The sequence below is a fragment of the Mobula birostris genome, chromosome 11, assembly GCF_030028105.1.
Source record: "Mobula birostris isolate sMobBir1 chromosome 11, sMobBir1.hap1, whole genome shotgun sequence".
Lineage (NCBI taxonomy): Eukaryota > Metazoa > Chordata > Chondrichthyes > Myliobatiformes > Myliobatidae > Mobula > Mobula birostris.
The window spans coordinates 35,899,945-36,044,123 of record NC_092380.1 but is presented as its reverse complement, the minus strand read 5'-3'; the positions used below and the strand labels follow the sequence as shown (position 1 = coordinate 36,044,123).

The window sequence follows — 144,179 nt, the reverse complement described above, 5'->3', positions numbered from 1 at the left end:
AATGATAATACATACATATACACAGAAATAGGGTAATAGGAATCAACCAAGCTCTATCGCAGTCTCGGGGTTAAATGATCAGTCTTAAGTGAAGCAGAGTTCAGTTCAGTTTAGTGCAGTTCAGAGTAATTGCTGTTGCTGTACCGTTGGGGGGGAGAGAGAGAGAGAGAGTGAGAGATGCAGTTGGTTTCGGGCAAACCTTCTGATGTCTTCTGATCCCGCCGTGGTCACTGACTGTGCCCTCTCCGTTCCGGATACGATCATTCTTCCGTGGTGAACCCGGCACCCAGGCAAGGGGGGACACGCACCCCAGATTCCCACCGATTGTACCGTTTCACCCTGTGAGCCTCTGACCAATTCCCATGAACCAGACCTCCAAACTCTCACCAACTTGCGGGGACACACTGCTCTTTCCAGGGTCTTGTGGCATGTCGTGCCTTAGCAAACCTGCTCTTTTTATCCCCCTGCAGGGGTATCACCTGTCCCTCAAATTTCAAACAGTTCAGGTTCAAAGCAAGTGGTCTGTCAATATCTGAATTGTGTTTCTTTCTCGTTAATATCTCTCTTCTCTCTTATTAGCATTTTGAATGTTTCTCCATTGTCTTCCATTATCTTCCTCATTAGCATCATCCATCCAGTAGCTCTGCTTGGCGTCACACATGACAACAGCGACACACTAATGCTGGAGGAACTCAGCCAGTCAGGCAGCATCAATGGAGGGAAAAGGACAGAGAATGTCGAGGTTATTGTCATAGATTTGCATAAGTGCAATGGGACATTTGCTTACAACAACATGTCAGGCACAGTTAATGCTTTTTCATAGCATATATAATCAGGATTCACAAGTAAAACAAATGAATCATAAATTTTATGTGATTTTTGCAGAAAGGAACACTGGCTGGCTGCTTCTAGCACATCCCTAGGTGTATGGTTGTTAACACAAATGACACCTTTCCATAAGACCATAAGATATAGGAGCAGAATTCAGCCTTTTGTCCCGTCAAGCCTGCTCCTCCATTTCATCATGGCTGATTTATTATCCCTCTCAACGCCATTCCTCTGCCTTCTTTGCATAACCTTTGATGCCCTCACTAATCAAGAACCGATCAACCTCTGCTTTAAATCTACCCACTGACCTGGCCCTCATAGCCATGAATTCCACAGATCCACAGCTCTCTGGCTGAAGAAATTCCTCCTCACTTATCTTCTAAAGGAGCGTCCTTGTATTATGAAGCCGTGCCTTTGTTGTCGCTTCTCCCAGTATAGAAAACATGCTCTCCAGTTCCCTGTATGGGAAGCATTTCCATGTATTCTTTGATGTACGTTGATAAACAAATGTGAATCTGAATCTGAAACATGAAATCTAAAACAAAAGAAATATCTGCTTCAGTGCAAAGTGATCGAAGTGTGCTAAGTTGTGGTGATTTTAGTTTTGGAAGTTGGTTCAAGAAACGAGTGTCAAAGGGAAGAAGCTGAAAGGTGAAATATTTCTTCACTCTGAGGTTGGGGTGAATGTGGATCGTGCTGCCTGTGGAGATAGTGGGTACAGGTTCTGTTGTAACAGTTCAGAGACGTTTGGATAGGTATAACGATGGAAAGGGTTCAGAGGGATATGATCAGGGTGCAGGTGGATGGGACTAGGCAAAAGATGGGAATAGTATGGAATAGATGGGCCGTACGGCCTGTTTCTGTGCGGCAATGCTCTATGGCTCTATGCTGATGTGTCTGAAATGGAGAGATTTTCTCCCCTGTATCCTTTGCTTCACCCAGTAATTGGAGGGTTAAAGGAATTCCCGATCTGTGCTTTTTGTTTTTCAAACTGGGAGCGGGGGAGGAAGTGGGGAGGGGTTAATGCTGGAAGCAGCAGATGGGCTCTGTGAGGGAGAAGGGAAATGTACGTCAGAGGAACACAGAGGCTCGACAGGAATAACACTGAAAGCAAAGCAGCACCTGATCCCAGCGAATAACAGGAACAGTCAGCCAATAGCCATATAGGTTTGCTGGTACTTATAAGGGAAAAGGAACAGTCCTTGAATGGTAACACTGCTGGTGGAGTCTAGTCAGCCCATTATGCTGTATTAGCTCTTTGAAAGAGCTCTCCAGTTAGTCCTTCATCTGGGCATATTCCTTCTGAATTATTTACCCACTTTACAGAATCTCCCCACCTCAGCAGTACCTACATGATGTACTGCCTCAAGAAGGCAACATCCTCTCACCGCTACCATCAGGCAGGAGGTAAAGAAGTCTGAAGTCCCAAACCACCAGGTTCAACAGCTACAGTTCTTCACTTCAACCATTCAGTTCTTGAACCAACTGGCACAACCCTCATCACTACCTCAGCATTGCAATGCTTTGACCTCTTTAACAGATTTTGATTTTGTTCTCTTTTAATTGTGTTCTTTCTTTTAAAATTGTGGATAACATTTGCCTAAATTATTTTTTCTTGAGGAAAACGTATTTTAACTTATTTAGGACGCAGAGGAGATTTACAAGGATGTTGCCTGGATTGGGGAACATGCCTTATGAGAATGGGTTGAGTGAACTCGGTCTTTTCTCCTTGAAGCAACAGAGGATGAGAGGTGACCTGATAAAGGTGTATAAGATGATGAGAGGCATTGATCGTGTGGATAGTCAGAGGCTTTTTCCCAGGGCTGAAATGGCTGGAACAAAAGGGCACAGTTTTAAGAATCTTGGATGTAGGTACAGAGGAGACGTCAGGGTACGTTTTTTTTCGCAGAGTGTGATGGAGGCGGACACGATAGGGTCTTTTAAGAGACTCCTGGATAGGTACATGGAGCTTGGAAAAATAGAGGGCTATAGGTAAACCTAGGTAGTTTCTATAGTAAGGACATGTTTGGCACATCATTGTGGGCCAAATGGCCTGTATTGTGCTGTAGGTTTTATATGTTTCATATATATGTTTATGTTTATCCTTATTTTTGCTTCTTCTTTCTGGGACAAGTTTATTTTTCATTTTGCCTGTGCATATATGTACTTGTGCACTTGACAATAAACTAGGTCGGCACGGTACCACGGCAATTAGTGTAACACTACTTCAGAGCCAGCAACCAGTTTCAGCTTCCGCCCCTGTCTGTAAGGTGCCTATACACCCTTCCCATGACCTGATGGATTTCCTCCAGGTTCTCCACATTCCAAAGACTCGCAGGATCATTGTAATAGAGTGGCATGGGCTCTCTGGGCCAGAAAGACCTGTTACCATTCAGTACTTCTGCCCTTGTGTCTTTGAGCTGAAAATCCTACAAAAGGTAGTGGATTTGGTCCAGTACGTTACAGTAAATTCCTCCCAACCGGTGAGCATATATACATGAAATGCTGTCGCAGAAAAGCAGCATCCGTCATCAAAGATGCTACCATGCTCTTTTCTCACTGCTGCCATCAGGAAGAAGGTGGAACAGCCTCAGGAGTTGCACCACCAGATTCATGAACATCAACCATCAGGCTCTTGAACAAAAGGGAATCACTGCCGTTATCTATTGAGATGTTCCCACAACCAATGATCTCACGTTAAGGTTTCTTTATCTTGTTATTTCATCGTCTGGTTATTTTTTGCTACTTATTTATATTTGATCCTGTTATATTTATCACTGATCCTGTTATAGTTATTATTCTATAGATACATCATGCTGAGTATGCCTGCAGGAAAAATAATCTCAGGGTTTAAGTAGTGGCACATACGTACTCTGATATTAAGTTTTACATTGACTTTGACTTAGAAATAAAAAATAAATAAGTAGCCTTGGCTTCTGATTTTGCCTGTAAGCAGAGCAGCACAATTTGTGACAGCTCATTCAATACCGTGGATTCAGGAGGAACATTGAACTGTGCAGTTTATGATCTGATCTGCTAGTGATATCACTGGACAACAAAGATCTGGCTTCCTGAATATTTTTGGGTGTATCTTATGGATTTTGGGCTGCTGATCATGAAAATTACCTTGACAGATCCCTAATACACACCATTTTTTGAAATCACCTATATCTGTTATTTTAATTCATGATTCAACTCAGAATAACCAAGATTAAGGAAGGCATTTTTGTTGGTCCACAAATCAAACAGGTCATCAATGACAGGCAATTTGAAGAACTTCTAGCGAGACCAGAAAAAACCGTATGGAAGGCATTCAAGGATGTTGTTGAAAATTTTCTTGGCAACTACAGAGCACTAAACTACATGCATCTGGTTGACAACATGCTTCAAGCATACAAAACCATGAAGGGTAACATGTCACTAAAGATTCATTTTTTGCATTCCCATTTAGACGTCTTCCCTGCAAATCTTGGTGCTGTCGGTAACGAGCCTGGTGAAAGGTTTCACCAGGACATTGTGGTCATGGAGAAACGGTATCAGAGTGAATGGAATCCATCAATGCTGGCTGATTACTAGTCGACACTTAAGGAGGAAGCCTCAGACACTGAGTACAAATGAAAATCATCAACAAAATATTTTTAGCTTAGTTGAACTATTGCGAAGTGTCATCACTGTTATGCAATTAAACACATTAAATTCAATAAAAGCTAATTTCTTATTTCTCCAAGTTCCTATGTGATACAAATAGTCTGAAATTATATTTGGTTTCAGCTTCAAGTGGTCTATCATAAACATAAACAATTTCCGAGGAAGCAACACTTTCAAAAAAATTGTTGTCCACTGTATTTAGACAATGTATTGCACAGTAATGATGGGATGCAGAACCTAGACTCATTGTATTCGACTGCAGACTGCTGCAACATTCATGGATTCAGGGACTGCATTTTCTTTTGATATCTTATATGAGCTATATGTGCTTTGTGCTGTGTGTGACTGTTGAGGCTCTTTTACACCTTGGTCCTGGAGTAATGCTGGTTTGTCTAGCTATATCTATGAGTATTCTCGTATGGGTGAATGGTAACTAAACTTGAACTAGAACTAGAAAGAGAACCTCACCACACAGAACTCTTCTCATTTCTACCATCAAAGTTACAGGAGCTTTAAAAATGAATTGGTTATTGTAATTAGGATTTAATGGAGGTTGCTGGGCGCCATTGCTTCAAGGGTCAGTAAGGTCTAATCCATGCCGTATTTCTGAATAAATCACACTCAGTGTTTTAGAAACAGCGTCTTCCCCTCCACCATTAGACTTCTGATCAGACCATGAACTCATGAACTTTTGATCTGTATATACAGTACTATGCAAAAATCTTAGACACATATATATATAGCTAGAATGCCTAAACATCTTTGCACTACACTGTAGCAATTTTATATATTGTAATGTACTGCTGCCACAAAAGCAAATCAGATTTCATGACATATGTGAGTGATGATATGGGCTGTGAGTGGGAAGGAGGCAAGGAGAACAAAATCCTGTTTGGGAAAAGGGAAAGGGAGAGGGGATGGAGCAGAAGCACCACAGAGACATTCTGTAATGATCAATAAACCAATTGTTTGGAATCAAGTGACCTTGCCTGGTGTCTGAGGGCTGGGTGTGTCTGTACCCACACCACTGTCCTGCCCTGGCACTCCTCCCTGCCACTTGTTCCACACCCCTCCCATGGTGCTCCACCCTCACTATTTCCAACATCCCACTAGATTTACAGACTCACTCTCTGCTCCATGTTGACCAACACAGTTCTGTGCACCTGAGCTATGTGTGCGTGTGTGTGTGTCAGTAATAGTAAACCGATTCTGATTCTAAACGAAGTCCATGCCAGTCCCTCATAAGACAATCACATCAGTTCCAGACCCTTGTTCTTTCCCCACAAGCCCACAGTTTATCCTCTCCCCAGCTCCCACCTGAATGCATGATAGGTTCTGCCTCCATCATCCTAAAGGACAGCTAAGGCTCAGGTCACCAGCAGTCAGCATGGAGACAGCCTATCATATCCATTCTACCGACCAAGCACCTGTCTGTACTGATCCACGTTTGTGTAACATACATTTTACCTCACTTCTATCTTCTCGAGGGAGTGAAGGAAGGTGAGAGATGACTTGCTAGAGGTGTACAAGATGATAAAAGGCATAGAGCAAATGGAATGACAAAAAAAGCTAATCTCTTGAATCTCTTAATGTAGAGAGGAAATGGTACTTTTAATTCCAGAGGAAATGATACTTTTAATTCCAGAGGAAATGGCATTTTTAATTCCAGAGGAAATGGTATTTTTAATTCCAGAGGGGTTGGAGCTTAGGAGTAGGGAGGTTTTGTTCTTGTTGAGGTGAGACCATGCTTGGAAAACTGGGCACAGTTTTGACCTAACAGCAATATTATAAGGGATCTCTGGTACTATTGGAGGCAAACCAACGGATTTTCACCAGGCAAATTTTTGGGATGAGAATATTGTACTGAGAAGATGAACAGTTTGTGTGTTTATTCCTTGGAGTCTAGAAGAATGAGGGCTGACCGTATTCAATGTGAGATCCTAAGAGGTCTCGACAGGCTGACGATACAAGGTTTTCAGTGGAGAGAGACACAGTCTTGTGTGTTTCCTCCAGTTTCCTCCCACGTCCCGAAGAGTTAGGATTCCAAAAGGTTAGGATTAGTAAATTGTGAGCTTGCTATGGTGGCACTGGAAGCATGACAACACTTGTGTGCTGCCCCAGCACAATCCTCACTGATATGCAAGATGGCGCCAGTAAACCATGGTGAAGTTCTGCAGGCTATGTATATTGCTTCTAAATGTACATCATTTGAATTATTCTTTCTGCAGTGAGCAGCATGTAATTTCCCTTTAAGCAGTGTACTTTTAAATCGACTTAATGCTCTACAGATTTCATGATCCTGTGAAGCACTCGGCAGGTTTAACTCCCAAGCATGCAGATACAGCACCATAGTTCATCACCTTGGCCAGACCGAGGCGGCGGGGGGGTGTTCTCCAAGTCAGGCTGAAACGCAGAGGGATGAAGCCCCCTCTTCCCAGCATTTTGTTAGCAATGTGCAATTGCTGCAGAAGGAAATGTAGGACCCGAGGGTAAGATTGTTAAGATTGTTGTGTTCTAACTTTAACCGAGACATGGCTTACTCCCAGTATGCCAGACACAAAGGCTTCTCGATTCAGAGGATGGACCAAACTGCTTATTCAGAAAAGTCAAAAAGCTTCAAGGTAAACTCTCTGTGGTGCTCCGATGTGGCGATTTTGTCGAACTCGTGTTCCCATGACCTTGAACATCTAACGATTAAACACCGTCCATTCTATTTGCCTACAGAGTTCACATCTGTGATCCTGACCGCAGTTTACATACCACCAGCGGCCGACTGTAATCAGCCTGAAGAGCAAGGCTCCAGAGATTAGAACAATGACGAGGTGGTTGCATGAAGCAGAGGAGAAGTTACGGGACTGCTTTGAGCCAGTGGTCTGCGGTGTGTTCAAGGACCCATTTGTGAATCTGAATGAATGTACCATGGTTGTCATAGACTGAATAAAAACAGTTGTAGATGAATGTGTCCCCACAAAACCACCCAGCGTTCCCCTACCAGAAGCCCTGGATGAACAATGAGATCCGCAATCTGTTGAGATCAGGGGCATTCAAGTTTGGTGACCAAGAAAGTTACAAGGATTAGACCATAAGACATAAGAGCAGAATTAGGTCATTCGGCCTATTGAGTCTGCCCCACCACTCAAGCATGGCTGATTCTTTATTCCTTCCTCAGCCCCACTCCCCATAACCTTGTCTAATCAAGAAGCTATCAAGCTCTGTCTCAGGTACACTCAAAGTCCTAAATTCCACAGCTGCCTGTGGTAATAAATTCCACAATTCACCATCCTCTGGCTAAAGAAATTTCTCTGCATCTCTGTTTTAAATAGATGCCGCACTATCCTGAGGCTGTGCCTTCTTGTCTGAGATTCTCCCACCATGGGAAATCCTTTCCACATCTATTCTTTCCAGGCCTTTCAACATTCTAAAGGTTTCAATGAGTTCCCCCCAAATCCTTCAAAATTCCAGCGAGTACAGACCCAGAGCTATCAAACAGTCCTCATATGATAACCCTTTCATTCCCGAAATCATTCTTGTGAACCTCCTCTGAATCTTCTCCAATGCCCGCACATTTTATCTTAGATGAGGAGACCAAAACTGTTCACAATACTCAAGGTGAGACTTCACCAGTGCCTTATAAAATCTCAGCATCACATCCCTGCTCTTGTATTCTAAACCTCTTGAAATTAATGCTAACATTGCATTTGCCTTCCTCACCACTGACTCTTCCTGCAAGTTAACCTTCAGGGTGTTCTGCTCAATGACTCCCAAATCCCTTTGCATTTCAGATTTTTGGAATTTTCCCCATTTAGAAAATAGTCCACACAATTATGTCTACTGCCAAAGTGCATGACTGTGCATTGTCCAAAATTGTATTTCATGGGTCTCGGCCCGAAAGATCAACTGTACCTGTTCCTAGGGATGCTGCCTGGCCTGCTGTATTCACCAGCAACTTTCATGTGTGTTGCTTGAAATTCCAGCATCTGCAGGTTTCCTCATGTCTGTATTTCATTTGCCGCTTTCTTGCCCATTCTCCTAATCTGTCTAAGTCCTTCTGCATTCCTGCCTGTTTCCTCAACACCACCTGCCCCTCCACCAATCTTCAAATCCTTTGCAAACTTGGCAACAAAGCCATTTATTCCATCATCTAAATCATTGATACACAGCATAAAAAGAAGTGGTCCCAACACTGACCCCTGCGGAACACCACTAGCCACTGGCAGCCAACCAGAAAAGGATCCTTTTATTCCCACTCCTACCAATCAGCCAATGCTCTAACTATGTCAGTAACTTTCCTGTAATGCCATGTGCTCTTAACTAGGTAAGCAGCCTCATGTGTGGCACCTTATCAAAGGCCTTCTGAAAGTTCAAATGTACAACATCTACTGCATCCCTTTTATCTATCCTACATGTAATCCCCTGAAAGAATTTCAACAGGTTCAGCAGGCAAGATTTTCCCTTAAGGAAACATAGAAACATAGAAAACCTGCAGCACAATACAGGCCTATCGGCCCACAAAGCTGTCCTTACCTTAGAAATTATCTAGGGTTACCCCTAGCCCTCCATTTTTCTAAGCTCTATGTACCTATCCAAGAGTCTCTTAAAAGACCCTGTTGTATCCACCTCCACCACTGTTGCCGGCAGCCCATTCCACACACTCACCACTCTCTGCGTGAAAACTTACCCCTGATATCTCCTCTGTACCTACTTCCAAGCACCCTAAAACTGTGTCCTCTTGTGCTAGCAATTTCAGCCCTGGGAAAGAGCCTCTGACTATCTACATGACCGATGCCTCTCTTCATCTTATACACCTCTATCAGGTCACCTCTCATCCTCCGTCACTGAGACCTTTCACCCTTGGCTTTGGCAGTCTGAGGTACCCATCTGCTTCAAGCAGACTTCAATTACACTGGTGCCTCAGAAGAACATGGCGGCCTGCTTCAGTGACTGTCGCGCAGTTGCAGTCACATCCATGGTGATTAAATGTTCTGAGAGGTTGGTGATGAAACATATCAACCCCTGCCTGAGAAATATCTTGGATCAACTCCAATTTGCCTACCGGAGCAACAGGTTCACAGCAGATGCCATCTCACTGGCTTTTCACTCAACCTTGAAACATCTGGACAGCAAAGATTCCTATATCAGGATGGTGTTTATCAACTATATCTTTGCTTTCAATACCATCATCCCATCAGAACTAATCAATAAACTTCAAGACCTTGCCTCAATACCTCCTTGTATCTCCCTGGATCCTCGATTTCCTCACTTCAGACTCCAGTCAGTTTGGATAGGCGACAACATCTTCTCTACAACCTCCATCAGCACAGGTGCACCACAAGGTTGTGTGCTTACCCCAGCTTTACTTGCATTACACTTATGACTGTGTTGCAAAGCACAGCTCTAATACCATTTTCAAGTTTGCTGACTGTTGTAGGCCGAATTAAAGGTGGTGATAAATCAGCATATAGGAGAAAGATTGAAAATCTGGCTGCGTGGTGCCTCAACAACAACCTGTTATTCAATGTCAGCAAGACCAAGGAGCTGATTATTGACTTCAGGAGGTTCATCAGCCAGTCCACATGACAGGATCAGAGATGGAGTGGGTCAGCAACTTTAAATTCTTAGGTGTTATCATTTCAGAGAACCTGACCTGGGCGCTACACTTAAGTGCAAGTACAAAGAAAGCACGACACTTCCTTAGGAGTCTGTGAATATTCAACATGACATCTAAAACTTTGACAAACTTCTATAGCTATATTGTTTGGCTGCATCACAGTTTGGTATGGAAACACCAATACACTTGAACAGAAAATCCTACAAAATGTGGATATAGCTCAGTTCTTCATGGGTGAAGCCCTCCCCACCATTGAGCACATCTACACGAAACATTGTCATAGGAAAGCAACATCCATCATCAGGGACCCCCACCACCCAGGACATGCTCTCTTCACACTGCTGCCATCAGGAAGCGGGTACAGGAGCATTAGGTCTCACGCCACCCGGTTCAGGAACAGTTATTATCCCTCAGCTATCAGGCTCTTTGAACCAAAGGGGATAACGTCACTTGACCTCACTTGCCCCATTATTGAAATGTCCCCGCAACATATGGATTCTCTTTCAAGGACTCTTCATCTCATGCTCTTGATATTTATTGCTTATTTATTTATTATTCTTATTTATTTCTTTTTGTATTTGCACAGTTTGTTGTCTTTTGCACGCTGGTTGAATGCCCAAGTTGGTGCATTCTTTCATTGATTCTATTATAGTCATTATTCAATTATGGATTTATTGAGAACGCCCAGAAGAAAATTTACCTCAAAGTTGTATATGGTGATACATATCTGATAATAAATTTACTTTGAACCTTGAACTTCCAGCTTTTGAACTTGATGCAAACGATGTATTTCACTGTATTCTTGATGCACGTATTTACAAATAAACCTAATCTTTAGCTACAAGTTAAAGGGCCGGTCGTGAGGCCATTCCTTCTCTCAGAGGGCAGTGAATCTCAGGGATTCTCTGCCCTCAAGGTTGGTGCAGCCCAGGTTGATAAAATACTCAAGATGGAGGTAGATATATACTTGATACCTTCAGGAATTGAGGGTTGCAGGGAATGGGCACAGAAGAGGAGGTGAGCCCAGCACAGGTTAATCAAGGTCATAAACACAAGAGATCCTACGGATGCTGGAAATCTAGTGCAACACACACAAAATGCCAGAGGGTGTCAGCAGATCAGGCAGCATCTATGGAGGGGAATGAACAGTTAATGTTTTGGATTAAGATCATATTGTATGGGAAGGGAAGATTTAGATTCTGGTAGCCTGTTCCCTCTCCCATGTTCTCATATTCTTGTGTCCTTGTACTTCCTGCATTTTCTGCAAGGTCATGACCAGGAATGTTGTCCCTTCTCCTCCACAGATGCTACTTAACCTGCTGAGGTTCCCCAGCAGCTTCTTTGTGGCTAAACATTCCACACCCCGCACCCCCCCCCCCCCGGCTCAATACAGTTTTACCAATCTCTACCAGGGCATCTCCAAAGTAACGGTGAGGGCTGGGGTTCTCTGCCCTTGCTGGTCATCAACCCTCCTCTTAAAGGACTGAAATTTTGGTAAGAACTTACTTTCGTGAAATCTTGATGCCTCCACAGTCCACAGTGCTGGTAGCTGGTGCCACTGGGTGCCACTGAAAAGCATTTCACCACTGGGTTGTTATACTCAAGTTGTATAAGATGCTGGTGAGGCCTAATTTGGAAAATTGTGAGCATTTACAGGCAACTCACCTACAAGTAAGATATCAATAAGATTGGAAGAGTGCAGAGAAAATTTTCAAGGATGTTGTTGGGACTTGAGGACCTGAGTTATAGGGAAAGGTTGAATAGGTTAGGATTTTATTTCCTGTCATGATGGAGAACGAGGGGGGATTTGTTAGAGGTATACAAAATTATGATGGGTATAGATAGGGTAAATGCAAGCTGGCTTTTTCCACTGAGGTTGGGTGAGACTACAGCTAGAGATCATGGGTTAAGGGTGAAAGGTGGAATGTTTAAGGGGAACATGAAGGGGAACATCTTCGCTCAGAGTGTGGAATGAGCTGCCAGCATAAGTGGTGGGTACGGGTTCAATTTCAACATTTAAGAGAAACTTGAATTGGTGGATGTGAGGGAATCGGAGAGCTATGGTCTGGATGCAGGTTGAAGGGACTAGACAGAAGCACAGACTAGATGGGCCAAAAGGCTCATTTCTGTGCTGTAGTGTTCAAAGTCTCTGACTCCATGACCAACAGGTTGAAAGTATTGAGGGTTGTCACTGAGTATCACTGAGCTTCCACCAGGGAAAGGTACTAGGCAAGGAGGCAGTCAAATGCGATGAACTCCCCCACCCTGCCTTGAGCTGCACTTGTGGCCGACACTGCTGATGGGAGCTGGCAGCCTGGTCTAATGCACTAATGGGAGCCACACTCTGCTTATTAAATGATTGCAAATGTCAAGGTGATTATTTTATTTTATTCCCTGTAAAGGCATTAAGCTCATTCAATGCATTTTAGCATCTGTCCTTGGCAACTCATCAAATATCTGAGTTGCCGTGGAAACAAGATATTGCGAAGGAAATAGATTGTGTCTTGGCATGTTATTTGTCAATGGAAGAAATCATTGGGGCTTACTTCTTCCTTCCTTCCCCTGTCCTCCATCTGCCTTTCTCCCTTCCCTACTTCTTGCCCCTAGCTCTATGGATTTCCCAGCCCTATTTCTTACCCCTCCTCCTCCACAATCCTACTCTCCTTGGCCCTTCCTTCCCTTTAATCTCCATGCCCTCTTCCTGTCTTCCTTTGTGCTCCAATTCCTGCTCCCTTGATCCTTTCATCCCTCTGTCCCACTCTCTCCCCCTTCCCAGCAGTAGGCATGCCTCTTGAACCTTGTAACCTACACTCTCAGTCTGGAACCTCTGCCCGCAGGTGCGATTATTCAGAATCAGGTTTACTATCACTGACATAAGTCATCAGATGTGCTGGTTTGTGGCAGCAGTACAAAATAGTGCGAAAGGAGAACAAAATAGTGAGATAGCGTTCATAGACCATTCAGGAATCCTCAGAATCAGAATCAGGTTTATTATCACTGACAGAATGCCTTGAAATTTGTTGTAATTATGTCCTAAAATGTTGGTGTAGGTCTTCAAGCTCCTGTACCCCCTCCCAGTTGGTAATAATAAGAGGGTATGTTGCAGATTGTGTGGGTCGTTCAAGATGGATGCTGCCTTCTTGAGGCATTACCTTTTGAAGGTGTCCGTGATGGTGCAGAGGGTAGTATCCATGATGGAACGGTATGAGTTTACAACCCTCTGCAGCTCTTTTCAATCCTGTGCAGGGGAGCCTCCATTCCAGGTGGTAATGCAACCAGTCAGAACGCTCGTCACAGTACATCTGTAGAGATTGGCTCGGGTTTTTGGTAACATACCAAATATTCTCAAACTGCTGATAGGATGAAGCTGGCACGTTGGTGTTACCCACTGCTGGATGTGCTGGTTCTCACTGAGCAGAGAGTATTGTCCAGTCATCCATGAAAGCTAACAACAGCGCTGGAATTCCTTCTGGCTGTAATTTAATTTAAGAGAGCAGCACTCACTAAAGGGTGGATTGGTAAAAATATCCATTTAGCTCAGAGTTAACACAGCACAGATTTACCTTCCAAGGTCACTCACTCTCTTTGCTTTAAATCCCCTGATGGTGATTTCTGTTTTGAAGTGAGTGTGTGTTGGTTATTGATCTAGGATTTCTGTAGAATGGTGTAAGCCATTGATCTTTGGCCTTTTCATTTCTGCTAGACTTCCGTGCATGAAGTAAAGCCTCCACCTGATTGTGGAAAGTGGTTAACACTGTCCGGTCCTTCAAAAGTGGACTGAGCTGCATTTTCCACTTCCTTTCATTCACCTTCACCGTGCATTGCTTCAGGAAGGGAATGGCAACATCAAGGATGCCTGACACCCTGGCCATTCACTTTTCTCTCTCCTACCTTCTGGGACAAGATTCAGGAGTTTGAAAGCCTGGATGACTAGACTGAAGAACAGATTCTTCCCTATTGTTGTCAGACTTCTGAACCAATCACCACTTTCAGATTCCCTTCTTGTTGGTGCCCCCACATTCTCTGACTCTTAACTGTATCTCTCAGTCATTCGGTTAGTGTCAGTATTATCCACTAACCCCCCCATCTTGTTTGTGTGTTACACGATCTGGCCTGGCGCTTAATTTCTGAATCCATCAGGAAGGTCAAGGGCATAAAAGGGATAATGTTAGCATGCAGTCGGGACAGTCAGGTGAAAACTTCCCTCTACATGGATGATGTTTGATTGACGTCTGCTCAGATCTGAGGTCAGTTCACAGATTGATCAGCATCTGTGACTAGTTTGAGATGGCATCAGGGCCCAGAGTTAACCATGCGAAGAACAAGGCCATGCTCTCTGGCAATTGGCCTGACCAGTCCAATGTCTCCTTCACTATCAGGCCTGATCAAAAGTGATGGAGATCTCGTTTGCAGGGGTCAAGATGTGTAACAGGAATTGGCTGGAGTGGATTGCAAAGGTAGAACAAAAATTGGGTCTGAAGAAACGGTGTTTGCTGTCAATATCCGGGCAGAACTTGGTCATCAGGTGCGTTATGCTCCAGGGGTACTGTGCTCAAAAGTTCAAAGTTCAAAGTCCATTTATTATCAATGTATACAATACACAACCTTGAGATTCGTCTCCTTACAGGCAGCCACTAAACTCGCTAAAAAATGAAGACAATTAAACACCCAACGTGCAGAAAAAAACAAATTGTGCAAACAATGAAAGAAAGCAAATAACATTCAGAACTGAATTTCATGAAACCAATTCTAAAGCCACAAAGCCAGTCATCACTGCAGCCGATCTGGAGCCCATTAGTTGCAGGCCACAGCCTCAGTTCAGTGCAGTTCAGTTCAAACCTCATGGAGCAATGAGTTTAACACTGGCTGGTCGCTCTCTTCCGCTAACCTTTTCAATCTGGCCTGGCACTTAAATTGGCCAAACCTCAGGTCCTTGCTCTTAGATTTGGACCCTGCCACTTCGATATGCTGTCAGGCCAGGGCCCGCTGCCTTGATTCGGCCCTTACTCAACCTTTCCATTGTGTTCTGATGCTTAAATTGTCCAAACAGCAAGCCATTCTTCGCTCTTAGGCCTGGCCCAGCTGCCATAACCCTGCCTCGTCCCAGAACTGCTGCTTTGAATCACCTTCCAGCAATGGCCAAACATTGGCTCACTCCCCACTCTCAGGCCTGGGCCCCACCACCTTGATTTGACCCATACCCACCACACCACTTGATGTGGAGTGGTTGGACCTGTGTAATTGTCTCTCATACAGCATGGATATTCAAAGTTCAAAGTAAATTTATTATCAAAGTACATATACGTCACCATATACAACCCTGAGATTCATTTTTTTGTGTGTGTTTGTATTGAATAAATTCAATAACCGTAATAGAATCAATGAAAGAGCACAACCTCAAGGTGGACAACCAGTGTGCGAAAGACAACAAACTGTGCAAATACAAAAAGAAAGAAAAAAAGAAATAATGACAATGATAATACTAAGAAGAATTGAAATGACAAATTTTAGAAAGTACTACATACTCTTGAATACATTTAGATTAGCACTACTGAGGACAGAAAGAGGAAGAGGGATAACAGACGTTAAAAATTTACACACTAGTCAGATAAAACTTCAAAGGATATATGTTCATCAACAAAAACAGAATTCAGCACTCCATGTGAGCACAGGCAAACTTGGTAAGAGATTTACACTACTAAACTTAAATGAAAGCACAAGTATGAAAAATGAAGACATTATCACTCTTGAAGGAAAATTAACCAATAGAAGAGCAGATCTGAGCAGACGAGATGTCGACATGGAGCATCGAACACCTGGCTCAGAGTTGGAGACCTCTTCCCAGAAACAAAAGGGTTCCTTGTGGAAATACAGGACCAGGTGGTTTACACAAAAAATTGTCAAAAATACGTAATAAAAGATCAACAAATTCAAGATGATAAATACAGAAAATGCCAAGAGAAACCAGAAACAATCCAACACATTACAGGATCCTGTAGCAGTTTAACTCAATCTGATTACTTACACAGGCACAATCAAGTGGTACACATCGTTCACCAAAATTTTGCTTTAAAATACAAACTCAAGAAAGAAACCAGAGCTTACTATAAGCCTGATCTAGTTTTAGAGTCAGAGTCCCAGAAATTATATTACGACCGATCCGTTATTACAATCCATAACAACTGTCCCGATACAATATTACAGGATGAACAAGCAAGCATAATTTACTTAATAGATATAGCCATTCCATACACACATAACATACAGAAATCAATAAGTGAAAAACACCAGAAATACACTGAAATAAATGTGGAAATTGAAGATATACTGTACATTGTCCCAGTATTAATATCTACAACTGGTATCATCTCAAAGTCACTACACAATAGCATAAATAATTAGGGCTACACAGCAATATTTATGTAAATCTCCAGAAAGCCACAGTATTAAACAACCACTAGAATAGTCTGAAAGTTCCTAGCAATTGGGAAATGAGTTGTGTTTGGCTATGCCCATACCTCAGGTTTCACCAGCTTGAACTGAGAAAATAAAGAATAATAATAAATAAATAACCAAAAAATATTGGGAACATGAGATGAAGATCCTTGAAAGTGAGTCCACAAGTTGTGGGAACAGTTTGGTGATGGGGCAAGTGACGCTGAATGATGTTACCCTTCTGGTTCAGGAGCCTGATGGTTGAGGGGTAATAACTGTTCCTGAACCTGGTGGTGTGGGTCCTGATGCTCTTGTACCTTCTCCTGATGGTAGCAATGAAATCTGGGTGGTGAGTGTCCTTGATGAAGGATGCTGCTTTCCTACAACAACACTCCATGTGGATGTGCTCAATGGTGGGGAGGACTTTACTTGTGATGGGCTGGGTCACATTCACAACTTTTTGTAGGCTTTTCCATTCAAGGGCATTGGTGTTTTCATACCAGGCTGTGGTATCCTGCCTGTTATTTCCTCAAAGAATTCTGACAGATTTGTTTTGCAAGATTTCCCCATAAGAAAATCATGTTGATTTTAGCCTATTTTATCATGTGCCTCTGAGTACCCTGAAACGACATCCTTAATTATCAAATTCTTATACTTCTTGTACGAAGAAGTATGTTGGTTGATGCTATAGTGAATCATTCTGACCAGGTGGACCATGGACTGGTATGGAAATCCAATGTATAGAAAGTGGTGGACTCAGACACTTTCATCAGGGGAAGAGCTTTCCTCACCATTGAGGGGAGCACAAGACACCATCCATCACTGTGGGCCCCTACTATCACGACAATGCCCTCTTCTGTTTGCTGCCTTCAGGCAGGAGGTACAGAATCCTGAACTCCCACCTCTCAAGGCTGAACAAAGGCTTCTTCCCACCAACATCAGGTTCTTGTACTGACCTGCGAAACCCTCATTGTAGCTGGGACTATATTTCCCTCAGTTTATACCAATGTTGGTATATTCTTGCACAGCAAGTGTATAAGTGTACCTGAGAAAGTGAACATTGAAAGTATACTACTGTTCCTTCAGTATTGTAAGATAACAATCCTAGGACTTACCTCCCACAGCCCCACCAACACCAATGTGGGTATACCCAAAAGGACTGCTGCCGTTGAGGAATTCATACATTCATTTGTTTACTGATCTGCACATTAATCTCTAATGTTATTTTCCTTATTCTTTATTTCTTATTATTTATTCTTATTCTTAATTCTTTATTATTGTTGAAGGAGCTGTTTTCTTGTTGCATGTCACATAATAAGCACCGCACCACAGCAAATTCCTAATGCTGTACTCGTACATGTAAATGTTTACGGCAAATGAAGTTAATCCTTGATCCTCAGTTTTTTGTTTATTGTGCCATGCAATTATGTACAATTTATGTTAATTTAAGTTAATACATTTCATGATTGTAATGTAAAATGCTGGTCCTGCTGAAAACTAATTTTCATGGTGCTTATAACTTGGGTATGTTTACACATGGCAATAAAGTGGAACTTATTTGAGGTGGAAATCACAGTGGTGCGGTGGACGCATTGCATGAGAATATTGCCTTTTCCTACAATGACATGGTATACAGTAACTTAGGCTAGCAAGCCATACTCTGTGTGAGATGTGAAGAGATTTCACTCGGTTTTGGTCAGTACATTATCAAAACTAATTGGATTAATTCCCCTTGTGTCTGAAGAGTTACTGTATAAAAAAACAAAACTTGCTGAAAACGTTCCAGTCAATGTCACGGTTAAGAAAATCACCAACACCTCTTCTAAGGATATCCTTTTGTCGACGGACTATAGAGAGCGTTCTGTCTTGACGCATAAAGACTTGGTGTGGTAACTGCTCTACACTTACTACAAGAAAGTTCAGAGAGTTGTGGACACGCTCAGCACATCACAGGAACCTGTCGATATTCACTGCCTTAGTATTGCAACAAGCATAATCAAAGACTCACCCACCCCGGACATTCCTTTTTCTCCCCTCCCTCATCGGGCATGCCACCAGGTTCAAGGACATCCCCTATCCCACAGTTATCAGAATCTTGAATGGACCTTGAGGAGGAGAAGATGGCGGTGCAACACAGCTTGCGCTGCCACTCCAGTGAATGATATCTGTAATCTGTCAAGTAGGGTGTCGTGCACAATCCTGATTTGATGGAGACAGACGTGAGAGAACAGAGGAACATCTGGAGAAACTTCTGAAATGCCTTTTTCGCTGCTGCTGTTACTGTGTGATCTAGAATCTCCAGAGGGGAAGGCCCCGAGTCCTCGGCTTTGCTTGTTGCTCGGCGGCCGGGGTGGGGTCGAAGCGCTCGGCAGAGGATGGTGCTCGGTGTCGAAGGGCTGGTCAGAGGCTCGAAATTTTCGGACAGACTCAGAGTCGGCTGTGTTCGGGTGCTTCCAATGCATCGACAGTTGTCGGTGCCTGGAAGTTTATGGCAGGGAGAGTTTCTCCCTTCAGCCGCCTGCTATTGGGGACTATCAGGAGTCGATCGGAACTTCGAGACTTTTTTTTACTGGGCCCATGGTCTGCTCTTCATCAAATTATGGTATTGCTTTGCACTGCTGTAACTATATTTAATAATTATGTGGTCTTGTCAGTGTTAGTCTTTGGTTTGTCCTGTTTTTTTGTGATATCACTCTGGAGGAACATTGTATCATTTCTTAATGCATGCATGCATTTCTAAATAACAATAAACGAGGACTGAGTGTCCTCATAATCTAATCTATTCTCATTGGACTCAGGGCCTCACAATCTACCTCATTATGATCTTGCACTTTAACATTTGCTAGATTTTTTTCAGAAGGTTGGAAGATTCGGCAGGAGAAGATAGCAGTGCGCCGCATGTGTGCAGCTCTCCGGTGAAAATGATATTGTATCCGTTAAATAGGGGCCGTAGACAATTCTGATTTGATGGAGAATGGACGTGAAATCACAGAGGAACATCTGGAGAAATTTCTGAAACGCCCGTTCGCTGTTGTCATTACTGTGTGGTCGGGAATCTTTCAGAGGGTAGGCTTCAAAATCCCCGGCCTTGCCTGCTTTTGGCGAGCGAGAAAGAGGTCGAGTCGCTCGGATAGAGATGGCGCTCAGTACTTGGTGTCGTTGGGCTGATCAGAGCTCGAAGTTTTCAGATGACTCAGAGTCGGATTGTGGTCAGTGTGGCAGGGAGAGTTTTTCTTACTTCTCCCGTCTGCGTGAGATGTGGGACATTTGAGAAACATTGAACTTTACTGTGCTCACGGACCTTCTTCATCAAGTTATGGTATTGTGCACTGTTGTAATTATATGTATAATGATGTGGTTTTGTCAGTTTTTTCGGTCTTGGTTTGTCCTGTGTTTTGTGATATCGGAGGAAATAATGTATCATTTCTTAATGCATGCGTTACTAAATGACATTAAAAGGGGACTACGTGTCTTCATAATCTAATTTAATTCTTCATTGTTATTGTTTTACCTAATTTAAGCTAATCTCATCCTTTACCATCGGAGAGGAGGTACAGGAGCCTGAAGACGCACATCAATCATTTTAGGAACAGCTTCTTCCCCTCCTCCATCACACTTCTGAATGGATAATGAACCCATTGTACCTCACTACCTTTGCTCTCTTTTTGCACTACTTAATTAGTAATTTTTTAGGAGGTACCTGATAACGTGGACACTGAATGTACGTTTGTGGTCTTCTGCTCCTGTGGCCCATCCATTTCAAGGTTCAGTGTGTTGTGTGTTCAGAGATGCTCTTCTGCACACCACTGTTGTAATGCCTGGCTATTTGAGTTACTGTCACTTTCTTGTCAGTTTGAACAAGTCTGGCCATTCTCCTCTGATCTCTCTCATGAGTAAAGCATTTTTGCCCACAGAATTGCCATACTGTGCTTTTTGCACCCTTTTCTGTAAACTCTAGAGATTGTTGTGCACAAAAATCCCAGGAGATCAGTAGTTTCTGAGATATTCAAACCACCCCATCTGGCACCAACAATCATTCCACAGTCAGTCCTTTTGATCACATTTCTTCCTCATTCTGATGTTTGGTCTGAACAACAACTGAACCTTTTGACCATGTCTGTATGCTTTATGCATTGTAATGACTGACCAGGTATCTGCAATAACGAGCTAGTAAAGTGGCCACTGGATGTGTATTTCTTGTTGTAATTTATAGTATTAGATGTATTCCACTGTACTTCGCCACAAAATGACAGATATCACGACGTATGATACTGATAGCTTAATACATTGTCTATTTATTGGTCTCTGCTGGTTTTTTTTTTGATTCATAGCTGTGTAAAGGGGGCAGGGCTCACTGCATGGCAATTCTCCATATTGTACTGCCCGGGCTTGCTTATCATGTAGACAGCTGGGACACAACATCCCTGATTGACGCTGACCAACAGAGGCCCTCAGGGGTATGAACAGCACACAAGATTTCATCATAGCTCGGTACATGTGACCATAATAAACCAACACCATTGCAGGTCAGGCAGCATCTGAGGAGGGAGAACTGGAGTTAATGTTTCAGTTTGAAGACCCTTGGGCATCTCTGCTTTCCTCAGGGATTGCACTCTATGCGACTCCTTTGTCCATTCGTCCCTCCCATCCCTCCCCACCGATCCCCCTCCCGGCACATCCTTGTAAGCGGAACAAGTGCTACACATGCCCTTACACTTCCTCCCTCACTACCATTCAGGGCCCCAGACAGTCCTTCCAGGTGAGGCAATACTTCACTTGTGAGTCGGCTGGGGTGACATACTGCGTCCGGTGCTCTCGATGTGGCCTTCTAAATATGGGCGAGACCCGATGCAGACTGGGAGACCATTTCGCTGAACACCTATGCTCTGTCCACCAGAAAAAGCAGGATCTCCCAGTGACCACACATTTTAATTCTACGTCCCATTCCCATTCTGATATGTCTATCCACGGCCTCCTCTACTGTCAAGATGAAGCCACACTCAGGTTGGAGGACCAATACCTTATATTCCGTCTGGGTAGCCTCCAACCTGATGGCATAAACATTGACTTCTCCAACTTCCGTTAATGCCCTACCTCTCCCTCGTACCCCATCTGTTATTTATTTATTTATTTTATATATTATATTATATATATAATATATATATTCTTTTTCTCTCTCTCTCCTTTTTCTCCCTCTGTCCCTCTCATTATACTCCTTGCCTATCCTCTGGGCTTCCCCCCTCCCCCTTTCTTTCTCCCTAGGCCTCAATGTCCTATGATCCTCTCATATCCCTTTTGCCAATCAACAGTCCAGCTCTTGGCTCCATCCCTCCCCCTCCTGTCTTCTCCTATCATTTTGGATCTCCCCCTCCCCCTCCCACTTTTAAATCTCTTACTAGCTCTTCCTTCAGTTCGTCCTGATGAAGGGTCTCAGCCTGAAACGTTGACTGTACCTCTTCCTAGAGATGCTGCCCGGCCTGCTGCATTCACCAGCAACTTTTATGTGTGTTGTATCAAACTGACAATGCTCAGTTAATCTCTTCAATTCAACCATGTATGCAGAAATGGTCTCCTCTTCCTTTTGGTTCTGCTTATGAAACCTAAAGTATTCAGTTCTAAATGTTCCCGCATTACTTTCACGATATCAGCAAAGCTCATTTCAGCTAGCTTGGTTGAAGCAGTTAAGCTTCAAAGCAAACTGTATGCTCAGCAAAATTGGCACTTGCGTCTCATTGGCTATTTGTGTTGTTTCAAAATACTGCTTAATTTGCTCACTATATACATTCCAATTATCTGTTGTATAATCAAACACATCTTTCTTTCTGATATAGGCAGCCATCTTCTGCTCTTTTTATTTATGATTATTATCACCCGGTATTCACTGTTTATGAACCCATGAATTCTTCCATTTTCTGCCTTTGTTTTTATCTCGATTGTCTTTCCTTTCGTGAAGAAAACACGCTGCTCTGAAACAAAAATATGGCATGCTTTTTTCTTAACTCAACTGTCTCGCCATGCTTCAAAGGTAGGGCTCATTTAAAACTTCTTTGTTGTCACTATTATGATTTGTAACTCTGAAACATAAAATCTAATTTGAAAGCAAACATGGAGCTGGGGATGAGAGTCTAATTTTGTTTCAAATTTAAGCGAGGCACCCACTTACCATGTGGTAGCGTCATGACATACGCAACTGAATGTGTTTTTACATATAACCCATAATGAATTATTTAAATGAACAATATGCTAAATCAAATAATACATTCCTCAAATACTACTGAAATATTAAATACACAACAGCTGTGATCTTTGGTGCCCTTACTAATCAAGAACTTATCAACCTCCAGTTTAAATATACCCAATGACTTGGCCTCCACAGTGTCAGTTACAATGAATTTTAGATTGACCATTCTCTAGCTAAAGAAATTCCTCCTCATCTCTGTTCTAAGGAGACGTCCTATTATTCTGAGGCTGTGCTCTTTGTTCCTAAACTCCCCCGTTTTAAGAAACATCGTCTTCACATCCACTCTATCCAGTCCTTTCAATATTTGGTAGGTTTCAATGAGATTCCTCCTCATTTTTTTCTAAACTCCAGTGAGTTCAGGCCCAGAACAATTAAACCCTACATCTTCCTGGAAGATGACAGTGTCTTCGATCACAACAGCTTTGATGAGTCAACCAAAGGCTTTTATCAACATAATTTTTATGATTGCAAGACCCTGATGGACATTAAGAAAAAGTATTGCAGTTGATCATTGGTGGAGAAACTGAAAGAGCTGGACTTAGTGTGGATGATGCTGCTGCCTGCGTCAGAGAGGTGTCAGTGTGCAAAGGTGTTGTGCAGTCTAACGGTGAGTGATTGTCTTCATCTTTTCTTATGATACAAGACCCTGTTGGACATTGTGAATTTGGAATGGTGTCAATCCGGTTCACTGATCTATTGGCGGAAGGCAGGAGAGCTGCGTGGCATCAATCGTAAAGAGGACTAGGTGTCACACTGCAGTGTCACCGGTTTGCAGCAACCCAGGAGAGAGGCATCAGACTCTGTTCTCTCTACTGAAGGTGGTGAGTCATGGCATCCATGGTGGAGTCAGTGCTGCCCCCAGTGTTCATTCAGCAGAAGACAAGCTGAATTGTGTTCAACTGCAGACTGCTGCAACATTCATGTACTCAGGGTCTTGGACTGTATGTTTTTGTGTGACCGTATTTTACTGTTGTCTTATACTGTATGTGCTATATGTGGCTTGTGCTGTGTGTGACTGTTGGCACCATGACCCCAGAGTAATGCTATTTGTTTGGCGTATTCATAGTCCAGTAACAATTAAACTGGAGTGGGGAATCTGATCAAAATTGACTGGATACTGAAAGATCATGTAGAGGATGTTTCCATTATTCAGAGAGTCCAGGATCTGAGAGCGCATCCTCAGTATAAAGGGCAACTTTTTAAAGGCTGAGATGAGGAAGGAATTTCTTTGCCAGCAGGTGGTGAATCTGGGGAACTCATTACCACAGAGGGCTGTGGAGGCCAAGTCAATGGGCACATTAAGGCACATATTGATAGGTTCTTCCCAGCCTGAAACGTCAACCATTTATTTCTCTCCATAAATGCCGCCTGACTTGTTGGGTTCCTCCAGCATTTAGTGTGTGTCCTACAAGATTTCCATCATCTGAAGAATTCTTTGTTTGTTGATAGGTTTTTGATTGATAAGGGGTTTGAGGGTTACAAGAAGAAGGCTGGAGAATGGAGTTAAAAAATAAGCCAGTCACAGTTGAATGGTGGAGCAGACTTGATGGGCTGATTGGCCTAATTCTGCTCCTATATCTTATGGCCTATGGTCTAAAAAGGCAACTGACCACTTCCTCAAGGGCAATTATGGATGGGAAATAAACACTGGTCCTGTCACTGACTATCAAATTGGAGTGGGCTGGGGCTGGTGGAGAGGGGGTCATTGGAAATATCTAAAACAGAGATGGATAGGTTCTTGATGAGTAAGTGTGTCAAAGGTTACGGGGAGAAGGCAGGAAAGGTTACCGTAAGACCATAACATAGAGAAAAAGAATTAGGCCATCTGGCCCATCGAGTCCACTCTGCCATTCAATCTGGCTGATCTTTCTTTCCCCTCCTCCTCAACCCCAGTCCCAGCCTTCTCCCCATAACCTTTGATGCCATGTCCAATCAAGAACCTATCAATCTCTGCCTTAAATACACCCAATGACCTGGCCTCCACAGCTGCACGTGGCAACGAATTCCACAAATTCACCACCCTTTGGCTAAAGAAATTTCTCTGCATCTCTGTTTTGAAAGGGCGCCCCTCTGTCCCGAGGCTGTGCCCGCTTGTCCTAGACTCTCCCACCATGGTAAACATCTTTTGCACATCTACTCTGTCTCGGCCTTTCAACAATTCAAAAGTTTCAATGAAATCACCCCACCCCATCCTTCTGAATTCCAGCGAGTACAGACCCAGAGCCATCAAACAATCATTATATGATAAACCTTTCATTCGTGGAATCATCCTTGTGAACCTCCTCTGGACCCCCTCCAATGCCAGCACATCTTTTCTAACATGAAGGGCCCAAAACTGTTCGCAATACTCAAGGTGAGGCCCCACCAGTGCCTTATAAAGCCTCAGCATCATATCCTTGCTCTTGTATTGCAGAGCTCCTGAAATGAACGTGGCATTTGCCTTCCTCGCCACCAACTCAACCTTCTGGGTATTCTGCATAAGGACCCCCAAGTCCCTCCACATCTCTGATTCCTGGATTTTCTCCCCGTCCAGAAAATAGTCCACACATTTATTTCTGCTACCAAAGTGCATGACCATGTACTTTGTATTTCATTTGCCACTCTCTTGCCCATTCTCCTAACCTGTCCAAGTCCTTCTGCATCCTACCTGTTTCTTCAACACAAAGAAGGGTTGAGAGGGATAATAATCAGCCAAGTTGGAATGATGGAGTAGACTTGGTTGTATACTGCTCCTATGATGTGAAAGGGGTGGGACATGAGAAAGAGACTGAGGAGAGGCAAAACACTGGCAAACAAAACAGTTGACATTTCAGGCCAAGACCTGTCTTCAGTATTGGTAAGGAAGAGAGCAGAAGTCAGAATAAGAAGTTGAGGGGGGAGGAGTACAAGCTGGCCTCTGGAGGGACCATCCGAGGGGGCAGGTGGGAAGATTGGGGGTCGAATATTGTGAGCAGCTCAGCGGTGATATGTGTTAAAGGTAAAGGGCTGAAGGAAGAGGTATTTGATAGGAAAGGAGAGTGAGCCAAAGAAGAAAGGGAAGGAGGAAAACCAGAGGGTGGTGATGGGCGGGTGAGGAAAAGAGAAGTTGTAAGAGGATAACCAGAATGGGGAATGGGAAAAGAAAGAAGCGGGAGGAGGAGCCTGAGCCCTATCACTTACCAGCTTGTACTTCCTCCCGTTTTCTTTCCAGTCCCAAAGAAGAGCCACGGCCCAAAATGTCAACTGTTTATTGCTCTCCATAGATGCTGACTGACCTGCTAAGCTCCCCCAGAACATTGTGTGTTTGCATTGCTCTGGATTTCCAGCATCTGCTGAATCCCTTGAGTTTTAAAGCAGAAACAAGTAAGGCCAGATTTAGAATGCTCATTTTATTAGAAAAAAATGTATCGAAGTTCATACACGGCTCGTCACCAGCGGCAATAGCTTGTCCTCACAACTTTATTATTCTTTGTAATAAAAATTGAACACATACAATAAACTAGCAGGGTAGCAACTAGATCAGAAACTTAAAGGAAGAAATTGTAACTAATACTAAGTAGATGACCTTGGGCTACAGTCAATCCTGTCAGCACTGCTGATGCGCCAGGGTGGGAGGGGAGAGAGCATTTTTATCAAGACATTAACAAAATGCAGGGAACATTTGGAAAGAAATTCTCTTCAGGGACAACATTGTGACTTGTTGAACTTTACCATCCCCCCAAAATCTGAGGAAATGGTTCCCCGAATTTTCAGCGATTGAGGTCCAATTCCTGCCACAGCTTGCGAGAAGTTTGCCCGTTCTCCCATTCACCACATTGATTTCCTCCACGTGATATGGTTTCCTCCCACATTCCAAAAGTTTACAGGTTAGGATTAGCGAGTTGGGGGTATGCTATGTTGGCGTCAGAAGCATGGCGATACTTGCGGGCTGCCTTCAGCCCAAACTTTGTTGATTTGATTTGACGCAAGCAACACATTTCACTGTATATTTTGATGTATATGTGACAAATAAAGCTAATTTTAATCTCTCAGAAATGGAATGGAAAACAATTAGCCGAAGTTAAAATGATGACATCATCTCTTCATTGTAAATAGGTTCCACCCATTAGAAAAGGATAAGGAAGTTATAAAGGAGGCTAGGAGTCATGTATCACCCTCCTCTCCCACTGCAAAGGAGATTAATCTGAGGAAAGGTTATCTGCTGCGTTCTTCTCCCCAGATGCTGCCTGACCTGTAAGCCTGTTCTAATTTCATCTGCAATTTCAGAAAATAATGAGCGCACTACCCATTTGTGAACCTCTCTTTAACCCCAACTCTCCATTTTCATACATATGACTTTAATGGGGGAATAATTTGTTATTTTCTGACACAACTTAACATAGCACAGTGAATGGTACAGGGTGTTGTGCCAGCCTTTGAACCTATTCTAAATTTGTTGTGGGGAAAGAATGAAGAGGGCTGTTAACTAGTAAACAGTGATGTGGATTGTGCTAATGTGGTAACAGGAAACCGCAGACAGAAATAGAGACATGGAATGCAGCAGCAACAACACCCACGTTTCAGGAACTTCACTAATTGTGTTAGAGTACTCATTGTTGTAACAGAAAATTGGATTGGCTGCTAGATCGTTATTCTGTTATCAGGACCTAGTCTGTTACTTAATTCAATCCTCCTGTCGCCACCATTCTGTTATCAAATGTACTTTCACTGGAAATCTCTTCAACTGGGAATGTAAAACCCATACCAAACTCGTGCCCCGCTAGACCAGCTTCAGCCCGTCTCCTAGTGCACACCAGTTTTTAACAAATTGCTTATGTTTTGAACACCAATGTTATGTGATTTCTCAGTTTGATCCTACAAAGATCAATTTCACCCCTTTCTCCCATAAACTCCTTTATTTTCCTTTCATCCATTTGCCATTAGCTTGGAATAAAAAAACTGTACATGTCACAGCACTTTTTGAGGGGGGAGAGGGTGATGGGGGCAGAGGGTTTCTTACTCCCCAGTACACACACACATACACACTCTCACACACTCACTCACACTCTCACACACTCACTCACACACACACACACTCACTCACACACACACACAGCCAAATGACATTTTAGGGAAGAATGCTGAAAAATGGGAATCACATTAAACCTTTTCTATATTAAATCCCTTAAAACAAGAATGAGGAGTGACTTTATGGAAGTGCTTCAAATTCTGAGGGGCACAGAAAAGGTGGACAGTAACAGCCTTTTCCCCTGGATAGGGGAGTCCAAAGCTAGGGGACACATTTACGGTGAGAGGGAAAAGATTAAAAAGAGAGCCGCGGGCACCATTTTCCGTGCAGAGGGTGGTGAGGTAGATACAATTTTATCATTTAAGAGGCACTCTGGGGGGGGGTGCAGCTTGGGTCGAACACAGGAAATCGAGACTATCTATATGGGCTCATCGGTTGGCATGGGTTCACCAAACCAAAGGGCCTGTATCTGCAGTAGCACACACAAAATGCTGGATGAATTTACCATCTATGAAGAGGAATAAAGGGCCGACATTTTTGGCTGACACTCTTCGTTAGGACTGGGAAGGAAGGGGAAGGAACAGAACAACAAAATGGGGAGAGTACAAGCTAGAAGGTCATAGGTGGAACCAGGTGAGGGGGAAGATGGGTGGATGGGGGGAATGGAGATGAAGTGGGAAGCTGGGAGGTGATTGGTTGAAAAGGTTAATGGCTGAGGAAGGAGGAAACTGATTGGAGAGTGGACTATGGGAGAAAGGGAAGGAAAAGGGGCATCAGTAGGAGGTGATGGGCAGATGAGAAGAGAAAGGGTTAGAGGGAAGCCAAAACAGAGGATAGAAAATGAGAGGAGGGGGAAGGAGTGAATTTATTGGAAGTTAGAGCAATTGATGCTCATGCCGTCAGGTTTTTCGTGCTATGGCCAATATATTGGTAGTGATATGGCAGGAATCTGTACCCAACCATGCTACAGCAAGGGCCCTACCTAACCCAAGGTTCAGAAGAAACTGCAGAACCCTTTGCAAGATGCCTCCGCCATGGGGGCCAGATTGTCAGATTCATTCCCACACTCCAATCTCTCCCACGGCTCACTTCCAGTGTCTAGGGTTGTCTGGGGTTTTTTGTGAAGTATTAAATAACTTTTTTTCCAACCCAGAAACTAACTGTTACAAAGTAACACAATATGATGCTGATGGTGGATCTTGTGGGAGACTATGAACTTGAGGGTAAATATTTGAGAGGTCTCTCATCAGAGGCAATTTATTTTTTGAAAGGTTTGGAACACTCTTCCTTAGTGGGCAGTGGAAGCAAATGTCTCTAGATAACTTTAAGGCAGAAGTAGATAGATTTTCCATCAGCGAAGTGTTAAGTTACCGGGGGGGGGGGGGGGCGGAGGTCAAATGGAACATGGAACCAAGGTTTCAGAAAGACAAAACTGACTCAAGGAGCTGAGTGTCCTGTTCTTGCTCCTAATTAGCACATTGGCACTGAAAATAAATAGCATGGAAAAGTACTGCACATAAACAGGCCCTTCGGCCCATGTAGTCTTGCTGAACCATTTAAACTGCCTGCTCCCATCGACCTGCCCTCCATATCCCTACCATCCACTCTTCTCTTAAATGTTGAAATCAAGCTCACATGCATCACTTGTGCTGGCAGTTCATTCCACACGTTCACAACCCTCTGAGTAAAGAAGTTTCCTCTCATGTCCCCTTAAACCTCTCACTTTTCACCCTTAACCCATGACCTCTGGTTGTAGTCAAACCCATCCTCAATGGAAAAAGCCTGCTTGCATTTACCCTATCTATATCCCTCATAATTTTGTATACCTCTATCAAATCTCGTCTCATTCTAAGGAATAAAGTCCTAAACTATTCAATCTTTCCTTATAACTCAGGTCCTCCAGACCTGGCAATATCCTTGTAAATTTTCTCTGTACCCTTTCAACATTGTTTACATCTTTTCTGTTGGTAGGTGACCAAAACTGCACACAATACTCCAAATTAGGCCCCACTTATCCCCCAATCCTCATCTTCCGCAAATTGACCAAGACCTTTGCTGGAGTCATTTTAGGGGTGCTCAATTTGGACAGTTGTTGGGGATATCTTTTCGGTATTAAAATGTACAGAAGCCTCCTTTTTTGACTGTCAAAACCCTCCTATATCCTCCCAGATATCTTCATTCGGTTTAATTGCTTCTGGTTTTATAGGGAGTGGTGAAAGAGGGCCCAGCAGAAAGAGGAAAATAAGTTAAATAATGTTCTTGGTTCACATATTTTATAGGATGTTTTTTCAACATTAATCTGCTGTATAATATCTTTCAACTGGGCGTGCATTCTGTTTAGTTAACAGAACTGGCAACAAATGCGTAAGCAAAAATAAAATATTTTTTTTGGATCAACACAGAATTTTACAAAACGAAATGAAATTAAACCTCCTTTTAAGAAATGTAATTAAACCGTAACATCACAACACCAGATATGTTACAAAAAGGCATTATTCGTCCGCATAAGGCTTGATGGTGCATCTGGTAGAATTCCTTGGCTTGGTTATCGGCTATGTAGCGTCCATACAACTGCAATAGTGAGAGAAATCAGACAGGAGTTATAGTGACAGTGTTGAGCACCAGTAACCCTGTGTAACCAAAACTCTCCCCTGCAAGCCTTGCAACTCGCTGTCAGAAAATTTGATGCACAGAATAAAAATACTCCCTCGTGGAATTTACGTGGAAAAAGTAAACTAATAGATATCAAATAAACTCTCATTTCTTGACCCTAGCCATGTTATGGAAAATCTAGGCATTTTATAGGAATGCAAGCCCCCGTCCCCATAATAGAGCGGTCACCTGATCCAAAAACGGACAAGAAAATAGGCCATTCAACCCCTCAAGCCTCCTGTATTCAGTACTATCATGACTGATAGGCTAAGACCCATCTCCTCCTCTATGCCATAGCATTTAATTTCCTGATCTCTCACAAATGGATCTCCCTTCACATTACATGCACTCAGTGGCCACTTTATTAGGTACACCTGCACACCTGCTTTTAATGCAAATATCTAATCAGCCAATCATGTGGCAGCAACTCAATGCACAAGAACATGCTGACATGGTCAAGAAGTTCAACTGTTGTCCAGACCAAACATCAGAATGGGAAGAAATGTGATGTAAGAGACTTTGACCATGGATTGATTGTTGGTGCCAGATGGGGTGGTTTGAGTATCTCAGAAACTGTTGATCTCCTGGAATTTTTATACACAACAGTCTCTGGAGTTTTTAGGAAATGGTGCGAAAAGCAAAAAAAACATCGAGTGAGTGGCAGTTCTGTGAGTGAAAGCACCTTGTTAATGAGAGAGGCCAGAGGGGAATGGTCAGACTGATAGGAAGGTGACAGTAACTCAAAATTCATTACAACAGTGGTGTGCACAACAGCATCTCTGAATGCACAACACATTGTACCTTGAACTGGATGAGCTACAGCAGCAGAAAACCTCACTGGGTTCCCCTCATGTATCTAAAAAAGTGAGTACTGAGTGCTCTCTAATGTTTGTGACCATCCTCTTGAACGGATCTGTCACACACTAAAAGATAAAGCCTTTGTCTTTCAATCTACCCTTGCACTTTGCCCAGCTACACCTCATTCTCTCTGTTACACTACATTCTCCAGTCAGATTCAGATTTATTTATGGGGTGTACTTTGCAACGCTCCGTGAAATGCATCATTTGCATTAAAACCAACACACCCAAGGATGTGCTGGGGACAGCCCACAAGAGCCACCACAATTCTGGCGCTAACATACGATGTCACAATGCTCAGCAGAACGACACAGAACACGGCAAACAAGAGTGTCCCTTCCTCCCATGGATATCAACACCACCAACGATTCTGCAGCTGCTGGGAATCCTGGTCAACACACACAAAAAGCTTGAGGAAATCAGCAGGTCAGGCAGCATTCATGGAAATTAATACACAGCTGATGCTTAGGGCTGAGACCCTTCTTCAGGACTGGAAAAGAAGGGGGAAGACAATAGAATAAAAAGGTGAGGGCTTAGAAGGAGGATGGATAGAAGGTGATAGATGAACCCAGGTGGGCGGGAAAGGTAAAGGATTGGACAGGAAGGAATGTGATTGGGGAGCAGAGTGGACATGGGAGAAAGGGAAGGAGGAGGGACACCAGGGGGAGCTGATAGGTGGGTGAGAAGAGGTAAGAGGCCAGAGTGGGGAATAGGGGAAGTGGAGGGATTTTTTTTACTGGAAGGAGAAATCAATATTCATGCCATCAGGTTGGAGGCTACCCAGACGGAATACAAGGTATTGCTCCTCCACCCTGAAGGTGGCTTCACTGTGGCACAAGAGGAGGCCATGAACCTACATGCTGGAACAGGAATGGGAATCGGAATTAAACTGTTTGGCCACTGTGAAGACCTATGGATATACTGTACACAGAGCCCTTAACCCGAGGACAGGCTGCCTTTGGCCTCCAGATGACTTGTACAGTCGCAAACACCAGAACATAGCACATTACAGCACAGCAGAGGCCCTTCGGCCTACCACACTGTGCTGGCCTTTGTTTTCTCTTTACTACCTGGACACATAAACACAAGGTATAATCTGCCTTCCTCTGTATCTTGGTGTGTGTGAGATTAATAAACCTTGCCTCCCCACTCAGTCACCACCCACAGAGCCACTGACCACACTTATTCCCCTCACCAACAGGCTGGTTTTTCAGAGTATGTAGAAGCCAGAACACCTCCTGCACATCAGATTCCTCTGTCTTAACAAAATCACCAAGTGGGGTGTGGTGTGGAGAGAGCTTTGCACTTGTGCCAGCAGTCAGAGGTGGATTTTATACCCTCAGTGCTGGCCTCCAGCAGAACTTCCCTCAACCATCCCCACACACTGGCCGAGGCACCTCCTTGGATCAGGATCTTTGAAAGTCGGTGGAGGCCTGTCCTGTTGTTGTAGGCCTGTCTGTGTGTGTGATTGAGTGGGTGGAGGAGGGGCCTGTTTTCCTGTTGTCTTAGTTTTGCTGTTATTGTTGTTGCTGATTGTGTTGTTCTATGGAACATTGTGGGCATGCTATGTTGGCTGTTCCCAGCGCATCCATGGGTGTGGTGGTTATTAATGCAAATGACGCGTTTTCACTGTATGGTTATGTTTCGATGGAAAGGAAGAGGATGGCGGCAGTGATAGGGGACTCTAGAGTTAGGGGGTCAGACAGACGCAGGAAAGAAACGCGGATGGTAGTTTACCTCCCAGGTGCCAGGGTCTGGGATGTTTCTGATTGTGTCCATGGTATCCTGAAGTGGGAAGGAGAACAGCCAGAGGTCATGGTACATATTGGTACCAATGACATAGGCAGGAAAAGGGAGGAGGTCCTGAAAGCAGACTACAGGGAGTTAGCAAGGAAGTTGAGAAGCAGGACCACAAAGATAGTCATCTCAGATTTACTGTCTGTGCCAAGTGACAGTAAGTATAGGAATAGAAGGAGATGGAGGATAAGGGCGTGGCTGAGGGATTGGAGCAGGGGGCAGGGATTCAGATTTCTGGATCATTGAGGTCTCTTTTGGGGCAGGAGTGACCTGTACAAAAAGGACAGGTTGCACTTGAATCCGAGAGGGACCAGTATCTTGGTGGGTAGGTTTACTAAGGCTATTGGGGAGAGTTTAAACTAGGATTGCTGGGGGGTGGGAAACAAACTAAAGAGATGGAGGAACAGACGGTTGGCTCACAAATAGAGAAAGCTTGAGTGCGAGAGGGAGGATAGGCAGGTTACAGAGAAGGGATGTGCTCAGACCGATGGTTTGAGATGTGTCTATTTTAATGCAAGGAGTATTATGAACAAAGCGGATGAGCTTAGAGCGTGGATCAGTACTTCGAGCTATGATGTTGTGGCCATTACAGAAACTTGGATGGCTTAGAGGCAGGAAGGGTTACTTCGAGGGAGGAAGGCAAAAGAGGTGGGGGCGTGGCACTGTTGATCAGAGATAGTGTCATGGCTGCAGAAAAGGAGGAAGACGTGGAGGGATTGTTGACGGAATCTCTGTGGGTGGAAGTTAGGAATAGGAGGGGGTCAATGACTCGACTGGGTGTTTTTTTTTTTTACAGACCACCCAATAGTAACAGGGACATCGAGGAGCAGATAGGGAGACAGATTCTGGAAAGGTGTAATAATAACCGGGTTGTTGTGGTGGGAGATATTAATTTCCCAAATATTGATTGGCACGTCCCTAGAGTGAAGGGTTTAGATGGGGTGGAGTTTGTTAGGTGTGTTCACGAAGGTTTCTTGACACAATATGTAGATAAGCCCACAAGAGGAGAGGCTGTACTTGATCTGGTATTGGGAAATGAACCCGGTCAGGTGTCAGATCTCTCAGTGGGAGAGCATTATGGAGATAGTGATCACAATTCTATCTCCTTTACCATAGCATGGGAAAGGGATAGGAACAGACAGGTTAGGAAAGCGTTTAATTGGAGTAAGGGGAAATATGACACCATCAGGTAAGAACTGGTAAGCATAAATTGGGAACAGATGCTCTCAGGGAAATGTACGGCAGAAATGTGGCAAATGTTCAGGGGATATTTCAGTGGAGTTCTGCATACGTACATTCCAATAAAACAGGGAAAGGATGGTAGGGTACAGAAGCCGTGGTGTACAAAGGCTGTTGTAAATCTAGTCAAGAAGAAAAGAAGAGCTTATGAAAGGTTAAAAAAAACGAGGGAATGATAGAGATCTAGAAGATTATAAGGCCAGCAGGAAGGAGCTTAAGAAAGAAATTAGGAGAGCCAGAAGGGGCCATGAGAAGACCTTGGCAGACAGAATTAAAGGAAACCCCAAGGCATTCTACAAGTATGTGAAGAGCATGAGGATAAAATGTGAGAGAATAGGACCAATCAAATATGACAGTGGGCAAGTGTGTATTGAACCGGAGGAGATAGCAGAGGTACTTAATGAATACTTTGCTTCAGTATTCACTACGGAAAAGGATCCTGGCGATTGTAGGGATGACTTACAGTGGACTGAAAAGCTTGAACATGTAGATATTAAGAAAGATGATGTGCTGGAGCTTTTGGAAGGCATCAAGTTGGATAAGTCACCGGGACCAGATGAGGTGTACCCCAGGCTACTGTGGGAGGCGAAGGAGGAGATAGCTGAGCCTCTGGCGATGATCTTTGCATCATCAATGGGGATGGGAGAGGTTCTGGAGGATTGGAGGGTTGCGGATGTTGTTCCATTATTCACAGAAGGGAGTAGAGATAGCCCAGGAAATTATAGACCAGTGAGTCTTACTTCAGTGGTTGGTAGGTAGATGGAGAAGATCCTGAGAGACGGGATTTATGAACATTTGGAGAGGCATTATATGATTAGAAATAGTCAGCATGGCTTTGTGAAAGGCAGGTTGTGCCTTACGAGCCTGATTGAACTTTTTGAGAATGTGACTAAACACATTGATGAAGGTAGAGCAGTAGATTTAGTGTATATGGATTTCAGCAAGCCATTTGACAAGGTACCCCATGCAAGGCTTATTGAGAAAGTAAGGAGTCATGGGATCCAAGGGGACATTGCTTTGTGGATCCAGAACTGGCTTGCTCACAGAAGGCAAACAGTGGTTGTAGATGGGTCATATTCTGCATGGAGGTCGATCACCAGTAGTTTGCCTCATTGATCTGTTCTGGGACCCCTTCTCTTCCTGATTTTTATAAATGACCTGGATGAGGAAGTGGAGGGATGGGTTAGTAAATTTGCTGATGACACAAAGGTTGGAGGTGTTGTGGATAGTGTGGAGGGCTGTCAGAGGTTACAGTGGGACATTGATAGGATGCAAAACTGGGCTGAGAAGTGGCAGATGGAGTTCAACCCAGATAAGTATGAGGTGGTTCATTTTGCTAGGTCAAATTTGATGACAGAATATAGTATTAACAGTAAGACTCTTTGCAGTGTGGAGGATCAGAGGGATCTTGGGGTCTGAGTCCATAGGACACTCAAAGCTGCTGCACAGTTTGATTCTGTGGTTAAGAAAGCATACAGTGCATTGGCCTTCATCAATCATGGGACTGAGTCTAGGAGCCAAGGAGTGTTGCAGCTACACAGGACCCTGGTCAGACCCCACTTGGAGTACTGTGCTCAGTTCTGGTCGTCTCACTATAGGAAGGATGTGGAAACCATAGAAAGGGTGCAGAGGACATTTACAAGGATGTTGCCTGGATTGGGGAGCATGCCTTATGAGAATAGGTAGAGTGACGGAGGATGAGAGGTGACCTGATAGAGGTGTACAAAATGATGAGAGACATTAATTGTGTGGATAGTCAGAGGCTTTTTCCCAGAGCTGAAATGGCTAGCACAAGAGGACACAGTTTTAAGGTGCATGGTAGTAGGTACAGAGGAGATGTCAGGGGTAAGTTTTTTTTTTAAACTCAGAGAGTGGTGAGTGCATGGGATGGGCTGCCAGTAATAGTGGTGGAGGCGGATACAATATTCTTTTAAGGGACTCCTGGATAGGTACATGGAGCTCAGAAAAATAGAGGGGTGTGGGTAAACCTTGGTAATTTCTAAGGTAAGGACATGTTCGGCACAGCATTGTGGGCCTGTATAGTGCTGTAGGTTTTCTATGTGATAAAGATAAGACATTGACATAGAATTAGGCCATTCAGCCCATTGAATTTCTGTTCCACCATTCACCATGGCTAATTTATTATCCCTCTCAATCCATTCTCCTGCCTTCTCCCTATAACCTTTGAAACCCTCACTAATGAATAACCTTATCAACCTGTGCTTTAAATATTCCCAATGATTTGACTCCACAGCCATCTGTGGCAATGAATTCCACAGATTTACCGCCCTCTGGCTAAAGAAATTCCTCATCTCTGTTCTAAAGGGACAATGGATCCTGTAACTATGAAACTAGACATCCCCAGATTCGGAGCCAGTGCAGGTGTACACATCTAACACAATAGCGCAGTGGGCTCAAGGCACCTAGTGTCCCGGCCCCAAAGCAAAATCAGGCACCTTTACAGTAGCAGGCACTTCTTCTTGGACCTCTCCTCAGGGGCAGGGCAGAGAACAGCCCGAATGGCCTCATCAAACACAGTCTTCAGTCCTCGCTGGGTGAGGGCGGAGCACTCCAAATACCTCATGGAACCTGTGTCAAAGAAAGAGGAAAAGAAAAAAATATAGGAATTGCTTTGATAATAAAATGCTTGTTGCAATGTTCGGACCAATGTTTCCCCAGTAATGCAAATGATTGGCCTCTTGTTCATTTTCCTAGACTGGCTGAGAATCAGGATCACAATACAAGCCCATTCCATCTCAACTAAAGCCCTCTCCATCACTGAACACATCTACGAGGAGCGGTGTCACAGGAAAGCAGCATCCATCATCTAGCTTCCAGGCCATGCTCGCTTGTCACTGTTGCCATTGGGAAGGAGGTTCAGGAACCTTAAGTCCCACACCACCAAGTTCAGGAACAACTGCTACTCCTCAACCGCCAGAGTGGATAACTTTACTCATCCCAACGCTAAACTGACTCACATTCAAGGACTCTGCAACTCATATTCTCACTCATTTTTTATTATTTTGTATTATTTTCTTTTTTGCATTTGCAGTTTCCGTCTTTTGCACGTTGATTGTTAATCTTTGTTGTGTGCAGTTCTTTATTGATTCGATTGTGTTTCGTTGTATTTACTGTGAATGCCCACAAGAAAATGAATCTCAGGGTAGTACAGTAGATTCTGGTTAATTGGGACACATCAGGACCAGTACATTTTGGCCCAATTAAGCAGCTGCCTCAATTAGCCAAAGTTTCATGGAAATAGTTAAAAAGGTATAAAAAAAAAGCCAAACTATCATTTAACTCAGTAACACATTGTGTATTTAAATGAAATATAGCACAAATTAGAACATTACCAACGCTTATACAGTACTATAAAACTATCTATTAAAAAGGTTCAAAGGTTCATTTTGTTATCAAAGTATGCATGCAGAATACAACTCTGAGATTTGTCTTTTCCAGATAGTCAATTACAGAAAAACCATAGTAGTTGAAAGAAGACATCATCTCCCCCCGCATGAAAAGAAAAAGAAACAAAAAAATCCCAAACCCCAAACCCACCCAACCCCTCCCTCACACAAAAACTAACAGATCACCCAAACCCCCAGCCTGCCAATTGGCAACAAGAAAGAAAGGGTGAGAACACGAAAAAAAAACAGAACTGAAAGAGGCCAATATGAACTACAGTCCAATCTATAAATGTCAGAATTTAAAGAACATCTCTGAGAGCATCGGGACTCCAAGGGAAGCGACTCGAACCGGCAGTCCCTCCGAGGGAAGCAATGTGAACCAGCAGACTCCCCGAGGGCAGTTTCACGAGCCAGCAGCCCAACCAAGGGAAGCAACATAAACCAGCTGCACCTCTGAGGGAAGCCTGATTCCTGGTTCCTAATATTTTCTGGTATCTCCAAGCCTGAATGCTTGATGCTGAAGTGAGCAGAACAGTTCAGAAATGTCTTGCTGCTTATTTCTCAGAACTATCAGGGACAAAAATCACTGCTTTTTGAACACAAGCACACACTACTGATGCTATTTAAAAACTGTTCCCTCCAAGCAGACTGTAGTACCTAATGGGCACACAAGTGCACCTTACTGACACTAGTTAGAAGATGTCTCCAAGTCTCTTGCCCCAATTAAGTGGCATAATGTCCCAAATAAATGAAGGGAATCCTGGCTATTTCCTCAATTAGTTTTTGTTCTTCAAGAGTTGTCCCAAATAAATGGCTATCCCAATTAACCGATAGCCCAGTTCACTGTATAGGGTGACATATATGTACTTTGACAATAAATTTAACTTGAACTTTGATTTTGGATCTCAGGTGTCAAACAAACCATCAACATCTATGAAGCTTTTTCATGCACGTAAATGTCCCGGGCAGATGTGAAACTGGGCAGATTTAGGAAGACACAGAAGCTGCCTGACCTGTTGAGCTCCTCCAGCACTTTGTGTGTGTTGCTCTAGATTTCCAGCAAGAAAGATTTAGGGAGTGAGAAAACTGTAGGAAAATAAAGGGAAAATAAAACAATAAGAGAAATAAAGAGCTAGAAAGCACTATAGGTGTGTGCATCACGCAGACATCCCACCCTGCAAAAACTCATTTCAGGGAGGTATCACCAGCATTTCAGGGAGGTAGCACCCCCGCACCCCGCAACCCCATATCCCGCCCCCCCGCCTCCACGGTTGACCCCCAAGGGTGTATGTAATACTTTGTTTAGTGATTTTGTCTAATCTGTAAACCAAGTTGGGTATATGCAGAAAATGTGACATTAAAATATGTACTTATATTATATTATATTATCATATTTATTCTATTACAACTTTAAGCAATTCTGCAGGGAGTTTGGCCTCATCACGTAGGGCATCAATAGCGTAGCTCCTTAGCAGCTAGCCAGCTAGTTTAAATCAGGGGTCCCCAACCTTTTTTGCACCGCACACCGGTTTAATATTGACAATGTTCTTGTGGACCGGCTGACCGGAGGGAGAGGAGTGTTGACGCCACTGGAATATAGGTGATAAATCAACTATAAGTCACTTGCAAGTGGCTGATACACTCAATTTCGTTTCTAAAGGGGTTTATCTAACAAATTTAATATTAAACACACAGCACATATTTTCCTCGCATGAATGTAGTGATAGGTCTATAACAGTGGTCCCAAACCTCCGGGCTGCAAAGCATGCAGTGGTAGCCGGAACACACCCAGCACATCTTTAAGAAAAAAAAGCCAAAATAAACAAGGTAATTGATTAGGTGCCGCCCGGCACGTAACTGTCGGTCTAGATCAGAGGCGATGCAATCGGCAATCACCTCTGATCTGGGCCGACATTTACGTGCCGGGCGGCACCTAATTAATTAGTTTGTTTATTTTGCCCTTTTTTCTTAAAGATGTGCTGGGGGCGTTCCGGCCACCGTTGTATTCTTCGCAGCTCGGGGGTTGGGGACCACTGAATTATAAGTCACTTATAAGTCAATAGCATCATAACATTTTAAGTAACGTTTGGATAGTAAACACACAGTGCATATTTTCCCCGTATGAACATACAAAATCATTGCAACACACCAATATCGCCGAATCAGTGGGAGACTTGGGCTTGTTTTCCTGCAACAAGATGGTCCTGTCGAGAGGTGATGGGAGACAGCGATACTCGAAGGGGATTCCTGATGTCCAGTCTATTCAGCAATTTAGTTTTCGTTGCATTCATCGCAGAAAACTCCGCTTCGCAGCAATACGATGTTGGAAATGGAAGCAACGTTTTCAGTGCTTTCGTGGTTATCTCAGGATATTCAGCCTTGACTTTGATCCGGAATGCCGGCAGAGATGTTATGTCAAACATACTTTTCAGCCTGTCGTCATTTGCAAGCTCGAGGAGTTGATCTCCTTCCCGCGCTGACATGGATGACGTGTGGGTAATGAGCTCGCGTGCGTTCAAGCTCAACAGTGGGCGTGACAGGGAATGAGGAAAGGTGCTGCTGACTCCTATCGCCCAATCGTATCGTTCCCTTGCAGCCCGGTGGATGGCGACCACTCTTAGCATGAAGAGAGACCAATCAGGTTGCTCGCTCTCCATCTCCCTCTCCTACTCAAAAAAATCTATTTCCGGGATATTGTATATAATTTCCGGGCATCAGGGAGCCACTATTGATATGCGGGAGACTCCCGGAACTTCCGGGAGAGGTGGATGTTTGGCATCACAGTTGGCACGGCAACTGCTCTGCATATGACTGCTAGAAAATACAGAGAGTTGTGGGCACAGCTCAGCACATCACAAGAACCAGCCTCCCCACTGTGGTCTCTGTCTATACTCCTCACTGCCAGACTAATCAAAGACCCCACCCACCCTCTCTTCTCCCTTACACAATGAGCTGTAGGGCACTGAGGAGTGTGATAGAACAGAGGAATCTAGGAATACAGATCCAGAATTCATTGAAAGTGGTGTTACAGGTAGATAGGGTCATTAAAAAAGCTTTTGGCACATTGGCCATAAATCAAAGTACTTATGAAGTACAGGAGATGGGATGTTATGTTGAAGTTGTATAAGATGTTGGTGAGGCCTAATATGGAGCCTCGTGTGCAGTTTTGGTCACCTACCTACAGCAAAGATGTGAACAAGGCTGAAAGAGTACAGAGAAAATTTACAAGGATATTGTCAGGACTTGAGAGTCAGAGTTATAGGGAAAAGGTTGAATAGATTAGGATTTTATTCCCCAGAGCGTAGAATGATGAGAGGAGATTTGATAGAGATATATGAAATTATGAGCAGTATAGAGAGGGTAAATGCAAGCAGGCGTTTTCCACTGAGGTGGGTGAGATAAGAACTAGATGTCATGGGTTAAAGGTGAAAGGTGAAATCTTTACCAGGAACATGAGAGAGTGTTCAGAGTGTGGAGTGAACAACCAGTAGAAGTGGTGGATTTCAACATTTAAGAGAATTTAAAAAAATATATTTATTTATTGAGATATAGTACGGAACAGGCTCTTCGAGCCATACCACCCAGCAGAGAACAATTTACAAAGACCAATTAACCTATCAACGGGTACATCTTTGGATTGTGGGAGGAAACCCACAGGTTACAGACAGTGGTGGGAATTGAACCCGGGTCACCTCTCCTACACTGTGAAGCATTGTGCTAACCACTTTGCTACCGTGCCTCAAGGTACATGGATGGGAGAAGTATGGAGGGCTCTGATGCGGGTGCAGGTCAATGGACCAAGCAGGTTATTAGTTTGGCATGGACTAAATGGGCCAAAGGGCCTGTTTCTATGCTGTAATGTTCTGTGACTCTGTTCCCCATGTCCCATTAGGCAGAAGATACAAAAGCCTGAAAGCACATCCCACCAGGCTCAATGACAGCTTCTATCCTGCTGTTATCAGACTCTTGACCTCACAATTTACCTCGTTATGATCTTGCACTTTATCTGCGCTGCCCTCCCTCTATAGCCTTTACCCTTTATCTGCATTGCTACTGCAGATTATTGGGCCTTATTCTAGCTCAATGCACTGTGTAATTATAAAGCTTTTCACTGTACTTTGATGCATGTGACGATAATAAACCAACACCAATTCCCATAAATGGAACATGTTTGAGGTGAAGAGAAGAGAAAGAAGAGTTAATGGAAGTGAAAAAGACTGGGTTCATTTCCCAGGGAGGAACTTACCAATCCTAATCACTAAAGTCCAACAAAACTATGAACTCTTTGATCTCTTTGCACTAAACTTCACTTTTTTGTTCTAATTGTATTTTTCTTGTAAAATATCATGTACAATTTATGCTTAATTTCTATTTCCTTGTGAATAGCACGTAGCTGATGCTCTGTGCCCGTGGTGCTGCTGGAAGTTCTTCATTGCACCTGTGCATATGACAATAAACCAGACCTGGAACAGAAGGTATGGCCACCAATATGGAGGTGGTGGAGACAGAGCCGTGCAAGGTGTCACAGTTGGAGACGCCCGAAGGTACAGTGCTGGAGGTAGTTTCAGAGACTGAGACAGGCTGCAGACAGAGTAGATAGCCATAAAGGCGTTCCTGATTTTTCCACACATCTATGCCATGGGAAGTCATTTGTATCAGGGATCATGTATTATCACCTGTACATCTCAGTAACAAAACATGGGCAGGTTTAAACTGTACTTTTACAATAGAGACAGCTTGAACGCTGTTCGAAGTAATCCAAACAGAAATGCCCCAACAACATTCCATTAATCAGTACGACTCAGAGCACCTCATGGATACTGACTGAATTTATCACCCAACTGGTTTGGGTCCAACCTTGTTCACCAAACTGCAAAGCTGAAATGTAAAGTTAACTCTGGTCTTGCCCTTAGCCCACTGTCCTAGTGACATTCAGTGTAAAAACCAAACTGCTGGATAGACTCAGTAGGTCAGGTAGCATCCGCAGACAGAGGTGGAGAGTCGACATTTTGGGATGAGACCCTGCATCTGTATTGCTACATTTAGACAAAATGCAAAGTTGAAAGTAAGTTTTATTATCACCAAGTATATGTCACTGTATAGAACTATGAGATTCATTTTCTTGCAGGCATTTACAATAAGTACAAAGACAAGAGAATCAGTGAAAAACTGCATAGAAAGACAAACAACCCATGTGCAAAAGACAAACTGTGCAAGCACAAAACGAAAGAAAATTAGTAATAAATAAATAAGCAATAAATATCAAGATCATGAGATGAAGAGAACTTGAAAGAGAGTCCATAGGTCATGGAATTAGTTTAGTGTCAAGGTGAGTGAAGTTATCCACTCTGGTTCAGGAACCTGATGGTAATAACTCTTCCTGAACTTGGTAGTATGAGACCTAAGGCTTCTGTACCCCTTTCTTGATGACAGCAGCGAGAAGAGAGCATTCTTGTTACAATTGTAGATGTAATGGCAGCTACAGCTGTTAGATATTTTAACGGCAGCTCTTCAGCAACCAACAGACTGAGTCATGATCTCAATTCAAAATGTTCCTTTAGTGAGCAAAAATTGCATCACTTGCATTGGAGCCAGGATGCAACACCAGAACTCATCCAACAGGTGGCGTTGTAACTCAGACTGCAACAACGAGACAGCGTGTGGGTCTATGGGCTCTTATGTCAGGCTGGCCTTTGGGACAGAAGTCTGCACATTGACAACAACCTTGTTGGTCTGGTTGGAAGCAGAAGACAGAAAAATAAAAATAAAGCTGTAAATAGATCTGAAAATAAAGCAGTACAAGACCACTTTGGTCCACAATGTTGTGCCAAAATAATTAGGGGCTTAATTAAACTAGTTCCTTCTGCCTACACATATTCCTCCATTCTCTGCACATTTATGTGCCTATCTAAGGGCCTCTAAAATGCTTCTAACATACTTGCCTTCACCACCATCTCTGTCATGCACCCACTATGCTGGGTAAACTTGCCCCCTCTCACCTTAACAGATAACACTTAACTGAGATCTGTAGAGAGAAAAACAGAGTTAATGTTTCACGTCAATGATCTTTCAAAAAGGGCTCTGACGTGAGGTTTCTCTCCGCACAGATGCTGCCTGACCTGTTGAGTATTTCCAGAATTTTGTTTTAATCTCTCTCCAAGACTATGAATGGTACCCCTTCCTCTCTCGACACTACCGACCCTCCGCACGACTCCATCCTCAGTATTGTCATCCATTAGCCAGCTTGTCAGAGAGGTCGTCCTCTGTGGGAGAGTCTCACTAGTAGACTTTCGCTGACAGGGATGGTATGCCAGCTCAGTCATGAACTTATCACTCACATACATTTGGCATTGGATGGTCATCGAAGCTGGGATTAACAGGTAGACTAATCCCATGAGGATGGTACAGGTAGTGCTGTTGCCAAAAACACAAGAGATTCTGCAGATGCTGGAGGAACTCTGCAGGTCAGGCAGCATCTCTGAAGAGGAATTCAGAGTTGATGTTTTAGGCCAAGAACCTTCATCAGAACCACAAAAGGAAGAAGAAAGAATCTCTACCCCTTCCTCTCCAGTCCTGGGGAAGGATCTCAGCCTGAAACATCGACTGTTTATTCCTCTCTGTAGATGGTGCCCAACCTGTTGGGTTCTGTTGCCGAACAACTGTAGTGACCCTCATTTGATTTTGACCTCTGGTGCTGCCTGAGTGGTGTTTGCATGTTTTCTGTGTGATCTAAGGTGTTCAGCATGTTAAATGTCACTGTAACTTTCCCCTAGTGTGGAGGTGAGCAGTAGAGGGGTGTTGGGATGGGATGGAGTTCATAGGAACGCAGGGGGAATAAAATGGGATGAGTGCAAACTGCTGTTAATGGTTAATACTGTCTTAGTGGGCTGAAAAGGCCCCATTTTCACACTATACACCTCTACGATTCCGTAATAGCTTTGAGTTCAGGCTGTGTACCCACACCAACTGAAATAACCAGGACAATTAAAACACAACTTTTAATCACTTCAATCAATTCTCAGCCCAGGGAGTCCAAACAGATGTTGAAAAATTGCAGATTCAATTTCACACATTTGTTCCTTTCCTCAAATCGGGCACGTCAGCCTGCCATGTGGGGAGAAACCAAAAGACCTTTGCAAAATGAGGCCATAAGACAAAGCAGCAAAAGTAGGCTTGTATGGTCCATCAAGTCTGCTCCGCCATTTCATCAAAAGTTCAAAGTAAATTTATCAACTATGCCATCGTATACAACCCTAACCCTGAGGTTCATTTCCTTGCAGGCATTCACAGTAGATACAAAGATACACCATAGAACCAATGCACAAACAATCAATGTGCAAAAGACACCAAACTGCAAATACAAAAAGAAAAAATAAATAAATAAGCTATAAATATCAAGATCATGAGATGAAGAGTCCTTGAAAGAGAGTTCATAGGTCATGAAAACAATTTAGTGTTGGAGTGAGTGACGTTATCCGCTCTGAAACAGGAGCCTGACAGTTGTACTGTAACTTCTGAAGCTGGTGGTGTGGGTCCTGAGGCTTCTGTACCTCCTTCCTAATGGCAGGAGCAAGAAGAAAGCATTTGTTTTACAATTGTAGATGTAATGGCATCTACAGCCTTGAGATATTTTAAGTGGTTGTTCCTCAGCAACCTACAGACCAAGTCACGATCTCAACTCGAAGTGTTCCTCAGTGAGCAAAAATTGCATCACTTGCCTTGGTGGAGGTCCCTGATGATGGATGCTGCTTTCTTGCTACAGGGTTCTCTCATTGGTGGGGAGGGCTTTACCGGTGATGGACTGGGTCGGATGCACCATTTTGTAGGCTTCAAGGAAAACACTAATTCAAGGAAATTAGTGTTTTCATAGTAGGCCATGGTATCCTGCCCGTTATTTCCTCAAAGAATTCTGATGGATTTGTTGGCAAGATTTCCCTTTAAGAAAACCATGCGGACTTAGTCTATTTTATCATGTGCCTCTAAGTACCGCAAAACTTCATCCTTAATAACGTAATAGAATGGTATAACTATCCACTGGAAATAAATACCACTGAATTATGGTCAGGGCAGGTTTTGGAGCAGAGGGATTTTTTAGAGAGCAGGGAAAGCAGAAGTGGCTAACTTGTTTTGTTTAAATATAGGCCGGATTTCCCCCACCCTCTCCGTCGCCATCATAAGGTAGTGAAGCAAATGTCTGCCTCTTTCACTCATTCAAATAGGTCATGACTTTTTCAAGGTTCATATTTATTTATCACATTTACATCAGAACAGAACCTTCTGGTAAGTTAGTACAATCAGACACAATGCCTCCATGGGGTCAATCAAGGACCACATTTTTTTAACAAACACAAGAACTTAAAGTCCTTCAGGTCTACCCCATCAGCGAGTTGCTCACTGAAGGAGCTGGATTTGATGTGGACCGTGTTGCTGTGAGCAACAGAGAGTCGTTTGTGCGCGAAGGGGGTGTGCAATCTAAAAGCAAGTAACCATCTTCATCGTTTTTCTTGCGACTGCAAGACCCTGTTGGATACTGGAGGTGTGGAATGTTGCAAGTCCAATTCATTGGTTTATTGCCCAACAGTGGGAGCATATGGTGGGGGAGCTGCATGGCCTCGGTCAAAGCGAGGACAAGGCACCAAGCTGCAGTGTCACCAGTTTGCAGCCACTCGGGAGAGGAGGTGCGGTGTGGTATCCATGCTAGAGGCAGTGCTGCCCCCCAGTGTTAGTTTGGCAGAAGACAAGTCCTATTATGTTCGACTGTAGGCCATTGCAACATTATGGACTCGGGGACTAGGACAAGGACAATTATACTATGCAAAAGCCTTGGGCACATATATATAGTCAGGGTGCCTAAGACTCTTGCATAGTACTGTAGTAATTTTATACATTGCTCTGTAGTGCTGCCGAAAAAAAATTCATGACATGTGAGTGATGACAAACCTGATTCTGATATGGTCTTTATTGTGGACCGAGAGTGGGAAGGAGGCAGGGAGAAGAGAATCATGTTTGGGAAAAGGGGAAGGGAGAGGGGAGGGAGCAGAAAGCACCAGAGAGACATTCTGTAATGGTCAATAAACCAATTGTTTGGAATCAAATAAGCTGGTATCTCAGGGCTGAGTGTGTCTGCACCAGTGCCACTGCCCACCCTCGGCACACTTTCTCTGCCACCTGTCCCATACCCCTCCTGCAGCAGTCCACCCTCTCCATTCCTAAATATCCTTTGCTCACACCAGATTTACCTCTCCACTTTGGCAAATACTGTTCTGTGCAAAAGTCTTAGACTCCCTAGCTATGTGCCTAAGACTTTATGCACAGCACTGTATATATTTTTGTGCAAGACTGAATTTTAAGTTAAAGGCATCCGTTAGTCTTGCGAGACCATGGATCTGCGCCTGGAAAGTCTTCACTATCCAGGGTGCAGGCCTGGGCAAGGTTGTATGGAAGACCAGCAGTTGCCCATGCTGCAAGTCTCCCCTCTCCACGACACCAATGTTGTCCAAGGGAAGGGCATTAGGACCCATACAGCTTGGCACCAGTGTCGTCGCAGAGCGGCTGGGGCTCGAACTCACGACCTTCAGATCACTAGTCAAACACCTTAACCTCTTGGCCACGTGCCCACACTGTATTTTACTGCTGTGTTATATGTGCCCTGTGCTGTATGTGAATGTTGGAATTGTGTTTTGAATCTTGGCACTGGAGGAATGCTGTATTCATAGGTATTCATGTATGGTTGAATGACAATTAAAGGAACTTGAACCTATAGTGAGATGCTACATCTGCATTAACAACCGATTCACTCAGGGAAATGCTGGGGGCCGTGCCCATGTGCTGACACACATTCTAGCAACAACACAGCAGAATATGATTAGCAGCAAAATCAGCCCCATTCCTCCCTCACTCTGAAGCACATACTCATTTCCCTAACCCCAGCAGAGGCAGTCTTTGGCCTCCAGCAGATTTAGAGACATTAGGCTTTTGATTTCCCCAGGTGGACCCACAGAGATTTGCAGACCCAAGGCTTTGTCCAATGGGCCTCAACTTCCAGACTTCCGATCGACCCTTGGGCCTTAACATTGACCACAAAAGCCGGTGATCACTGGACTTGCCGGTGACGGACTCCAAACACTGGAGCTCCAAACCCAGTCTCACCAATTTGTGTACCCATTGGATCTCATTCCTCCTGTCCACATGGAACCTGCTGACAATTTGTTGGCCTGGAGGAGGGGGTATTGTCCCTTGTCCATGCCGGTCTGCCAACCCCACATCCAATATTTGACCACGGACATCCCACCTCTGCATCACTGGCTTTTGAACAAAGGCTTAGACTCTGGCCTGACCTCCAATTCCCCCATGTCTCTTCCCTAAACCCTAACCTGACCCTTCACTTCCCCAAAAACCATCCCCTTAAAACCAAAGTGATTGACCAGTGTTGTGGGCATATGGTTTGGGAGCAGAAACAGGCCACTCTGCCCAATGCAGTGAAGATGCTCCCACACATTGCTGGGCCAGGATGCCTTGGGTGCTGGTGAAAGGCAACTGTAGAGCTTGAGAAGGACTAGGGAGGTGATGAAAGAGTCTTCACAGAAACAAACCAATTCAGACTTCTCCAGTATTCAATACCATCAGTGCTGAGTAACGAAATTCAGGAGTCTACCCCTTTACATCCTTGCTTATATATTCCAATCTTTAAGAAGACGAGAACATAAAAGCAAGGATACAATGTTGATATTGGTCAGACCTCACTTGGAGTAACATGAGCAGTTTTGGGTGCTCACCTAACAAAGAATGTGCTGGCATTTGAGAGGGTTCAGAAGAGGTTCTTGCGAATGATCCCAGGGGCATTTTATGGCTCTGGGCCTGTACTCACTGGATGTTATAAGAATCCCAGGGGGGTGAGGGGGGGGGAATCTCAGTGAAGCATACTGAATATTGAAAGGCCTAGATAGAGTGGTTATGGAGAGGTTGTTCCCTATAGTGGGGGAGTCTGGGACTAGAGGGCACAGCCTCAGAACAGGATATTCCTTCAGAACATTCAGAAGGAATTGCTTTAGCCAAAGGATAGTAAATCTGTGGAATTCATTATCACAGACTGCGGTGGAGGCTAAGTCATTGGGTATATTTAAAGTGGAGGTTGATAGGACCTTGATTAGTAAGGGCAACAACGGTTGTGGGGAGAAGGCAGGCGAATGGGGTTGAAAGAGATAATAAATCAGTCATGATGGAATGGCAGAGAAGACTCAATGGTCCAAATGTCATTGTTTTATGCCCGCCCCCTTTTTGTTTAACTCATGAGGGGTATAGATAGGGTAAATGCAAGCAGGCTTTTCGCACCAAGGTTGGATGGAGCTATAACTAGAGGTCATGGGTTAAGGATGAAAGGTGAAAAGTTTAAGGTGAACATGAGGGGAAATTTCTTTACTCAGAGGGTGGTGAGAGTGTGGAACAGGCTCCCAGCACAAGTGGTGCACATAACCTCGTTTTCAACATTTAAGAGAAGTTTGGATAAGTACATGGATGGTAGGAGTATAGAAGACTATGGTCCCAGTGCAGGTCAGTGGAAGTAGACAGATTAAATGGTTCAGCATGGATGAGGTGGACCAGAGGCCTGTTTTTTTGCTTTACTTTTCTATGATTCTATGACTTATATTCCTTTATAAGTTCCTTATTTCCTTATTTATATTCCTTATTTACTGCAAATAACAAGACACTGTGAACACAATGCAGGAAGTAAACACTTTAAATTCATTTCTTTGGCATTCTGGACACTGTCAGCACAAGGGAATCTACAGATGCTGGAAATCCAGAGCAACACACACAAAATGTTGGGAGTAACTCAGCGGTCAGACAGCGTCTATGGAGAGGTTTTGGGTACAGTAGATGTTTTGGGCTGAGAGCCTTCAATAGGACCACCAATAGGACCCGAACACCCACCTCTTTGCCTAAACTGCTGATCCCTGTTCTAATCTCCTTACATGTCTCTAAATCAAGTAGACTTTGATCACACTCCTGTGATCAGACAGCAAAGGTTTACCAGATTGAATCCTGGCATGGCAGCGCTCTTAAACGAGGAGGGATTAAACAGGCCTTAGTTTTACTGGCTGTATATGAGAAGATCGAGAGGTGATTTTTTAAAAACTCTTTTCTATAGTGAGTCAGTTGCCGACTATAGTAGAGGGGTAGGGAAGAGATGGTCTTAGTTGGTGAACAGAATGCATGTCTAAGCTGAAGTAACGACTTGTTCTGAGAGTCTGTGCTGCATAGTAACGTTAAAGGAAGTGGTGTGTGATTGTGTCCAAATTCAGCACAGGGCAGGGCTGTCCTTCCCCAAACACTCAGAGAGATTACAACACAAGGCAAGTTACCAACTTCCTCAACTGAGTAAAGACAGAACCAGTCATATCAAACTCCACCATTCCCTGTTGACCAATAGTCTGGACTCTACCCCTTTCCAGCAATCCCTGAGATCATGCTTCCTCCCACATCAATATCCGGAACAGTTGTTGCACGTTGACAGGGTGCTATGGTGAGAAGGAAATGGATAGGCAGGAAACTGCAGCACAGCCTCTCATCAAGAGTCCTGATCCGAGGGCACTAATGAGCATATTGGTGCAATAGCTTGGCACTCCGGACAATATACAGGATACAAGTTTGAATCCCTAACTGCAGCTAGGAGATTTAAACCACAAGTCTGGAATTAAAATCAATTGCAGTAATAATCAACATGAAGTCAACCCCAGTTGTATAAAAACGATTCTGCTGGCATCTCTTAACTCTTAACTTGTTCAACAGTGTCTTCAAAGTTCAAAGTAAAATTTTTCAGAGTACATACATGTCACCACAAAAAAAACCCTGAGATTCATTTTCTGCGGGCATACTCAGCAAATCTATAGAACAGTAACTGTCAAACAGGATCAATGAACAAATGATGCAAATACAAATATAAATCAATAGCAATAAATATCGAGAGCATGAACTAACAAGATCATGTCCTTAAAGTGAAACCTCCAGTTGTGGGAACACCAGAAATAGAATGAGTGTAGTTATCCCTTTTCGTTCAATAGTCTGATGGTTGAGGGGCAGCAACTGTTCTTGAACCTGGCAGTACGAGTCCTGAGGGACCTGTACCTTCTACCTGGTGGCAACTGTGAGAAAAGAGCCTGGCTGGGTGGTGAGGATCTTTGATGATGAATGCTGCTTTTCTACGGCAATGTTTCATGTAGATGTGCTCAGTGGTTGGGAGGGTTTTACCAGTGATGCACTGGGCTGAATCCACTGCCTTTTGTAGGATTTTCCACTCAAAGGCTTTGTTGTTCCCATACCAGACCATAGCGCAGCCAGTTAGTACACTTTCCACCACACATCTGTAGAAGTTTACCGAGGGTTTTGATGACCTACCGAATCTCCACAGACTCCTGAGGAAGAGGCCTTGCTGTTGTGCTTTATTTGCAATTATATTTATACGATGGGTCCAGGACAGGTCCTCTGAGATAGTGACACCCAGGAATTTAAAGTTACCAATCCTCTCCACCTCTGAACTTTCAATGATTACTGGCTCGTGGACCTCTGGTTTCCCTCTCCCTGAAGTCTACTATCAGTTCCTTGGTCTTATCGACATTGAGTGAGAGGTTGTTGTTATGACACCTCTCAGCCAAACTTTCCATCTCCCTCCTGTATGCTGATACAGTCCACAACAGTGGTGTCATCAGCAAACTTGTACATGGTGTTGGAGCTGTACTTATCCACACAGTCATAGGTGTAAAGTGAGTAGAGCAGGGGGCTAAACACACATCCCTGTGGTGCTCCTGTACTGATGGGAGATTGTGGAGGAGATGTTTTTGCCAATCCAAACTAACTGGAGTCTAAGACCCAGGTCCTGGAATTTACTGATTAGTTTTGAGGGGGTGATAGTACTGAATGCTGAGCTGTAATCAATAAAGAGTATCCTGATGTCTGCATCTTTGCTGTCCAGGTGTTCCAGGATTGTGTGAAGAGCCAATGAGATGGCACCTGCTGTGGACCTGTTGCTCTGGTGGGCAAATTGGAGCAGATCCAAGTTGCCACTCAGACAGGAGCTGATGTGTTTCAACACCAGCCTCTCAAAACACTTCATCAGTGTGGATGTAAGTGCTACTGGGTGATGGTCATTCAGACAGGTTACCACGGTCTTCTTGGGCACTGGTCCAATTGAAGCTTACTAGAAGCAGGAGGGTAGCACACACCACTGGAGTGAGGGATTGAAGATATCCGTGAATACACCAGCCAGCTGGTTAGCACAGGTTGTCAGTACTCTGCCAGGTACTTCATCTGGACCAAATGCTTTCCTTGGATTCACTCTCTTGAAGGCAGACTGCATGTCATCTTCAGATACTGAGACCAAATACATGGGAGTGTGTGATGGTTCCTCCTTGTTCTGGTGATCAAAGTGAGCATAGAAGGCATTGAGCTCATCTGGAAGTGAAACTTTGCTGTCCCCTATGTCACAGATTTAACTTTGTAGGAGGTTAAGATATTCAAAAACCCTGCCACAGCTGTCGAGCATCCCTTGTTGATTCCAGTCTAGTCTGGAATCTCCACTTCACCTGAGAGATGGCTTTCCGGAGATCATACCTGCACCTCTTGTAGCATTCTTCATCTCCAAACTTGAATGCCTCTGATCTGGCTCTCAGCAAATTCCAGATTTCATGGCTCACCCAGGACTTCTGATTGGGGAAAACCCTGAATGATTTTGTGAGGACAAACTCATCCACAGTTGTTTTAATAAAGTCTGTAATGACCCTGGCGTAGTCATTCAGGTCCTCAGAGGAGTTCTTGAACACGGCCCAGTCCACTGACCCAAGGCGATCCTGTAACCATTCCTCAGCCTCTCACGACCACCTCTGAATTGTCCTGATCTCTGGAGCCTTGCTGTTCAGGCTCTGTCTGTATGCAGGAAGTAGGAGCCAAATGATACAACTTGTCAGAATGTGGTCTCAGGAAGGAATGATAGGCATTCCTTATTACAGTGTAGCAGTGGTCTACTGCTTGGGACCTCTGGTGCAACAGGTTACGCGCTGGTGACAATTGGGCAGAGTTTTCTTTAAACACGCCTGATTAAGGTCGTCACCGATAACGTGAAATGCATCGGGATGGGCTGTTTCTTGTCTGTACACAACATTGTGCAGTGTCACGAGTGCTTGGTTATAATCAGCCGCTGGTGACATGAAACTGCAGTCGGGATCACGGATGAGAACTCCCGAGGCAAATAGAATGGTCTACGTCAGGTGTTCTAAGTCAGGGGAACAAGCAGCTCACCACAGCATATGTAGAGAAGAAATGATCAGGGAACCAAATAGCCAAGCAGAACTTGTTTTATCGTCCCCTCAGAACTAGTATTCACATATAGGATGTGGGCATCAATGGAAGGGTGAAGTCATTGGTGACTCTGGGTTTCATAAAACCAGTGCTCACTACAGGAGTTCAATTACACATTCAGCCATCAAATGACAGGATGCTTCCTATGGCAGGAGAGTCAAAAATCAGAGAACACAGCCTCAGAATAGAGGGGTGTTCTTTTAGAACAGAGATTAGCAGGAATTTCTTTTGCCAGAGAATGGTGAATTGGAATTCTTTGTCACAGGCAGCTGTGGAGGCGAAGTCTTTCTGTATATTTAAGGCAGAGGTTGATAGATTCTTGATTAGTCAGGGCATGAAGGGATATGGAGGGAAGGCAGGAGACTGGGCTGAGAAGAAATATGGCCTAATTCTGCTCCTATATCTTACGGTGTTTTAGAAAACATTCACCACCTCATTGATAGAGGTGCACAAGATGATAAAAGGCATAGATCGAGTGGACAGTCAACATGGACAGTCCAGGGTGAAGTTGGTTAATACAAAGGGGCATAACTTCACAGTGATTGGAGGTAAATAAAGCGAGATGTCAGCTGTAAGTTTTTTTTATACCCAGAACGGCGCACACTGACAGAGGTGGCAGTGGACATTGATATGTTAGAGACCTTTAAGAGACTTAGACAGGCACATGGATGAAAGAAAAATGGAGGCTGATGCAGGAAGGAAGATCTTGATTGATTTTGGAGTGGGTTTAAAGGTCAGTGTGACATTGTGATCCGATGGGCCTGTACTGCTCAAGGTTCACATCATCTTTATGACAGGCACTCAATGAGGAACTGGAGTGAAAAATGTTCATCTTGATTGAGCAATATACTAAAGTTTGGGACACAAGCAGACTTTACACAGAGTCAATGCAATCTTAAACAGTCAAGATTGGAAACACTCAGCAGGTCAGGCAGTGTTCACAATCGACCTGTATTGTAAATGAGTCTCTCCCTCCCCTCAGATGCTGCCTGACCTGCTGAGTGTTTCCAACATTTCCTGTTATCTCAGATATCCAGCATCTACAATATTTTTTATTTTGATCATGAGTATAGAGTCATAGAACAATACAGCATGATTACCGGCCTATTCAGCCCAACCAGTCCATGATGACCACACAATTTCCTGCATTTAACCAATACCCCTCCAAGCCCCAGGCTTCCATGTATTTTATTTGATTGCTTGTTAAATCGTACTATTGCACCTGTCTCAACCACTTCCTCAGTCTCTCCTCATGTCCCCTTTAAATCATTCCTCACTCATCCTAGTCCACCATATCAATGTTCCTCAATTTTATACATTTCTTTAGGTGTTGTCCATCACTTTCCTACACACCAAGAAATATAAACCTAGTCTGCTCAACCTCGCTCTATAATTCAGGCCTCCTAGTTTGGGCAACATCTTTGTAAATCTGCTCTGCAGACTTTCCAATTTAAATTAATCTTGGAGGAAATTAAAAGATCAGCATAGCTTCATAGGCTGAAGGGCCTGACTGTCTTGTTCAAAATCATTGCCCAGTGATTAGAATTAGGGTCATTATGAAGTAACTTTAGACAACAGTAAGTCCACACCAACCATCAACCACTTCAATTCACCCCACTTACTACCATTCACCAACACACTGGGAACAATTTACAGAGACCACTTACCCACCAACTCAAAGGCTTTATACATGTCAACCCCTGAACACACTGCGCCATCTTTACAAATACCCAAACACCCGCTCCCCTCAGTGTGGTGTGTGCAGCTGATGACTCAAAGAAGGGACAACTCATACCAATCTCCTTTGTCATGGCAAGCCCTTGTGGATAGGTGATGGGAGCCAACTTCTTCTCCTTCAACTTCTCGATGGTGTCCTTGTCGTCCCTCAGGTCTAGCTTGGTGCCCACGAGGATGATGGGAGTGCTGGGACAGTGATGCCTCACCTCAGGGTACCACTGCGAGAAGAACGTTAGATGTGTCAGCTTACTCACGATCCACCTCCTGGTCCCCCCACCGGCAGCTCACGGTCGTGTCCCGTAGGCATATTGGATCATCACTGCTCCAGTCGGAGAGGGTCCAGACTAGGTTCACAAGAATGATTCCAGGAATGAAAGGGTTAACTTATGCATTTTGATGCCTCTAGGCCTAGACTTGCTGGGGTTTAGAAGAATGAGAGAGGACCTCATTGAAACCTTTTGAATATTAGGTGGAGAGGATGTGAAGAGGGTCTTTCCTGTGTTGGGGGGAACCTAGGACCAAATGGCACAGCCTCAGAATAGAAGGATGATGCTTTGGAACAGAAATGAGGATTCATTTCATTACCACAGATGGCTGCAGAGGCCAAATCATTAGATATACTTAAAGAGGAGGCTGCTTTGTTCTTGATTAGTAGAGGTGTCAAAGGTAGTGAGGGAGAAAGCAGCAGAAAAGGGTTTTGAGGATAATAAGTCAGTCATGATAGAATGATGGAGCAGACTCAATGGGCCAAATGGCCTAATTCTGCCCCTATGTCTTATGGTCCTACCATACCTGGGGCAATGGCAAGGACATAACAGATACAGGAAGGGGGCCATTCACCCCCTAGCTCCTATAATCTGCCATTTAACAAGATCAGGGTTAGCCATTTACTTCAGGCCACTGTCCTGCATCAAGATCACATCCCCCAATTCCTTAAACATCCCAATATCTACTGAGCTGACTTTTGACTATAATCTATGACCGAGCCTCTTGGAGATTTCCAAAGAGTAATGATCTTTCAAGAATCATTAGATTCTGACATGTTTCTGAAGGACTAGAAAATTTCAAATGTCACTTCACTCTTCAAGAGGCAGAAGAATTAAAATTATAATCCAGTTCGGCAGTACAGAAGATGATCAAGTCAATTGTTATGGATGAGGTTTCCGAATACTTGTAGGAACCTGATAAAATAGGCCAAAGTTAGTATGGTTTCCTCAAGGGAAAATATTGCCTGACAAATCTGTTGGAATTCTTTAAGGAAATAACAAACAGGATAGACCAAGAGGAATCAGTGGATGTTGTGTACTTGGATTTTCAGAAGGCCTTTGACAAGGTGCCACACGAGGCTGCTTAGCAAAATAAAAGCCCATGGTCTTACAGGAAAGATACTAGCATGAATGGAGCATAAAGAGAATATTTTCTGATTGGCTGCCAGTGACTAGTGGTGTTCTGCTGGTGTTGGTGTTGGGACCGCTTCTTTTTGCATTATATATCAATGATTTGGATGATGGAACTGATAGCTTTGTGGATAAATTTGCAGATGATACAAAGGTAGGTGGAACAGGTAGTGTTGATGAAGTAGGGAGGCTACAGAAAGACAGACAGATTAGGAGAGTGGGCAAAGAAATGGCAAATGGAATAGTGTTGGGAAGTGTATGGTCATGTGCTTTGGTAGAAGGAATAAGAACGTAGTCTATTTTTAAAATGAGGTGCAGAGGACTTGGGAGTCCTTGTGTCAGTTTAACTTGCAGGTTGAGTCATTGGTGAGCAAGGCAAATGCAAGTTAGTATTCACTTTGGGAGGACTAGAATATAAAAGCAAGGATGTAATACTGAGGCTCTAAAAGGCACTGGTGATACCTCACTTGGGATATTGTGAACAGTTTTGGGTCCCTTATTTAAGAAAGGTTGTGCTGACAATGGAGAGGATTCAAAGGATGTTCATGAAAATGATTCCAGGAATGAAAGGCTTATCAATGAGGAACATTTGATGCTCTGAGCCTGTAGTCACTAGATTCTAGAGGAATGAGGGGGGATATCATTGAAACCTATCAAACATTGAAAAGCCTGGGTAGGGTGGATGTGGAGAGGATGTTTCCTATAGTGAGTGAGTCTCGAACCAAAGGGCACAACCTCAGAATAGAGGGATATCTATTTCAAACAGAGATGTGGAATTTCTTTAGCCAGAGAGTAGTGAATCCGTGGAATTCGTTGCTACTGGCAGGTGGGAAGGCCAAGTCATTGGGTAGATTTAAGGCAGAGGTTGATAGGTTTTTGATAAGTCAAGGATTGAAAGATTACAGGGAGAGGGCAGGAGAATGGGATTGAGGGAATTGGATCAGCCATGATCAAATAGCACAGCAAACCCGATGGGCTGATTGGCCTAATTCTGCTCATATGTCTTATGGACTTTTGTCATCCATTGGATAACTAACTTTCTTCTTATCTCTACCCAAAATGACTGACCCTTTATCCTGAGACTCCTGTTTCGAGACTCCTCAGCCAGGAAAACATTATTCCTGCATCTTCCTTGTCAAGACTTGTAAAACATTTTGTAGTTTCGGGATCAATGGTGTCAACCAGGCCTTTCAGCCTATCGCATCCATGCCGACCATTCTACACTAGTCCCATTTTCTTCACTCCACATCCCATTCTCAGAGATCACTCAGACACTCTCCACTCTCCCTTTCTGAGCACCCTGTCCCCATGAGACCACCACCATTGAATGCAGTGCATGCAGAGTTTAATTAGTATTAAAGTTTCCAAGTGCCCACACGTGCCTTGCATATAGAGCAGACCCAGTGTTGCCAGGAGCCACTGGCTCGATAAGTCAATGACAGCAAACTGAATGACCAAATTCTGAGTAGCTTGGGACTGTTTGGAGCGAGCAGTGGCACGTTGGCATCCAAGCTCCGGCTTTTAATACCAGGGTACTTGGCAGAATCAGCAATGTCTGGACATGACTCAGAGCACACTGGGTGTAGGCAGTGCTGACAAGAAATTACACTCACCTTAGCACGAACGTTTTCAAACGATGCGGGACTGACCAATGAAAAGCAGATCAAGAAAACGTCCTGGAAAAGAAGGACAATAAATGGTCACTTTGGTGGGTTAATGCAACCCAACACCTGCCTATAACCGTGACACCCTTGGAAGTGGACCTGGTAGGAACAGACTCCCTCTTCTTTTTGTCCCTTCTTAGCACTTGATAATTGTTTCCCCCTCTATCCCCTTTCACCTACTAAATAATTGCTCCTCACACACACAAGCATCAACAAGCGTCTCTGAGCCTTTTGTCTCTAAAGGAGAATCAAATAGGATAGGAAAATTGGTCCTGATGAAGGGTCTCAGCCTAAAATGTTGACGGTTTATTCCTCAGCATAGATACTGCCTGACCCACTGAGTTCTTCCAGCATTATGTGTGTGTTGCTCAAGGTATATAACGTCTTTGTCCATGGGAAACTGGGTTTCACTTCACCCCTGCATCTTTTCCTGGTTACTGGGGTCCAGCCCACTTGGCTCAACAGCACAGCAGGAAAAAGCAGCTTCCCACTGACCAATGAGAAGGTGATTAGATGCCAAATGAGACCATGGTGTGGAAGCCCAGCCCAACACACATGAGAATCATCTCTCAACAAAAGGGCAAAGCACACATGGTGGCCTTCAAGGTTGGACAGAGAGGAGTGCTCCATAAAACCAGAACAAGGAATCTCACAATCAACCTAGAGGCAAACAAGGGCTTTAACCTAAAAGTCTTCACTGACTGTCCAGTAACCATTTACATGAATCCCATTTTACTCTGCCCATATTCCCCTTAGTTACCCCCTCACCTGCCAGATTCTACCCCGTACCCGCACAAAAGGGGAAGTGTACAGCATCCAATTAACCCTAACAACCAGCACGTCTTTGGAATGTGGGAGGAAACAGGAGCAGCCATTGAAAGCCTACTAGGCCACAGAATACATGCAAGCTCCACCTAGACAGCACTGGAGATTAGGATTGACCCTGGATCACCGAAACAGTGAGGAAGTGGCTCAACTGGCCGTGCCACTTGTCCAGCATAACAAGTAGGGGCTTGCAGAGTAGCACAGCGGTGAGTGTACCATTATTACAGTGCCAGCAGCCCAGGTTCAATACCCACCACTGCCTTTAAGGAATTCATACATTCTCCCTGTGGCTGCGTGGGTTTCCTCTGGGTGCTTTGGTTTCCTCCCATATTTCAAAGATGTTCGTGTTAGTGGGTTAAATGGTTACATGGGTGTAATTGGGCAGCACAGGCTTATTTGTACAGAAGGGTCTGTTACCATGTTGTATCTCAAATTAAAATTAAAAATTGAAAAAGAAATGATTACTACATTCATGGGATGCTGACATCACTGACAATGCCAGCATTAATTGCCCATCCCTCACTACTCCTGAGTTGAGAAGGCAGTTACAGCCAAGGTCACTCTTGGATCCGAGTCACTTTGAGAAGACTGGGTAAAGAAAGCAGATCTTTCCTGAGGGCTGCTCGTGAGCCATCAATTTTACATGAGTTACATGCCCAGGTTTCAGCAGATTTGGAACCTGAGTCACCCTAGACCACTGGGTTCCTCACGATGTTATCACTGTGTTAAATGCATACCCAGGCTGAGTTACACAAATGCAATCCCATCCTGACTGGTTACATCACAGTCTGGTATGGAAACACCAATGCCCAGGAATGGAAATGTCTACAGAAAGCAGTGGATACAGCCCAGTCCGTCACAGGCAAAGCCCTTACCGCTAACAAGCATACTTACAAGGAGCACTGCACAGAAAAACAGCATCGATCATCAAGGACCCCACCAACCCATTCTTCTCACTACTAACATGGGGTATGAGGTACAGGAGCCTTAGGTCCCACACCACCAGGTTCAGGAACAGTTATCAATTATAACCACTGGGCTCCTGAACCAGCATTGATAACTTCTCCTACCTCAACTCAGAACTTTCTTAGGTTTAGGAGGTTTGGATTGTCAGCAATCACTCTGAAACAAACTAGCCTGATTGGTGGCATCATGGTCTAATACAACAATTCAAATTCACAGAACTCAAGAAGCTGCAGTGAACTCAGCTTAATACATCAGAGCACATCCTCCCCACCATCGATAATATCTACAGGAGGTGTTACCTCAGGAAGGCAACTTTAAATGCCTCAGCGTTATTATTTCAGGCGACCTGTCCTGAGCCCAGCACAAGGCTTTGTGGCTTTGGGACAAGCCGATTCTATGCCGGTACCACTGACTGAAGCATTGCAGGAGAAAATGGAATATCAGGAATAGCGGGACATCTAAACCTCTTTCAATCTTCTATAGATGTGTGGTTGAGAGAATATTGACTGGCTGCATCACAACCTGGTGGGGAAACGCCAATGCCCTTGACCAGAAAATCCTACAAAAAGTAGTGGATACTTTTTGTTCTCACTCCAGGTGAGACCACCACCAGGCTCAGGAACAGTTGTAACCCCTCAACCATCAGGCTCTTGAACCAAAGGGGATAACTTCACTCAACTTCACTTGCCCCATCACTGAATGTTTTCACAACCTTTGGACTCACTTTCAAGGACTCCTCATCTCATGTTCTCTATACTTATTGCTTATTTACTTATTATTCTTTCTTTCTTTTTGTATTTGCACAGTTTGTTGTCTCTTGCACACTGGTCGAATGCTAAAGTTGGTCCAGTCTTTCATTGATTCTGTTCTGGTTATTTTTTTGTGGAATTACTGAGTATGTCTGCAAGGAGATGAATCTGGGGGTTGTATATGGTGATACATATGGACTTTGATAATCAATTTACTTTGAACTTTGAATATCCATCCTCAAAGTTCTCCACCATCCAGGCCACACCATCTTCTCACAGCTACCATCAGGCAAGAGGTACGGAAGCCTGGAAGTCCCACACCATCAGGTACAGGAACAGTGACTTCCCTTCAACCATTCAGTTCTTGAACCAACCAACAAAATCCTTATCACTACCTCAGTACAGCAGCACTGTGACCTGTCCTGGGCCCAGCACAAAGGAAGACATGCCGGCGAATTTACTTTCTTAGAGGTTAAGGAGGTTCAGCTTGTTAATGAAACACTTATACAAACAGATGTACTGTTGAAGTGTCCTGACTGGTTGCACCATGCTCTGGTGTGACAATCCAAGTGTGCAGGAACGCAAGAAGTTGCAGAGAGTGGAGACTTTAAATCCAGTACATCCCTCCCTGCCATCAGCAGTATCTACAGAAGGCACTGCCTCCAGAAGGCAGCATCCATTATCCGAGACCCTCACCATCCAGGCCATGCCGTCTTCTCACAGCTCCCAGCAGGCAGCAAGTTCAGAAGCCCGAAGTCCTACACCACCAGGTTCAGGAACAGCTACTTCCCTTTGTTCTCAAACCAACTGGCACAACTCTAATCACGACTTCAACACGCAGCACTGAAACCACTTTGTCCTTACTGTGGAATTTGTTTTTGTTCCAATAGTTCTTTTCCCTCAGATAGTTTAGGTTATGTATTTCTTGTGAATATTGAGCCTGTAAGTTTTTCATTGCATTCTGCGTAGGACAATGACAGAAGGCCGCGCAGTAACCGAAAAGTTTCCACACAGATAGACTTGGTTGGCATGTAGCTGGTATTTTCTTTTATATAATGTGCCACAGTTTTCAGGCCGTGTAAACATTTCCTGCTCAGAGCAATAGTTGTAAAAAGTTAGAGGGAAGGTTGCTTCAGAGTGACAAAGGGGTACGTACTGTCTGTGGGTAGGAGAGCGGACGAAGTCTGTCATAATCCTCTTGTCCGGCTGTATCCCAGAGTCCCAGGTTCACTGGCTTCCCGTCCACCATTACATTGGCAGAATAGTTATCGAACCTGATTGGGGGCAGAAGAGTATCAATGGCACAAGTGCAAATAACGATTTACTTCATCAGTCACACGTACACCGAAACATACAGTGAAACATGCTACTTGAGTCAAATCAACCCAGCGAGGGTCGGTGGTGCAGCCTGCAAGTAGCTCAACACAACTCATTAACCCTGACGTATACGTCTTTGGAATGTAGAAGGAAACCAGAGCACCCAGAGGAAACCCACCTGGTCAAGGAAGAATGTACAAACTCCTTACAAAAGTGGCAGATTTTGAAGTCAGGTCACTCATACTGTAAAAGCGTTTTGCTAACTGCTACACATCTGTGTCACTCTCAAAAATCTCCCTGGAAATGTATTATTCCTGCCACTTGTGCAGTGGATCACTGCATTACTTTACCAACTTTGGCATTACTTCATACACACAAGGAATCCTGCAGATGCTGGAAATCCGGAGCAACACACACAAAATGCTGGAGGAGCTCAGCAGGTCAGGCAGCATCCATGGTAATGAATACACAGTCGATGTTTCAGCTCGAGACCCTTCATCAGGACTGGAAAGGAAGGGGGAAGAAGCCAGAAGTAAGAAGGAGAGAGGAGGAGAAGGAGGACATGCTCGAAGGTGATAGGTGGAAAAGATAAAGGGCTGGAGAAGAAGATATCTGATAGGGGAGGAGAGTAGTCCATATGAGAAAGAGGAGGAAGGGCACCAGGTGGAGGTGATAGGCAGGTGAGGTGAAGAGGTGGGGCAGGGCAGAGTGAGGATTTGAAGAGGGGAGGGGGAAAATTACTGAAAATTGCTTTTACACATATTTTTCCATTATTTATTTGCATTGGTTCTTTTAGGCAACCTCAAGGGGCCTTCCCAAGAGCAGTGAACCCTTCATTATACCCCCACAACTGAACCTCCCCCCCCCCCCCCAACTTGCAGCTGACACTACAGCTCTATATACCAGCCGGAAATAACAAAAACCGGTGTGTCAGAGCCAAGAATTTCCCCCTTCTGCTGTCTGAGTCAAAACAAAACTAACAATCAGCAGCTAAAAGCCACCACTAGAGTTGCGCTGAGTGTGAAGAGAAACTCTCTAACCAAGCCTTCAAATGGTTATAGCTCCCAAAAGCTAAAAGGAAAAAATAAGACACGTACAGCAGCTAGGGTTTGTAAATCTGGCAGGAGCAAAGGATATTGAGAATGGTGAGGGTGCAGCGTCAGGGGAGGGGTATCAGACAGGTGGCAGAGAAGGAGAGCTGGGGTAGGTGCAGACACACCCAGCCCCAAGACACCAAGCAAGGTCATTTGATTCCAAACAATTAGTTTATTGATCATTACAGAATGTCTCTCTGGTGCTTCCCGCTCCCTCCCCTCTCTTCCTCTTTTCCCAACCACGACTCCCCTCATCTGTCCTCTTCCCATTCTCAGTCCACAATACATTCACGTCATAAGACTTGTTTTTTTTCCAGCAGCGGTACAGTACAATACATAAAATTACTATAGTACCGTGTAAAAGTCTTAGGCACTCTAGCTATATATATGTGCCTAAGACTTTTGCACAATGCTGTACAAGAAATCCAAGATAAGAACAGAAAATGCTGAGAGCAAACAGAAATGAGGTCAGGCAGCTTTTGTGGGGAGAGAAACTGTTAACATTTCTCTTTCCTTATTATGTCTCTTTCAATCGGTATTTCAGTTTCAATTCCTCCATTTGATTTACACTCGTTCCCTGCTAGTGCCTTTGCTTCCACAACCTTCCAGGACCATTCTGGCATTTAAGATGAGCAGGGGCAAGTTCAAAAGAGATGTTTAGTTATTTGATTATTATTTATTTTACTTAGAGATACAGCACGGAACCAGGCCCTTTCTCAAAGCGTGACCAATTAACCTACTAACCGCACACCTTTCGAATGTGGACGGAAACCAAAGTCACCCACCCAGTCACAAGGAGAACGTACAAATTCCTCATCGACAGTGGCAGAAATTAACCCTGGTCACTGGTACAACGGTGTTATACTAACTGTGACGCAACCATGCGCGACCAGATATGTGGGGCAAGCGGCTTTCTTTTACGGAGAGTGGCGGGTGCCAGAGTGTGCTTCCAGGGGTGGGGGTGAAGCCATATATGACAGGGGTATCTAAGAAGCTCTTGCGTAGGCATATCTGACTATGCAATGAATGGAGATATACAGACCATGTGCAGGCAGGAGATATGAGCGTAATTAGAACATTAGCTTAAAAAGAGGCACAAGATGTTCTGCAGATGCTGGAAATCTTGAGTAATGCCTGCAAAATGCTAGAGGAACTCAGCAAGTCAGGGAACATCTATAGAGGGAAATAAACAGTCGATGTTTTAGGCTGAAACTTAGGGACTTAGCTCCTCCAGCATCTTGTGTGTGTCGCTCAAGATTTCCAGCTTTTGTGGCTATGAAACAGCACAGCACAGAACTGATTCAACTAATTTCTTCTGCCTACACAACTGTACATACCCCTCCGTACTCCTCAAAGTCATGTACCTATCGCAGAACCTCTAATAGCACTATCGCATTTACCTCTACCAACACCCACTACAGTGTAAAAAGAAAACTTGTCCTGCATATCTCCCACACATCTCCTTTTAAGTTACCTCTCTCATCATAAATGGATGTCCTGTAGTATTTGATAATAAGACCCGGGGGGGGGGGGGGGGGGGGGGGGGAATAAAAAAAAAAAAACAGGATTCTGACTGAAGAAAGGCCTCAGCCTGATTTCCATAGATACTGCCTGACCTGCTGAGTTCCTCCAGCATTTTGTGTGTGTTGCTCTGGATTTCCAGCATCTGCAAAATCTCTGGTGATTCTGACTGTCTATCCTGTCTTTACATTGAACTACAGTACAGCACAGTATAGGCTCTTTGGATCATGATGTATAGGGTTGCCAACTTTCTCACTCCCAAATAAGGAACAAAAGTAGCAGTCAAATATGGGACACTTGTGCTTACCCCGAGAAAGACTACCATGACCATGAAGCCTTGTGCGGTAGCTGTGTGCACATACGTGTACGTGTCGATTTTTTTCTACAAATCAGTTTTGTTTAATCTTCCCAATTCTGCTAAGTGAAACTACACTGTACATACATTATTTCTACTTTATATAGGCTGTGTATTTATCATATCATTCCTGATTTTACTATATGTTAGTGTTATTTAGGTTTTATGTGTTATTTGGTATGATTTGGTAGATTATTTTTTGGGTCTGAGAATGCTCAAAAATTTTTCCCATATGCAGGGTGACTTGGATAGGTTGGGTGAGTGGGCAAATTCATGGCAGATGCAATTTAATGTGGATAAATGTGAAGTTATCCACTTTGGTGGCAAAAATAGGAAAACAGATTATTATCTGAATGGTGGCTGATTAGGAAAAGGGGAGGTGCAACGTGACCTGGGTGTCATTATACACCAGTCATTGAAAGTGGGCATGCAGGTACAGCAGGCGGTGAAAAAGGCGAATGGTATGCTGGCATTTATAGCGAGAGGATTTGAGTACAGGAGCAGGGAGGTACTACTGCAGTTGTACAAGGCCTTGGTGAGACCACACCTGGAGTATTGTGTGCAGTTTTGGTCCCCTAATCTGAGGAAAGACATCCTTGCCATAGAGGGAGTACAGAGAAGGTTCACCAGATTGATTCCTGGGATGGCAGGACTTTCATATGAAGAAAGAATGGATGAACTGGGCTTGTACTCGTTGGAATTTAGAAGATTGAGGGGGGATCTGATTGAAACGTATAAGATCCTAAAGGGATTGGACAGGCTAGATGCAGGAAGATTGTTCCCGATGTTGGGGAAGTCCAGAACGAGGGGTCACAGTTTGAGGATAGAGGGGAAGCCTTTTAGGACAGAGATTAGGAAAAACTTCTTCACACAGAGAGTGGTGAATCTGTGGAATTCTCTGCCACAGGAAACAGTTGAGGCCAGTTCATTGGCTATATTTAAGAGGGAGTTAGATATGGCCCTTGTGGCTACGGGGGTCAGTGGGTATGGAGGGAAGGCTGGGGCGGTGTTCTGAGTTGGATGATCAGCCATGATCATAATAAATGGTGGTGCAGGCTCGAAGGGCCAAATGGCCTACTCCTGCACCTATTTTCTATGTTTCTATGTAATTGCTTCTTCGCTTTACGCCATTTCGGCTTACGAACAGTTTCATAGGAACACTCTACCTTAGCAGGGAAAATACGGGACAAGAGCAGTCCCGTATGGGACAAACTAATTTAGCCCAATATACGGGATGTCCCAGCAAATACAGGACAGTTAGCAACCCTAATGATGTGTGCCAAAATCACTCTAACCCCTTCCTCCCACACAGTCCTCCATTTTACCATCAACCATGTGACCATCTATAAGTCATTTAAACGTCCCCAATGTATCTGCCTCGAAAGCCAACCCCGGCAGTACATTCCAGACACCTATTTCTCCCTGTGTAAAATATCTAAAAAAACCTACGTCTCAATCTTAGCATTTCTATCATGTGTCCCCTCTGCCTCTGGCACTCTAGAGGAAGCAACTCCAGTTTGTACGTTTACTTATCATATATGCCCTCAGATTCAGGCAGCATCCTGGTAAGTCTCTTTTGTACCCTTCCCATAGCCTCTATATCCTTCCCATAAGGGGCAAATCAGAACTGAATGCGATACTCCGGACGTAGTCAAATGAATGACTCTAGGTACAGTCACAAGATGCACTGCATAGAAGCTTGTTGGAAATACAGAGGAGAACGGAGCCAAATCTGCCACACTTCACACGGTGACAACTGGAAAGTCACAACTGTGTACTTCAGTGTGGCATTCACACCTACAAAGTCCTAGTCCTACAAGTACGAATTCCTCGTGTTTGCGTCTTTAAGCAGGGAGTGGGAGCTCAAAGTACAGGGCAACAGGCTTAACATCAGAGGTGAGTGACTTAAAAAGAACATCAGGGGCATCTTTTTCCACACAGAGTTCTGCGTATTTGGAACACAAGAGATTCTGCAGATGCTGGAACTCCAGACTAACACACACAATTTGCGTATTTGGAATGTGTTGCCAGAAATTGAGTTGAGCATGTTAGCAACACTCAAATGCCTGATGTTCAGGGACTGGAGAGGTTTAGAAGGCAATGGACCAGACATGGCAAATGGGACTAGCTCACTGGGCAACATAGTCAGCATGGACGAGAGGGGCCTTTGGCCCTGCTTCCACACTGTATGATTCTGTGGTTCAAGATGAAGGTGGATCCCAGGTAGATGATTCTGCACCTGATCTGGAGAAATATATTCTATAGATGTCCCAGGGGTGAAGGAAAATTTGGCAAAGGCAGCCAATTTGTTGGTGGTGAGACATAAAATGGAGGTGACATATCATGGGCCCTTAACAAACAGTCCTTGTAGGTAATGAACAGCTACATAAACCAAATGATTACTATTCTGTGCTGCAGCATAGAGAGAGACACACATAGACACAGACACACACAAACGGATACTTACACAGTCGGGATATACTCTCCAGGAAAGGCGTTTGTAGTGTAGCTGATCAAGAGGCAGGTTTTACCCACAGCCCTGTGAATGAAAAGAGAAACAGCCATCAAAAATGTGACCATCACAGTCAGCACTCTTTTGCTCTGGTGGCCTTATCACCCACATTACAGCAGTGCCTGCCCTTCGGAAAGTGCACGGTGGTGGTGTGGTCAGTGCAATGCTTTACAGCACCAGCAACCCAGGTTCAATTCCCACCGCTGCCTGTAAGGAGGTTGTATGTTCTCCCTGTGACCATTCGGGGCTCCTCCCACATTGCAAAGATGCTTAGGGTTACTGAGTTGTGAACATGCTATGTTGGTGCCGGGAGCATGGCGACACACAGCAAGCGTCTCTAGCACATGAACTGTGTTGGCCGTTGACGCAAATGACGCAATTCACTGTATGCGACAAGTAAAGGTCATCTTTAAAAAAATATTCAGAACAGAACAGTCTGAGAACTCAGTAGGTCAGGCAGCATCTATGGAAATGAATAAACAGTCAAATGTTTCGAGCCAAGATCCGTTTTCAGGACTGAGAGTAAGGGTAGGATTAGTAAATCCAGATGGAGGAATCCAGGAATAGGAGAAGGTCATAAAGCTTCACAACTTTCCCACTATTCAGTAAGATCTTGCCATAGTTGTGGAAGCCTTGTTTACTATGCACAGGCAAAATGAAATGCAGAACAGGGTTCTGAAATTTACTTTGTGAATACATGCAAACTGTACTTGAAACTCACTCCTGAACAGCCCAGATCTTAATAAGGTCAGACATTACTACTGCTCTCAATTCCTGATGAAGAGCCTCAGCCCAAACAGTCGGCTGTTTCACATATCCATAGGTGTTGTCTGTTTGCTGTGTTCTTCCAGCATTTTGTGTGTGTTGCTCTGGATTCCAGGCCTATTCCTGCCAGCCCCTCCTTCATCCCAGGGAAAGAATTTCTCTGCACATTCTAGCAATTGGTCTCTTCAATTTAAAATACCAAAGAAAACTTAAATAATAACTTTGCAAAAAGTTTCATTCTTGCACTTTTCTGACAAGAAACCGAATTTTAGCCCAAGGTTTTATTGATAGTATACAAGTATTTCTGCAACTTCCTTTAACATAACACAGCACAGTAAACAAAATGGAGTGTTTATCGCAAATCACAGGGAAGTGTTCGGACCAGTCAGTAATGCTTTATACCAGAGGGAAACTCACTACAGGAACTTCAGTTTCCAAAAAAACATGGGACTCAGTGAACCAGGTTAATGACTTCTTATGTCAGACTCCAGCAAGACAACAGATCTCTAATTCCCGGTATTCACATCCTTCTAAACTAGGAAGTGCTGTCTGATCCATGACAGGATCTATAGCCACTGGTCCTCCCACACCCAATCCAGTCGGAGTGGTGCCCAGGGTTGGGGGAGGAAGAGGGAGAGAATCAGAACCCAAGATTAGTGCATCGCAGTGTTGGGGAGGTGAGGTGTGTGCAGGAGAATGGACCATGGTTCTAAGGTTGGGGTAGGGGTGTGGAGATATTATTGTCCACTATTGTGGGCCATGGTGAAGGGTGGGAGTATCACGATAATTAAAGATAAGAGGCAAATAAGGACAGACTTGGTCACACTGTGTGGGGAGCGCAAATTCTCTCATCTTCTGCAATCTCTGGCCTCTTCTCCATCGCACACTCACTTCAGCTCATCTTGGACATAGAACCCGAAACCCTTCCCTCCTCTCAAACCCCAAAGAGCTTCCTCTTCTGATTCAGTGAAAGGAGCTATACAAATACAGGTGGTTGCTAGCATTGGATCTCTGACCCAAAGATCTTCCCTCTTACAGGTACTCCAGTCCTCACTGAGGGGTCAGCATTGGAAAGGGTGAACAGCCTCAAGCTCCTGGGTGCCAAAGTATCTGAAACTCCATCCTGGACCCAACATATTGATGCAATTACAAAGAAGGCACATCAGCGGCTATATTTTATTAGGAGTTTGAGGAGACTTGGTATGCCATCAAAGAATCTGAGCTAATTTCTGCAATGTACCGTGGAGAGAATTCTAACAGGTTGCATCACTACCTCCATGGAGGGACCACTGCACAGGATTAAAAACCCTGACTGTAGACTCAGCCAGCTCCATCATGGGCACCAGCCTCCCCACCATCGAGGACATCTTCAAAAGAAGTTGCCTCAAGAAGCAGCGTCCAACATGAAAGACCCTCGCCATCCTGTCCACGCGCTCTCATCAGGGAAGAGGTACAGGAGTCTGAAGATACACTCATTTTAGGAACCGCCTTGTCCTCTCTGCCAGAGTTCCGAATGGTCCTTGAGCCCATGAGCACCACCTCACTACTTCTCTCTTTTTGTACTATTTAATGTTTATGTGTTCTTAGTGTAATTTATAATAATTTTACCTATTGCACTGTGATGCTGCTACAGAGCAAATTTCATGACATAAGCCAGTGATAAGACCTAATCCTGGTTCAGATGGAAACTGCACAAGATAGTTTGTTTGTGAAATAAATACCTTGATGAGCACCTTGTTGGCAGAAAGTTTTGGTTCCTGAAGGCAATAAATTTTCAGCCAGCAGGTAACTTGAAAGCTGAACAGTTTATGATGAGGGCCATGAGGCTGATAGAGGCCATTTGGCCCATTACACTGTGCCTGTGTACTACTGAGCAGTAATATTATAGAAGTGTATGAAATCATGGGGGGGGGGGCACACATAGGACATCCTTTTTCCAGAGCTGTGGTTTCCTGAACTGGAGGGCATAGGTTTAAAGCGAGAGGAGAAAATTTTATGAAGAAAGTTTCAGTGAGCTTGGACTTCTCTCTTTGAAGCAAAAGAGGATAAGGTGTGACTTGATAGAGGTAACAAGACGACAAGATCGTGTGGATAGCCAGAGATTTTTTCTGAAAGTGGAAATGGCTAACACAAGAGGGCATCATTTTAAAGCTGAGTGGGAGAAGTATAGGGGTGGGGAGGGGGATGACAGAAGTAAGTTTTCTTTTTCACAAACAGTGGTGGGTGCGTGGAATGCCCTGCCAGAGGTGGTAGCAGAGGCATAGAGTCTTTAGGGGCATTGAAGAAACTCTTTGATAGGCACATGGATGTAGGAGGGAAGGGTTAAATTGTTCCTAGAGCAGGTGAAAAGGTCAGCACAACATCATGGGCCAAGGTGCCTGTACTGTGCTGTACTGTACTGTACTGTACTGTGTACTGCTGTACTGCCTAGTGCAGTTTTCCCCATTCATCCTGGGCAGAGGTAACCACCCCCTCATCATAAACTTCCCAACAGCAGAACCCGGCAAGGCCAAACAAGGATGAGGAAGCACAGAGGGGAAGTTTATGACACAATAGAACCTATCACATTGACTGACTGGAATATTGCATCTACTTTTGCAAGCTTTACTGTAGAAAGCTCTCATTCAGGTTTCTTTTTTTTTTAAATCTCTTCCCTGATCATTACAAGACAAATACAGCCAACTTGTACTCCTTCCCCTCCCCCTCCCCACCTTCTTATTCTGGCTCCTGTCCCCTTCCTTTCCAGTTCTGATGAAGGGTCTCGGCCCAAAACACCAACAGTTTATTCTCCTCCATAGATGCTGCCTGACCTGCTGAATCCTCCAACATTTTTGCTTATGACTTAATATATCTAGCATCTGCATAATCTTTTGTGTTTGTAATGGAGTGTGACTGTAGGGTCAGGTGACCTGTCCCACCAAATATTTTTGTAGATTAACCAAACAGCAAGCACAGCCAACGAGGCCACAGGTGTACCCCTACATTGGTGAGACCCGACCCCGATTGGGAGCCCCACTTTGCTGAGGAACAGTATTCTGTCTGCTGCAAGAGGTAGGATCTCCTATTTCAGTCTGACTTCCATACCCATTCTGACATGGCCTCCTCTACTGCCATGACTGAGGCCAAACTCAGGCTGGAGGAGCAACACCTCATATTCTGTCTTGGTAGCCTCCAACTTGATTTCTCCAACTTTTGGTAATTTCTACATTCACACCCCCCCCCCCACTTACTCCTTTCCCTTCTCCACCTCTTATTCTGGGTTCTGCCCCTCTCTTTTCCAATCCTGATGAAGTGCCTCAGCCAGAAACATCAATTGTTTATTCCTCTCCAGAAAAGTTGGTGTGTGTTGCACCTGCAGATCTTTCTCACCAGTGACCAGAGCTACTGTTATTTCCCAACAGTCCTCCCATTATAATGAGAAGGAATATGTTGTGCATTTCTTACCTCAGTAGTATTTGAGCAATATTGTAAATATGTTGCTGATAAAGCATTCTTTGTTTGTTTACCACTAATACCATTGCCAAAAGGGGTCTATAAAATAACAGGTTTTCTTTTGAGAAAAAAAATTCTGCAGACATTGTGTAAATGGCTTCCCTCTATTTAAACAAAGCACAGTATTCGTTCTGTTCTTCCTCTTTAGTATTTGTTGCTTCATGAAACGCTCAGTTTTGATGATTTTTTTTTGAACCAAGGCATGGTTTTAGGGCCTATGTTGACTGGAGTTTAGAAGAACGAGAGATGATCTTGTTTGAAAGCTAAATGATTCTGAAAGGTATTGACAAGATGGCTGCAGTGGACAAAGGGGCGAGGTTTCAATACCATTGAGCAGCATACACACAGTGCTGGAGGAATTCAGCAAGTCAGTCAGCATCTATGGAGGGGAATAAACATTCAGCATTTTGGCTGAGACCCGTCATCAGGACTGGAAATGAATGGGGAGGTGGGGAGGGGGAGAAGCCAAGCTGGCAGGTATGAAGCCACTTGAGGGGGGATGTGGATAGTAGGGGGTGCTGATGCGAGAAGCTGGCAGGTGATAGATGGAACCAGTAAAAGGCTAAAGAAGAAATCTGATAGGAGAGGAGTGCATACTCCTTCCCCTCCCAACTTACTGAGTTCCACCAACATTTTGTGTGCTGCTCAAGATTTTCAGTTTCTGCAAAATCTCCTTATATTTATGATTCTATCCCATGCCTCCTTTGACATGAGCAGCGAGGTTCCACGATTGCTTGCAGTTCAGGCTTCAGGCTAAAATGGCCACAATAGGCCACATTGATACCACTGTGCAACCGTCACCAGATTACCAGTAGGAAACATATTGAGACATCACTACTGAACAGCTAATTCTGCAAGACAAGATACTGAAACTATTTATTTAATCAGTCATTACACTATTAAATGTTTCAGAGTGCCTCCAACATTCCTACAAAGCAGACACACCAGTCAGGATCACATGGATATGGAGAGAACAGCATGCTTAAAAAGGTTCCAATCAAGATGGCACTGAGTTGCGGTTTCTGACGATGTCGTATCTCAGACCTTTTAGGTTCATAGGGATGGTTTGGGGTACAAAGGGTGGAGTTAGGGGTGAGGTTAGGGTTTAGGGACAGGGATGGGGAAGTTTGAGGACAAAGACAGAGTCTAAGGCTCACTCTGAGCTTGGAAGTTAGTGATGTGGTAGGACGTTGGGTTAGGAGAAGTTTAAGGCTTCTTGGCCCCCACAAGTCAGTGAGTTGTCAGCGTGTTATCGGAACTGTGTTCCATGCAGGCAGGAGGCACGAGGGATGGTGATCCCCTGGGTATGCAAGTCAACAAGTCCAGAGCTTGCGGCCTGGTATTTGGGATCCTGTCAACAGCAAGTCCATAGTTCAAGGCCTGGTATTTGGGTGTTCAGAGTTCTCATTCATTGTCATCGGTTGATACCAAAGATCGAAGCCTGAAGGTCAAATGCAATGCCAGAATTCGAGGCCCGATGGCCAGAAACCCAAGTTTTCAACCCTCTGAGTCCACTGGGAAGTCAAAGGCCCAAGGTCTGCGAATGCACAAGTCCAAAGGAGGCCGAAGATGGTCTGATGTAGGATTAGAGGAATGTGTGAGTGGGAGGGATAGCTTGTTTCACGGTTGTCGCTGTATGTTCTGTTCTGTTGCGTTCTATGTTGCTCTACTGACTCTTGGGTTGTGCTGTTTGTTAATGTGCATTTCACTGCATGTGCAATAAATCTGAATCTAAATATGAAGCTGCATCACATGAACCTGCACACCATGATGTCACCATTCAGGAATGCCCATCCTTGTGTCTTTCAACTGGTAAAGAATCAGATGCTTTTCACGTTTATTTTCTCGAGAGATGGATACACAGTTTATAGAAATCTATGCAGGCAAAGCATCATCAGCTTCAAACCCTGTACAGATTATAGAGGAGGACGTCTTTGCTGCCCTGAGGCAAACAGGGTGAATAAGTCCCCAGGGCCTATGGGAGGCAAGTGCAGAAATTGCCGGGGCCCTAACAGAGATATTTAAATCATCCTTAGCAACAGGTGAGGTACCAGAGGATTGGAGGATAGCCAATGTTGTTCCACTGTTTAAAAAATAGCTCTAAACCTAAAGCAGGAAATTATAGGCTGGTGAGCCTGACATCATTTGTGGGAAAGCTATTGGAAGGTATTCTAAGGGACCAGATATACAAGTATTTGGTTAGACATGGACTGATTAAGGATAGTCAGCATGGCTTCGTGTGTGGTAGGTGATGTCTAACCACTCTTCTAGAGTTGTTCAAAGGAAGTTACCAGGAAAATAGATGAAGGCAAAGTAGTGGATGTTGTCTACATGGACTTTAGTAAGGCACTTGACAAGATCCCGCATGGGAGCCTGGACAAGAAGGTTCAGTCGCTCGACATTCAGGATGAGGTAATAAATTGGATTAGAAGTTAGCTTTGTGGGAGAAGTCTCTCTGACTGGAGACCTGTGACTAGTGGTGTGCCACAGGGACTGGTGCTGGGTCCGTTGTTGTTGTTTGTTATCTATATCAATGATCCAGATGATTCTGTGGTTCACTGGATCAGCAAATTTGAGGATGACACCGAGACTAGAGGTGCAGTGGACTGAGGAAGGCTATCAGGGCTTGCAGAGGGAAAAATGGACTGAAAAATGGCAGATGGAATTTAATTCAGACTCTGAGGGCCATGAGATGGAATTTAATTCAGACTCAGAGGGCCATGAGAGTGTGGAATGAGCTGCCAGCATAAGTGGTCCATGCGAGAACAATTTTAACATCTAAGAGAAGTTTAGATAGGTACATGGGTAGTTGAAGTAAGGAAGGCTATGGCCCTGGTGCAAGTTATTGGGAGTAGGCAGTTTAAATGGTTTTGGTATGGACTAGATGGGCTGAATGGCCTGTTTCTGTGCTGTACTTCTCTATGATTCTATTAAGGAGAAATGGTGGGAGGATGGAAGCAGACTACCCAATGCCCACATACATCTCCACCAGGGTTTCTTGTATCAGCTTTGATATCCCTTCTCCCTCCACCAGCCCATCACCTCACATGACCCTCTTACTTCCACATACTGGCCATTTCCCCTCAACACTCCCAGTCCCGATACAACACTCCCAAGCTGAAACATCGACCATCCCTTTGTGTCCATAGATGCCTCCTGATCTGCAGAGTTTGTCCCAGCAGTTGGTGTTTCTAATACCAACACGCACCACTCCAATCAAGGACAAGGATACCAGCATGAATGCACACCACAGTCTGTAGATAACATCTCTCAATACAAATGGTAGAAAGTGACTATTTTGGATTTGCATAGGTGAATGGATTATGTAGAGATTTTGTTCATTGAGATGTGCTTCCATTGTAAAAATGCAATTTTGCAGTGATTTGTCTCCGCTAAAGTTGAAACTGTATATGATCACCTGCTGTTAACTTTATGCTTAAAAATTATAAAATCTCATTGAATTTTGAGTTCAGTGAGATTATTTTTAACAGGATCTACCAGAATGTCAGGTTCTCACACTGAATAAAGACACAAGTTATACCTATCCCAGCTACAGTACGTGTAAAAATCTTATACACATGTATTAGCTAGGGTGCCCAAGACTTTTGCACAGTACTGTATTTGTCAATGTGCTTGTAAATCTGGCAGGAGCAAAGGATGTTGGGAAAGGAGAGGGTAGATCGCCACAGGTGGTGTGTGGGACAGGTGGCAGAGAAGGTGGGACAGGGGTGGGGTGGGGGGATGGTATGGGTGCAGACACACCCAGCAAGGTGATTTGATTCCGAACTGGTTTATTGATCATTACAGACCGTCTCTCTGGCGCTTCCCACTCCCTCCTCTCTCCCTTCCCTTTTTTCCAAGATGATTCCCTTCTCCTTGCCCCCTTCCCACTCTCAGTCCACAACAGAGACCCCTATCAGAATCAGGTTTATCATCACGAGGAACACTTTGGCCTTTTCCTTACTCCTGTCGGAGAGGTGGGAAGAGCCTAAAGATCCACACACAGTAATTTATAAGCAGCTTCTTCTACTGAGCCACAGATTTCTAAACAATCCATCAACACTTTTACATTGGTTTATTCTAATTTTGTGTCTTTCCACTGTGCTGCTGCTGCAAAACAACAAACACAAGTCAGTGATAAAATTGATTATGATGGTTTTACACAATTGATGAGCGAGCTTAGACACGAGAGATTCTGCTGATGCTAGAAATCCAGAGGAACACACACAAAATGCAGGAGGAACTCAGCAGGTCAGGCAGCATTGACTATTTTTGGAAGTATCCACATCATTTCATATGGCCCACACTGGGCAATGACCATAAAGCACAGGAGTAGATTTAGGCCATTCAGCCTATCGAGTCTACTTTGCCATTCCATCAGGCTGATTTCTTACCCGTCTCAACCCTATTCTCCTGCCTTCTCTCTGTAACCTTTGACACCCTGACTAATCAAGAATCTTCCAACCTGTACTTTAAATATACCTGTACCCAATGACTTGGCCTCCACATTTGTCCATGGCAATGGATTCCACAAATTCACATCCGTCTGGCTAAAGAAATTCCTCCTTAGCTTTGTTCTAAATGAATGTCCATCTCTTCTGAGGCTGTGCCCCCTGGTTCTAGACTCCCCCACTATAGGAAACATCCTCACCACATCCACTCTATCTAGGCCTTTCAACATTTGATAGGTTTCAATGAGGTCCCCCCTCATTCTTCTGAACTCCAGTGAGTACAGGCCCAGAGCTATCAAAAGCTCCTCATATGTTAACCCTTTCATTCCTGGAATCATTTTCTTGATTCTCACTGGACACTCTCCAATACCAGTAATTTTATTTATATATACACACAAGGGGCCAAAATTGCTCACATTACTCCAAGTTTGGTTTAACCAATGCCTTATAAAGCCTCAGCATTAATCCTTGCTCCTTGACTTTCTCACCACCGACTCTCATTTTGTGCACGGCGGCAGCAGAGGTGGAAACGATAGAGTCTTTTAAGAGACTCCTGGATAGGTACATGGAGCTTAGAAAAATAGAGGGCTATGGGTAACCCTAGGTAGTTCTAAGGTAAGGACATGTTCGGCACAGCTTTGTGGGCCGAAGGGCCTGTATTGTGCTGTAGGTTTTCTATGTTTCAAACTGCAAGTCAACCTTCAGGGAATCCTGCAAAAGGACTCACAAGCTCTTTTGCATCTCAGATTTTTGAATTTTCTTCCCATTTAGAAAGTTGTCTCTGCTTTTAGTCTTTAACCAAAGTGCATGGGCATACATTTCCTACATTATATTCCATCTGCTACTTCTTTGCCCATCATTCACCCAATTCGTCCCAGTCATTCCGCCCCCTCCCTGCTTCCTCAGCACTAACTGCCAATCTGCCTAAGTATCGTTCACAAAACCTTCAATTCCATCCTCCATTGACATACATCTTAAAAAGAATTGGTCCCAATACTGACCACTAGTCACCGGCAACCAACCAGAAAAGGCCCCTGTATTCTCACTTTTTGCCCCCTGCCAATCAGCCAGTCTTCTATCCATACTAGAATCTTTCCTGTTATACCACAGGCTCTCATTTCATTAAGCAGCCTCATGTGTGGCGCCTTGTCAAAGGTCTTCTGAAAATCGAAGCAAACAACATCCACTGACTCTCCTTTGTTGGATGGTGATGGTGATTGGCAATGACAGTGGATTTAATCTACAGTTCTGGTGTCTCTGAGCCTCATTCACAGTCACAATATGTGCAACCCTCCCATGTCAGTGGCCTGTACTACCACCAAAGGGCAGGAGATGCTTCAGAACACCATGACACACAGGTCACACCCAACCCCAATGTAAAAACACCTCAAAAGCCAGTCCTAAATCCTGGAATGTTCTCAACAACTCTGAATACAGCTCAGATACCGGCCCTTCAGCTCAACTGGCTGATGGTGGTCAAGATTCCCATCTAAGGTGGTTCCATTTGCTCTCATTTGGCCCATACCCTTTAAACCCTTCCTATCCATATGATAAAGGTTTAACACAGTCAGTTAAACACAGCAGGCTGTTTTCTCTGAAAGAAACCGCTGATGATCAACAGATATGCTATTCAATGCTGAGCAGTATTTCTTCTTGAAGTTAGCCAGCTAGTGTTTCAAGGTCCCTGTCTCCTTGTGCAGTCATGCAGAGAGATAAGACCACTCCATTATATTAGGCCATTATGCCTGTTCTGTAATGTGTCTCTCAGTACTATAAAGCAATAGATAATTCTGGCTCCAGCTTGGTATGTGTGGGGAGTATCTGAACGACTATATCCATTCTGTAAGGGGAACTAATAGTTAGTTGGTGGACTGGACTGGAACAGTCTGTTTGAGCGACTCACACAGTAAGCCCCGGGGACTTTGAATAAAGAGTTTGTACTTGTACTGAGTGACTTTATCCTGATTCGACTTCCACACATATACCTGTCCGTGCACCTGTTCACATTCCTTTCAAATGTTAATGTACCTTTCTCAACCACCTCCAGGAGCCCTCCTACCACTGCAGGAGCACTTTCTCCAGAAGGGCGGCAGTGGTTCAAAGCTACAGCTCATCACCAACTTTTCTCGGTCTTAGTAGGGATGGCCCATGTATGGCTCATGTACTTGAGCTCAAAATTCTTGTATGAATAACAACTTTAAAGCCACGGTAACAGGAATAAAGGTGACACACAAAAACCTGGAGGAACTCAGCAGGCCAGGTAGCATCTATAGAGGGAAATAGGCAATCAATTTTGTGTGTTAAGAACACAAAATATAGGAGCAAGAGTGGGCCATCTGGCCCATCCAGCCTGTTCCAGCATTCAAAAAGACCATGCTGATCTGGCCATGGGCTTGGCTCCAGCTACCTGTCTTTTTCACATAATGCTCAATTCCCCAGTTACGCAAAATCTGAGTAATCTTGAATATACTTAATGCAGTAACCTCCACTGCTTCCCTGCGCGAAAAATTCCACAGATTCCCTGCTCTCTGGGAAAGCAATTCCTTCTCATCTCCATCCTACATCTATGCCTCCAAATCATGAGGCTAGTCCCCTCATTCCATTGTTGCTCAAGGTTCCAGCATCAGCAAGCTTCTCACTTCTCAAACAGGAATAAAGCGATGGTGAGTCAGAAAGTAAGTTTCTATCACAGCTTGGCAACAATTTCCACAGCCATTTCAGAATATCACGCTCCATTTCGGCCATTTATCTTGAACAGGAAGAAGCTCGCAGTGGAGTAACCCACACACTGTTGATGCAACCTTCAAGTGACTGTTCTTCCTGTCAAAGCGGCTGGGGTGGGGCAGGTGAAGCAGCCCCAAATCCAATAGCCACAAAGGTCTCAAGCTTGCAACACTCCACCGGGAGGAAGGAAGTTGGCAAATGGGGAAAGGCAATGCAAAAACCATCGACTTAACCAGTCACAAAACTGAGCAGTTACAGAGTATCGATGGTATGTGTATGTATGTATAATAATATGTAAAAATAAAAGAGAGAGGCTTTATTTCCCTCCTGTACAGTACATCGAAACATAGAGTGAAGTGTGCCATTCGTGTCAAATCAAATCAGAAGGTTCTGCTGGGGACAGTCTGCAAGTGTCACCACGCCTCCCATGCCAGTGTGACATACTTACAACTCACTAACCCCAAGCCACACATCTTTGGAATGTGGGAGGAAACAGGGGCACCGGAAGGAGACACAGTCACAGGAAAAATATACAATATCCTTAGAGGCAGCAGCAGGAATCGAACCCAAAATACCGAGGCACTAACCACGGCACCACTGCGCCACCCTAATGCATGGGGGAACTACAGAAAGAGGGCACTCTAAGAAGATGATAAGAGTTTGTTCCTTCTCATGGGGGGACAAAATCAAAATCTAGTTTATTATCACTGACATTGTTGTGCAGCAGCAGTACACAAAATTACTGTTACAAAACAAATAAATGGTGTAAAAGATGAATAATGACTGTTGAGAAATCTGACGGAGAAGGGGAGAAAGCTGCTCCTAGATACTTAGTGAGAGTCTTCAAGCTCTTGTACCTCCTCCATGATGGTAATGAGAGAGGGCATGTCCCAGGTAGTGAGGGTCCTTAGTGATATTTGCCACATTCTAGAGGCACTGCCCCTTGAAGGTGGTCAAAGTCAAAGTGAGTGTATTACCAAAGTTCTTACATACACCCTATGTTACCAAATACTACCTTGAGATTCATTTTCTTGCTAGCATTTGCAGGAAAATAAAGAAATACAATAGAATTTATGAAAAACTATACAAAGACTGGCAAACAGCCAATGTCAAAAGACAAACTGTGTAAACAAAAATAAATATCACCGAGAACACGAGATGTAGAGTCCTTGAAAGTGAGTCTGTAGGTTATAGAATCAGTTCAGAGTTGAGTGATGTTATCTGCACTGGTTTAGGAGTCTGATCGTTCTGGAGTAATTACTGTTCCTGAACCTGGTGGTGTGTGACTTGAAGCTCCTCTACCTCCTGGCTGATGGTAGCAGAGAGAAGAGTGCATAGCCTGGATGGTGGGGTTTCTTGATGATGGCTGCTGCTTTCTGGTGGCAACACTCCTAGTAGATGTGCTCAATGGAGGGGACGGCTTTTCCCGAGATGGACTGGGCTGTGATAGTTGTACCTTATGATGGAACTGGGTCCAGAAATGGGACTGTAATTCAAACGAGGAGGATGAATTTCTCATTTCAGGGTGTTGTGAACTTCTGGAATTACTGACACCAGGTCGTTGTGAAGGCTGAATCATCAATCACTTCAAGGCTGAATTAGACAGGTGACTAGGGGAGCCAATGGGTACAGGCAGCAAGACAGAAGGTTGTTTCGAGGCAGAAGTCAGCCATTATGTTATTGAACAGCACGGTAGTAGGATGCCGAATGTCCCACTCCAGGCCTGATGAAGGCCAAATGTTCCACTGCAGGCCTGATGAAGGCCAAATTAATATCCTGCTCCTGTTCCGGCCTGCAAAGTTCCCCCAGCATTTTGTGTGTGTTGCTTGGATTGCCAGAATCTGCAGATTCTCTCTCTTCTGTGATTATTCTACTCCTGTCCTGTTTGTTTCCATTTTTAGAGGGGTTTAAAAATAGCAGTTGGTAATGAGGTGCAGGTACACCTCTACAAAAGGAGGTGTAAAGTGCTCCTTCCCTCCACTAGCCCGCAGGTCACCCTTGGACAAGACGTAGCACCTGCTTGGCCGCTGATCAGGGTCACGGGAAGCCATGGCAGCAGGTGGTGGGTGGTCATACAAGCAGCTGGTGCAGATCACAAGTCTTGGTTATGCCACCACTGACGCCAAACAGACAACCTCTGAAGTGTGTTGTTAATGGCTGGGGTCACCTGTCTTGTAAAGACACTGCCCAGAAAGAAATGGCAAACTACTTCTGTAGAAAAATTTGCCAAGGACCATCATGCTCAAAGATCATTATAGGAGACGTTATACGTCACAGTACATAATAGTAACCATGCTGAAAAATCGTGAGCCATTATGTCCCCCATTCAGTGAGGTACAGGGGGTGGGGAGAGACAGAGGCATGATGTAATTGCCTCTACCACAATACCAGGCATCTACAACTTTGAGTAAAAACTTACCCCTCACATCCCCCTTGAACCTACCCCCTCTCACCTTCAATGCATGCCCTCTGGTATTAGACATTTCAACCCTGGGAAACAGATATTCTCTGTCCGCTCTATCTATGTCTCTCATAATCTTGTAAACCTCTATCAGATCTCCCCTTGGCCTCTGGCGCTCCAGAGCAAACAACCCAAGTGTATCCAGCCTCTCGTGATAGCACATGCCCTCTAAACCAGTATTGTTGGATCCCACTCAGAATGGTCAGAATTAAGGTCGGGGAATCAATAGGAGTTGGGCTTTGAAGAGATAAACCAGTTAATAGGACAACAAGGAGTGGGGGGGATCAGCAAAGCACAGGAATTTGATGAGAGAACCAGATGGCAGTGGAAGATGAAAGAATGGTCTCAGTCTCACCAACAAAGTAAACACAAAACTGCTTTTGGGTGCGGTGTGAAAAGATGAGAGGGAAGGGTTTGATATATAAAAAAATAACCCGGAGGATAGTAGAATCATTTTCAAAGTTCAAAGCACATTTATTATCAAAGTATGTATACATTATACAACCTCGAGGTTCGTCTCCTTACAGGCAGCCAAACAAACCTAAAAGAGCCATAAACAAGGCCAACAAACACCCAATGGACAGAGAGAGAAAAAGAAACAAATCGTGCACACAATAAAAGTGAGCAAATAGCATTTCGAACAAAAGTGAGTCCTCAGACGTGAAGCCTGGAGCAGCCAGAGCAGCCACAGCAGGCCCACAGCCCCAGCCTCAGCTCATCACAAAGCGGGGAGATGTTGCAGAGCCTGCAGACGTGAAGCCTGGAGCAGCCGGAGCAGGGTCACAACCTCAGGTTCAGTGCAGTGAAGAGCAGAGTAAGCGTCATGGAGCAGTGAGTAGAACAGCCTGACCCTCACCTCTGGTCCCAACACCCTGCCTTTTCAATCCATCTGGCCCCACATTTGAGTTGTGTAGACATCAGGTTGTTCCTCGCTCTAGGACCTAGGCCCTGCTGTATCAATACGCTCTGGGCCTGGGTACCGCTGCCATGTTTCCTACTGTACCCAACCTTTCCAAATTGACCCGGCGCTTAGGTGGATCAAACCTCGTTCTCGGTTTAGGTGAATGGGCCTGAAATCTGACTTTGCTGTGCTTCAACTCCACTTGCCCCTACTTAGCCTCGAACGTGCGAGTTGCTCTAACTTCTCCTCGACCTAACTCCGACTTTGCCTCGCACCTGCACGCTTCAGCTCTCTACTCAGCTTCGCCTTTGCCCACCTTTTCATCATTTGCAGCAATTGTTTACTATATTTTATACAGAAAATGTGTATTAATGAAGTATTTAGTTGTCTTGTTAACCCCCAGTAAGTTGTTGCTCACCCTCCAGTGATGCCATCTTAAACCAGAAGTCTGTCTAGATTTTGCTCAGGGGGTAAACGTGAAATACTAGAAGGCATCGTTTTACAGTAGGAAGCTCATGCCAGCGACACAGCAGTGGAAACTACGAGCAGTTTCAAACCGCAGGGAGTGCACATCTCACACAATGTCTCATGGGCCCAGAACACACCCTCCAGAATCAAGAAAACTCACCAACGCCTCTACTTTCTGAGGAGGCAGAACTATGCACATCAATACTCTTGTCTGCCTACAGATGTGCAGTAGAGAGCATGCTAACATGTTGCATCACTGCATGGTACAGAAACTGTACTGCAGTGGGCAGGAAGGCTTGACAACAGATAGTCAACACTGCTCAACACATCACCAGCACCAGCCTACCCACCAAAGACATATATACAGAAAGGTGCCGGAAAAGGGCCAGTAACATCATGAAGGATCCCACCCTCCCTGCTCATGGACTGTTTGTCCCACACCAATCAGGGAGGAGTCTATGTAGCATCCACACCAGGACAACCAGACTCAAAAACAGTTACTTTACCCACACAGTAAGACTGATCAACATCCTCACCCACTAACCTACTCCACCCTACACCACTACTTTATCATTTCCTGTCAGAATTACCTTGTGTGGACTCCTGTACCTAGTGTATATAAGCTAACTTATTGTGTTTTTATGGTGTTCTTTATGTTTATTTCTGATACATCACATCCAGAGTAGCAATTATTTCATTCTCCTTTACACTTATATACTGGAAATGACATTAAAGAATTGTCAGTCTTTAAAGGAGAGGAGAGTAATGAGGTAAGTGTTTTTTTTTTAAAAAAAAAAAAAGAGTAGAAAGTGCTTGGAATATCTCGCACTGCCAGAAGTGGTGGAAGCAGAAAACAGTAATGTTTAAGAGACATTGAGACAGACATGACCATGTGCAAGCAGATGTGCTTTTCAAATTGGTAACATGGCCAGCAGAGATATTGTGGGCCAAAGGGTCTGTATGCTCTATATTCTATACTTCTACAGAAAAGGAACAAAGGGTGTTACTGCGCCAACTGGGTGAACTAGGAATCTGAGATATGACAGAGGACCGGGCAGGTTTGTCATAGAGCTCTACAGTACAAAAGCATCTACTCCATGCCAACCTGATCTTCTGCCTCGTCCCATCGACCTGGACCTGGACCATAGTCCTCCATACCCCTCCCATCAACGTCCTTGTCCAAACTTCTCTTGAATGTTGCAGTCGAACCTGAATCCACCACTTCTGCTGCCAGCTTGTTCCACACTCTCACAACCCTCTGAGTGAAGAAATTTTCTCCCTCATGTTCTCCTTAAGCATTTCAACCCTCACCTGTAAACTATAATCTCTAAATCTAGTTTCACTCAACCACTGTGGAAAAATCCTGCTTGCAATATCCCTCATAACTTTGTATACCTCTATCAAATCTCCCCTCATTCTCCTCTGCTCATGGGAATAAACTGTGCACCTATTCAAACCTTCCCTATAACTCAGTTATAGTTGAGTTTTGAAACTAGCGGATCTCTTGTCAACAGGTTTTGCTTCTGTACAGAGATGAACTATTTGAAAATGAATGATTGATCAGACATACTGTATCAGATGTGTCATGGGGACTTTGCTGGGACAGGATGCTGTCAGCTCCGCTCACAAGGAGGGCAAGTATGGGAATGAGAGCTCAAGTTGAAGGTAAATCTGAAGTGGCACAGTGGAGTAGTAGTTAACACAAACTTTGCAGCACTAGCCATCAGATAGGGGTTAATTCCCGCCACCGTCTGTAAGGGGTTTGTACGTTCTCCCTGTGACCACGTGGGTTTCCTCCAAGTGCTCCAGTTTCCTCCCATATTCTAAAGCCATACAATTAGGGTTAGTAAGTTATGGGTACGTTATGTTGGCACAGAAAGCCTGGCAACATTTGCGGGCAATACCCAGCACATCTTCGACACAAAAACAATGCATTTCACTCTACGTTTCAATGTACGTACACGTGAGAAATCAATTTAATCTCTAACTGACATGTGCTCAGGATAAACAGGAGGTAAATCAAATCCCAGCATCGCAACCAACAGCTCAAGGTCGAGCAACACACACAAAATGCTGGAGGAGCTCAGCAGGCCAGGCAGTGTCTACGGGAAAGAGTAAACTGTCAATGTTCCGGGCCAAGTTCTGATAAAGGGTCTTGGCACGAAACATCGAATGTATCCAGCATCTTCAGATTTTCCTGTGCTTGGAGGCTGTTCCTGCAGTGTAATGGTGGATGGGCAGTTTCATTCAATTTTCCTGCTTCATGCGCGTTGTTTGTGTTAGAAAACAACAAATTACATTTTTCTTTTCAAATGTCTGCAAATGGCAAAGACTTCCAAAAATTCCATGTAGTGTAAATCTCTGATAATCTGTTCTCCAACTACTACAGGAAAGAGGTGCTTAAACTGGAAAGAGTGCACAGAACATTTGCAAGGATATTGCCAGGAATAGAAGGCCCAGGTCCTGGGGAGAGTTTACCCAGGCTAGATCTTTAATCTTCAAATGTAGGAGAATGAGGCACAAATTTACACAAGACAAGTTGGATAGTAACGATCTTTTCCTCAGGGTAGAGGAGTCCAAAACTAGGGAACATAGATTCAGGGTGAAAGGAGAAGGGACCCGATGGCACAACCTTTTCTCCACGTAGAGGGTGGTGAGTACATGCAACAAGCCGTCAGAGGAGGTGGTTGAGGGAGGTACAATTGTATCACCTAAGCAGCATTTGGACTGATACATAGAGGTGTGGGGCTTGGCGGAATATGGGCCAATGGCTGGGAATTGAGATTGCTGGGTGGACACGGTGGTTGATATGAATTCTGCTTGCATCTATGCATATTGTGAGCAGCTTTAGCCTCCTTACTTAGGAAAAGATGTGCTAGAAATGGAAAGGGTCCAGTGGAGGTTCACGAGAATGACCCCAGGAATTGAAGGGTTAATGCATAAGGAGCGTTTGATGGCTCTGGGCCTGTACTCACTGGGGAATTTCATAGAAACATTGAATATTGAAAGGTTTGGATAGAGAGGACTTGGAGAGGACATTTCCTATAGTGGGAGAGCCTAGGACCAGAGGCCACAGCCTCAGAATTCAAGAACATACCTTTAGAAGACAGATGAGGAGGAATTCCTTTAACCGGAGGGGCAGTGAATCTGTGGAATTCATTTCCACAGGCAGCGGTGGAGACCAAGTCATTGAGTATATTTAAAGTGGAGTTTGATAGGTTCTTGATTAGTAATGATGTTAAAGGTTACAAGCAGATGGAATGGTGGAGCAACTCAATGGGCCGAATGGCCTCATTCTGCTCTTATGTCTAATTGTCCACCAAGTTGTATTTGCCAAGTTCTCTAACACCCACAGGGGGCTGATATCCTCACAGTTCTTACCTACTCCCTGTTCCCTGATTCTAAAGCTGCCTTTAAACTTAATTGGTTCACAGTTAAATAATACTGTGTAACACTAAAAAAAAATTAAAAGAAAATATATTGGGATATTAATAACAGCATTAATCCAGACAACCAGTCAAATGGGGCAGCATGGTTGCGTAGAGGTTAGTGTAACACTATTACAGCCCCTGTAGCCCATGTTCAATTCCCACCACAGTTTTTACACTTTCCACATGTCTGTACGCGCTTCCTCAACAGGCTTCGGTTTCCGCGTAGGTTGATTGGTTACATAGGCTTAATTAGATGGCACGGGTTTGTTAGACCTGTTACCCTGCTGAATCTTTAATCCTAAAAGCAAAATCTGAAAAAAAAACTCAATCCAGCACCACTGAAGTCCCAGGTATGCTGGATTCTCAGGAGTTTTACTCCTTTATCAGGGTTATCCTACTGCAAACATTTTCCCAAATCCCACCCAGTCCTGCCTTTGGAAAATGTCAACTCAAAATTAGACATCATTCAGTTTATGGAAAGAAAGACCAATTTTCTAATGGAATTGGCATGCAAAAGGAAACTTAGAGATGTGGGTGGGGTGTTTATATCACACACGGTAAGCTGATTTAAGTGGTACACTGCTGGAACAGTTTAGGAAATTTGTTATTACAGTAACACATGTTGAACAGGAAACAATGAACTCTTGGTTGCAGCCCAGGCAGCCTTGTCCTGGGAGAGTGCAGGCTTCACCTCAGGCTCAGAAACCTGTTGGAAATGAGCTGATTCAGGCAAGGAAGTGAATATAAAAGATTATGGAAGTCTGTGGTTTTGTGAGATAACCAATTTAGACAACATAAGCACAAGGAAATCTCTCAGGTTGGAGGAGCAACAACTCATAGTCCACCTAGGTATCCTCCAGCCCAGTGGCATGCCCACTGATTTCTCCCCACTCTCCCCTTCCCTTCTCCTGTCCTGCCCTTCACCTCCCTCTGGTGCCCCTCCTCCTTCCCATTTTCCTCATGGTCCACTCTCCTCTCCGATCAGATTCCTTCTTCGTCAGCCCTTTACCACTTCTCACTTCAGCCTCCATCCCCATTCTCCAAAATTCCAGGGAATGAAGTCCTAATCTATTCAATGTAAATCAGGGCCTCAAGTCCCGGCAGATCCTTGTGAATTTTGTCTACACTCTTTCAATCCTATTGATATCTTCCCTGTAGGAAGGTGAATAAGACTGCACAAAAGTCTGCACTATGTTGAGGGGAGGAGAAGATGGCAGCACGACGCAGCACGCACAGCCGCTCTGAATGATATCGTATTTGCTAAGTAGGGGCCATGCACAATCCTGATTTGATGGAGACAGACGTGAAGAAGAACGGAGGAACAGAAGTTTCTCCAGATGAAATGCCTGCTTCGCTGTTGCTGCTACTGTGCGATCGAGAATCTCCAGAGGGGAAGGCCCCAAACCCTCGGCTTTGCCTATTGCCGGGACCGGGGTCGAAGCGCTCGGCAGAGATGGTGCTCAGTGCTCGGTGTTAGAGGGCTGGTTGGAGGGTCGAAGTTTTCGGACCGACTCAGAGTCGGACTGTGGTCGGGTGCTTCCAAGATGCTGCATCAGCAAGTTTGCGGCGCTGGAGGCTCATGGCAGGGAGAGTTTCTCCCTTCAACCATCTGCGTGAGATGATGGGACTTTCGAGAGACCTTGAGACTTCTTTTTTGGTCTGCTCTTCATCAAATTACAGTATTGCTTTGCACTGTTGTAACTATATGTTATAATTATGTGGTTTTTGTTAGTTTTTTTTGTCTTGGTTTGTCTTGTGATATCATTCTGGAGGAACAAATTGTATCATTTCTTAACGCATGCATTAGTAAATTATAATAAAAGAGGACTGCGTGTCCTCATAATCTAATCTAAATCTAATCTAAAAAATTCCCCAAATTAGTCCCCAATGTCTTATACAACTTCAACGTAACATCCTAACTTCTGTACTCAGTACATTGATTTATGAAAGCCAATGTGCCAAAAGTTCTCATTACAACCCTGTGCTGCCACTTTCAAGGAATTAGAGGTCTGCATTCCCAGATCCCTCTGATGACCAAACTCTGCACTGTTGTGCCGCTCACTCTCTAAGCCCTACCCTGTCCTCCCAAAGTGCAAGGTGAATACTCAAACAGTAGCCCAGACCAGGACCTTAGACCACAAGACATAACAGCAGAATTACGCCATTCAACCCATCGAGCCCATTCTGCCATTCAATCATGGCTGAGTTATCATCCCTCTGACCCTATTCTCCTGCCTTTTCCTCGTAACCTTTGACACCCTTATCAAGAGCCTGTCAGCCTCTGCTTTAAATACACCCAATGACTTGGCTTCCACAACCGCCTGTGGCAATGAATTCCACAGATTCACCACCGTCCGGCTAAAGAAATTTCTCCTCATCTCCGTTCTGAAAAGATGTACTTCTATTCTGAGGCTGTGCCTCTCATCCTAGACTCCCGCAATATAAAAAATATCCTCTCCATATTGAGGCCTTTTAACATTCGATAGGATTCAATAAGATTCCCCCTCAATCTTGTAAACAAGCGAATGCAAGCTCTGAAATCATGTGATTTAAGGATTTCCAGCATCGGCAGATTTTCTCATGTTTATGGTTCTGATTTAGAATTCCTCTCAATCCCATTGAAGTCCTTACTAATCAAGAACTTGTCAACCTCTGCTTTAATAAATGTCTCCCTCTGTTCCTACACTGCTCACAGTACTTTGCATTTGAAAGCCAGATTATTTCACATTGTGAAACAGCTCCTTTCAGTATCTATTTTTTGCCTACTTCCCAATTCCAACGCAAGTTCCTTAGATTCATACTAAATGAATATTCAGAATTCTGTTATTTATAATCCACAAGTTCTTTTTAAAGATACACACAAGAATATAATTCAATGGCCCAACATCCCATTTCAGTTTCCTCCATCCCTGAAGCTTCACAAGCCATCCATGACTCAAGGTCATGTTCAGCAGTTTCTCTGTCCTTTCCAAAACAAATATTCTCTCTCCAATGCAAGAATTAAAGGGACAGTCCAAGTTCTCACTTGGGGAGGACAACCAAGACAAACCTAGCTCGCCTGTCACCTCATCACCAGACTTGGTGGTCTGCATCACCACATTTATCTGAAGTCAGCACCAAATCATTTCAAGATTCAAGATAATATAATGGCATTTCCTGTACACAAATGTAAGGAGAATGGAATAATTGTTACTCCAGATCCGATGTAGCATAAAAATTAAACATAAAAGAACATGATCATAATAACGAAACCTTGATGGTGGATAGGTTGGTGCCAATGATGTGTAGGGCAGTTTTAACAACCCATGGTAGACCTTCCTGTCTTCCACAGTGCAGGTTCTGTAACAAGCAGTGATGCAGCTTGGAAGGATGCTCTCTACTGTGCACTTGTACAATGACACGGGTGTGGATGTGCATAGTCCAGTACACTTCAGCCGCCTCAGAAAATCGTGGCGTTGGTGAGCTTTCTTGGCTGTGTAGAATGTGTTCTGGGGCCCATGAGAGGTTGTGTGGGATGTGAACTCCCAGAAGTTTGAAACTGCTCAGAGTTTCCACTGCTGTGCTCCTGAAGTCAATAACCATCTCCTTTGTCTTGTTGACACGGAGGATGAGGTGTCTGTAGGCTTCTCATCACTGTTGATGTTGCGTCATCAGCAAACCTGACAATGTGATTACTCGGGTGTTTGGCCATGCAGTCGTGTGTGAGCAGAGTGTACAGCAGTGGGCTCAGCACCAGCCCTGGTGGACTCTAGTGTTGGGGATGATGGGGAGGGAAAAGCAGTCGTGCATCTTGACTATCTGAGGTCTGCTCACTAGGAAGTCCATCACCCAGTTTTGCACAGCGGTGTATTTAGACTGAGGAGCGGGAGTTTGCACACCAGGGTCAGTGAGACAATAGTGTTGAATGCCAAAGTGAAATCCAGAAAGAGCATTCTGACATAGAATGGTGTGTCAGAGCCAGCAGAATGACAGGTGCTAATGATGCCCAATACCATTTGCCTTCACAATGTCCATATTCCTCTGTTCTCTGCATATTTACATTTATCCAAGAGCCTCTTGAACACCTCTATTGTATTTCAAGGTTCAAAGTGTATTTATTGCCCATGTACAGCCTTCAGATTCACCTTCTTGCAGGAGCCACAAAACAAAGAAACACAACAGAATCAGTGAGAACCCTACACATCAAGGACTGTCAAACAACCAATGTGTGAAAAAAGAACGAATTGCGCAAACAAAAAATGAACAAATAATACTCAGAACATGATCCGCAGAGTTCCCAAAAGTGAGTTCACAGCCCCGGAGCCAGGTCAGTGCTGAGGCGAGTGCAGCCGATCTAGGAGCTCGATGGCTGCAGGCCACAGACGTGGATTCCGTAATTCAGTGCTGAGGAGGGTGAAGCCGATCCAGGAGCTCGATGGCTGCAGGCCACAGACGTGGACTCCGTAATTCAGTGCTGAGGAGGGTGAAGCCGATCCAGGAGCTCGATGGCTGCAGGCCACAGACGTGGAGTCCGTAATTCAGTGCTGAGGAGGGTGAAGCCGATCCAGGAGCTCGATGGCTGCAGGCCACAGACGTGGAGTCCGTAATTCAGTGCTGAGGAGAGTGAAGCCGATCCAGGAGCTCGATGGCTGCAGGCCACAGACGTGGAGTCCGTAATTCAGTGCTGAGGAGAGTGAAGCCGATCCAGGAGCTCGATGGCTGCAGGCCACAGACGTGGAGTCCGTAATTCAGTGCTGAGGAGAGTGAAGCCGATCCAGGAGCTCGATGGCTGCAGGCCACAGACGTGGAGTCCGTAATTCAGTGCTGAGGAGAGTGCAGCCTGTCTCCACTACCAGCCTGGCAGTGTATTCTAAACACCCAGCACTCTCCCTGGACTTCTCCTTTGAACTTTCCCCCCTCTCAACTTAAATGCATGCCTATTAATATTAGACATTGTGACCCCAGGAGAAGGCTAGATACTGCCTGTCGACATCACTCCATCATCTATCAGGACTCCCCTTAACCTCCAACATTCCAGGGAAAACAACTCTAATTTGTCCAACCTCATATGTGACCTCTAATCCAGGCAGCATTCTGATAAACCTTTCTGCACCGTCTAAAGCCACCAAATCCTTCCTGTAACAGGGCCAGCACAACCGAATGCCATACTCCCGATGTGGAGTAACATTACAGAGGCAGCTAGTAATTGTGGCCACTGAGTGCATGTCTGTGGTCTTCTGCTGCTGCATCTCATCCACTTCAAGGGTTGACATGTTGTACATTCAGAGATACCCTTCTGCACAACACAGTTGTAACAAACACATGATTATTTGAGTTAATGTCATCTTCCTGTTAGCTTGAACTAGTCCGGCCATTCTCCTCCAACCTCTCTCAATAACAAGGTATTTTCACTCACTGGATGTCTGTTGTTTATCGCACTATTCTCTGTAAGCTCTAGAGCAGGGGTTCCTAACCTTTCTTATGCCATGGACTCCCACCATTAACTGAGCAGTCTGTGGACCCCTGCTCTAGAAACTGTTGTGCATGAAAATCCCAGAGGATCAGCAGTTTCAGAGATACTCAAATAAACCCATCTGGCATCAAAGATCTTTCCACAATCAAAGTCACATTGATCACATTTCTTCCTAATTCCAGTGTTGGCTTTGAGCAACAACTGAACCTCTTGACCATATCTGCCTTCACGCATTGGGCTGGTGCCACCTGATTGGCTGATTAGATGTTTGCATTAATGCAGTGACCACTGAGTGGAAATGAGCTTGGTTTCTTTAGTCAGCATGTACTCACCAAATGTTCAAAGACAAGTTACGTTTTGTTTCACTATCTAAAGTAATTATGTGTGCTAATGGCTTTAATCCAACCATTCACGGAACCTAGACCAAGAAGAGATTCTGCAGATGTTGGAAATCCAGAGTAACACACAAACAAACTGCTGGAGGAACACAGGCCAGGCAGTGTCTACAGAGAGGAATAAACAGTCGACATTTCAGACCAAGGCCCTCCATTGGGACTCTAGAAAAACACCTAGAATCTAGATAAGCTTTAAAGTAGGAGGAGAAGATGGCGACGCAACGCAGCACGCAGCAGCCACTCCAGTGAATGATATCTGTAATCTGTCAAGTAGGGTGCCGTGCACAATCCTGATTTGATGGAGACAGGTGTGAGAGCACAGAGGAACATCTGGAGAAACTTCTGAAATGTCTTCTTCGCTGTCACTGCTACTGTGTGATCCAGAATCTCCGAAGAAGGCCCCGAGTCCTCGGCTTTGCTTGTTGCTCAGCGGCCAGGGCGGGGTTGAAGCGCTCGGCAGAGATGGTGCTCGGGAGGCCATGTCGGAGGGGCTGGTCGGAGGCTGGAAGTTTTTGGACGGACTCAGAGTCGGCTGTGGTCGGGTGCTTCCAATGCATCAGCAGTTGTCGGCACCTGGAGGTTTATGGCAGGGAGAGTTTCTCCCTTCTGCCGCCTGCTATCGGGACTATCGGGAGTTGATCGGAACTTTGAGACTTTTTTTTTTAATACTGTGCCCATGGTCTGCTTTTTATCAAATTACGGTATTGCTTTGCATTGCTGTAACTATATGTTATAATTATGTGGTCTTGTCAGTGTTAGTCTTTGGTTTGTCCTGTTTTTTTTGTGATATCACTCTGGAGGAACATTGTATCATTTCTTAATGCATGCATTTCTAAATGACAACAAACGAGGACTGAGTGTCCTCATAATCTAAGTTATCTAGACTACAAGTTTCTTACTTGAGATTTTTCCCTTTCCACTATTCCCCGCTTGGCTCCCCTCTTACCTCTTCTCCTCACTTGCCCATCACTTGCCCCTGGTGCCCATTCCCCTTTCCTTTCTCCTATGGTCCACTCATGTCATCTCTCAGATTTTTCTTCTCTAGTCCTTGAACATTCCCACCCACATGGCTTCACCTATCACCTTCCAGATGTCCTCCTTCCTCTTCCCCCACCTTTTTATTCTGGCATCTTCCCCCATCCTTTCCAGTCCTGAAGAAGGGTCTTGGCCTGAACTGTAAACTGTTTATTCATTTCCATAGACACTGCCTGGCCTGCTGAGTTCCTTTAGCATTTTGTGTGTGTTGCTCTGGATTTCCAGTGTCTGCAGAATCTCCTGTGTTCAAACATGATGGTAATCTGTTTTTGAGGTAGGAACTTGAACCATCAAAACGATGAGGAACCATCACAAACTCCCACAACCCCTGATGCCCCTATGATTTCAGTCTCTAAGCCTGATGTGAGAGCATCCTTCCAAGTGATTAAGGCACTCGACTAGTGACCTGAAGGTCGTGAGTTCGAGCCCCAGCCAAGGCAACATGTTGTGTCCTTGAGCAAGGCACTTAACCACACAGTGGTCAGCAGCGACACTGGTGCCAAGCTGCATCGGCCCTTGCCCTTCCCTTGGACAACATTGGTGTCATGGAAAGGGGAGACTTGCAGCATGGGCAACTGCCAGTCTTCCATACAACCTTGCCCAGGCCTGCGCCCTGGAGAGTGAGAGAGACAGGCAAGACGAACGGATGCCTTACTCTTCAGGAGGGTGAACCAACAGAAAGCATCCAGCCTAGATGAGGTACCTGGCCAAATACTAAAGACCTGCTGATCAAATGGCCGGAGTGTTGAAACATATCAACTCCTAACTGAGAAGCAGAGGATCCACTCCAGTTTGCTTAGCAGTACAACAGGTTCACAGCAGGTGTCATTTCATTGGCTCTTCACTCAACCCTGGAACATCTGGACAGCAAGGATGCATACATCAAGATGCTCTTTATCGACACCAGCTCAGCATTCATCCCCTCAAAACTGACTAATAAACTTCCCAACCTTGGCCTCAATATCTCCCTGTGCAATTGGATCCTGGATTCCCACACTTGCAGACCCCCATATTAGCAACAACATCTCCTCCACAGTCTCCATCAGCACAGGTGCGCTACATATATAGAACTAGGGTGCCTAAGACCTTTGCGCAGCACTGTAGTAATGACACACATGGGTGATGTGATGATACACCTGATTCTGATATGGGTCTCTATGGTGGACTGAGAGTGGGAAGGGGGCAGGGAGAGGGGAGAGAGCAGGAAGCACCAGAGAGGCATTCAGTAATGATCAATAAACCAATTGTTTGGAATTAAATGGCCTCCAGGCTGGGTGTGTTCGCACCTGTGCCACCCCACCTCCTCTGTTGTTCCTTCTTTGCCCCTTGTCCCACACTCCGTTGCATTGCTCCGCTCCCTTGCTAATCGCAACATCCTTTGCTCCTGACAGACAAACACAGTACTGTGTAAGAGTGCTAGGCACCCGAGCTGTGTATTTGTGCCTAAGACTTTTGCACAGCTGTGCCGCACAGCTGTGCCTCACTGCCAGTGGAGCCAATGTAACATTGTCGATCACCTGGCTCACACACAGCTTGATAATGCGCAGAAAACCACAGATACTGAACTATGCCGTATAGACGGTCCATGTTAACAACTGTGCAATGCTTGCTCCCCTCCAGAAGGACATCCAGAGTCCAGGCCTCAGCTCCAGGCCAGTGATGTGAACATGTGATGAAGGACATCCATGTTGGTGGATCCTGAGATCAAGTGTCTGTGTAAGCAGGAGGCTCAACATTGTGGGTAAGCCATGTTGGTAGCAGAATGTGTGGTGACACTTGCGGGCTGCTCCCAGCACTTCCTTAGGTTGTGTTGGGTTTAGCACAAACAACGCATTTCACCGCATGTTTCAATGTAGATGGGAATCATTCTCCAGACATTAAAAAAGGTGGAAAATGACAAATATAACCAGATAATGATGGAAACACTCAGCAGATCAGGCAACATTTGCTGGGAAAGGAGAAAAACAGAACATCTTTGACACCACCTCTCTCCACAGAAGCTGCCTGAACTGCTAAATGTGTCTAACATTTTCTGGTTTAATTTTAGTCAAGTATTCTAACTTACCACATAGTTTACACTTATGCTGCTGCTGTTAGACTGGCCACATTAACTCTAAAAGCTCAAGACAATCAAAATCAAAAATCAACAATTTTTTTGATTATCGAACTATGCCTACAAACAACAATGGAAACATAAGACCATAAAACAAGAGCAGAATTAGGACATCCAACCCACTGAGTCTGCTCTGCCATTCCATCATGGCTAACTTATTATCCCTCTCAACCCCATTCTCCTGCCTTCTCCCCATAACCTTTGGCATCCTTACTAATCAAGAACCCATCAAACTCCACTTTAGATACACCCAATGACTTGGTCTCCACAGCTGCCTGTGGCAATGAATTCCAGAGAATTTCACCCTCTGGTTAAAGAAATTCCTCCTCATCTCTGTTCTAATGGAACATTCTTCTTTTCTGAGTACATTATATTTCCTCTCCATAACCACTCTGTGTAGGCCTGTCAATATTCAGTAGGCTTCTATGAAATTCCCCCTCATTTTCCTAAACTCCAGCAAGTACAAGGCCAGAGCATTCCAACGATCCTCATACGTTAATCCTGTGGACCCTCTCCAATGCTAGCACATCCTTTCTTAGATAAAGGGCTCAAAATTGCTCACAATACTCCAAGAGAGCTATGACCAATGCATCATAAATTCTCAGCATAACATCACAAAAAAGTGTAACAGGAAGGCAAAGAAGAGAAGATGAAGTGGATTTGTTTTAAGGAAATATCCTTTTGGGAAAGAATGATAGTCTTTCAGCTAAGTGTTGTATTTTGTGATTACTAAACAATCTAATTGGAGAAGGCACAACTCATAATAAAAATAAACAAAATACTGAAAGCACTAACACAAGATGCTGGAGGAACTCAGCAGGTCAGGCAGCATCTATGGGACAGAAATAAACAGACGATGTTTCGGGCCAAGACCCTTCATCAGGACTGGAAAGGAAAGGGGCAAGAGCCAGAATAAGGTGGTGGGGGAAGGAAGGAGTACAAGCTGGCAGGTGGGAGAGGATAGTGGACCACGTGAGAAAGGGAAGGAGGAGGGGCACCAGGGAAAAGTGAGGAGAGAATGAGTACGAGCAGATTATTAACCAAATTTAAATTCTACAGCTGTCTTGGCAGGATCTGAACTTTGAGTCTGGATCCACAAGAGACTACAGAAGTTGGAACCTAGTGCAAGGCTAAGGGCACTGAAGGAATTCAGGAGGTCAGGCAGCTCTATGGAAAGGAATAAAGAGTTGATGTTTCACCATGGTTTTCTTTCAGGTGCTCTGGTTTCCTCCCATATTTCAAAGACAGAGTTAGGGTTAGTGAGGTGTGGGTGTGCTATGACAGTGCTCAAATCCATCATAAACAACACAGGGAAGTGAAATACAGGACTGAAGAAAGATACCTTGCTCAATCCTTTGTCCAAGGCACAAACCTGGCTTTAAAACGTTATACTTTTAACAAGTCATTGAGTCTTTAACGTAACCACAAAAATGTACATTTCCCACGGTGGGAGAGTCTGGGGCAAGAGGGCACAGCCTCAGGATAGAGGGATGCCCTTTCAAAACAGAGATGCGGAGATATTTCTTTAGCCAAAGGATGGTGAATTTGTGGAATTCGTTGCTACATGCAGCGGTGAAGGCCAGGTCGTTGGATGTATTTAAGGTAGAGATTGATAGGTTCTTGATTGGACATGACATCAAAGGTCGGAGAAGGTTGGGAACTGGGGCTGAGGAGGAGAAATAAAAGGATCAGTCATGATTGAACGGCGGAGCAGACTTGATGGGCCAGATGGCCTAATTCTGCACCTATGTCTTATGGTCTAATGCAGCGGTTAGTGCAATTGCTTTACAGTGCCAGTGATCCATGTTCGACTCCTGCCACTATAAGGCATTTTGACATACTCCTTGTGACCACATGGTTTTCCTTCAGGAGTTCTGGGTTCCTCCCATACTCCAAAAACAGAGTTCAGGTTAGTGAGTTGCGGGCATGCAATGATGGCGCTGGAACCTTAGCAAGACTTGCAGGCTGTCCCCAGCACATCCTTGGATTGTTTTGGTTGTTGACGTAAACAACGCGTTTCACTGTATGTGAAGTTTTACATGACAAATAAAGCTCATGTTCCCCAGTGTCTCAGTATTCTCTTTACTAGGGAAATAGGAGTCACTCACCACCAAGCACAGCATAGTAAGAAGCCAGGAAGTGATAGGTGAAAATGGTAAAGGGCTGAAGAAGGAATCTAATAGGAGAGGAGAGTGGACTTTGAGAGAAAGGGCACCAGAGGGAGGTAACAAGCAGATGAGAAGAGTAAGGGCAAGAGGGGAGCCGGAATGAGGAATGGAAAAGGAGAGAAGGGGAAGGGAGGAAGAAATTACCAGAATTTGGAGAAATTTATGTTCAATTTAGGATTAATTTACAACTTTAGAAAGTTGGGACAAATAAATATTTAGGATTATTGTAAATAGGTGGTCGAAGATCAGTGCAGACACTGAGGGTTAAAGTGTCCATTGAAGCTACCCTTGCGAAGATAATCCATGTGAATCTGGTAAAAGACCCACATGATTACGTTCAGCAACAGCTCAACATTTAACTATGCTAAAAACTGCAAATGTCTGCTCTGTGGAATTTGTACAAAACCGTTTCCTTATTTTGAAACTGTGTGGGTAAAAAAAAAAACAATTATTTTACATTGCGATAAGGGGAGTGAAAGGGAAGGGGGAAGGGTATCTTGTACGTGCACTTCATCAACCACCGTTTTAGACCACTCATCAAGGATGGTCCCAAGCCTGGGTGCAAAAGGAGGAGGTTTGGGTACGGGGCTACCAACTCCATCCTGCAAACTCCCAGTGCTACAGAAATGCTAACAGAAGCTCCAAAGACCACATCCCTGTAACTGGAAAGATTTTCAAAGATGGTCTACACCTGGGGACAACTACAAAGACTGGTCCAGGATAGAGGACTCAAATACTGGCATCTCCAGTGGCAGCACATTGAACCACACATCTCAAACTCCAGACTGATGACAGGAACCCGAGCACTAGGCCTGGAGTGGCGGTTTCTCCAGTGACAGGACCCTGCACACTAGACCTCAAACACCGTTCTCACTGCTGATGGAAAAAGGCCCTGAACTCCACCAATTTCACCAGTTTGCAGATCTAGTGGTTACCATTGCTCATGCTTCCTGCCCACATGGTAATCCTGCCAACAACTTGCTGACATGGGGCACCAGATGAAAATCAACTGCCTCTGCTTTCACCAGATTGCTCCTGTCTGATCGCAGACATTGGCAATTGTTGTCCATCTTTTCTTGCCCCATTAGCTTCTATCCTGCTCTTCTTTGAACCTCGTTACATCATAACATTTGATCTACCTCAACACGTTCTAGTACTTTGCCTGCATGGCACCTCCTCTGTAACTATGACACCACATTCTGCATTCTCTTATTTGCTTTCCCTTTTGTACTACCTCAATGTACCTGCATATGGAATGATCTGTAGGGGGGCATGCAAACCAAAGCTTTTAATGTATCTCAGTACTTAGGACAACAGTAACTCAACAGGCAAATATCAAACTGAATCAACCCTAAATGTGGATCTGGAGTCAAGTACAAGAGAAAAAAGAAATCCTTCTTCAAAGGGGGCTAGGGAGAAACAGAACATAGAAGAGTACAGTACAGGAACGGGTCTTTCAGTTCACAATATGGTGCCAAACCAATTAAATTATTAATCAAATGGCCAAGCAATCTCTCTGATTACACAGTGTCCATAACTCACCATTTCCAAATCAGAATCTTCTCCATACCAGACACTGAGGCAACCAGTTAAAATGTTGACACCCAGGAACTTGAAACTGCTCACCCCTTCCACTGCTTATCCCTCATAAGATCATAAGAAATAGGAGCAGGAGTAGGCCATTTGGCCCGTTGAGCCTGTTCCACAATTCAATAAAATCATGGCTAATCTGACCATGGACTCATCTCCACCTACCTGCCTTTTCCCATAACCCTTAATTCACCTACTATGCAAACATCTATCCAAACTTGTCTTGAATATATTTACTGAGGTAGCCTCCACTGCATTATTGGGCAGAGAATTCCACAGATTCACCATTCTCTGAGAAAAGCAGTTCCTCCTCATCTCCATCCTAAATCTACTCCCTTGAATCTTAAGGCTATGTCCCCTATTTCTAGTCTCACCTACCAGTGACTTTATCTTATCTATCCCATTGATTATTTTGCATGTTTCTATAAGATCTCCTCTCATTCTTCTGAACTTCAGCGAGTAAAGTCCCCGGTGATACAATCTCTGCCCATAGTCTAAACTCTCTTCTCTAGAATCAACCTGGTGAACCACCTCTGCACCGCGTCCAAAGCCAGTATAACATTCCTCAAGTAAGGAGACCAGAACTGCACATGGTACTCCAGGTACGGCCTCACCAGCACCCTGTACAGTTACAGCATAACCTTCCTGCTCTTAACTTCAATCCCTCTAGCAATGAAGGCCAACATCTCATTTGCTTTCTTGATAGCCTGCTGCACCTGCAAACCAACCTTTTGTAATTCATGCACAAGCACTCCCAAATCTCTCTGCACAGCAGCATGCGGCAATTTTTTACCATTTAAATAATAATCTGCTCTTCCATTTTTACTTTCAAAATGGCTGACCTCGCATTTACCAACATTATACTCCATCTGCCAGACCTTTGCCCACTCACTTAACCTATCTATATCCCTCTGCAGATTCTCCGTACCTTCTGCACAATTTGCTTTTCCACTCAATTTAATGACATCAGCAAACTTAGATACACTACACTCGGTCCCCTCTTCCAGATGGGAAATGTATACCATGAACAATTGAGGGCCCAGCATCGACCCCTATGGCACACCACTCACCATTGATTGCCAACCAGAGTAATACCCATGCATCGCACCTCTCTGCTTTCTATTAGTTAACCAATCTTCTATCCATGCTAATACATCACCCCCAACTCAAAGCATCAATATCCTATGGATGTCTTTTATGTGGCACCGTATTGAACACCTTCTAGAAATCCAAGTATATAACATCCATCTGTTCCCCTCTATCCACTGCGCTCATTATGTCCTCAAAGAACTCCAGCAAGTTTTTCCAAAAAGAGCCGCTTTTGCTGAATCCATTCTGTGTCTGCCTGATGGATCCATTTCTTTCCAGTTACATCACAATTTCTTCTTTAATGATAGGAAAATGCTTGAAGCTAACTACAGATGTTAAACTAACTGGCCTAAAGGTACCTGCCTTTTGCCTACATTCTTTTTTAAACAGTGGTGTGACATGCACCACCTTCCAATCTGCCAGGACCTGCCCAGAGTCCAGAGAATTTTGGCAAATTATCACCAAAGCCTCTACTACAACTTCTGCCATTTATTTCAGTACCCTGGGATGCATTCCATCAGGACCAGGGACTTAGCTATCTTCAGGCCCATAAGTTTGCTCAGCACTACCTCTTTAGTGATAGCTATTGTATCAAGGTCTTCACCTCCAATTTCATCCATAACATCTCTCTTTGGCATGTCAGACATGTCCTCCACCATGAAGACTGACACATAATCATTCAAGCCTCTGCCATTTCCTCATTACCCAATATCAATTCCCCCTTCTCGTCCTCCAAGGGACTTATGCTCACTTTAGCTTTAGCTTGATGAGGACTGCTGTGTGCTTCTTTGACTTCCCCTTCCTGAAGTCCACAATTAATTCCTTGGCCTACTGACGTGGAGTGCAAGGTTGTTTCTGCAAGACCACTCAACCAGCTGATCTGTCTCACTCCTGTACGCCTCCTCGTCACCATCTGAAATTCTGCCAACAGTGGTGCTGCTGGAAAATTTATAGGTGGTATTTGCTCGGCGTCTAGCCACAGAATCATGGGTGTAGAGAGAGTAAAGCAGTGAGCTAAGCACACATCCTTGAGATGCACCAGTGTTGATTGTCAGAGAGAAGGAGAGGTTATTTCCAATCCACACAGACTGTGGTCTCCCAGTAAGAAAATCAAGGATGCAGTTGTACAGGGAGGTACAGAGGCCCAGGTTTTGGTTAATGGTAAACAGTTTCCAAAAACACATCTGCTGAAGGTCAGCACATGTACAGGGTGGCACAGTAACATTGTGGTTAGTGTAACGTGTCACAGCACCAGCAATTATCAATCAGGGTTCAATCCCCACTGCTGCTTGTAAAGACTTTGTATGTTCTCCCTCTGACTGTGCATGTTTCCTCCGGGTGCTCCAGTTTCCTCTCACCTTCCAAAAGCTAAAGGTTTGTAAGTCATGGGTAGGCTATGTTGGTGCCAGAAGCATAGTGACACTTATGGGCTGTTCCCAGCATATCCTCGGACAGTGTTGGGCGTTGATGCAAATGATGCTCTTCACTGTATATTTCAATGTACATATGACAAATAAAGCTGATCTTTAATTAGAATAGATCTGAGCTCAGTGTACTGCTCAGCTTCAAACACTTGCTCTGCAATGAGAAATGCTATGACTCACTTCAGACACCATTTTAAAATAGCGTTGAAATGCATCATTATTACTGTAAATAAAAATGGCAAACCAAGTCAGCAATCAATAAGTTCATTCTAAAAGTGAGATTTTCTCCTACAATGTACATAATAACAATCACAAGCAAAGAGTTCTGGGCTGAGGCAAGCCTCACACTGAGTTACCACATAGAACTGTTCAGAGATCAAGTGTAGTTGGACTTGGAAAAGAGATTACAAAAGGACTTAAAGGAATTGATCTGATGGCAGAGGGGAACAGCCTCAGATTTCTGAATGGACAATGAACCCTACCTCACTATCGTTTGGCTCTCAGATGCACAGCCCAACATCGGTAACAGTCACTGGTATTTAGGTCTGGAGAAAGTGCAGGTTACCCAGTATACTCATCATATGGACAGCACTGAATGGAATATATAGAAATGAGACAGGGACACGCACACAGACATAGGCATGCACCTCTACTTGTGCATAGAACACTCCTGTATACACAGACACACACACGCACACACAGTGGAAAGTTTCTGTTTGGCAAAAGGCACGAGGCATTGTGAAACAGATCTCACTCAATCTCACACCCAGCATTTAAATTGAACTTTGATGTCTATTTCAGAATCAGAATCACTGACATCTCTTGTGAAATTTGTTGTTTTACAGCAGCAGGACAGTGCAATGCATAAAGTATACTCTAAATTACAATAAGAAATATATTGTGTAAAATTAAATAAGGAGTGCAAAAGAGAGCAAATGAAGTCCATTCAGAAATCTGACGGCAGAGAAGCTGTTCCTAAAAAGTTAAGTGTGTACCTTCAGGATTCCATTTGTCCTCATTGATGGTAGCAATGAGAAGAAGGTATGTCCTGGGTGGTGGGAGTCCTTAATAATGGATGCTTTCTTCCTGAGGCATTGCCTCAGAAGCTTGTCCTGCACAGATCAGGTACAAAAGATATGATGATTCGGGTAGTTGGGGGTGGGAGAGGTTCTTCAGCTGGTACAGACAGTGGGCCCAATGGCCTCCTCCTGTGTCCAAAATATTCTGTCCCAGAGTAAGCCACAGGTGTCAGTCAGCTGTAGAACAGGGTAACTGAGCTAGAGATAAGGGTGGGAGAAAGGTGGGTCTCATTCAGTCAGGTTTGATCCCGCCCAGTCCATCACAGAACAAGCCCTCCCCACCACTGAGCACATCAACAAGGAGCACTGCATCCATGAACAAGGCTGTGCTCTCTTCTCACTACTGCAATCAGAACAGAGGTACAGGAGCCTCAGGGCCCACACCACCAGGTTCAGGAACCATCAACCATTCAACCGTCAGGCTCCTGAATCAGTGTGGATAACTTCCTCACCTCAAATTTGAACTAACTCCATAATCTATGGACTCACTTTCAAGGACTCTACAACTTATGTTCTCAATATTATTGAGGTGTATAAGATGATGAGAGGCATTGATCGTGTGGATAGTCAGAGGCTTTTTCCCAGGGCTGAAATGGCTAGCACCAGAGTGCACAGTTTTAAGGTGCTTGGAAGTAGGTACAGAGGAAATGTCAGGTGGAAGTTTTCTTTTTTTAAAAACGCAGAGAGTGGTGAGTGCATTGAATGGGCTGTCGGTGACAGTGGTGGAGGTGAATACGATAGGGTCTTTTAAGAGACTCCTGGACAGGTACATGGAGCTCAGAAAAATAGAGGGCTATGGGTAACCCTAGGTAATTTGTCAGGTAAGGACATGTTCAGCACAGCTTTGTGGGCCAAAGGGCCTGTATTGTGCTGTAGGTTTTCTATGTTTCTAATATTACTTATTATTATTATTATGTGTTTTGGTGTGTATTTGTAGTTTGTCTTCTTTTATACGTTGGCTGTCAGCCTTTGCTTGTGTCTAGTTTTTCCATTGATTCTACTGTAGTTCTTTGTTCTACTGTGAATGCCCGTAAGAAAATAAATCTCAGGATGGTATATACATACTTTGCTACACTTACAACCACACTTCCACAAACAGCAGTGAGATATCAATCAGATAAGTGTTTTTAACATTGGCTGCTGTGGGATAAACTTTAGCCAAGACAATTAGTGAATCCAATTAGCCTGCCTACAACATGTACTTTAAGCCTAACAAGCATAAATTGGTTCTATTTTGTCACATTGGTCTGCCTAGGATGAGATTATAGATCGAGAGAACTCTGGAATCCCTGACTCATCTCTCAGCCCCAAAGGAACAAAACCAAATTATAATCAAACCTTTCCGTTCTGAAAGGAAAGCCGGTCCATTTTTAACTGCATCATTTATCCAGTCCCCTGCCCACTCTCCATTATGGTTCTTGATGAACCTGATAGCAGGTAGGTGGAGGCAGATTCAACAGGGAGCTGGATCATGGAATCTGTTCTCTTCACTGTTGCAGGGGTATAAAACTCTAGTTAGGCTACATCTGGAGTTCTGGTTGCCCCACTATAGGAAGGATTTTGAGGCTTTGGAGAGGGTGAAGAAGAGGTTTACCAGGATGCTACCTGGTTTAGAGGGCATGTGCTCTCACAAGAGGTTGGACAAACTTGGGGTGCTTTCTCTGGAGTGGCGGAGGCTGAGGAGAGATCTGATAGAGGTTCATAAGATTATGAGGGGCATAGATAGAGTAGATAGACACTATTTCCGAGGGTTGAAATATCTAATACCAGAGGGCATGCATTTAAGGTGAGGGGGGCAATTTCAAAGGAGGTGTGAGGGGCAAGTTGTGTTTTTTTTCCCCCATTTAGAGAGTAGAATGCACTGCATGGGGTGGAGGTAGAGGCAGATACATTAGAGACTTTGAAAAGATCGGCACATGAGGAAAATGGAAGGATATGGGCATTCAGCAGGCCTAAGGGATTAGTTTTGTCAGCGATTTGATTACTAATTTGGTTCAGCACAACATTGTGAGCTGAAGGACCTGTTTCTCTGCTGTCCTGTTCTATGTTCGAAGAGGTGATGCAAAAGATTCTACACATCCAAAACAGCGCCTATTCATTTCCCACCATAGATGCTGCCTGAGCATTGAGTTCCTCTAGCCTTTCATGGCTGTTACAGAAGACCAGGACTCAGGAAGGTAACATCCATCGAGGACCCCCACCTTCTCGGCCAAGCCCTCTGCTTGATGGCAGCAATACAGGAACCTGAAAACCAACACCTCAAAGTTCAACAACAGCTTCTTCCCTTTGCCATCAGGGTCCTGAACCAGCCTGAAAAACCTTACTACTACCTCACAGAATACTTAGAGATAAAGACTGACTTTATTTGTCACAGTCACATCGAAGCATACAGTGAAACATACAGCATACCGTTTGTGTCAAATCAAATCAGCGAGGATTGCGCTGGGCAGCCTGCGATTGTTAGCACGCTTAGGGCGCCAGCATAGCATGCCCACAACTCACTGGTCCTGGCCTGTGTACCTCTGGGATGTGGGAGGAACCTGTAGCACCTGGAGGAAACCCACGTGGTCATGGGAAGAATGCAGAAACTCCTTACAGACAACATCAGGAATCCAACCCCAATTTACAGCTGTTGCGCTAACCTCTACATCACCATACATCCCCATATATTTTTCATATTTCTTTCTCTTCTCCCTCTCAGCTTGCAATAATGTCATTATGGTCATCTTGTCATGCCTGTTTATTGTCATGCGCTGCTGTTGCATTTACAATCTGGGTGCGTATGCCCGTGAAAATGAACTTGAACTTGGATAAATGTCTGAAACAAAAAAAGAGGAAAGAGTGTGCAAGGCTGCAGGAAAAAGGCAAAGGAGTGACCCAGAATGGGCTGGATGAGCAGAATGCCTTCCTTCCATGGGTGCATAAGCAGTCAATGTCCCAGAACTGGGAAGGAAAGGGGAAGACTCCAGACTCAGGTAGAGGGGGGAGGAGGAGTCCAATCAGGCAAGTCTTGTACTCCTTCCCCATCTCCACCTCCGAATAATTCTGGCTTCTGCCATTTGCCTTTCCAGTCCTGATGAAGGGTCTTGGCCCAAAACTTTGACGGTTTATTCCCCTCCATTGATGCAGCTTGACCCAAGTGTTTAGTGTGCGTTATTCTGGATTTCCAGCATCTGCAGGATCTTGAGTTTATGGCTTCTTTCTGTGACGAGCATTCTTCAAAAACAAGGAAATAATTCCAAACACTGCATGTACTGTGGGCCAGGTACTGCAGAATCCAATGTGCAAGATTTAACAAGTTTGTTTAATGCCTTTCATGTACTGGGGTGGGGTAACATTTTGGGTTGCTTAAAAATTCTCTGTAAGATAAACACTTTTTAAAAAAAAGTGCATTTTCATCTAGTCCAACAAATCCTTCTCCCTCTAGCTAAATAGAGAGCAAACCAGTTAAAAAACTCCTTATAGACTGCAGCAGGAAGATGTTGGTTGGATTAGAGGGCAGGTGACATGAGAGATTTGACATCTAAAGAGGAACATTTTAGGGTACCTCAGTAATGTAGTGGTTAGTGCAACACCATGATAGTGCCAGTGACCCAAGTTCAATTCCTGCCTCTGCCTGTAAGGAGCTTGTACTTTCTCCCCATGACCACGTAGGTTTCCTCTGGGTGCTCATGGTGTAATTGGATAACACCAGCTTTCTGTGCCAGAAGGGCCTGTTACCGTGCTGCATCTCTAATTAATTATTTTTTAAAATCAAAATTAAAAACTTGGATTGGATTGCTTTCTCCAGAGGTCAAGGGGAAACCAAAATTACAAGAGGGATAGATGTGGTAGATGTTTTTTTTTTTCTCCCCCAGGTAGAAATTTCAAACAGTTTTAATGTGAGGTGGGGAATGTTTTATTTTTAAAGAAGCAGAAAGACTGGTAGATGCCTGGAATGCACTGCCGATCAATGTTCAAGAAGCATTTAGACAAGTACACGAACAGTCAGGGATAGGATGTGCAGTTTAAGTTGACATTGTGGCCAGCACAGGAATCGTGGGCCAAAGGGCCTGTCCTGTTCTAGCTCTATGATACTCCTAGACATTTGACCAACCCTGGTGTTTCACGTTCATCCCCCTTGACCAAACGTAGCTCTGCACTTTCTGCATTATCCATCTAACTACACTTGAAGATAGTAAATGGCAGGAATAATGGAAAGCCAGGAAACCAGATGGGTGATGGCAGCAGGTTCCTCTGGGAAAAACTGAAGACACTGGACATTGGATGAAGTGGATGGAGTTGTACCTCAGACAAAAGGCGGCAAATCACGCTGGCCCCGAGGGTTACAGTGGGGAATTCTCACAGTAGTATTCTATACCCAACTTCATGAGTGACTTTCATTCCTTCCTGATTAGGGGTGGGGACATTACAACCGTACAATGTTAAATTGTATTGACAGCTCACCATTGAGGATATCTTCAAAAGGCAGTGCCTCAGGAAGGTGCGATCCATCATTAAGGACCATCATCATCTGGAACATGCCCTCTTGCCATGACTAACATCACTGAGGTACTGGAGATTCAAGACCCACACTCAGCATTTTAGAAACAGCCTCTGAACGCTACCTTACCATCCCTCTTTTGCACGATTTTATCTTGTATTGTAATGTAGTCATTTTTTTAATGTCTTGCACTGTACCACTGCCACAGAACAAATTTTATGCCATACTGTATCTCAGTGATGATAAACCTGATTCCGCTGTGTTCTGTTCCTTGGCAAGTGAAGCAGCCCAAGTCAACATTCAGTAAGACGTAGACAGCTGACAGGTGTGCCTGATAATGTGGAAAGTAACACTGATGCCAAGAGAGTGCCATGCAATGTCCATTGCCAGCAAGGGACAGTCTAACCATCTACCCTCAATACTCGTCGGCATTGCCAACAAGGCCCCACCCCCTCCTGGAGGTCACCAATGAGAAGAAACACAATTGGCCACTTCCATGGTAACCAAAGCAGTTCAGGTACCCTGTGGCAAATGAGCCATGTCCTGATACCCCATAACCTTTCCACCTTCTACAGAATGCAAGAACGGAATATGATGACATTCGCTCTATTGGTACGAATGAGTTACGTACCATCCTCTCTCAGTAAGCTGGACGTATCCAAGACAAAGCAGCCTTCTTGACTGACTCACTATTAACCATTCCAAACATTCAATCCCTTTACACCCAGCACATGGTAAATGTAGTGTGCACCATCTACAAAATGCACCACATTTACTCATCCAGGCTATTCCAGCAGCATCTCCCTAACCTGCAACCCTTTCATCACGAGGCACAGGGGCAGCAGAGGCAGAGGTACACACCACATGCCGGTTCCCCTCCAAATGTCACACCATTTTCACTTGGTCCATCATTTCGGAGTCCAACCCCTGGAACTCTCTTCCCAAGGGAGCACCTTCACTAGAAGGGGGTGGGCATTAAGATACACAAAGACTAGGTACACATCAAAGACTACTAGGAACTGGTAAAAAAAATCCCCGAGTAGTGATGGGTGCAATCAATATAAAAAGGGGAATGGGCAAGTTCTTTAAAAGGCAGGATTTGAACAAAGTTGGAGTTCAGAAGGACAGTGGGGGGGTGGGGGAGGGGGGTGAGATCTCTTTGAAACCTACTGGATAAAGACCTGGAAAGAGTGGGTGTGGATAGGACATTTTCATTAGCAGGAAAGTCTAGGATCTGAGGGCACAGCCTCAGAATAAAGGGAAGTCCCTCTAAACCCAGGATGAGAAATTTCTTCAGCCAGTGGGTCATTAATCAATGGAATGTGTTGCCACAGAGGGTTGTGGAGGCCACCATTGGGTGCATTTAATTCAGAGATTGACAGGTCCTTAAGTCAGGGCTAAGGCTTATGGGTAAAAGGTGGGACAACGGAATTGGAAAATAATATCAGCCAAGATAAAATGGCAGTTCAGCTTGATGGGCTGAATGGCCTAATTCTGCTCCTATAACTTTGGACTAGATCTTTCATAAGCCTAATGGAGTGATAGCATGCTATGATATTTGAAGACAATGTTGGATAATGTTGACAGAGAAGATTTACCCTTCCTGTGCTAGGGAAATGTTGTCAAGCACAGACCTATACCTGGCTTAAAGGGAAGAGCCAAGAGGGTACAGAGAGTACCAACAGCAGCATTGCCATTAGTGGCATCCTAATGCAGAGCTTTTCAACCTCTCTTTATGCCATGGACCCCTATGATTAACCGAGGGGTGCGTGGATTCTAGGCTGGAAACCACTGTCCTAATGAGTCCCTAGCAGTCTTCGAGAAGGTGATGAGCTACCTTTTGCTCCCCTTCTACTGAAGGTGCTCCCACAGTACTGCTGGAGCCAGAAATGATGAAGGACCAAACACACGTCTCCAAGTGACAATGGCGTGACACTAGAGGGAACCTGCAGGTGGTGGTGCTCCTCTGCTGCCAGTACAGTTAGAGGAAAATTCTACTTACTAGAAATTTCCAACTTGCAGAATTGCATTTAGCCAAAGATGCAATTCAATGCTCATGTTCTAATTTATTCTTGGCAATGTTGTTAAGACAAAACTGGCCAATAGTCTCTGATGAAGGGTGTGATCTGATCTGACAGTTAAAGGCAGGAGGTATAAAATATCCAGCCCTCATCCTCTGGCAACAGACCTCCATCTCTACAAACCCCAGTCATCATCGAGCTGCTTTTACAAATGCTCAGTTCCAAGAGGTCATTAATACAGCCATCCACACAATCTCTTTTGATCGGCTCCTGATAGAGGAACACAGAGGGAGGGAGAGAAGTTGCAACAGTTCCTAACCCAAGCAGATAAGCAGACATTGTGTCAGGAAGTGTACACTTCCGTCGAGGCCGGGGCTCAAAGCTGCTTAACATCCCGTGTGGTTTAACTTCCTACTGGGTGCAAAAGGTTTTGCCTTTCAGAGAAAAAAAAAGCACCTTTCACAACCTCTAGGACATCCCAAAATACTTTGCAGCCACTTCCTTATCGCTCTTTGGAATGCTGAGAACGTTGGTATTGCAACGTGGCAAAATGGCACCCCATTTTGATTTGAAGGCATGAGACTGCAGCTGCTGTAATCTGTAGCAACAATCTGCTAAAGGAACTCAGCAAGTCGAGCAGCATCTGTGGGTGTGTGGGAGGGAACTGCTGACGTTTTGGGCTAAAACATTGCAGATCTCTAATGCTTCGAGTCCCCCAATGCAGGGTTAACTATAAAGGTGGACAATTCATTTCCTCCCCACAAATGCTGCTCGACGCTCTGAGCTCCTCCAACAGATATGTTTTTGCTCCAACGTCGTTTGAAACTGCAGCTGGCTGGGAATATTATTTCTGAATATTGGGATCACTGACAAAGGTACATGGAAATTTTGGAATCCTTGTGTATCAGAGTAGCCAATCCTCTGAGATGGGACCTTTGGGACTACAGCACTGACATGCCAATGCCCAGTGTCACCAATTTCTACAGATGTACCCTGGAGAGCATTTTAACTGGCTGAATCACCAGCTCATATGGAGGGGCCAGTGCACTGGATGGGAATAAGCTGCAGAAAGTTGTAACTGCTGTCAGCTCCATCGTGGGCACTGGTCTCCCCAGCATCTGGGACATCTTCAAGGAGTGCTGGCTCAAAAAGGCGGCATCCATCATCAAGGATACTGTCACCCAGGACATGCCCTCTTCTCATTGCTACCATCAGGGATGAGGTACAGGAACAGATTCTGATTCTGATATGCACTCAGGTGTTCAGCTCAGGCTTCGAAGCTGTGCTTTACTGTGCATTACTGTGCATTATTCAATGAGGCCTCCTTCAGTCAGGTTGACCATGGATATTGCGTCCTAATTGTCTAGATATGCAAGTCTGGGCAGTACGATATGGAGAACAAGCTGTTGCCCATGTAGCAAGGTCTCACTCTCCACACATCTATCGACCCAAAGGAACATCAGAGACCCATAGAGTTTGGTACCAGCAGCACCGCAGGAGTTGCCAGTCAACATTGAACTCAATGTAGGACTGCCTTAGGGATTCCAGCTCCGGACTTTTCCCTCTGGGTTTACTCCCAAAGCCTTCCCCATGACTGGGTGAAGCTGCAAGGTAATGAAGGATTGAGATCAGAGTTTTCCTTCTCCATTATTATTATTAGAGTCAAAGAAATAGGTGATTTGGCCCTGCTCACCCACGCTAAACAAGATGCCCAACTGAACTAAAGATTAAACACAAGAAGTTCTGCAGATGCTGGAAACCCAGAGCAACACACACAAAATACTGGAGAAACTCAGCATCGATGGAAATAAATAAACAGTCGCCGTTTCGGGCCAAGACCCTTCATCAGGACCAGAAAGGAAGAGGGAAGAAGCCAAAATAATAAGGTGGGATGAGGAGAAAGGTGGGAATGGTAAAGGGCTAGAGATGAAGACATCTGATAGGAGAGGAGAGTGGACCATAGGAGAAAGGGGGGGGGGGAGCAGGGAATTCAGGGAGAGGTGATAGGCAGGAGGCAAGAGGCAAGAGGCAAGAGGCCAGAGTGGGGAATAGAAGTGGAGGAAATCAATACTAAAGATTAGATTTATTTATTAGAGATCTATGGCCCATGTTCAGAATCGACAGGATCTGAAGAAAAGGTGGAGCCCAGTTCCCAGCCATACTGTTACCAACTTCAAAGCACCAGTAATGCCCACTTGCTAATCTGTTCTGACAGCAGAGATTGCCTGAGTTGGCCTTTTGTCCCCAGTAATCATCCCCAATTGGGTACCAGTCCTCAGGGAAAATCTCCAAGGATCAGCTCAGTTTCCCTTGTGCGGTTTTTAGTTCTCAAATAACCAGGCATGGCAAACAGGCCCCTCTACCCAGTGAAACTCTCCCTGGCAAGTGAGTTTGCCTTACAGAACCTCAGAGTCAAGAACAATAGAGCATAGATACAGATGCCTGGGGAGGCCAAGCTATTGGGTATATTTAAAGTGCAGATTGATATGTTCTTGATTAATAAGTATGTCAAAGGTTAATGAGAGATGGTGGAAGAATGGGGTTGAGAGGAAAAGTACACTTAGGTACACCTGTATAACTGCTTGGTAATATAAATATCAGCAAATCACTTGGCAGCAACTCCATGCATAAAAGCCTGCAGGCATGATCAAGAGGTTCAAATGTTGTTCAGACCAAACATCAGAATGGGGAAGAAATGTGATCTAACTAACTTTGACCATGGATTGATTGTTGGTGCCAGACAGGATGGTTTGAGCATCTCAGAAACTGCTGATCTCCTGGGATTTTCAAGCACAACACTCTCCAGTGTTTACAGAAAACGGTGCAAGAGAAAAACATCCAGTGAGCAGCAGCTCTGTGGACAAAAACACCTTGATAATGAGAAAGGTCAGAGGAGAATGGCCAGACTGATTCAAGCTGACAGGAAGGCAACAGTAACTCACATAACCAGGAGTCACAACAGTGGTGTGCAGAAGAGAATCTCTGAATGCATAACATGCTGAAGTGGATGGGCTACAGCAGCGGAAGACCTCGCCAAGTTCCACATCCGTACCTAACAACGTGGCCACTGAAAGTACATCATCCATGGCCGAACTCAGGGCTTCCCAACCTCAGGTTAATGGTAGGGGTCTGTGGTGTTAAAAAGGGTGGGAACCCTGGCAATTCTACTCCCATGTCTTATGGTTTTATAGTCTTATGAGACCAGACCCATCAAACACCTCTTTACAGCAGAGACCCCCAACCTTTTTTATGCTATAGACCCCTACCATTAAATAAGGGTTCTGTGGACCCCAGGTTGGGCTTCGTGACATTCCCATCACTGATCTAGATTCCTCCTCCCACCCACACATCAGGGAAGCATACAGAGACCAACTAAACTGCCAACCTGCCCATCTCAGGGAAAGCCAGAGCACTTGGAGTCATCCCTGGCACCCACAAGGAGAAACATCACAGAAACCAGCCTCCGCGCCTTCCTCACCGCCTCAGTAAAGCAGACAACACAAAAGACCCCACCCACCCCAGGCATACTCTCTTCACGCTCCCCTCCCCCAAATCAGACAGTACTTCTAGTCTCAATGACACTGTTATACAATTACTGAATGGCTCCCGCTTGAGTGATAAGATAAACTCCTGACCTCATTATGGCCTTCCATTGCACACTTTCTTCTGCACTCTGTTATGGCTTTCCATTATGTTACTTTAATGCATTAATGTGATGAAACAATATGAACGGATGGCATGCTAAAAGCAGCAGTTCCTCAGTCCCTTTGCATTTGGGAAGGAAGAAATAACCTCTGCATTAGCACACACCTATATTTAGATGTGAACAGACTTCATTGTGCCTGCTTAGCAAGGTTACTTTGATCTTTAAATAAAATGCCTCAACTTGTGGAACATTGCACAGTGAAATCTGGATCCATTACTCAAGATATTTGGCACAATTGAACAGTTTTGAATTTGGAGCAATGCACAAAATGCTGAAGGATCTCAGCAGATCTATGGAGGGGAAGGAGTACCAGCAGATGTCAAAGATTGCAGAGGGGCAGCAGTGAGACAGGGTTGCACTGAACTCCCAGAGAGAGGATTTAAGCTCCTTCAGGTTAGGCTTACCGGAATAGACTTCACAGTGAAGCAGCAAATCATAAATGCAAGAGATTTTGCAGATGTCAGAAATTTTAAGCAATGCACACACAAAACTGGAGAAACTCAGCAAGTCAGGCAGCGTCTATGGAGAACAAACAGATGCCATTTCTGCCTGAGACCCTCCCTCCATAGATCAACCTGATCTGCTGAGTTCCTCCAGCATTTTGTACGTGTTTTCCAAGCAACTTCACAGTCCAACTCCTCCCCGGGATGATTGGATCAGTATTCTTCATTTTTAATCAATTTTATATGAAATGTTTTAATTTTTAAATTTCTATGAATATTAAGAGATACTTTTAAAATGTTTTAGAGATACTTAAAAATTGTGACAGCCTTGCAGTCTTTGACACGAGACAAAGTTGGAGGAAAAACATTGTCTCTTGTCATTGACACTTCATGGTCAACATCCTGGGTGCAGGAAGTCAACTCACTGGCCCCTTCACAATAGGAAGGATGAGGGGTTTGAATACAAAAATTGGGAGGTTATGTTGTGGAGCATTGAAAAAAAGATTTCAGAGTATTACAAAATGTATTGGTCTTAATTACAGAAAGCTATCAACCTTCAAAAGGCAATGCATCAAAAAGGCAGCATCAATCAGCAAGGACCCCCACCACCCAGGACATGCCCTCTTCTTGTTGCTACCATCAGGGAGGAGGTACAGGAGCCTGAAAACACACACTCAACATTTCAGGAACAGCTTCTTCCCCTCCGTCATCAGATTTCCGAATGGACATTTAACCTCAATTTTTTTTTGCTCTTTTTGCACTTTGTTCATTTAATTACATATAATCATAATTTACAGTTTTGTAAATTATGTATTGGACTGTACTGCTGCTGCAAAACAATAAATGTCACAACACATGCCGGTGATATTAAACTAGATTCTGATACTGTACTAGAAACAGTGGGATGAGTATGATCAGCAAAGGTTATAGGTAGTAGACAAGAGAATACGGGTTGAGAGGGATAATAAATCAGCCATGATGAACTGGTCTAGACCTGATGGGGCAAATGTTCTAATTCTGCTCGGGTTCACTGAACTGATACCTGGAATGGATAAACTGTCTTTATGAGGAAAGGTTGAACAGTCTAGGGCAGGGTTTCCCAATCCTGTTAATGGTAGGGGTCCATAGGAAAAGGTTGGGAATCCTGGTCTAGTATTGGAACAAACAAAACCCTGAAGGTTTCTGGCAGGCTGGATGTGGAGGTTACGCCCCACACCCCAGTGGAGGACAACTAAACCTCAAGCAGCCTGTTCAGTTGGCCATTCCTGGTCACAAGGGAGGGTTCTCACTGTGGTCAGGCTTGTCAACTCCCTCCCCACCTTTCCACAATCTCTCATCAGCAGCCTCAGGCATCCAGTGATATCCAGCTCTCCCTTTCCCCACCCCTCCTGACCCACAGTCTCAGCCTCAATGTCAGAAGGATTAAAGTCTTTGACAACAAGCTTACTTTCAACAGCTCTTTCAGCAGTGAAATCTAGGCCCAGAGTAACCTGACAGAATCAGGGCCCAGGTCCTAGTGCAAGGTTTGGACAATTTAAACGCCAACCCAGATAGTCTGGGGGCTTCTCTCTCCAAGACACTAAGGATGCAAGACTGCTCCTGGATGCTGTGCTTCGTGTCTGTGAACTTCATGGCAAATTGCCCCGCCGCTAATATGGTGTACAGAATTCCCAGGCTTTGGGCCTACTCCAGGCTGCTCCATGGTTTTGGATCCAATGATTCAAGTTGGTTCGGAATGCTATTGCCATCACTTGCTTCTATTGTTTGTGTGATTTGTTTTGTTTTTTTCTCTTTCTCTGTGGACACTGGGGGTGGGGGAGGGTTGGTCTTTTCTGCGGCAATTCTTTGGTTTCTTAGATTTACTCTGAATGCCCGCGAGAAATTGAATCTCAGGGTTACATATAGTGACATATGTGTACTTTGACAATAAATTTCCTTTGAATTTTGCGTACAGCTGCTGCAAAACAAATTTCATATCAGTGATAATAAATCTCATTCTGCTTCATAGATTGAGATTCGACGCAAACACTGACTGTCCATTCCCCTCTCCCTACCCCCACAGATGCAGCCTGACTCATTGAGTTCCATCTGCTTCTCATGTGTGGCCCCAGATTCCAGCAACTGCAGTTTTGTGTCCCTGAGCTACCACGTGAATGCGTGCCTTTCTCTCACTGCCGATGAGATCACTGCAGGGACCCTAAATTCTGCAAGAATGACTCGGTATCACAGGTGACAGGATGACTACCAAGAAATCTCAGAAAGGCTCCTGATTTGCCTACTGCTAAACTGCACAGCAGAGAGACAGTATGCGGTTATGAGATCCTGCGGCAATTGACAAATGCAGATGACATCCCCTGAGGGTAGAATTCAGCTCCTGAGTCTCCAGAATAGATTTTAGACACAAGAGGTGTCTGGCACAGTAACACTACAGTGAGTGTAACACTACTACAGTGCTGGGTTCAACTCTGCCGCCGTCTGTAAACGTTTGCACAGACCACACAGGTTTCCACCGGGCACTCCAGTTTCACCCTACATTGAAGAGACGTACGGGTTACTTGGGTGTAAATGGGTGGCGGAGAAGCCCTGTACCTATCTATTGCATCAGTGTTGAGCACCTTCACTCTGATTTGCCACATGGGTTTGTGCGGCAGCTAGCGTTAGCACGCGTTGGGTGGCGGTGAAAATAAACCAATAAACCTGTTCATCTTTCTGGCGGCAGAGAGAGAGAGAGGGGGGCAGTGAGTAGGGAGTGCATAGTTGATTGCTCGTCCTTGTTTGAATTGGATCCAATTACTTTTACATGAATTACGGAAGGGTTGAATGATTTTATTATTGGTCTGCAAGAAAGGATTAAATGTACTTTTTAAATTTGGAATTCAGCGAGTTGGAAGCACGCCTCTCAGAGACTTTTAGTTTGCTTTTGAGTCATCACTGCACACGGAGGGACTGTTACTGTGCTGATTCTCTAATCAGAATACCTACAGATGCTGAAATCTGGAGCAAAAAAGAAATCTGGAGGAAATCAGGAGGTCTCGACCAGAAACAGTTTCTCTAGCTGTTTGCTTCCTGCTTAGGAACAGATTATTGCCTGCAACCCTCACTTTCACAAATTTCTTTCTGAGCACTGGCCAGGATTTAGTGTAGCTCTGTCCACGCAGACCATTCCTCTCAAAGGCATCAAAACAGACACGAGTGTGGCAAGCCCTCACTAGCTGCAGGGCTGTGATGCAAGGACCGACAGGAAGGTGGTTGCATCGCAGGTGGTGAGCAACTGAGGAAGTTGAGCCCTGCACCCCAGCATAGAAATTAATACATGAAGCAAAGAGGAACCTCAGGCAGCCTGTTCAGTCGGCCTTTGCCCGCCACGGGGAGGGTTCTCTCTAGCGTCAGCCCTGTTACCCATCATCCTCAGCCTCCCCACAATCTTTCATCAGCACATTTCTCTTTGGTCTCAGACACGTGCTCTGCTCCTATGCACCGATGACATCCAGATCTTCCTCTCCTTACCCTGAACCACAGTCTCAGACTCAACGGACCAAATACCAGAAGGAGTGAAGTCTCACATTGTTGCCTGACTACAAATGCCACTCACACCTCTGCTGCCCCACCCACAATCACCAGACTGTCCAGGCCATAAATGTTTCATAGCTCTGAGCCTGTATTGACAGGAGTTTAGAAAAAAAAAACAGGGGAGATCTCATTGGATCCTATCGAATATTGAAAGGCCTAGATAGAGTGGGCATGGTGAGGTTGTTTCCACTAGTGGGGGAGTCTTGGACTAGAGGGCACAGCCTCAGAGTACAAAGATGTTCCTTTGGAACAGAGATGAGAAGGAATTTCTCAGCCAAAGGGAGGTGAATCTGTGGAATTCATTGCCACAGACAGCTATGGAAGCCAGGTCATTGGATATATTTAAAGCAGAGGTTAATTAGTAATGGCGAAGACGGTAGGAGGATGTGATTGAGTGGGATAACAAATCAGCCATGGTGAAGTGTGGATCAGTTTTGATGGGCTGACTGACCTAATTTTTCTCTCATGTCTTATGGTCTGGCTTGCCCAGAAGGACAGACAACTAAAGAGGATTTTTCAGGAGCACCTTATCCAGAGCCTACCTTTGCACAATACTGCAAACACCAAAACTCCTGTACCACATGCCACACTCATGGTCTCATTGTCCTCCCCTTATAATCGGTCCTCATATAGCCTCCCTCCACTCTCCTACACAGCCCATTCCCGACAACATGGGTCCCCTGTCGTGGTGAGATCCATCTCCCTGGAGCCATTTCAACTCCCCCATCCCTACTGCTGAACCTTCTCTCACCTGACCGAGATTTGGTTTGCCCAGCTCATTGGTATTTGTTTCAGACCACCTCCTATGCGCTGGTGTGACGCACACCAGTGTGAGACAACCATTGGGCCCACTCTGACTGAACCCTTTTGAACGATGGATCCAGACCTCTGAAATCCTTAATCTTAAAGGCCAATGTGTGCTTGTTGGAATGTAGATAGGAATGCAATCACCCAAGCAGAGACTTGGGTCCCCTTTGAGTGATAAAGTTTCATGCACCCAATGGCCCGTGTCCCTTAGGATGGGAGATCGCTGACGGTAAGTGTTTAGTCACGAAGGAGGATGAGATGCAACTTGATTGAGTGGACAGCCAGCACCTTTTTCCCCAGTTAGAAATGGTCAATACAAGAGGAGATATTTTAGAGGTGATTGAAGGAAAGATTAAGGTGGAAATGTCAGTGGTAGGAACAGAGTGGTGGATGTATGAAACACTACCAGGAGCGTTGGCAGAGGCAGGCACACTGGGGACTCTTAGTTGGGCACATAGATGAAAGAAAATATCTATATCAATGATCTGGATGGTAATGTGGGTCACTGGATCAGCAAATTTGCAGATGACTCCAAGAATGGAGGTGTAGTGGACAGTGAAGAAGACTATCATGGCTTGCAGAAGGATCTGCATCAGCTGGAAAAATGGGCTGAAAAATGGCAGATGGAATTTAACTCAGGCAAGTGTGAGGTTTTGCATTTTGGTCAGACCAACCAGGGTAGGTCTTACACAGTGAATGGTAGGGCACTGAGGAGCATGTCACAGATAGAGAAGATCATAAAGAAAGCTTCTGGCACATTGGCCTTCGTAAATCAATATACTGAGTACAGAAGATGGGAAGCTTAAGGAGAACATGAGGGGAATCTTCTTCACTCAGAGAGCTGTGAGAGTAAGCTGCCAGTACAAGTGGTCCATGTGAGCTCAATTTCAATGTTTTAGAAAAGTGTGGGTAGTTACATAGATAGTAGGGATATGGAGGGCTTTGGACCTGGTGCAGATCATTGGGAGCAGGCAGTTTAAATGGTTTTCAACATGGACTAGATGGGCTGAAGGGTATACAATGATGTGGGCCAAAGGACCTGCACTGTACTCTTCTATGTTCGAAGGTCTTGGATTTGGTTTAGTAAATGGAGATAGACAGCCCATGACAGGAGATGCCCCAGGTAGTATTCCCCATCCCTGCTCAAGGTCAGTAGAAATACTGAGACCAATAGAACCTTCAGGAGAGGCAGTCAGTAGGAAATGGCCCACTGGTCCCTGTCTCACCACTCTCACCCCTCCACTTTAAACTGGCTTTATACTTGATGACATGCCAAGGTCTGGCATATCATCTAAAACTTTGACAAACTTCTATGGATGAGTGGTGGAGAGTATACTGACTGGTTGCATCATGGCCTGGTATGGAAACCAATGCCCTTGGACTGAAAGGCTTACAAAATGTAGAGGATACAGCCCAGTCCATCACAGGTACAGCTCTCTGTACCATTGAGCACAACTACATGGAGCACTGTCACAAGAGAGCAGCATCCAAGGACCTCCACCAGCCAGGCCATGCACTCTTTTCATTGCTGCCATGAGGAAGAATGTACAGGAGCCTTGGGTCCCACTCCCACACCACCAGTTCAGGTACAGTTATTACCCCTCAACCATCAGGCTCTGAAACCAGAGGGTATAACTTCACTCAGTTTCACTTGCCCCTTCACTGAACTGTTCCCACAACCTATGGACTCATTTTCAAGGACTCAGATTCTCAATATTTATTGCTTAATTATTTATTTTTATTTTTCCTTGTACTTGCACTTTGTAGACTTTTGTGCATTAGTTGTTTGTCCTTCTTGTTATGTGCTGACTTTCATTGATTCTATTGTGTTTCATTGTACTTACTGTGAATGCCTGCAAGAAAATGACTCTCAGGGTTGTATGTGGTGACATGTGTACTTTGGTAATAAAACTTTGAATTTCACTTGACTACCTTCCCTATGAGTTCCTCCACAGATTTGCTCATATGAACAGCACAGAATAGTCCATTCAACCCACAGTATCTGTACTGAAAGCAATGCCAAATTAAACCAAGTTTCTTCTGCCTGCACGTGATCCAAATCTGTCAGTATTGACATTCCTAAAAGCCTCTTGAATCCCTTCATCGTAACTAGTTCCACCACCACCGCCTTGGTAGCCAGTTTCCAGCACCTGTTAGTCTTTGTGTAAAAAAAATCTGCAAATCTCCTTTAAAATTCCCTCACCCCTACCTTCTTGTCACCTTCCTCACTGTAAAAGGAAAAGAGTCTTTCAATTTATTAACCTTTTTATTTTGTTTTAGAAACATCATTCAAACCAGTGCCAAAACAGTGTTTGAACAACACTGGGATCAGGCTGTCATAGAGCACTATTACACAGAAACAGGCCCTTCAGCCCATCTGCTTTGTCAAACTGTTAATCTGCCTAGTCCCACCTGAACCATAGCCCTCCATACCCTACCCATCCATTTACTTCTCCAAACTTCTCCTAACTGAGACTTACATCGATTGGCACCAAGTGAAAAAGTTCCCCTAAACATTTCATCATTCATCCTTAAACCGTGATCTCTAGTTCTAGTCATACCCAACCTCAGTGCAAAAAGCCTGCTTACCCTATCCATACACTTATAATTTTGTATACCTCAATGAAATCTCCCCTCAATCTTTTATTTATTCATTTAGATACAGCACAGAACAGGCCCTTCTAGCTCAACGAACTGCACAGCCAGCAACCCACCCATTTATCCCTCAGCTTGTCACACTCCAGGGAACAAAGTCCTAACCTGTGAGACCTTCCCCGTTACTCAGGTCCTCAAGTCCCAGCAACACCCTTACAGATTTTCCCTGCATTATTGGTATCTTTCCTGCAGGCAGGTGGCAGGCACTGAGGAGTGGGAGAGTTGGCAAACTGATACACTGTAGTGCAACAGCAAGGCGGTTAACTTGCTGGATTAGTAGCCAGAGTTCAAGACCATGATCCAGAGATAAGAGACAAGAGCTCAAATCCCACCATGGCAGCTAGGGAATTAAATAAGTAGTCATGCTAGTGTGTTGGTTAGCTTGATGCTATTACAGCTCAGGGCATTTTGGAGTTCAATTCCGGCTCTGCTCTGTAAGGAGCCTGGACGTCCTCCCCGTGGACTGTGTGGATGTACCCCAGGTGCTCCGGTTTCCTCCAAAGATGTACCAGTAGGTTAACTGTTCATTTTAAATAATTTAGGGTTAGCCGCTTTGTCTGTGGTGGTATGACTCAAAGGGCTGGAAGGGCCTTCTCCACACTCTATCTCTAAATAAGCTTCCAGATGCAGTGAAACATTGGTCAGAACCATCAGCAGAACCAGTTCCGTTACACCGAGTAACTAACTTAGCCTCCGGTCAATCAATTCATCAACATTGCCTGATACATTGTCCTAACGGAGGGCAGGCTCAGACAGGAAGCTGGCAGATTACAAAAGAATTTGCACCCAGCAAATTTGTACTCGTTGAAAGCAAGAACTTGCATTTTTCTTTGGTAACACACATAAGATCCTGGAAGAACTCAGCAAGTCGGGCAGCATCAATGGAAAGGAATGAACAGTCAATGTTTTAGGCCGAGATCCTTCCAGATGAGCCCTACTACGTCTACTGTTTATTTCCCTCCATAGACGCTGCCTAACCTGTTGAGTCCCTGCAGCATTGTGTGTGTGTTATTCTGGATTTCTTGCATCTGCAGAATCGCGTTTTTATGATTGACGTTTTTCTTTCGTACCCTCCACCCTTTTCCACCCACAAATTGCAGTCATCCTGCAAAAAGGACAGTACCATATTAGTGCTCAGCAAAATCCCATTAACCACAGCAAGATAAATGGTAATTTGTTGGGAAGGATTAAATACTATACAGACAACAGGGAAATATTAAACACAAGGTATCTGCAGCGCTGGAAATCCTGTGCGACACATGCAGCCTGCTGCAGGAACTCAGGCCAGGCAGCATCTGTGGAGGGAATAAACAGTGGGCGGTTCAGGAGCAGTCCTGATGACAGGTCTCAGTCCAAAGTCAACAGGGAAATATCCCTCTGAATCACACTATAGAGATTGGAGAGGTGTGTGGCGGGGGGGTGGGGAGCGTGAACTGGGGAGTTCTGAATGGTCCACTAACACTCTTAGTGGTCCTTATTTGACTTTTACACTTTATTTTGTAAAGTAATTCTAATGTCTCACGCTGTAACAGATTTTCATTTGTCAGTGATCATAACCCTTCCAGTACGATGTTATCATCTTAAAAAAAACATCTACACAAAGTAACACCCTTCTGAACAAAAATCACAAAACCATACAGCCTGACTAGCTCGCAGATATGTTACAACTTTCTGAAATTTCAACCAGTCCACCTGCTTGAGTTTAAGGTCCGTTAGATTGGAATACTGTGGAACGGCAGATCATCGTTAATTAGAACCTCCAAGTAAAAGCAAAAACTGCCCGAGCGTTAAAAATAATACTTTTTGGAAATCAAGCCAGTGGTAGTAGGTATTGAAATTCTAAGATACGTCATCACCGTTACATCCGTAGCCTGTTATCACTGGCTTCTAGAAGCAGATATATCAAACTGTATGTAGAAATTCTGAAGATTTTTTGAGCTGTCATTTCGAATTAAATTAACCCTAATCCGATTTCAGAGTCAGAGACCATACAACAAGGAACAGGCCCTTCGGTCCAACTCGTCCACGTTGTCTGCTTTAGCTAGTCCCATTTGCAAATATCACTCGAACCCTGTAACCTGTCTAAACGTCTACTAAGCACTGTACTTGCACCCAGCTCGACCACTTCCTTTCACAGCTCGCTCCTTCAAGCCTCCCCATCATCGAGAACTTCAAAGGTAGTGTCTCAGAAAGGCGGCATTCGTCATTAAAAACCCTTACCACTCTCTTCTCATTACTACCATCAGAAAGGAGGTACAGAAGCCTGAAGACACACACTCGATGTTTTAGCAACTGTTTCTTCCCCTCTGCCATCAGATTTCTGAACAGTTCATGAACTAATTTCGAAACAACACGTTTCAGGACCCGGGTCTGACATACTCTACTCACCACCATCTGTGTGGAGAATGTCGTCCTCAGGTCTGCTTAAAAACTTTCCGCTCTCACCTTACACCTATGCCCTGTGGTTTTAGACTCCCCTGGCCTGGGATAAAGACCACGACCATTCACCTTTTCTGTGCTCCTCGTGGTCACCTCGCTGATGTAAAAAGTCCCAGTGTAGTCTCTCCTTCTAACTCAAGCCCTCACGCTTATTTCACAAGAGAACTTTCGAACTGTCTTATGACAAACACTACCAGGGTATTTTTTAATCTTCAGTCTACAATATTAACCTTCATTAAAAACAGATGGAGCATTAAAGGCAGATGTGGGAAGTTACGCAGTGAGAGCAGCAGACACAATGTAAGATCAGTAAAGTTTCAGATTGCTAATATTTTATTTTTTTTAAAGGCAACTTGCATCGAATAACCTTCATGCACAATGCTGAGAAAACGAAAACATCCTCCCAGCATACAGCATGAGAGAAAACAAAATCTATCATGACAAAAATTAATACAATAATTAATACAACATTTCCACAACTTCTCAATTTAAGGGAAGGGAGCGTAAAAAAGAACTTTTAAAAAGTTTAAATAGTTGAAGTTTACTTACCCATCCCCCACTACCACACATTTGATTGCCTGCATCTTCCAGATAAGGTTTCAAAGTTTCCAAAAAAAAGTTAATTTGGTGAAAAATAGAAGGTCAGGAGCGTTGAGAAAGGAGAAATAAAATAACTGCAAATTAAACAAATCCCAGACAAGTTCCCCTGACCAAACCCGAACACCAGCCACCACCCAAAGCCTGCGCTGCAGATTTAACTAACTTGAGTTACTGCCTCCACCTTCTCATCCCATTCATTGGTCGTTTAACAACCAACTCTAAGTTGGTTGGTTCATAGTGATGTCATTCATAACCAGCAATCTTGCCTGTCCCTTCTGTCAGTCAGCCGGTCTTGCTCCCGCCCCTTCGTTTCTTATTGGACTGTTCTGATAATAGGCAGGGGAAGGCTGCCAATTTTGGACCAGCGTTGCACCAAATTGCCTCGTATAAATATCTTTAGTTATCTAAAGCAAGCCTGTGAAAGGAACCCTCTTCCCACCTTTGTGTTTGTATATCTATCTATATTCTCGAATCTATAGGGTCAAGATCTCAACAAAGAACAAACTAGTTGGTAGCACAAGAGACTCTGCAGATGCTGGAAATTCAGAGCAACACACACAATATGCTGGAGGAATTCAGCAGGTCAGGCTCACACTCCTCGTATTCCAGCTAGGTAGCCGCCAACATGATGGGATGAACATCGATTTCTGCATTTTCCAGTAATTCCCCTCCCCACTTCAATTCCCAGGCCTCTTACCTGCCTCTTCCCTTCCCTTTCTCCCATGGTCCATTATCCTCTCCTACCAGATTCCTTCGCCAGCCCTTTCCACCTTTCATATCCCAGTTTCTTACTTCATTCTCCCTCTCTCACCCACCTGGTTTCACCTATTACCTTCTAGCTTCCCCTCCTCTTCTTATTCTGGCACCCTTCCTCCTTCTTTTCCAGTCCTGATGAAAGGGCCTTGGTCAGAAACATTGACTGTTTATTCATTTCTATAGATCTGCCTGACCTGCTGAGTTCCTCCAGAATTTTGTGTGTGAGTAGTTGGTTGGTTAATTTTAACACTTGGATTCTGCAGATGTTGGAATTCCAAAGCAGCATACACAAAATACTGGAGAAATTTGGCAAGTCACGTGGCATCTATGGAGGGGAATAAACAGTCAATGTTTCAGGCAGAAACCTTTCATCAGGACTGAAAAGGAAGGAGGAAGAAGCCAGAATAAAATGGTGGAGGGAGGGGAAGAAGGACCGATGGCAGAAGATGGTATCACACACAAAATGCTGGAGGAACTCTGGATTTCCAGTATCTGCAGAATCTCTTGTGTAGGTAAGAGGTGAGACCATGTGAGGGGAAAGAAAGGTGATGAAGGGAGAAGCTGGGAGGTGATAGGTAATAATTTAATTGGTCTCTGTAACTTATGCAGAAAAACCAGATAAAAATAGGTCCTTTCACCCAACTCATCCAAATCAAATCCCTTATCTAAGCTAATCCCATCTGTATGTACCTGTATTTGGCCCATGTCTCCCTAAGGCTTTCTCATCCATGTAACTTTGAAATATCATAATTGTACCCCTTCCTCTGCCACTCTTTCCATCTATTCCTTCCATCTAGGCCTCACCCATAAACCTAACAGCCAGCCATCGGTCCTGATGAAGGGTCTTGGCCCAAAACGTCAACTGTTTATTCCTCTCCATAGATGCAGTCAGAGTTTCTGAGTTCCTCCAGCATTTTGTGTGCATGTTGCTCTGGATTACCAGCACCTGCAGAATCGCTTGAGGTTTTTAACAGCTTCTTATGTCTCCCCCTCTGCGTTTCTGAAATTTCTAAAGATTGATGACCTTTTAAGAGAGGGAATTCCTCTTCATCACCATATAATTATGACATTTCAAAGGTATCTGGGCAGTTACATGGATGAAAAAGCTTTGGGGAGATACTTTATACTTTAAACTTTATGGTCGCCAAACAATTGATACTAGAGCGTACAATCATCACAGCGATATTTGATTCTGCTCTTCATGCTCCCTGGAATACAAATCAATAGTAAATATTAAAAATTTAAATTATAGATCATAAATAGCAAATAGAAAAGGGGAAGTAAGGTAGTGCAAAAAAGACGAGAGGCAGGTCCGGATATTTGGAGGGTATGGCTCAGATCGGGTCAGGATCCGTTCAGCAGTCTTATCACAGTTGGAAAGAAGCCGTTCCCAAATCTGGCCGTATGAGTCTTCAAGCTCCTGAGCCTTCTCCTGGAGGGAAGAGGGACGAAAAGTGTGTTGGCTGGATGGGTCGTGTCCTTGATTATCCTGGCAACACTGCTCCGACAGCGTGCGGTGTAAAGTGAGTCCAAGGATGGAAGATTGGTTTGTGTGATGTGCTGGGCTATGTTCACGATCTTCTGCTGCTTCTTCTGGTCTTGGACAGGACAACTTCCATACCAAGTTGTGATGCACCCCAGAAGAATGCTTTCTACGGTGCATCTACAAAAATTAATGAGGGTTTTAGGGGACAGGCCAAATGTCCTTAGCTTCCTCAGCAAGTAAAGGCGCTGGTGGGTCTTCTTGACAGTGGACTCTGCTTGGTTGGACTAAGTCAGGTCATTTGTGATATTGACCCCAAGGAACTTAATGCTTTTGACCTGTTCCACTTGCACACCACTGATGTAAATGGGGACGTGCGGCCTGCTACTCTTTCTGAAGTCAACAACCAATTCCTTCGTCTTGTTGACATTGAGGGATAGGTTATTGTCTTCGCACCATGCCACCAGGTTCTTAATTTCCTCTCTGTACTCAAACTCATCATTACCTGAGATACGGCCTACAATTGTGGTGTCATCTGCAAGCTTATATATTGAGTTCGATGGAAACTTGGTGACACAATCACAGGTGTACAGGTATAGGCCAAATACATACAGATGGGAGATACTTAGATAGGGGATTTGATTGGTATCAAACATTTGGTCAGTTAGAAGGACTCCCACCATCTAGGCCATGTTCTCTTCTTGCAACTACCATTGGACCCTAGGTCCCTCACCACCAGGTTCAGCTTATTACCCTACAGCCATAAGGCTCCTGAACCAGCATGGATAACTTCACATATCTCAACTCTGAACTGATTCCACAACCTATGGACTCACTGTCAATGAGTCTACCACTCATGTTCTCAGTATTATTTAGAGAATGGTACAACAAACAAATAAAAACATCCAGTGAGTGGAAGTTCTGTGGGCAAAAATGCCTTGTTAATGAGAGAGGTCAGAGGAGAACGGCCAGACAGTTTCAAAATGACAGCAAGGTGACAGTAACTCAAATGACCAAACGTTACAACAGTGGTGTGCAGGAGAGCACCTCTGAATGCACAACACATCAAACCCTGAAGTAGATGGGCTGCAGCAGCAGGAGACCACAAACATGCACACGGTTGCTACTTTATTCTCCAGGAGGTACACAGAGACATTGATGTTCATGTTGTCAGGTTGGAGGCTACCCATATCCATTAGACAATAAGACATAGGAGCAGAATTAAGCCACTCGGCCCATCAAGTCTGCTCCACCTCTGTTGTGGCTGATTTATTATCCCTTCCAATCCTATTCTCCTGCCTTCTCTCAGTAACCTCATTCTTAATAATGGGCTCCAACATCTTCCCAACAGCTGGGCTCAGGCCAATGGGCGTATAATTTCCTTTCTTCTGCCTCCCTCCCATCTTAAAGAGTTGAATAACATTTGCAATTTTTGAGTCCTGGAAAACCATTCCAGATTCTATTGATTCTTGAAAGATTATTACTAATGCCCCCTCACTCTCTTCACCTACATCTTTCAGAATCCTGGGGTATAGACTGTCTAGTCCAGGTGATATATCTACCTAAAGCCCTTTCAGTTTCCCAAGTGCCTTCTCCTTAGTAATAGCAAGTACACTCACTTCTGCCCCTTGACACTCTTGAATCTCTGGTGTATGCTAGTGTCTTCCACAGTGAGGCCTGATGCACAGTACTGATTAAGTTCATCTCCCACTTCTTTCCCCCCATTACCTCCTCTCTGGTATCATTTTCCAGCAGTCCAACATCCACTCTTGCCGCTCTTTTAAAGTTCCAAAGTACATTTGTTATCAAAGTATGTGTGCAGTATACAACCCTGAGATTCGTCTTTCCACAGACAGCCACGAAACGAAGAAACTCCATGGAACTTATTCAATGAAAACATCAAACACCCAATGTGCAAAAAAAAAGAGCAAATTGTGCAAATGGCAATAAATGAGTGAAAAACAGAATATAAAACATCAAACCACAGAGGCATTGAAACAGTCTAGCCATGTTCAGTTCAGTGCAATTTAGTGCTGTGTCGTTTGTTGACGGCAGGCCACAGAGTCAATCTGCCCCGATTAAAAAAGCAATAATAAAGGAGTAACCAGAAACCAAAAACACATATAACATGAACTGCAGGGTCCAATCCACAATCTGCATCAATTAAGTCTTGCCCAAGACACAAGACTCTGCCACCATTGTCCGGCAGCATCAAGTGAAAGGGAAGGAGGGACTGGTCAAATGCAGGCAGACGGCACTGAACAGCCGCTTGTCTTCTGCTGTCATCCTTATAGATTACAATCTTGCTCAACACTTTAATCGCCAGAAATGGAGCCAATCATGGGCTCATGCTCTGTTTCCAGGCCATACACTCTGCTTGAAACCTCACGAGACAGCAAAGCACCAGATTGCTCTTTCGCCCCGAAAACACACCATCAAAATGTAAATCATAGGTTCCAATCACACGCAGCTTGGTAGTAGAATCATATTTGGAAGAAGAAGTAGTAAAAGGAGTAAAAGAAGTAGTTTTGTGAACTGTCTGAAGGACGTCTTATTGTTCACTGACACCATCTTCTTCAAGATTGGCCAGCTTACCTTTATATTGCATCATTACACTCCTTATGCTTTTTTTTATTTGTCTTCTGTTGGTTTTGAAAAGCTTCCCAATCCTTTAACTTCCCACTATTTTTTGCTATATTACATGCCCTCTCTTTTGCTTTCATTCTGTCTTTGACTTCCCTTGTCAGCAACGGTTGCCTCATCCTTCCTTTAGAATACTTCTTCATCTTTGGGATGTACCTATCCTGGGCTTTCCAAACTGTCATCAGGAACTCTAGCCATTGCTATGCTGCCATCACCCCTGCTAGTGTCCCCTTCCAATCAACTTTGGCCAGCTCCTCTCTCATGCCTCAGTAACTCCCTTTAATCCACCATAATGCTGATACATCTAACTTTATCTTCTTCCTCTCAAACTGTAGAGTGAATTCTATCATATTATGATCACTGTCTTCTTAGGGTTCATTTACCTTCAGCTCCCAACCAAATCTCATTCATTACACGACACCCAATCTTTTTTTTACCCTTTTTAGCCCTGCAGTTTCTTAATTCTACCCGCAAGAATTCTACATTTTCCAATCCTAAATTACCTCTTTCTAAGGATTTCATTTCATTTTTTTATCAAAAGAGACACACCACCCCCTCTGCCTATTTGCCTGTCTTTTCATTACAAGGTATTTCCTTGGACGTAATGCTCCCAGTGATGATCTTTTATTAGCGTCTACTGTGATGTCTGCAACACCGTATTTGCCAACCTCAAACTGTGCTACAAGATCATCTACCTTATTCTGTTGAGTCCTTCTTCCCAGAGAGAATATGAGGTGTTTCACCTCTAACCTGAGTGTGGCCGCATCATGGCAGTAGAGGAGACCATGGGAATGGGAAGGGGAAGTTGAAATGAGTGGCCACTGGGAAATCCTGCTGTCTGTGGAGGACAGAGAAAATCATTGGAACAACATCATGGGCTGACGGTACTGAACTGTGCTACACTGTTCCAAGATATTGTACGTTCTGCTTCAGGTCAACTGGACAGTAGGTGCTAGCTCCTCCTCCTTTACAGATGTGCAGAGAAGTTTGATCAAAGCCATGACAAAAAGTGCACTTTTTCCTGAGGTGAAATGTGATAAAGATAATTTCCGAGACACATTATGTCACTCCAGTCTCATTCTGACAAGAAGTGTGCTCATGACTGAGTGACATAGTTACCTGTGTAATCTCCTCACATTGTTCCAAGGACTGGCCTCTCCTGGAACAATCCAATTTGACTGGCACTCTGCCAGACTGCTTTTACAGTAAAGCAGCTTCCAGACCTCAGTGCTTCCCACCAATTATCCCTATCTCCACAATTCCCCTTCCTACCCTCACATTCATTGCTTACAACCATACTCACTAACATCCTCCTAAAGCTACAAGCTCCCAACTTCTGCTGTAGGACCCACCATTCAATATATACTCACTTTAAGAGGTACACCTGCACATTAATGCAAATATCTAATCAGCCAATCATGTGGCAGCAACTCAATACATAAAAGCATGCAGACATGGTCAAGAGGTTCAGTTGTTGTTCAGACCAAACATCGGAATGGGGAAGAAATGTGATCTAAGTGACTTTAACCGTGGAATGATTGCTGGTGCCAGACAAGGTGGTTGGAGTATCTCAGAAATTGCTGATCTCCTGGGATTTTCATATACCTCAACCTTCAGAGTTTATAGAGAATGGTACTAAAAAACATCCAACGAGCAGCAGTTCTGTGGTGAAAAGACCTCGTCAGAGTAGAGGTCAGAGAGGTTAGAGCAGAATGACCAGACTGCTTCAAGCTGACTGTAACTGAAATGATGACGCTTTACAACAGTGGTGTGCAGAAGAGCAATCTCTGAATACACAACACGTTGCATCTTGAAGTGCATGGGTTAAAACAGCAGAAGGCCACAAACATAATAAAGTGGCCACTGAATGCACTTATTGTGTAATTCTCCTCACATAATTCCAAGGAATGATCTCTGCTGGTCCTCTTGGAACAACTCAGTTTCAAAGTTCAAAGTAAATTTACTATCAAAGTACATACATGTCACCATACACAACCCTGAGATTCTTTTTTTGTGGGCATTCACAGTAAGCACAAAGACAGACATTAGAGTCCGTGAAAAACCACACTCAACAAGATGAAAAACCAACCAACGTGCAAAAAACAACAAAATGCAAATACAAAAAGAAAATAATAAAATAAATATCGAGAATATGAGGGGTCCTTGAAAGTAAGTCCATAGGTTATGGGAACAGTTCAGTGATGGGGAAGGTGAAACTGCTTCAAGAACCTGATGGTCTCACCCGAGACGGATGGCTCTGGCAAGCTACTTTTGGCGGCCTATTCCCTGATAGGGGTGATGAGCTTAAGTCAGTAAGTAAGCTATTGTCCATCAGAACATACCCCAAGTGAGGGACTGAGTGGAATTGCACCACTCTCACTAATAAGCATACAAGTAGAAGTGATTCAGTGGACTTTTGGCATTTGGCACCAAATGGCTCACCTAATGGGGATGGCCTCAGGGCTTCTTTTGTTGTTCTGGCCATACCACTTCCTCAGGCAACACCAGACATACCTTGTTCACTCTTACTGCCTGCTGTGTGCTCTGTTTTCACTAGTGCAAAGACTTCCACTCTTAAGAGGCAAATCCTTTGAATGTTTAAGAAAATTATTTCTTCTTTATAACGCTACTAATAGAAAAGCAACAATTAATTATTTACTCAACCAACACACATCAAAGTTGCTGGTGAACGCAGCAGGCCAGGCAGCATCTGTAGGAAGAGGTGCAGTCAACGTTTCAGGCCGAGACCCTTCGTCAGGACTAACTGAAGGAAGAGTGAGTAAGGGATTTGAAAGTTGGAGGGGGAGGGGGAGATCCAAAATGATAGGAGAAGACAGGAGGGGGAGGGATGGAGCCAAGAGCTGGACAGGTGATTGGCAAAAGGGGATACGAGAGGATCATGAGACAGGAGGTCCGGGAAGAAAGACAAGGGGGGGGGGGACCCAGAGGATGGGCAAGAGGTATATTCAGAGGGACAGAGGGAGAAAAAGGAGAGTGAGGGAAAGAATGTGTGCATAAAAATGAGTAACAGATGGGATACGAGGGGGAGGTGGGGCCTTAGCGGAAGTTAGAGAAGTCGATGTTCATGCCATCAGGTTGGAGGCTACCCAGACGGAATATAAGGTGTTGTTCCTCCAACCTGAGTGTGGCTTCATCTTTACAGTAGAGGAGGCCGTGGATAGACATGTCAGAATGGGAATGGGATGTGAAATTAAAATGTGTGGCCACTGGGAGATCCTGCTTTCTCTGGCGGACAGAGCGTAGATGTTCAGCAAAGCGGTCTCCCAGTCTGCGTCGGGTCTCGCCAATATATAAAAGGCCTTTCTGACATGCCTATCCACGGCCTCCTCTACTGTAAAGATGAAGCCACACTCAGGTTGGAGGAACAACACCTTATATTCCGTCTGGGTAGCCTCCAACCTGATGGCATGAACATCGACTTCTCTAACTTCCGCTAGGCCCCACCTCCCCCTCGTACCCCATCTGTTACTTATTTTTATGCACACATTCTTTCCCTCACTCTCCTTTTTCTCCCTCTGTCCCTCTGAATATACCTCTTGCCCATCCTCTGGGTCTCCCCCCCTCCTTGTCTTTCTTCCCAGACCTCCTGTCCCATGATCCTCTCGTATCCCCTTTTATATATTGGCGAGACCCGATGCAGACTGGGAGACCGCTTTGCTGAACATCTACGCTCTGTCCGCCAGAGAAAGCAGGATCTCCCAGTGGCCACACATTTTAATTCCACATCCCATTCCCATCCTGACATGTCTATCCACGGCCTCCTCTACTGTAAAGATGAAGCCACACTCAGGTTGGAGGAACAACACCTTATATTCCGTCTGGGTAGCCTCCAACCTGATGGCATGAACATCGACTTCTCTAACTTCTGCTAGGCCCCACCTCCCCCTCGTACCCCATCTGTTACTTATTTTTATGCACACATTCTTTCTCTCACTCTCCTTTTTCTCCCTCTGTCCCTCTGAATATACCTCTTGCCCATCCTCTGGGTCCCCCCCCACCCTTGTCTTTCTTCCCGGACCTCCTGTCTCATGATCCTCTCGTATCCCCTTTTGCCAATCACCTGTCCAGCTCTTGGCTCCATCCCTCCCCCTCCTGTCTTCTCCTATCATTTTGGATCTCCCCCTCCCCCTCCAACTTTCAAATCCCTTACTCACTCTTCCTTCAGTTAGTCCTGACGAAGGGTCTCAGCCTGAAATGTCGACTGCACCTCTTCCTACAGACGCTGCCTGGCCTGCTGCGTTCACCAGCAACTTTGATGTGTGTTGCTTGAATTAATTATTTACTTACTTGTTTAGTAAGACACAGCATGGAATGGGCCCTTCTGGCCCTTCAAGCTGCACTGTCCAGCAATTTTCCCATTTAATCCGAGCCTAATCACGGGACAATTTACAACGACCAATTAACCGACCAACTGGTACATCTTTGGACTGTGGGAGGAAACTAGAGCACCTGGAGGAAACCCACACAGTCATGAGGAGAACATACAAATTCCTTATAGGCAGCAGTGGGAATTGAACCCGGGTCACTGGTGCTGCAAAGCGTGTGCTAACCTCCATGCCGCCATGCTGCCCCTCTTAATTTTGCATATACACACAGTGGCCACTTTATTAGGTACACCAGTATACCTGCTAGTTTATGCAAATATCTAATCAGCTAATTATTTGGTGGCAGCTCAATGCATAATAACATGCAGACATAGTCAAGAGGTTTAGTAGTTGTTTAGACCCATCATCAGAATGGAGAAGAAATGTGATCTAAGTGATTTTGGCTGTGGAATGACTGTTGGTGCTGGATGGGGTGGTTTGAGTATCTCAGAAACTGCTGGTATACTGGAATTTTCATGCACAACATTCTCTAGAGTTTACAGGGAATGGTGTGAAAAACAAAGAAACATCCAATGGGCAGCAGTTCTGTGGGTGAAAACACCTTGTTAATGAGAGAGGTCAGAGGAGAATGGCCAGACTGGTTCAAGCTGACAGGTAAAGGACAGTAACTGAAATAATCACACGTTATTATAGTGGTGTGCAGAAGAGCACAACAGATTGAACCTTGAAGTGGATGGGCTGCAAAAGCAGAAAACCACACCAAATTCCGTTCCCTTACGTATTAAAGTGGCCACTAAAGGTAGTCTGGATATCAGGGTACAAGGACAGACACTGACTCATTACAGTAAGCAAGTAGCTACTTAAGCAAGGCTCTGTTTTATCAATCTTATGCCTCCTTTAAAATCCATCCATATTTCTACCCCTCCACATCTCTGTAATCTCCATAGTATCCCTCCTAGGTTAACCCCTCCGCCCCCCAGGTTAAAGATTAAAGGAGTTCAGTAATCATGATGCAGTTTTGGTTATGTGGCACTTGTACACCTCATTAAAAGGAAGGACGCAAGGGCTTGGGAGATGGTTCTGAAGGTGCTGCCTGGATTAGAAGGTATGAGCTAATAGGAGAGGTCAGATAAACTTGGATTATTTTCTTCTGCATGTTGGAGGCTGAGGGAGACTTGATATGGTGTTATAAAAATTAGAGAGACAAAAATAATGAAGAGAGTGAGAATCATTTTCCCAGGGTCATCGTCATCATCATCACGTGCTGTGTCATTTGATGTGTGCAACCATGAATTTGACCATGAATGTTTTTGGCAAAGTTTTCTACAGAAGTGGTTTGCCATTGCCTTCTTCTGGGCTCTGTCTTCACAAGACGGGTGTCCCGAGCCACTATCAATACTCTTCAGAGATTGTCTGCCTGGCGTCGGTGGTCGCATAGCCAGGACTTATGATATGCACCAGCTGCTCATACGACCATCCACCTCCTGCTCCCATGGCTTCATGTGACCCTGATCGGGGGGTTAAACAGGTGCTACACCTTGCCCAAGGGTGTCCTGCAGGCTAGCGGAGGGAAGGAGTGCCTTCCACCTCCTTTGGTGGAGACGCATCTCAACCCCGCCACCCGTTTCCCAGGGTTGAAGTGTTGAATACCAGAGGGCAGAGTTTTAGGGTAAGAAAGTGTTTGCTGAAGATTTTTACACAGAGAGTGGTGGGAGCCTGGAAAGCACCTCCTGAAATGGTGTCAGAAGTAGATATGATAGTGGTGCTCGAGATAGACACATGAATACGCAAGAAATGGAGAGATATGGATCATGTGCAGGCAGGAGGGACTAGCTTAAATTGACACCATGCTCGGCATGGGTATTGTGGGTCAAAAGGCCTAATACTATGCTGAACTTATCTCTGTTGTATCATTCACTAACTTTCAGTGCTCACTCTTGACTGTTAACTGCTTCATCAATGTTGCCATGTGTTTGGTTGGTTTCCTAGATCCTGGTCTCTGGAATTCCTTCCTTCAACCTCTCCACCTCTTTGGATTCTGAGCAGCCACTAGAAGAGTCGCTGCTTCACAGCGCTGGTGATCCAGGTTCAATCCTGATTCCCTCCGGGTGCTGTCACTATAGAGTTTGCATGTTCTTCCTGTGACCACGTTTGTTTCCAATGAGTTCTCCAATTCCTCCCATGTCCCAAAGGTTCATTGGCCATTGTAACTAGCCCCTAGGAGTTACATGAATGTGGGGATAATTAAATGGGGTTAGTTTAAGATGAGTGCAGCCAGGTAGCTTATTGTCAGCATAAACACCCAGGAATGCAAGGATTAATGTATGAAGAGCGCTTGAGGGCTCTGGGCCTGTACTCGCTGGAGTCTAGAAGAAATCTCAATGAAATTTACCAAATACAGAAAAGCCAAGATACAGTGTATGCAGGAAGGATGGTTCCAATAGTGGGAGAGTCTTGGACCAGAGGGCATGGCCTCAGAATAGAGGGACGTCCATTTAGAACAGAGGTGAGGAGGAACTTCTTTAGCCAGAAAGTGGTGAATCTGTGGAATTCATCTTCACAGGTGCCTGCGGAGGCCAAGTCATTGGGCATATTTAAAGCAGAGATTGATAGGTTCTTGATTGCTAAGATTAAAAGGAGAAGGCAGGTGAATGGGGTTGAGAGGGAAAATAAATCAGCCCTGATCAAATGGCAAAACAGGTATGATGGGCCAAAAGGCTTCATTCTGCTCCTTTGACTTATGTTTCTGTGCTTTATTTTACCGTGACAATATAACCCTTTCCAGCTCATCCCTCCACCTTTATTAACTAACTTTTGTCTCCCTCGTGTTTTTACATGTCACTTCTTTTTGCTTGATACCTTTCGCATGAAGTGTCTTGGATTGAAGGCGCTACAAAAATGAAAGCCACTGTTGCTGTTGAGATCAGCGTAAACTCTCTGACATCCTGCTCACCACTTCCTCTAGACTTTACAACATTTAAAGAAGTCATGAGTGCAAAATACCAATTTCCTCAACTGAACCTCCATCGTATTTGAATGTAAAGTATGATCCTTTATAAAGTTCCACTAATGAGCATTGGTGTAGAGTGAATCGATGCTGAATCCACCATTTCGACTGAATCTTTTGCACTATTTGCATTGTCAATTTTGGTAACGATAAATCCGCCTTGTAGGCTTCTTAACAGCATCATCTGCATATTTCCTGTGGTTGACATTAAGAAGAACTTAGAGGTGAACTACAAGAGCTGTGAATATAGCAAATTTACAGATCCAACACTTAAGGGTGGGATTAAGCTCAGTAGTTCTTCTGCTACTAGCACTGGAAGTTGAAGAGTCCCCTTCTATGTTTGAAACTTTCTTGATATCTTTCTCTACAGAGTGATCAATGTGGTGTAGTAGAAGAGGCTGAAAAGCTGCTGCATTGTGTGCCAGGGACCCTGTTTCAATTCTAACATCCGTTGCCGTCGGAATTTTCTCCCTCCCTCTGTTGCGTTCCCTCTGGTGCTCTTGCTTCCTCCCACATCCCAAAGGCACAGAGCTAAGAAACAAAAGATGGAATGATTCTGCACCAGGAACACACACTTCGGCCCACAATGTCTGTGCCAAACATGGTGCCAACTTAAAGTGCTATCTGCCTGCCTAGTTGTCTCTATTCCAATACTTGCTCCTGTCTAAATGTCTCCTAAATGTCGCTCAGCCTTGTGCATTGGTGGGTCAATTGACCACTATAAATTGCGCCTAGTGTGTAGTGGGCAAAGTTGATGAGAATGTTAGCAGAACATAGGGCATAGTACATAGAATGTAGCATACATAATATAGAACAATGAACATGCTACATACAATGCAGAGCACGTAACATAGAACAGAGAACATAGTACATAGAATGTAGAACAAGTAACAGAGAACATAGAACCGCTCAGAGACCACGCACAGGGGTTGATACTGTATGATTCATTTTAAACTAACCAAGTTCTGAAGTTCAAAAGAGAGTATTCAATCCTTAATTAAGAAACCAGCAAAGACGGACAATCTTGTAATGACAAAAAAGTAATGGAATTAAAACTATCAATATAACGAAATAAGCAGTTTAGTAACAATATAATAGCGACATAGCGGTAGCATTGACATTGACATTCCAATTAGTGGTCAACAAAAAATATCATCCCGTGGCCCACTCCCGGGCTCTACTTAGACTAATCTAAGTCTAGCCAAAGCAGCATGAATACGTAAATATATTCATTCACCCCAAATTATCTATAATAAACGCACAACACAAAATACAGTACGGACAAACAGATAAGAGATACATGCTCCTAAAGAATATATAACATCGGACACACAGCATAGAACACAGAACAGTACAGCCCAGTATCTGCGCTTTGGCCAAGCAATACAAACCTACTCCATGTTCAATCTTACCCTGCACGGCCCTTAACCCTTTATTTTGCTTACAACCATGTGCCTATCTAATAGTCTCTAAATATCCCCAATGTGCCAGCCTCTACTACCACCCTTGGCAGTGAGTTCCAGACATCCATCAACCTATCCCTGACATCTCCTCAAAACTTTCTTCTATTCACCATAAAAGGATGTCCTCTCGTGCTGGCCATTGCCGCTCTGGGAATCCACTCTATGTGTGCCTCTCATAATCGTACACACCTCTATCAGGTTGCCTCTCATCTTCCTTTGCTCTAAAAAGAATAACATTGGATGAGTGTAGCATGGGCACTTGTCGGCTGGCACGGACTCAGTGTGTGGAAGGTCCTGTTTGGGTGCTGTATCTCCCAATGAGGATCTTTGCTGTACAGACATTGAGCTTTAGAGGCAACCTCTCAGATGATCCAGTGAATCATACTTTAATAATCCCAGGGTTTTCATTACAGTTGCTCCATAAATAATAAATAGTAATAGAACCATAAATAGTTAAATAGTAATATGTAAATTATGCCAGTAAATTATGAAATAAGTCCAGGACCAGCCTATCGACTCAGGGTGTCTGACCCTCCAAGGGAGGAGTTGTAAAGTTTGATGGCCACAGGCAGGAGTGACTTCCTATGACGCTCTGTGCTGCATCTCGGTGGAATGAGTCTCTGGCTGAATGTACTCCTGTGCCCACTCAGTACATTATGTAGTGGATGGGAGACATTGATCAAGATGGCATGCAACTTAGACAGCATCCTCTTTTCAGACACCACCGTGACAGAGTCCAGTTCCATCCCCACAACATCACTGGCCTTACAGATGAATTTGTTGATTCTGTTGGTGCCTGCCACCCTCAGCCTGCTGCCCCAGCACACAACAGCAAACATGATAGCACTGGCCACCACAGACTCATAGGACATCGTCAGCATCGTCCGGCAGATGTTAAAGGACCTCAGTCTCCTCAGGAAATAGAGACGGCTCTGACCCTTCCTGTAGACAGCCTCGGTGTTCTTTGACCAGTCCAGTTTATTGTCAATTCGTATCCCCAGGTATTTGTAATCCTCCACCATGTCCACACTGACCCCCTGGGTGGAAACAGGGATCACCGGTACCTTAGCTCTCCTCAGGTCTACCACCAGCTCCTCAGTCTTTTTCACATTAAGCTGCAGATAATTCTGCTCACACCATGTGACAAAGTTTCCTACCGTAGCCCTGTACGCAGCCTCATCTCCCTTGCTGCTGCAGAATCAGGTTTATTATCACTGACCTATGCCGTGACCTTTGTTGCTTTGTGGCAGCAGTACAGTGCCAAACATAAAATGTAGTACAAATTATAAAAAGAAATATATATAAAAATTAAATGAGTAGTGCAATAAGAGAGCAAAACTAGTGAGGCAGGGTTTGTGGATCCGTTGTCCACTCAGAAATATGATGGCAGGGGGGAAGAAGCTGTTCCTAAATCATTGAGTTGGAGTCTTCAGGCATCTGATGGTAGGAATGAGAAGAGAGTGGTGGGGATCCTTCAGGATGAATGCCACCTCTGAGGCATTCCCCTTTGGAAGATATCCTTGATGGTGGGGCGGTTAGTGCCCATGATGGAGATGGCCGAGTTTACAGCCCTCTGCAGCCTTTCCTGATCCTGTGCAGTGGAGCCTCCACACCACTCCAACCAGTCAGAATGCTCTCCACAGTACATCTGTAGAAATCTGCTCAATCATAACATATCATAATTTCATCAATATGTTGGGCCCAAGATAGATCTTCAGAGATTTTGACACCCAGGGACTTGAAACAGCTCACCCTTTCCACTGCCTTCCCCTGGTTAAAGCCGGATCCCTCAATTTCCCCTTCGTGAAGTGAAGTGATTGGTTAGTAATGGATTAGCTCTTGATCCTGTAACTGTGCAACCTTAAGCATCAGCTACACTGACAAAAAATAAGAACAGGAGTAAACCTCCAAGCCCCTTAAAGTTGCCCACTATTCTTGGCAAATCCATTAAGGCTTCAACTCCTCTACTGTGCCATCTTGGCAACCTCCAAGATTCAAGTAACTAAGTCCAAAGTGCACTCACTGTCGGACCAACTGCTTCTCTTTCGTACTGGCGATGAGCTATACTCCCCACATGAACTTTACAAGGCATTGGCTGGACCACATTTGGAATACTGTGAGCAATTTTATGCGCCGAATCGCAGGGAAAATGTTCTAGCCCCGAAGAAGGTCCAGAGGAGGTTCACAAGAATGATTCCAGGAAGAAGAAGTTTGACATCTGAGAGGTGCTTGATATCTCTGGTCCTGTACTGGACAGAGTTCAGAAGGGTGAGGTGGGGTCTCATTGAAACCTAATGGATACTGAAAGGCTTGGATTGAGTGAACGTGGAGAGGATATTTCCATTTGTAGGAGAGTCTAGGATCCGTGGGCACAGCCTCAGAGGAAAGGAAGGTGCCTTTAATTTGAGCTGAGAGGAATTTCTGCAGTCAAAGGGGGTGAGCATGTGGGATTCACTGCCTCGGACGGCTATGGAGGCCAGATCATTGGGCAAATTTAAGAGACAAATTGGTAGGTACTTGAGTAGCGAGGGGGTTAAGAGTAATGGGGAGAAGGCAGGAGAAAGGGGTTTAAAAACATCAACCATAATTGAATAGCAGAGCAGACTAAATGGGCTGAATGGCCTAAATCTGCTTCAGTATCCTATGGCTTTATGACATCGTGGCAAGGAAGGGTGAGAAAGTAACACATAAAATGCTGCAGGACCTCAGCAGGTCAGGCAGCATCCATGGAAATGAACAAACAATCAACGATTCCGGCAGAGACTCTTCATCAGGACTGGAAAAGAAAGGAGAAAGCACCAGAATAAATGAGTGAATGGGAAGGAGGGAGGAGGATAGCTAAAAGGTGATAGGTGAACCCAGACGGGTGGTAAAGATAAAGGGCTAGAGATGAAGGAATCCCATAGGAAAAGACAGTGGACCATAGGAGAAAGGAAAGGAGTTGGGGGAGGTCATAGGCAGGTCAAAAGGAGTAAGAGGACAGAGAGGGGAATAGAAGAAGAGGAGAGAGGGAAGAACTTTTTTTTTAAATCAGGTTGGAGACTACCCAGATGAAATATAAGGCACTGCTCTTTCACCCTGAGGGCTCATCGCGGCACAAGAGAATGCCATGGTCCGACATGCCAGGACGGGAGTGAGAATGGGAATTAAAATGTTGGCACACAGGGAAGTTCTGCTTTTGGCTGATGGAGCTAATGTGCTTAACGAAGTGACTCCTCCAATTTACAACAGGTCTCAGCAAGGCAGAGTAAGCCTCAGCAAGGCAGAGGAGGTCTCAGCAATGTAGAGGAGGCCTCAGGAAGGTAGAGGAGGTCTCAGCAAGGTAGAGGAGGCCTCAAGAAGGTAGAGGAGGTCTTAGCCACATAGAGGAAGCCTCAGAAGGGTAGGGGAGGTATCAGCAAGATAGAGGATGTATCAGCAGGATAAAGGAGTCCTCAGGAAGGTAGAAGAGGCCTTGGGAAAGTCGAGGAGACCTCAGGAAGGTAGAGGAGATCACAACCACATAGAGGAAGCCACAGCAAGTTAGAGGAGGTTTCAGCAAGGTAGAGGAGGTATCAGCGGCATAGAGGAGGCCTCAGGAAGGTGGAGGAGGCCTCAGCAAGATAGAGGAGGCCTCGGGAAAGTAGAGAAGGCCTCAGGAAGGTAGAGAAGGCCTTAGGAAGGTAGAGGAGGCCTTAGGAAGGCAGAGGTGGACTCAGGAAGGTGGAGGAGATCTCAACAAGGCAGAGGAGGTCTCAGCAATGCAGATGAAGCTTCAGAAAGGTAGAGGAGGTTTCAGCAAAATAGAGGAGGCCTCAAGAAGGTAGGGGAGGCCTCAGGAAGGTAGTGGAGCCTCAGAAATGTAGAGGAGGTCTCAGCAAGGTAGAGAAGGCCTCAGGAAGGTGGAGGAGGCCTCAGCAAGGCAGAGGAGGCTGCTGTGGGAGCCCCATATACAATAGACCAGTGTTCCTGATATAGAAAGTGCTGGACAATGCCACTTCCTTATCTTTCCAGTATTTGTTGAAGGGATGTGAGCATCACAGGCTGAGCCAGCACTCATTCCTAGTTGCCCTTGAGAAGGTGGTAATCAGCTGTCTTCTTGAACCACTCCAGTCTTTGAGGTATGGGTACACCTACAATCGTATTTGTGGAAGAGATGGTAGCTTCTAGATTTTTACCCAACAATGGTGAAGAAACGGATAGATTGTTACAGCAGATCCAAAGCAGCATAAAAGTAAGCACAAAGCATAAAGAACACAATAAAAAACCAAATAAATCACAATAAATATCATAATTGCATAAAACACAATTTACATAGACTGAAACATGAGGAAATCTGCAGATGCTAGAATTTCAAGCAACACACATAAAAGTTGTTGGTGTGCGCGGCAGGCCAGGCAGCATCTCTAGGAAGAGGTACAGTCGACGTTTCGGGCCGAGACCCTTCGTCAGGATTAACTGAAAAAAGAGCTAGTAAGAGATTTGAAAGTAGTGGGGGGGAGAGATCAGAAATGATAAGAGAAGACAGGGGGGGGGAGGGATGGAGCCAAGAGCCGGACAGTTGATTGGCAAAAGGGATATGAGAGGATCATGGGACAGGAGGCTGAGGGAGAAAGAAAGGGGGAGGGGGGAAGCCCAGAGGATGGGAAAGGGGTATAGTGAGAGGGACAGAGGGAGAAAAAGGAGAGAGGGAAAAAGAATATGTGTATATAAATAAATAAATAACAGATGGGGTATGAGGGGGAGGTGGGGCCTTAGCGGAAGTTTGAGAAGTCAATGTTCATGCCATCAGGTTGGAGGCTACCCAGACGGAATATAACGTGTTGTTCCTCCAACCTGAGTGTGGCTTCATCTTTACAGTAGAGGAGGCCGTGGATAGACATATCAGAATGGGAATGGGATGTGGAATTAAAATGTGTGGCCACTGGGAGATCCTGCTTTCTCTGGGGACATAGCGTAGGTGTTCAGCAAAGCAATCTCCCAGTCTGCATCGGGTCTCGCCAATATATAGAAGGCCACATCGGGAGCACCGGATGCAGTATATCACCTCAGCCGACTCACAGGTGAAGTGTGACCTCACCTGGAAGGACTGTCTGGGGCCCTGAATGGTAGTGAGGGAGGAAGTGTAAGGGCATGTGTAGCACTTGTTCCGCTTACAAGGATAAGTGCCAGGAGGGCGATTCCCCCCCTCCCCCCCGCTCCCCTTTCTAGATCTTTCTGTCTCTGTCTCTGGAGACAGCTTATCTACTGAAGTCTACAATAAGCCTACTGACTCTCACAGCTATCTGGACTATTCCTCTTCTCACCCTGTCTCTTGCAAAAATGCCATCCCCTTCTTGCAATTCCTCCGTCTCCGCCTCATCTGTTCTCAGGATGAGGCTTTTCATTCCAGGACAGAGGAGGTGTCCTCCTTTTTTAAAGAAAGGGGCTTCCCTTCCTCCACCACAACTCTGCTCTCAAACGCATCTCCCCCATTTTACACATGTCTGCTCTCACTCCATCCTCCCACCACCCCACTAGGAATAGGGTTCCCCTTGTCCTCACCTACCACCCCACCAGCCTCCGGGTCCAATATATAATTCTCCGTAAATTCCGCCACCTCCAACGGGATCCCACCACTAAGCACATCTTTCCCTCCCCTGCCTCTGCTTTCCGCAGGGATTGCTCCATACGCGACTCTCTTGTGCATTCGTCCTCCCTATCCGTCCCCACCAATCTCCCTCCCGGCACTTATCCTTGTGAGCAGAACAAGTGCTGCACATGCCCTTACACTTCCTCCCTCACCACCATTCAGGGCCCCAGACAGTCCTTCCAGGTGAGATGAAAATTCACCTGTGAGTCAGCTGGGGTGATATATTGTGTCCAGTTCTCCCCATGCGGCCTTCTATATATTGGCAAGACCCAGCACAGACTGGGAGATCGTTTCGTTGAACACCTACACTCTGTCCACCAGAGAAAGCAGGATCTCCCAATGGCCACACATTTTAATTCCACGTCCCATTCCCATTCTGATATGTCTATCCACGGCCTCCTCTACTGTAAAGATGAAGCCACACTCAGGTTGGAGGAACAACACCTTATATTCCGTCTGGGTAGCCTCCAACCTGATGGCATGAACATTGACTTCTCAAACTTCCACTAATGCCCACCTCCCCCTCATACCCCATCCTTTATTTATTTATATACACACATTCTTTTTCTCTCTCTCCTTTTTCTCCCTCTGTCCCTCTCACTATACCCCTTGCTCATCCTCTGGGCTTCCCCCCTCCCTCTTTCTTTCTCCCTAGGCCTCCTGTCCCATGATCCTCTCATATCCCTTTTGCCAATCACCTGGCCAGCGCTTGGCTCCATCCCTCCCGCTTCTGTCTTCTCTTATCATTTCGGTTCTCCCCCTCCCCCTCCCACTTTGAAATCTCTTACTAGCTCTTTTTTCAGTTAGTCCTGATGAAGGATCTCGGTCCGAAACATTGACGGTACCTCTTCCTAGAGATGTTGCCTGGCCTGCTGCGTTCACCAGCAACTTTTATGTGTGTTGATTTACGTAGACTGTTTTTACATGAAGTTACGCTGGGTGATGTGTATGAGGTGGTGGTGGGCCAGTGTGGAGTAGGTTAATGGGTGAAAGTGTTGATTAGCCCGATGACTTGGGAGAAGGAACTCATTTTGAGTCTGGTGTGGATCCTGCGTCGCCTCTTCCCTGATGGGAGTGGGACAAACAGTCCATAAGCAGGGTGGATGGGATCCTTCATGATGTTGTTTGGCATTTTCCCAGAGCCTTTCTGTATTTACAGTATGTCCTTGACAATGGGTAGTCTGGTGCCCGTGATGTCCTGGGCAATGCTAACTACTCATTGTCGGGTGGAGGGCAACTTCCAGGGGGGATGGCAGTATTCCCTGTGCTTTTCCTGCACTTGTCCTAGCTGGTAGAGGTGGTGGGTTTGGAAGGTGTTTTCTGAGGAATCTTAGTGAGATGTTCCAGTGCATTTGTAGGTGGTACACATTTGGAAGGTGCTCTCATTCCAGTGCATCTCATAGATGGTACACATTTGGAAGGTGCTGTCTGAGGAATCTCGGTGAGGTTCTCCAGTGTATCTAGTAGACGGTACACATTTGGAAGGTGCTGTCTTTCCAGTGCATCTTGTAGATGGTACTCAGTACAGCTACTGTGCAGCAGTGGAACAGGTGAATGCTTGTGGATGGAATCTCCATCGGGTGCACTGCTATGTCCTCTATGTTGATGAGGAAGTTGCACGTAAGCAACTCACCGTTCACAAGAATGATCCCAGGAGTGAAAGGTTTAACACGAGGTGCATTTGATATCTCTGGGTCTGTACTCGCTGAAGTTTAGAAGAATGAGGAGGGATCTCAATGAAACCTATCGAAGGCCTAGATAGGGTGGATGTGGAAGCGATGTTTCCAGTAGTGGGAAAGTCTAGGAGCAAAGGACACGCCCTCAGATTACTAGGACCTCCCTTTAGAACAGAGATGAGGAGAAATTTAATTAGCCAGAGGGTGGTGAACCTATGGAATTCATTGCTGCAGATGGCTGCAG

At 44.6% G+C, this 144,179-nt stretch overlaps 1 protein-coding gene across 1 annotated transcript; it reads right to left on the bottom strand.

Moving 5' to 3' along the window:
* Positions 1–26,113: 26,113 nt before the first annotated feature.
* Positions 26,114–123,112, bottom strand: LOC140205023 (ras-related C3 botulinum toxin substrate 1-like). The gene is made up of 7 exons (XM_072272098.1): positions 122,900–123,112; positions 67,144–67,215; positions 61,546–61,663; positions 57,799–57,861; positions 54,847–55,006; positions 36,750–36,882; positions 26,114–30,318 (listed from the first exon to the last, which is right to left on the bottom strand). The coding sequence occupies exons 1-6, from the start codon at positions 122,932–122,934 to the stop codon at positions 36,752–36,754; spliced, it is 579 nt and encodes a 192-aa protein (XP_072128199.1). The 5' UTR covers positions 122,935–123,112; the 3' UTR covers positions 26,114–30,318; positions 36,750–36,751.
* Between the last annotated feature and the right edge of the window lie 21,067 nt (positions 123,113–144,179).

Bases quoted from the DNA above. Each gene is read 5' to 3' on its own strand.
- LOC140205023 (XM_072272098.1), bottom strand. From the start codon at position 122,934: ATGCAGGCAATCAAATGTGTGGTAGTGGGGGATGG. The intron at 57,862-61,545 runs GTACGTACCCCT...CTTCTTTTCCAG, and splicing joins CGCTCTCCTACCCACAGACA to GACGTTTTCTTGATCTGCTT. The intron at 55,007-57,798 runs GTGAGTGTAATT...TTCTTCTCGCAG, and splicing joins TTGAAAACGTTCGTGCTAAG to TGGTACCCTGAGGTGAGGCA.